We start from the raw sequence: 144,179 nt of genomic DNA on the forward strand, positions 1-144,179 counted from the left end.
TGAATGTCAGACAGGTTTGATCATTGTTGCAAGTCAAACACTTCTTCGAATTCCTCTGAAGTTGGACTAGTGCCCAAGACGCAACAGGCATTTCCCCTCTGAATCGTAACACTGAGGCGTTGGAACAAGAAACTTTTTGCTTTCTGATCTTTTGTAGCGCTGATCAATTTGTTCCACAATTCCTGCAGGATCTTGAATGTACATTTCCCCACGAACCGAGGGTCTCCGAGCCGATCGGAACAAAGCTGTAGCAGTGTGCCAGACCTCTGTATTTAATAAAAAAGGAAGGGGGTGGTAGGAGAAAAGCACACAGAAACTGTATTGGAGGGGATCTAAACATTCCCTCTAATGCGTTATGCGTGGTTTCCTCCGAGGCTAAAGGTCCCCCCCTTCTTCCAGCCAGAGGTGTATATATATATATATATATATATATATATATATATATATATATATATATATATATATATATATATATATATATATATATATATATATAAACTCCAGTGTTGCCTCATTCAACCAGCACAGCATAAACCAACACTAACAGTTCCCTTTTTTGTGCAAGCGGACGTAATCCCATCCATTGGAGGTCGTGGGCAATTTCACCATTATAAAACACAATTATTATTGCAACGAAGTCCTTTGGTTGCTGCCAAACCCCCTAACCAGTACTTTGTCCCCAGAACCGTGACCAGGTAACAAGCAGCTACTAAATCGTATGAAAAACTACTAGCTGTTAACACCAAAAATGCAGGTCACATAGTGCGCGCATTGATACAATGATATATGCATGCGTTCATAGGAGAGTGAACAATTTATAAACGCTAAGTCTTAACCACACAGTGCAATTGCTTTTTGGAAGAAAGTGAGAACCCTTACGGTTCCCCCATATCACAATGATGTTTGATGGTTAAGTTCCGGAGCTGTTCTACACATCAAGCCGTGAACTACACATATTCAAAGATTCATTCCTTCTGAAGATGTATTTAATATACGAAAGTACTTAAGGAAATTCCTGTTTCATTTTCCACCGTGTTCTGACATTGTCATATTCAAAGAACACAAGGAATGGATGAGCAACCTAAGGACTCGAAGGAATGATTCGAACTCTAGCTTCAATGGTGGATATCACGGAACACTTAAATTACCTGGATACAAAGATACAAGGACGCAACAAATTACTGTGACTATGATTACTCCTGACTTTGAAATAAAACTCCCGCGATTGGAAATTGCAACTTGGTGAGTTGAATCTTTCACACACACACATTTCAACCTCGAAATTGCTGCAATATCTTCTTGAGTTTCATGCTGACCTCCAAAACTGAAAAGTACTGCAGCGTGATTTTAAAGTTTTCAGTTTCACGACTGTGTTGACTTTAAATAATTCGAGAAAGATTCCTCCCTGTTTCTGAATTCGTTTTCTCTCAGCGTTCGTGAAGTTCCAGAATTTCTTCAGCTAGAAATAGTTACAAAAATGTTTCTCTTTTTTAGGGGAAACTTATCGAATGTTGACGTCGGCATATTTTAACAATGCCTTAGATTATGCCCAGATTTACCAGCACTTGCAATTCTTCGTATATTCACAGACATATTATTCTCACAGGCATATACTATGTCTGTGAACGGATGCTTTCTATAATGAACATTGAAACGAATCTTGGCTTCGTTCTCAACTTACTGAAGCACACTCCTGAACTGTACACTGAAGGTTACAGTAGCTCAGTCGCTCCAAACTTTGCTGCAAGGAGCCCCAGCAACATATACAGTCTCCGTGGTGTAGTGGTAAGACACTCGCCTAGCGTTCCGCGAGCACTATGTCATGGGTTCGTATCCTGGCCGGGGAGGATTTACTGGGCGCAATTCCTTAACTGTAACCTCTGTTTAACGCAACAGTAAAATGTGTACTTGGATGAAAAAACGATTCTTCGCGGCAGGGGATCGTATTCCAGGGACCATAGGATTAAGGACTTGCCCGAAACGCTACGCGTACTAGTGGCTGTACAAGAATGTAACAACTCTTGTATATATCTCAAAAAAAAAAAAAAAAAAAAAAAAAAATATGCCAAGTGTCAGGAAGCAGCAATATTCGACCATAGGTAAATATTATTATTTTTTTATTATTATTCCTTTTAAAATAGCTTCACTCTTGTCCCTAGAGGGAAAAGTTCGTCCTGGTCTTGGCCGGTATCGTGTACAGTATACAATATCGTGCAGTTATCGTGGCGCAGTGGTAAGACACTCGCCCTGCGCTTCGACTTGGCCTGGGTTCTTATTCTGACCGGGGAAGATTGACTAGGCGCCAATCCTTAACTGTACTCCTCTGTTCACCCAGCAGTGAATGGATACCTGGGGCCAGATTCACGAAGCAGTTACGCAAGCACTTACGAACCTGTACATCTTTTCTCAATCTTTGGCGGCTTTGTTTACAATTATTAAACAGTTAATGAGCTCCGAAGCACCCGGAGGCTGTTTATAACAATAACAACAGTTGATTGGGAAGTTTTAATGCTTGTAAACGATTTAATAAATGTATTCAAAGCCGTCAAAGATTGAGGAAAGATGTACACGTTCGTAAGTGCTTGCGTAACTGCTTCGTGAATCTGGCCCCTGGTTGTTTAACGATTTGGCGGGTCGTATTCCAGGGAAAATTAGGATTGAGGGCCTGCCCGAAACGCTATGCGTGCTAGTGGCTGTACAAGAATATAAGAACTCTTGTATATATTAATAAACTCAATAAAGCACCGGAATTCTTTACACTGATCTTGGAGTACACCTGACACCATAAGTTTCAGTGTTGAGGCATCTCGTATTATTACATTCCATAACTGAAACAATATTCAACATGCTAATCTAATACGTCGTATGTTTTATAAACTCGACCAATCCATTAAAAATGCACCGTAATCTGCATTTGTAAATGCAACATTTGCATTTACAAATGCAAGGGAGGGAACATTCAGGCAAAAGCGCCAAGCTATTATGACTATATACCACTTGAAAGGGGTCAGGATAAGGATTTGGAATGAGACGGGGTAGGGAAGGAATGGTACTCAACCATTTGGACGGCCACGGGATGGAACGCCGACCTGCATGAAGCGAAACCATTAGCAAGAACCATTAGCAAGTCGTATGTCTTCACACACATATATAACTTCAAATCTTCAGCCACGTTTATTGTAACTCATCGTCTGCATGTGGAATATCTGTGTCAGCTGCAGCGAGAATGCTTCTGCTGTCCGCGCAACGCGACTCATTGCTTCACGCGTTCTGGCCGGACGGATCCCGTGGCATGATGAGTCGCGCGATGAGTCGCGCGAGTGTTCACGTCCATCTGAAAATAGCAACAAGTCGTGTTGAAATTTTGTGAACGACGATGTGCAGTGAGATGAGCGTCCTTCCCCGCCGCGCCTATTGATCTGACTGGAGCAAACACAGTGAACAAAGCAACCATCAAGGTTGCTTTCACACACACTTAATTCATACGTGGTTGGGGAGAGACGTTACGAAATCAAGTGGTTTAGTAACGAAATCAAGTGGTTTAGTAACGAAATCAAGTGGTTTAGTAACGAAATCAAGTGGTTTAGTAACGAAATCAAGCGGTTTAGATGATTAAATAATTATTAATCTTGCAATTATTTACATTTACTGGTCGACTCTAAGGATTTATATAATGTTTATAACAACCCATCCACCACAAAATGATACTAGTAATAGCAGCCATATTGTCGAACGGTCAATAATGAACTGTTGGAGCCAACGAAGTTCACGTTATGTAAATTAATTATATAAAAGGCATGGAAAAAATTCTCCTAGGCTTACAAAAGCACATACATTGTATTGAATTAGGCCTAGGATAAGGTATATGAGAAGTAGGATTACTTATTTGGGCTTTAGAGAAATCAGATTCAAGTTCAAGTATGTTTATTGAGACAAGAAAGAAATACATCTCAAAGGGATAGAGTATCTTAGGCTATTTCTACTCCCCCAGATCAGATTATGTTTTTACAGAGAGAGACAGAGAGGGACAGGAAGACAGTGGCAGTGTGTGACCAAAGAGCCAAAGAGCCAAAGCTCAACTCCAGCAAGCACAACTAGGTGAGTACAACTAGGTGAGTAGAGAGAGAAGGTCGCGATAAGTAGTTGGAGTAAGTTCAGGGTAGTTTCTCAACGATCAAATTTCTCAACGATCAAAGCTCTCAACTTCTTATTCGTCAGTTTAGGGTTGAATAGGTTAGGTAGTTTTAGGTTAAGGGTGAGTTGGAGTAGTTAGGATTAGTTAGGTTACGTTTGGTTAAAAGTTAGGGAGGGAGGGAGGGAATTATCAGGGGGAAAAGCACCAAGCCATTATGACTATATAGCACTGGGAAAGGGTCAGGATAAGGATTTGGGATGGGACGGGGGGGGAGGGGAAGGAATGGTGCCCTACCACTTGGACGGTCGGGGATTGAACGTCGACCTGCGTGAAGCGAGACCGTCGCTCTACCATGGGAATATGGAAATATTTCATGTACATTTTTGTTTCCATTAATATGCAGGGGATGACTGAAGCGATACGTCCAGCTATCAACATTAACATTTAATGGAGTGGAGCTCTCAATAGCAGCTGGAGTATTCCTGAATGATTTAATATTTAAGTATAAGTCTTATGTTTAATTTATGTATAACTATGCCCAATTAGTAGAGTGTAAAATGGGAGACACAGTCGAATACGTTCTTCCGTCGAATGACGTTGCTATACGTCAATGCATCGACAGATTCGCTAATCCGATTGTTGTGTTCTGGGGCCAGATTCACGAAAGCACTTACACAAGTACTTACGAACCTGTACATCTTTTCTCGATCTTTAGCGGCTTTGTTTTCAATTATTAAACAGTTAATGAGCTCCGAAGCACCAGGAGGCTGTTTATAACAATAACAACAGTTGAATGGGAAGTTTTCATGCTTGTAAACTGTTTAATAAAGTAACCAAAGCCGTCAAAGATTGAGGAAAGATGTACATGTTCGTAAGTGCTGGCGTAAGTGCTTTTGTGAATCTGGCCCCTGAGCTGTTTTTGCAACGCTGGCCAGAAAAAACATAAGAAATAATTGTCTGTCGACACCCGCGACTTAAAACAAATAAACTAATCCAACCACAGCCACTTAGAATTAGTGTAAATAATATATCTTTAAACACCACCCCCTTGATGAATTTAATTACGTTGCCCAAATGATTACAGACAGCCTAATATTAAAATGTGGTTTGGCCTGCGGGACATTGTTTGAAAGCCTATCAAAAAAGGAAAATTGGTTAGTGGTGTTGTGGTGGTGACTTGGAAGCTGCGAAACAGAGTATAATCTCTGTGGACATTGTTTGAAAGCCTATCAAAAAAGGAAAATTGGTTAGTGGTGTTGTGGTGGTGACTTGGAAGCTGCGAAACAGAGTATAATCTCTGTGGACACCTGTATCCTGACACAGGTGTCCTGAGGGGAGGAGGGGGACATGCACTGTTGTGGAGGACGGTTAATTGCACACGCTGGTTAAACGTTCTATATATATAATGTATGATACTAATGTACAGCTTTCAGTCAGTGAGTATGATGAACGCGTAATATAAATGAGCAGCAAATACACGCTCGCTAAATCATTATATTACGGATTAACGTGTTCAATTCCACACCGTATCATGCTGAATATCACAATGAGTACATTCGATATGTCTCGCTCATGGCAGTGGTGGAGTAGGTTTGGCATTCGTGGCAAACAAGCATGTGTCTGGGACTTCAATATTTCATTATACATGATGATGCAGAAATAAATTTGGTTTGCCAAAAAGCCATCAAAAGCAGCAAGCTTTTCGTTTGAATTTAGTTAAAGATCCATTTTGTGTTGTGTGTGTGTGTGTGTGTGTGTGTGTGTGTGTGTGTGTGTACTCACCTAATTGTACTCACCTAATTGTGCTTGCGGGGGTTGAGCTCTGGCTCTTTGGTCCCGCCTCTCAACCGTCAATCAACTGGTGTACAGATTCCTGAGCCTATTGGGCTCTATCATATCTACATTTGAAACTGTGAATGGAGTCAGCCTCCACCACATCACTTCCTAATGCATTCCATTTGCTAACTACTCTGACACTGAAAAAGTTCTTTCTAACGTCTCTGTGGCTCATTTGGGTACTCAGCTTCCACCTGTGTATCATATCTACATTTGTGTGTGTGTGTGTGTGTGTGTGTGTGTGTGTGTGTGAGTGTGAGTGTGAGTGAGTGACACGGGGCTGGTCAGTGACTGCTTTCCGAATCTGAGGGACGAGTTACATCCAATGGCTGGTAATTGCTTGTTATGTGATCGAATGAGGTTTCTAAGTATGGTTACAAAGGGAGGAACCGCAGGTTGATGAGGAAATAGGTTTGTGTTGTGTGAAGTGGGTGGTGGTGTACGAACTGTTACGAACTGCTGTGAACTTTTGTAAACTATGAACTGTTGTCACCTGACGTGAAATGCTATGAACTGATGTAAACTGCTTGAATAAGCTGTAAACTGCTAGTATACTGCTGCTGGAGTATACAAATATGATTCCTAGACATCTTGTGATCTAGATCTTGCTTTTACATGTAAGAATGGAGACACATTAGAGATACATGTGTCTCCGTTCACCTCTGTACCTCATTTTAGTGTCCAGTGTTCACCTGTGGCCTTCAGCGTCCTGTCTACCCATGCTAACTAATCTGTTTTTAGCACTTTATCTACAGGTGTGTGTGTGTGTGTGTGTGTGTGTGTGTGTGTGTGTGTGTGTGTGTGTGTGTGTGTGTGTGTGTGTGTACTCACCTAGTTGTGCTTGCGGGGGTTGAGCTCCGGCTCTTTGGTCCCGCCTCTCAACCGTCAATCTACTGGTGTACAGATTCCTGAGCTTCTCGATCTCTATCATATCTACATTTGAAACTGTGTATGGAGTCAGCTTCCACCACATCACTGCCTAATGCATTCCACCTGTTAACTACTCTGACACTGAAAAAGTTCTTTCTAACGTCCCTGTGGCTCACTTGGGTTCTCATTCTCCACCTGTGTCCACTTGTTCGCGTACCACCCGTGTTAGAAAGTTTATCCTTATCTATCCTGTCAATTCCTCTGAGAATTTTGTAGGTAGTGATCATGTCTCCTCTTTCTTCTGTCTTCCTCGTGAGGTGCATTTCACGCAGCCTTTCCTCGTAACTCATGCCTCTTAGTTCTGGGACTAGCCTAGTGGCATACCTCTGAACTTTTTCAAGCTTCGTCTTATGCTTGACAAGGTACGGGCCATGCTGGGGCCGCATACTCCAGGTTTGATCTTACATATGTAATATACAGGGTTCTGATTGATTCATTACACAGGTTCCTGAAGGCTGTTCTGATGTTAGCCAGCCTCGCGTATGCCGCAGATGTAATTCTTTTTATGTGGGCTTCAGGAGACAGGTTTGGTATGTTATCAACTCCTAGATCTTTCTCTCTGTCCGTTTCATGAAGTACTTCATTTCCCATTCGGTATCCTGTGTCTGGCCTCCTGTTTTCACCGCCTAGTTTCATGACCTTGCATTTACTTGTGTTGAATTTTAGTAGCCATTTGTTGGACCATTCATTCAGTCTGTCTAGGTCATCTTGTAGCCTGCTGCTCTCATCCTCTGTTTTAATCCTCCTCATAATTTTTGCACCATCAGCAAACAATGAGAGTAACGATTCTATACCCTCTGCAAGATCATTTACATATATCAGAAACAGTATGGGTCCAAGGACTGAACCCTGCGGGACTCCACTGGTGACGTCTCGCCAATCTGAGACCTCACCCCTCACAGTGATTCGCTGTCTTCTGTTGCTTAGGTACTCCCTTATCCACTGGAGTACCTTCGTACTCACCTAATTGTGCTTGCGGGGGTTTGAGCTCTGGCTCTTTGGTCCCGCCTTTCGTGTGTGTGTTGTCACACCTGCTCTGGTAGTCACGTGTATGAAACTTGGACAAACTGCATGTTGTGTTGCTGTTCGTGTTTGATGAAGGCGTTTAGGGTGTAACTGAACACTACCACATATAGTAGTCTAAATGTGAAAAAATACCTAGCGCATGCATAGGTTCGAATCTTCATCACAGCCCCTGTGGATTTTCTCACTGATTTATCACGATAAATGTGTTTTCGCCATGTATGTCTATACAGATGTATTATAATGCATCGCCTGTAGGGTACAGAAATGTGGTAGTGTATAATACAGCTGTATTATAATGCCTTGCGTGTTGGGTACAGTGTAAGTTGACCTAGGTGGGTATGATGGGTAACTGGTATAATGCCAGTGGACCAATAGGTATGTAGATGATAGATTAGGCCAGGTGGCAGCAAGGGTAGATGATAGTAGATTACCCCAGGTAACAGCAAGGGTAGATGATAGTAGATAACGTCAGCTGGATGCCAACAGATATCACGTTTTGTCAGTGGCTAAGCTAGTGATGTCAATGGGCGTACCAGTGGTACCAGTGGAGAGGTTAGTGGTACCAGTGGGCACACTATTGGTGCCAGTGGGCCTGCTTGTGGTGCCAGTGGGCAGGTGGTCAGTGTTAGTGGGCTTGCTGGCGGTGCCACTGAGGTGGTGGTGCCAGTGGGTAGGTGGGTGGCCTTCCTCAACACTTGCCTCACGTTGGAAGGGCCTGGCCAAGGTGAGCGTGCCTCACCCACATCAACACGTTTCTCTAGTAGTTTTCTGTTACCACTGAAGGATCTTCCTGTGGAATCTGGAGCAGTGGGCGTCGTATGTGTGTGAAAGAAGCGAGTACGTGTACGTGTGTACGTGTACGTGTGTTCGTGTATTCACCTAAGCACCTCCACGTACGTGTCTACAGTGAGCAAGCCACAACAACTGAAGAGTCGTCCGGTCCCCCTCTCAGAACCGGAAGAATGTATACACGTGCCTGTTCTTCGGAAGACCCCTCGGCTTCCTGTAGTGAAGATCAGCGCTGGCAGAAAGGGCAAATACATATGGTGGTTAGTACTCTGTCCCTAGCCCAGTCGGCTCACAATCCATTAGCCCCTGGGTTCGATTCCCGGGCAGGGCGAGGGGCTTGTGAGCACATTGGTGGTGGAACCTGGTGGTTGGACAGCGTCTTAACACCTGTAGTTCTGTTTGATCACTGTAACTGTACGAAATTTAACTGTAACGTGCAGGTAAATGTTCTGATCTTGGTGATAGCGACGGCTTCTTTAGCGGCTTTATTTGTTTAGTTCACCCAGAATATTGGTGACATAGAAAATGTGAATTCATAACTTTGGCCAAACTTTTGCTCGTTAGTTCTATGCGTATATATATATATGTTATATCCTGTATATCTTTAAGGTAGTTTTTATTAATCTAATATGTCAATAAAGGACGCTTTTCACTAAATACAGTCTCCGTGGTGTAGTGGTAAGACACTCGCCTGGCGTTCCGCGAGCGCTATGTCATGGGTTCGTATCCTGGCCGGGGAGGATTTACTGGGCGCAAATCCTTAACTGTAGCCTCTGTTTAACGCAACAGTAAAATGTGTACTTGGATGAAAAAACGATTCTTCGCGGCAGGGGATCGTATTCCAGGGACCATAGGATTAAGGACTTGCCCGAAACGCTACGCGTACTAGTGGCTGTACAAGAATGTAGCAACTCTTGTATATATCTCAAAAAAAATAAAAAAATAAAAAAAAATAAATAAATAAATCACAAATTAACATCATCGGGGACAGAAAAAAAGTGAATTATCCATTTTGAATGTGAAAAATAATTAAGCACATACTTAACTATTCCCAATTCGTCCGTATCAATATACAAAATATACAGCCCGTCCTCCTAAGGTTTCCCCAATGTCGAGAGACTAACAGCTTTCCTTTGACTTACCTTAAGAATTATGATACATTATGAGCTTTCCTCTATGCAATCCCAAGAGAGATCTCCAGCCAGTGATTAAAGAGTCCCCGCAACTATCCAGCAAGGTTGACCAGTCATGAGCAAGGAAAGAGAAAAGATCACGAGGAAAAATGGCCTTAACCTCTTCTGGTGATCATAGATTATATATATATACCGTTTAATGTCCTCAAAATTTCAGTGATAACAGATTTTGGGGACAATTGAAAATAAGGCAAAGAGGGGGAGACTTAATAAGATTGGAATGTTCAATTTTCTTCTGGCCAATCTGATCCATTTTTTGCAAAAGATGAAACTTTTCTAATCAGTGAAACGGACAAATCTATATAGGCGTGAGTTGGTCAGCCTTTTTAGGCTTTTCGAGGTTTGCTCGAGACTAACTACTAACCTCTCCCAAGGATGCAACCCACAACAGTGGAATAACTTCTGGGTAAAGTGAACAGGAGTATCAGTTGTAAAGAAACGCTCGCTGACATCTAGTCGTACGCGAAAATCGAACTCCAAGATCACTAGGTTGTCAGACGACTGCGCAGACTCCTCCGCTACGTGAACTATAACAGCTGTGACACAGAAGCGAATTCTAAGAATATCCCTTTGTTATATGTGGTTGTTGTTATAGATTCAGCTACTCGGAATAAGTTCCAAGTAGCACGGGCTATGGTGAGCCCGTAATTTATCTGGCACAGGAGCGGGGCAAGGAGCACGGGCTATGGTGAGCCCGTAGTGGACTTATCTGGCACAGGAGCGGGGCAAGTAGCACGGGCTATGGTGAGCCCGTAGTGGACTTTCCTGGCACGGAAGCGGTGCTCGCTTTGTTATAACTTTCATGTAATGATATACTTCAGTCGCGTCATCCCTTACGTTTCTTGAGAATGTAAGTTTAGATTTTATAATCTCCATTCATTAGGATAGGTTCTAATTCCTGGGATTAACTCTGTTTTTTTCTGCATGCATTCAAGCGGTTTTTTTCCTCCATTCTCTAGCACGGTGTCTAAAACCGAACTATAAAATCAAGATGGAACCTTACGAAGGCAAGATAAAGCTGAAACTGGATCTAAATAAATGAATGAAACTGATAAAGCTAAATCATATTAGAGACCTTATTGTTAGAGCTTCTAGAAATAAATGTTAGTATCCTATTTGCTTTGGTTCGTACATTTATGCATTTATTTTTTTAGATTAATAAAGTCCTACTAATCATGATTCTTAGACCTTTCTCTCGTTCAAACTTCCCAGTTGCATCTTTGTTCAGCTGATATCTTATAACTCAATACAAGATATCAGCTGGACACTGATGTACATAAGCTCAGACACCCCTTACATGTTCCTGCCTCAAACTACCTCTGCCATATTATCTTCATCTGAATATTTTCTCGCGCCATTTTTTGCATCGTCTGCAAATGTGCAAATATTGCTGTCTAATCCTGCGTCTAAATCGTTCATGTATATGGTAAGTATCAAGGATCCCAGGACAGAGTTTTGGGCACTACACTTACAACACTTTCCCACTCAGATTTAACGACATTTAGGCCAGAAGATGAAGAAACGACAAGGTTTTGCTGGGAGATCGTGTTATGTTACCCATTCGATCCTTTTCCTTTACAAACTTTGCCTTTCTTTAAGTGTATGTTCTTCTGGTCAACATACACGTGTCCCTATTTTCTTCATTTGGTAATTTCTGGGGTTAAAATCTAGTTGTTTTACAGTATATATTTTTAGCTCCTCTTGGAGTATTGTGTGATGGTGTTTAACCCTGTCGTAGCTCAGTCGATTAAGGCAGTGTCTGGGATACTCCTGGACGCAGGTTCGAATCCTCGTCACGGCCCTTGTGGATTTGTTCATTTGATGCATCACGTTAGTGTGATCTCTGTGTGTATTGTGTGTGTGTGTATTCACCACTGGCTACCTGTCTCTGCTTGCTAGAGTTGAGCTCCAGTCTTTGGCCACTGCTTGAAACTCGAAGGCAACTGATGTTCAGCTTCAAGAACATAAAAAACATCATCTTTTTTCCTCCGCCGTATTTGAAGCTGTGTATGGTGTCTGGTTTTGGCTTTTTTTTTTACTTTTTGCTTTACACCACACCACTCTGGGTGTGGCTAAAGACACCATACACCAGAGTGTATGGTGTCTGCAGTCACGATTTATCTTCCTAGTTCATTTTTTTTATTACTTTGAACTGAAATTGAAATTTTTTTGAATTTTGAATTTGAAAAAATTCTTTATAATATTCCTGTCGCTTATTCGAGTACTTGGTTTTCACTTGTAGATTATTGTAGATTCTTGTTCGTGATCCAACTGCATCTTCTATTGTCTGTTCCCTTGAAAGTATTTATTTTGTGAACCAAACAGCTGTTAGCCTCATCCTCTTTCGTCATGTGTTTTCCTTAAGGTCTCCTCATCTAAGCCCGGAATTCTTATTACTTTGTAAATTTGTTGGCTTGAAATTAAATAACATTTTCAGACCAGTTCAGCAGTTTGTCCAGACCATAATAATTTGTTATGATTAACAAGCTTAGGTATACACAGCAATGTGCTGCTACTCTATTCTATATGGAAGATTACACAGTGTAACTAAAAAACTAGCTGTAAGTTCATCTAATATCCCCCATTTCACGGGATGATTAATCATACATGGAATCAGGAGAGAACATGAAGTGCGAGGACCAAACCACATATCAGAAGATGGAAAAACGACGACGTTTCGATCCGTTAGGACCATTATCAATACGTGTGTGATAATGGTCTTAATAATAGTCTTGCCCGGACCGAAACGTCGCCGTTTCTCCATCTATTGATGTGTGCTTTGGTCATCATATCATTTGGCCTCCACTAGCAAAATCTGGGTACATCACAAGAATATCTTTCAATATTCGTGAGTGTATGAAAAACATACACCCCTACACATACACATACACAAGAACATTCACATATTTTGTGTACCGGAGTACAAAAAGTATCCTGATACTTTGACAGAGCTCAAAGTACTTCAACCATTTGGTTTAAAGTCACTAGTAACAGGGCAAATCACAGATATAATGTTGGAGAGTATATCCCAGCTCTTGTTCACGTAGTTTACAATTGGAATGTTCACCATTGGGGGGGATTCATTACCTGCAGCCACCTGCCATAGATATCGCTATCCCAGCCTAATGCTGGCAATTACAATGTCACACTGTCTAGTGGATGTTTTATGCTCCCAGTACATATAATTCTCGGTTCTAAACATATCATAGTTCTTTATACTCTTGCTTTCTGGCCTTTGAGTGTCAGCGACTGAAGGAAAGACCCAATATATCTGCAAGTGTATTATTAAACCAAATTTTAACTTGAAACCTACACCCTTTATCAATGTGCTGTTCTTGATACAGCAAGATTAACATTATATATATATATATATATATATATATATATATATATATATATATATATATATATATATTATACGCAAATGCGGGTAGCTTGGCGGAAGACTAAGAGTGACTGTGTGGTGGACAAGGTCACCTACCTACACCAGTGGTGGACAAGGTCACCCACCTACACCAGTGGTGGACAAGGTCACCCACCTACACCAGTGGTGGACAAGGTCACCCACCTACACCAGTGGTGGACAAGGTCACCCACCTACACCAGTGGTGGACAAGGTCACCCACCTACACCAGTGGTGATGGAGAGCTTCGAGTGACGAAAGCTGACCAAGAGAAAGTGAAAGTCTGTTTTACAACACTCATTTCCAGCCTTTAGTTTCTAGTCTGGCAATAAATAAATAAAAATAAATAAATGCTTATTCGGCTAAACACTAGGATTCACACACTAATGGAGCCTGATTCCAAGAGCTGCAAACTTATTATGATGTTTTAAGGTCATATTAACGGGAAGGACGATTTCATGTGTGTAGAAAGGAGGACTTAGCCAGTCATACTAGGAAAGAACCTTCGTTATTATATATATCCATGAACTATCATCGCCTGCATCTCCCCAGGCAATACCAGCAATTTCGGATATTGTGATGACAAGGAAATAATATATAGCTGGTGTCCACTAACTCGTCCTCCTAATAGAACGTCGCATTTTGACGTATAAGTTGCTTGAGGACAAAAATCGTCGTACTAGAAAATAGTAGCGGTTCGCGAAATTGACACGCTCGACTTCCTCGTTTACTGTTTAGGGTCCTCTGGTAGGTTAGGATAAGGTTTAGTACGACAGTTTGTTGACGTTCGGAAGCCTTTGGAGGACGGGTTGACATCTACTATGACTGTGGCATCAGAGGAGACTCCTGTCAGGACCTTCAGAGATAAATGAGGAAGTGACAGCGTCGGCGGATGCTACCTACATGGGGGTTCGGCTGCCTAATGCGTCTTATTTTTTTACGGAATTGGCCAATCCGTTAGAACTATGATATATTAGTTGAAAATTAAGGCGCCGTAATATTAACATTTTCTATGCACTGGGCTCGATAGGTTAGGTGGGTTGCTTGGGTTCGCACGATTCTTATATTGGAAGAATGTAAGAACACCAATGTTATGTACCCTCACAACACAATGTACCTTCTTGTATATAAATCAATAAATCAATCAATAACTGTCATTTATTTTTTTTAATTAATAAGCTTAGGTATACACAACAATGTGCTGCTAACCTATTCTATATGAAAGATTACACATTGTAGATAAAAAAATAGCTTTAAGTTCATATAATATTCCTGTCTCACAGGATGGTTAGTCATACATGGAATCAGGTAAGCAAACACCAGCCTCAATACAAAAACAAATCAACTCTGACTAAAAATCAAGATCGAACATGAAATGCGAGGCTGACCTATTAGCCTCCACTAGCAAAATCTGGGTACAGCACAAGCTGTACCCTTAGAAGCAAGCTGCTTCTACCATGTTTCCCCCCCTTTTTTATCTTTTAGTTTTTTCTTTCAACGCAATTTATACTTTAAGCTCAATTACTATTAAGTTTTAGTCTGTTTTTTTTTTCCACCTCACCTTCCCGAAACGCTATGCGTACTAGTGGCTTTAGGTATTGTATGTACTAGTTCTATCTAGAAATCCAACATTATGTTAGTAACTAATCCTCTATGTATGTACTTTTACCCGAATAAACATTTGATTTGATTTGATTCGAAGAATATCTTCCAATATTCTTGGGTGTATGAAGTATTTACAGAGCTCAAAATACCTCATACCATTTGGTCTTTAGTCACTTATAACAGAGCAATCACAGATATAATGTTAGAGAGTATGTCCTAACTATTGTTCGCATAGTTTACAATTGGAATGCCCAATTGTTGTAAACAATGTGAAGTGTCATTGATGGCGCTTCTGGTGGTGGTCAGACGTTTAAAACTGAAGTGTATCCTATGTATAACGAGTACATTACTCTGAAACAGCGTGTCAGTCGCTGAAAAAATATAGGGCTACTTGAATATCAAATCCGCGACTATTTAAACGCTTTAGAATCATATAGAATTCTCACACCGCCATTTAAAAGGACTTAAGTTTCAAATGTAGATATGATAGAGCCCAGTAGGCTCAGGAATCTGTACACCAGTTGATTGACAGTTGAGAGGCGGGACCAAAGAGCCAAAGCTCAACCCCCCGCAAGCACAATTAGGCAATTAGATAAGTACTTGGGAAGAAAGCGACCACCACCACGGGTGTATAAGCGACCACCACCACGGGAGTAAAAGCGACCACCACCATCACGGGAGGCAAACATGGCTCTCGCCCGGCTCTTTTCTGCTCAGTGTACTCTGGCTCGAGCCCTGCTCCTCCCTCACACACACACGCCGTGGTATGTGCGACTAGTTATAGTTCTCTTAGTTAGGACTAGCTACATGTCCCTTTATGTATATATATTTGTGGAGACAATTTTACTTTTCACCGTGGAACGTTGCTAACAGTTCCAAGTTTCTCAATGTACAATTTATTTTACTACACTAAATTCTTAGTTCTGTACGCACAAGTAGTGTAGTTTATCAACACATTTGTTCAGTATAATACAGCGAGAGTTATTTTAGGCCAGAACATTAAACAAAAAAAAGAATTCAAGTAATCTTTCATTGTTTACTACACCTACAATCCATGCCAGACTTGTTTACATGATTTTATCTAAGGGCATTATATATCTAATGGCCTCGATGGGGACAGGCAGCCGATGGCTTGTCAAATGCCCCCATTTGTTGTAATGGTTCTGTCAAGCTGGATTTTGAAATTCGGCAGCATTTTGATATATACGGCTTCAATTGATCGTCCGTCCGATGGGTTTATAACTCATTGGAACCACAATGCATCTTCTGCATTGTGGCTTGTTGACTTTGAAACCGTTGCTCCTTGTTTGTGTTACATCTGACTTCGAAGTTCTTCTAAGTGGTCTGGATCAATAGCCTCCAAATTGTTCAATATTTTGAACAATATATTGTGTTATAAACTTGTGGAACTACCTACCCGCTGAAGCTGTAAATGCCAAAACTGTTGTATTTCAAAATGTCCTCGTCAAGGGTACTAGTGTTAGTGGCCCTCGGTAAATTCAGGTAGTTTTAAAAGTTTCGGTGAGATCAGAGTAGAAATACATGTTAGACAAGAGTGTTAGATTTTAAAGTAACATAATTGTCATTTTTTGGGACTATTACTTAAGATGACATTTAATTTTGCTGCCAAATACTGTAATGACATTACAGTATATAGTCTTAAGAGTCTGTTCTGATGATTGAAAGACTTGGTCAATCAGTGTCATAAGATCCTTTTCATTGGGACAACTGCTATTTTTTCAATTGGCCAATTGATTAAACACTCATGAATAGTAAAATTGATCGAACAATTGCAGGCGGGTGGAAATTCATCAGTAGAGTCGATTTACATTTCCTAATTTCATTTCATTTCCATTACATTTCATTCCATTTTACATTTCCATTTTTGTAAAGCCAGATCAACCTAATATTATGCAGAGGTGATACAATAATAATTATATATTTATTTAGGCAAAAAATATATACAGTACATTGCATACAAACAGATTGTAGGATTCATAGGTATGGCAAGTATGTTAAAGCTGTTAAAAACGCTTAGCATTTTGGGCATAACAAATTTGTACATTATTTTAGGGTGATTAGTTACATAGGGGATGAGATTTTAAAAGATACATTATTAAAGATGCAGCTTTCTTTTCTGTAATGCTGAATGTATTAGTGACCTTATAAAATACATAAATACTGTACTTACTAAGTATTGACTGTAATTTGATCTTTTTTTATATATAAAATTATTATAATACATTAGTATTTTCAAATTTGATCTTTTTTTATATGTAAAATTATTATAATACATTAGTATTTTCAAACAAATAGTATTAAGGGTACAACAATAGCCTACTGTAGTTGTGTTGTAAATATTTACATCCCTCTATTGTATGTGTTTTTTTTTTTATATATTTAGTTTGTGTAATGTATCTGTAACTAATGGTAGGGTTGCACTCTTTCAGTGTGTTGTCAGTGGCATGCAAGCAGACTGTTGCCGAACAGCTTGGTCTTCCTAACCCACCCAAACGACCCTTGTCTCCATATTTACGATTTATACAACAGTATTATGAAGAAAACAAAGCGAAGTTTCCCAAATTGTCTTCAAAAGGTATGTCACTAAATTATACATGGCTGTAAATGTATTACTACATTCTTAAATTTTTTCAATGCAGAATTTTTGATCTCTCTATCAATGTTTTTAAAGTCTGTTCCATGTGTTAGGTAGGCCTGCACAAGTACAGAGCAGAGACCTGGTAATATTATGGGGGTCCCTGTGGTGCTAGAGCCTAATGCACCAGGAAGCTACTCAGGGCTGTCCAAAAGCATTTCATAATACAGTATGTAGTATAAATTGCATAATTTTTCCAGAATTGAAATGTAAAATGAGAGAATAATGAGTGAAAGGAGTGTGTGATAAGTGTGTTGAAAAGTATGCTATAATAAACAGGGGGAATGTTAATGTAGAGGTAATAAAGGACTAAAAGATAGTACAGGAGTACCTCGGCTTACGAATTTAATCCATTCCCAGAGACTGTTCATAAGCTGAAAATTTGTAAACTGAAGCGAATTTCCCCGTAAGAAATAATGGAAATTGAATTTATCTGTTCCAGACTCCACAAAAAATTAACTTCAAAGTAAATTTTATACCCATTTCACCCAAATCTAAAGTTCTAAAGTATGTACAAGTTATTACTTACCTTTACTGATGACTCTTGTTGGCGTATGGAAGACAGGTTGGAGGGGGGAGGAGGGAAGAGGTTAGTGTTCGGCAGGGGAATCCTCTTCCATTATAACATCAGGCAGTGATGACTTCTCTGGGGTACACTCTCTGGCACGCTTTGCCTGCATACCACTAGGACCTGCTTCTGGCTTGCTTGTCTTACTAAGAATCTGTCTAAAGACACTTATTTTTCCCTACATTTTAACACTTGTCTGCAGTAAGACATCACATTATCATTTAAAAGGTCAATGCAGTGGCCTGCTACAGCTTTATTTGGGTGAGTTTTTCAATAAAACATTACAGTTCTTACGATACTTCACACATTTTCTTAATGAGGAAGGGACATCCTCTACTGCCTCTACTCACAACTATTTTCTTTGGTTGAACCTTACCACTGACTTTCTTGGGACCCATGGCAAGATATATAATAATTACTTTTATGTTCAAATACCCAAAAAATCCAAAAAACACTGATTCTTTACAAAGAATTTGGGCACAATTGTCACTAGGTGAGAGCCATTGGTAAACTGAGGCGCGATTGCCATGCCACCACGCACTAGGTCGGCCCATACGTGTATCAACAAACTCGTTTCCTGAGGCAAAGTTCGTAACTCGATTCAAATTTTCCAAAGAAATTGGGCTCGTAACCCAAAAAGTTCGTAAATAGGGGCATTTGTAAGCCGAGGTGTCACTGTATCATACTGTGTACATACCCATCCCTTATACTGTACTGTATATGTAAATTAAGGTTTTCTATAAAAATGGGCAGTGCTTATTAAACATTAGAAATTAGTGTGAGAAAAAGCATCTGGTATAAATACAATATATGGGATGGGTATAGAAATACAGTGCACCCTCGAATCAGTGAACTATATGGGAACAACCCCAAATTCGTTGCAATTGGAACTGCCTCCTGGAAGCCCATACAGTGTTTGTGAACAAAAACTGAGAAATCTGAAAATGAAAATGAACCAGTTCATTTGATTTTCAATGTGCTCCTGGTTGATCCTGGTTGATGGGGTTCTGGGAGTTCTTCTACTCCCCAAGCCCGGCCCGAGGCTAGGCTTGACTTGTGAGAGTTTGGTCCAAAAGGCTGTTGCTTGCAGCGGCCCGCAGGCCCACATACCCACCACAGCCCGGTTGGTCCGGCACTCCTTGGAGGAATAAATCTAGTTTCCTCTTGAAAATGTCCACGGTTGTTCCGGCAATATTTCTTATGCTTGCTGGGAGGACGTTGAACAACCGCGGACCTCTGATGTTTATACAGTGTTCTCTGATTGTGCCTATGGCACCTCTGCTCTTCACTGGTTCTATTCTACATTTTCTTCCATATCGTTTACTCCAGTATGTTGTTATTTTACTGTGTAGATTTGGTACTTGGCCCTCCAGTATCTTCCAGGTGTATATTATTTGATATCTCTCTCATCTTCTTTCAAGTGAGTACATTTGGAGGGCTTTGAGACGATCCCAATAATTTAGGTGCTTTATTGCGTCTATGCGTGCCGTATATGTTCTCTGTATTCCCTCTATTTCAGCAATCTCTCCTGCTCTGAAGGGGGAAGTGAGTACTGAGCAGTACTCAAGACGGGACAACACAAGTGACTTGAAGAGTACAACCATTGTGATGGGATCCCTGGATTTGAAAGTTCTCGTAATCCATCCTATCATATTTCTGGCTGTCGCAATATTTGCTTGGTTAAGCTCCTTAAACGTTAGATCGTCAGACATTATTATTCCCAAATCCTTTACATGCTGTTTTCCTACTATGGGTACATTTGATTGTGTTTTGTACTTTGTATTATGTTTAACACTTTCGCGCTTAGGATTATCCATGAGTCGTCACCGTATTTTCTTACGTTTCCGCATAACAGACGACGCCTGTAGTCCATCGAAAAAATATTTGTATAAAATCCATTTATTATCCGAACAACTTGGGAATAGTATACAAATGTTTGCCATGAAATTTACGTTTTCTCTAATAGCCGAACAGCTTATAAAAGAAAACGGTGTGGCAGTGAATCATCGTGGTAAAACAATTGTATTATTGACACGACGAGTGTAATCGACGTAGTTTTTATATATGTTGCCGGTCGAACGCATCCTTATGTGACCTTTAATTCTTATGTTCTTATAGAACATTCTATTGCGAGCACATTGGTACAAAAATGAAATACATACATCGACAAATAATGTCAGGACAGTGAATTGAATATACACTTTTCAAAGCGAGTTTCGCCGATATGCTGCCGCGGGTAACACTTCGGCCACTTCCCACATTGTTTTGGGTGGGCTACGACATTAAATCTATATTTATATGCATATGTCCGTGTAGAGAATTTTATTGCGATTCCAATGACGCCACAATTAGTGATGTAGGACAACTGTAGGCTTCGCAACCATTAAGAGAGTGGAAACATTTTGTTGCTGTTTGGCGCTCTTGGCGAGTGATCTGAATAGTTTTTTATTTGGTGTTGATAGTCCTTATGCTTGGGCGGCATTTTATAGGTATGCTCTTATAGACAATTTCATTGCGAACACAGTGATACCAAATTTAAATACGTGCGCCTTAAATTATTGTCAGGACAGTAAAAAGAGTGTACACTTTTTCGGTCTTACCGCATAGGCGCGCGGAGCGCCGAAAGCATCTAGGGTATTATTTTTTTTTGAGCGCCGAGAGTGCGAAAGTGTTAAGGTCCTCATTTTTACCGTACCTGAGTACCTGGAATTTATCACTGTTAAACATCATGTTATTTTCTGATGCTCAGTGGCTTTCCCAAGGCCCCAACTCTTTCTTCTATTGTTGCCGCCATCTACAAAAATCATTATTAACGTGATTGGAGCCATATTAAGTTAACGGTCATACCCTAATGTTTCCCATGCTTTATTTGATGATTCCACTGAGGGAATATAATTTTAACCTAATGGGGAACTTTCCCTCCAGCCTGTGAACTCTGTCCCAACGTCCCAAGCAAATCCACACATCCCCCCCCCTCTTAAGCAAACAAAGGTTCGTGTAATCGGGTGAGTAAATCCAGCCTGGAAAGTGCATTTCAACCAGAGATTTGCTGAATCGAGGTTCTACTGTATTTGAGAGATGAGGTATGAATGAAAGGGTTGAAGGAATAAAATATGGTGTGATATAGGAGTGAAATGCAATACACTTGTATGATAGACATGTTAGTAGGATGCCTGAAAAACTTTTAACAAGAAAGGTGTAGAAGATTTATATAAGTGGATAGTATGGTAGAAGCAAATGACCAGACTCCTGGGTAGGGTGAGTGGAGCAGTACATGAAAACAAGGGTAGGGGGAGTTGAAAGTGTGAAAGGTATGTATGGTGATGGAACTTCCTAGTGAAGCTTCTGTTGTGGCTTCCCACTAATGGGGAGTTCTTGGGCACGATTATGGCATCAAGGCTTTAGATAGGTAGAATTTTATTTTTATAACGTCCAGATAATAAAAGTACATGCTCATTGTAATACAATACCCGCCAAACACACACTGAAACTATGACGTTGGTACAACGTTTGAACAAGTTTTAACACCACCTAACCAGTTATTACAACCAATATAGCAAGTTGTAACAACGTTCTAATACGTCATAAACATGTTAAGCCAAGATGTAACAACTTTATTTCAAGTTGTAACAAGCGGAAAATAGAGACAGTTTCGGTTTGTGTTTCCAGGGTATTCACCTGGTTATAGTAATGACTTTCAAATTTTGTTCTTGTATTTCAGAAATATTTGCCAAGTCAGTTCAAGACTGGAGAAATACAAATGCAGATGATAAGCTCAAGTGGACATCACAGTATGAGAAAGAAAAGGCGGTATATGACATCCGGTATGTTTGAGGCAGTCATTGGTTGAATAAGTTTATTATGGATGTTATATCTATTCTGCAGCCTGTGGCAAAAGTGTTTCAGAGAAAATCATGGATAAGGGACCTGATCCCAATATTCTTTTAGCTAAGTTATTTACAATATTGATCTAGTTATACTTAACAATAACTATATTGCAAATACAGTATTTGAAAACAGCCAGATAGTAGGTAAACACAGAGATATACTGTAGGAAGTTTATTCTATGAATACAGTAGTTGAAAGAAAGCAAGCTCAGGGAGGTGAGAATATCTATCCAAATGTAGGACACTTCAGGTCAAGAGGTCAGGCATCATAGTTGCAAGAGTCAGTGGCATCAGAGGAGGCTGCTTGGGAAGGAGACTTTCTTGAATACAGTTGGAGATACAGCAAATCTCCAAACAAATATGAACCGGGTCTTTCAATGGGCAACAACAAGCAACATGGACTTTCTATGAAGAAAAATTCCGGCTCCTTCACTATGATAAAAACGAAACGGAATGCTGCTAGAGGACATGAGAGATGTTTTCCTGGTACTGGTAACAGGCAGAGTGAATTGCCATTCTAGCTTGCCCATATTTGTTTAGGTGCAAGGACATTGGTGATGTTTTACTGGATGTGAAATTGGTCCTTAGTGTAGGGTAGAGAGGGGTGAGGTGCTCGAGCAGTTTTAGGGCACAATTGTTAGATTGTAGTGGAAGGCAGGTCACTACAACTGTGTGTGCACTATCTACAGTAGGGGAACTTACAACATTTATTTCATAGTTCTGATCTGCATACTTGTACTCAACTAAAAAATGTATTACCTTTGCAAATATTGTACTCTAATTTTTTATAGTTCACATACTGTATATTACTTTATACATAAAATATTTATACAGTGTATAATTTACGGGGTGCTTGTGTGGGTGTTCAGTGGACTGTTTGTCGAACTTGAGCTCCAGCTCCTGTGCTCTACTGTCCCATGTCATATATTGTGCATAAACATGTGTCGAGTAAAATCACTGGTATCCAAACACTAATACCAGAACCTAGAACACCTGCTATACATATCTCCATATCAAATTGAAAATACCATTAACACATGCCAAGCACTCCATGCTACAGTGTACTGTATATATATATTAATATTTAAATTAAACAAAAAAGTTATTCATTGCATAAATGAAATATAATTATTCTCTTCAAAGGATCCTTATTGCCTGCCATTAAGCTCCCCACAGTTTCCCCCAGTTTCTACCTTTAATTCAGAACCTCCTCTCACTCCCAGACCACAGTACTGTTTGGTTTTTAGATATTTCATTTTGGGGGGGGGGGGACATTCTCTTGTTAGTGTCGCCATGGAGCACGGACACACACACGGACCTATCACCACGGAGCACGGACACACACAAATGGACCTGTCATCATGGAGCACGGACACACACACACACATGGACCTGTCACTACGGAGCACAGACACACACACATGGACCTATCACCACTGAGCACGAACACACACGGACCTGTCACCACAGACACACACACACGGACCTATCACCACTGAGCACGAACACACACGAACCTGTCACCACAGAGCACAGACACACACGGACCCGTCACCACGGAGCACACACACACACACGGACCTGTCACCACAGAGCACAGACACACACGGACCCGTCACCACGGAGCGCACACACACACGGACCTGTCACCACAGAGCACAGACACACACGGACCCGTCACCACGGAGCACACACACACACGGACCTGTCATAGTTTCATTGTATTTCTTTCATTTATCCTGGGGTGAAATGGCTAAAGTATTCAAATGAATGAATGAATGAAAGGGTATAACAAAAGGAATTTTAATCAGGTGTGACTCTTAATATGTTAACACAAAATGGAATGTGAAACAATTGATAAAAATTGGAGAAGTTTACATTCAGAAATTTGATTTCCCAATTCACTTTCAGCTACTGTTGTATGAACTTTCTTAGTTATTTTGTTTATCTGGTAACTAGTTCTTTTAGGTACAGTACTACCAATCATATGAGAAGGTCAAACTTGGTTATTTTGAATAACTTCCATCATTCTTGGGTGACCAAACCACACATCAGAAAATGGAGAAACAAATGATGTTTCGGTCCGTCCTGGACCATTATCAAGTAGTATGATGGAAGAGAAAAAAAAGATACGGGCAAATAAATAAGGTAAGAGTGAGGTGAGAGGTAAGAGAAATGGGTAAGAGTAAGATGAAAGGAAAGAATTGGATGAGGTATGAATAAGAAGTTAAGAACAGGGTAGGAAACAGGGAATTGGCTTAAGTCAGATCCCGTTTGTTATGAAGAGTTAAGAAGAAAATGAAGCATTAAGTCTGCAGACACAAACATTGTTCTCTTCTGTCATGTTAGGGACTCAAATAATCCTATAGATTGGTCTTCTAAAATAATCTTTCCCAGTCTCTGCACTGACACCGTCTTGTTGAATCGGTTCTGATCCGCAACGTACCCAACATGAACCTTAGTCTTGGCTTTGTTGCTGTTGACTCTTCCCTTTCACGGAACATACTTAAATGCTCTAGCCTTCTTAACATATGTGATCTGACCAAGGCCTACCCGCTTTTTCTTACCTTTCCTCTTGCCGTCCTCTTAATCTTACCTTCATCGAATTCTTACCTTTCATCTTACTCTTACCTTTTTCTTTTACTTGCCCCTTACCTTCCTCTCTCGCACGACGTGATAATGGTCCAGGATGGACCGAAATGTCCTCGTTTCTCCATTTTCTTGTGTGTGGTCTGGTCATCATATCTTCAGCCATGTTATTGTGACTTATCATCTGCATGCTTAGGTTACATATTACTATGGGTATATTCATCCAAGATAAGGATTTCAATAACCTGTGTATGACCAATGTGTAACTTTGATATGTCATATGGTTCAATATTTTTCCAATTTAAAAAGCATAATTATTTCTTTAGGTATAGTGATTATGTGAAGCAGCTGAGCCCAAACCAGTTAGACAGTATAAAGATTTTAAAAAAGAAGCGATCTGATGAGAAAATTAAGAGACAACAGCGACGTGAGAAAAAGAAGGAATGTGAAGAACTTGGGAAGCCCAAATATCCCGGAAATGCCTTCATGCTCTATTTGTCAACACTAGATAGAGGAGATGCACCAGCTAAGGTAACTTTTGTTGCCTTATTAGTAAATTAGATTAATGCTATTCTTATAAAGTACTGTAGTTCATTGAACATTAGCCTAACAAGACTGAACATGAACAATCTAATTGGGGACAAAAAGATACACCTGACTGAATTCTACTGTAATTAGGTAGATATAGTAGCCCTTTACCATGTAGAGTACCAAGTTACAAATCTGTTCCATTCTTTGCAAAAACAGAAAAAAAAACATTTAGAATTTTATTTATTTCTTTTTTATTTTTATTTTATTTCTGCAGTCCACATGATGGTGAGATGTGTTTATTTCAACTTGAAAATTTTTACCATGTTACATCCCACACTCATTCATCTCTACTTCCCTCATCCATTCCTCATTCCTCACTTATTTCTTGCCATTACGTTATCCATTCCTATCTTGCTCATTTATTAATGTCAATGAAGATTGGAAAAATTGTATTTTTCCTGCATTCTTTTCTACACAATATATTTTGGTGCCTAATTTTACCCTTGCCATTTATTAATGTTTGTCCATGTTCTATTTAATCATGTCTGCAGGGATTTTGTGGTTTTTGTTTTTATGCCTGAATTTTGTTTTCAGTCATCGAAGAGTTAGCGTTAACTTTTATTATAGTACCTGGAACAAGTACAGAAGGAATTTGAAGTATCATGTTTAGGCAACTAATTATACACCTTAGTAACTGTTGTGGAACATTGTATATTAATTGCAAAGATGTAAGCAATTTGGGTTTACACAATTGTTGGCATATCGGGTGTTAAAAATTACGGTAAGATCACTGGTCCTTGAACATTTAAAAGTTGTTGATGTTCTAAGTGGACTAAGAAATATTTCTATTAGGTTTTTGTAGAGCTTATGTTACGTATTAAGAGATGTTGTTTTATAAGATGACACTGGAATGGAATATGGTTTATTGTACATGTAATCCCCATAGGAATACCAACAGAAAATGGTGGCATTTAGAGTTTTGTTTCACATACAAGTCTCCAGACACCCAAGCATTTGTCTCCAGATGGCAAGACGAAGATATAATGTAGAATTTGAATTTCAGGAAAGTTGAAATAAATTACAGTGGGTACTACAAGGATATTACCTGGTTGATACCTGGTTGATGGGGTTCTGGGAGTTGTTCTACTCCCCAAGCCCGGCCCGAGGCCAGGCTTGACTTGTGAGAGTTTGGTCCACTAGGCTGTTGCTTGGACTAGGTGGATATTAGGTGGTGCGAGGCATTAAGATCTAGGCCACACTCTCTGCAAAATCACAGTTAGGCAAGCTCACATACATACCCACCTGTGACTACTGAAGGGAGTACTAGCCTTGTTGTGCTCGGCAAATATTTTGTTTAATGTTGTTGAAATTAAGAGTTCTTTGTCATATCTGTTTTTGATGTTGTAGATGTAGGTAGATTTCATGACATCTTGCAGTGCAATCCACTTGTTATCCACCAGTACAGTATACAAGTATTTCCTTGCCATCCAGAAAGAGGCCTTTCATTACATATAATGCATTTTTTTTCTAGGAGTTTATGTCTGGAGCAGCTAAACAGTGGAATATGTTACCAGAAGAAACGCAAATTGTATATCGCGAAAAGGCAAAGGAAAGCTTAAAAATATATCAGAATGACCTCGCAGAATGGGAAGTTAAGTAAGTAGATGCCTTTTTTTTTATCTAGTCATCAATATTTCCTTCTCTACTAGTGTGTGTGTAGCAGGATTGTGACCTCGTCCAACTCTAACTGTGGGTCGGTGCTCGATGAGGTAGGTAGGTTTCGTGATAGAAGAGGTTGTTTGGATTGGATATTTGTATTGCAGGTCGGCCGAGCGGACAGCACACTGGACTTGTGATCCTGTGGTCCCGGGTTCGATCCCGGGCGCCGAAGAGAAACAATGGGCACAGCTTCTTTCACCCTATGCCCCTGTTACCTGGCAGTAAAATAGGTATCTGGGTGTTAGTCAGCTGTCACGGGCTGCTTCCTAGGGGTGGAGGCCTGGTCGAGGACCGGGCCGCGGGGACACTAAAGCCCCGAAATCATCTCTTGATAGCTCAAGATAACTCAAGAATTGAAATATCTACTGGAGAAGCCATATGAGAAAGTTTGTAAGTTGTACATTATATGGCATTATGGGCATGAGCACATGCCAGAATTAACAGAGGACTTGGAGTGTGGTGGTGATCATATTTCTGGTTGATCATTTTCTGTTCAATGATCTTGAAGACTTATAGAATTTGCTGTTTGTCTAGATAGGGTCATGAGTGACTAGTTTGACAGTATTAATATAAATATATGCCAAGATTATGTAATATTCCTTGTGGTGTCAGGAAGCCGTTCAAGGTAAGATCATTTTTGTTTAGAAGAGAATCATGGGAATTTGTCTAGAATAGGATCAGTGAAAGCATTATTGATATAACTAGAAGACTGCTAAAGATGAATGTAGACAACACTAAAGTTGTGGTGGAGAGAAATTGGAATTCTTTACTGTATATGAAATTGGTGTGAATGGACAGATACTAAATGTATTTGATCAGTTTTACCCCTAGGCTGCAATTGTTATCTATGGACGATAACTAGGGACTGCATTTTTCATCAATAGACGATTTAAACAATTATTGTCTGGGGTTTTACATGTATGATGCAAATATAGGTATAATAGGTCTATGTGATGTACAGGCATACCTCAGAATAAGAGTTTAATCCGTTCCTGGAGACGCCTCGCCTTCCGAAAACTCGCATTCCGAAGTTAATTTCCCCATAAGAAATAAAGGGAAATGAATTAATTCGTTCCTGACTACCCCAAAAACCCCACATCAAACTAAATTTTTATACCTAATTTACCTAATTCATCTAAATAAACCTACAAAACTGTGTTCCAGTTATTACTTACCTTGCTGTCGAGTGCTGTAGGCGTATGGAAGATGGTGAGGAGGGGGGAGGAGGAGAGGAGTTACTGTTTGGAAGGGGAGTCCCCTTCCATAATCACATAACCCCATGCCTTGTAACACTATGGATACCACTTCTCTTTCTAAATTTTTCAAACCAGCCCCTGCTTGCCTTAAACTCTTTCTTATCTGCATCACTCGTTGCAGGGGTATTCTTTAGAAGGTCTTCGTGCAACACCCTGGCTTTCTCACAAATAATGGCCTCCGAAACACTATCACCCCTCAACTCCTTGTCGTGTATCCAAATTAATAACAACTTTTCCACTTCAAGTATTTGTGGTCTTTGTGCCGTTAATGTTCTTGCTCCTTTTGCCACTTTAGCACCCATAATCTTATTTTTCTTCTTAAGTATAGTGCATATTGTTGATGTGGCTTTGTTGTACTGCCTACAAAGTTCAACAACACGTGTACCGTTCTCATGCTTCCGAATGATCTCTTGTTTCTCCTCTATTGTCATCCTCTATTGTCATCCTCACATGAGCTTTCTGGCCTTTATCCTTACCACTGGCTTTCTTGGGACCCATGGTGAGATATATAATAACAAATTGTATAGACAAATCACCAAAAATCCAACAAAACACTGAAAATCCGCGAGAAGAATTGATGTGGGGGTAGTCACTGAGCGCGAGACAATAATAAACTGAGGGGCGGAGGGGCGACGAACGCGCTAGGTCGGCTGTACGCGTATCAACAAACTCGCGTCCAAACTCGCCTCCCGAAGTAACCCTCGCCTTCTGAGACAAATTTTTGGAGTAAATACACCTCGCCTTCCGAAAACCTCGCATACAGGGACAATCGCATTCCGAGGTACCACTGTAATGGAGTTTACCTTGACCATAAAAAATCCTGCTACCATTTCATGTTACGAATGCGGTTATCGTCATGAATGTTATTAGGGGAATGCTATCATCATCATATGACAATTTAAACGATAATTCTCTGGGTTTCTTCTTTCCCTCATAGCGCTAATGAGTGAGAGTTGCATGAAGTGTTGCTTGTTGGGTTTCTTTCTAGGGCAGTTCTTTTGATCTTTTAGGATGTAGATTGTACAGGTTAACCAGACAGTGATCCGTTTCATTTCACCTATCTTTCTGGGTCCTTCCCCAGTCATTATCAATTATGACATACTATAAATATGAAGTGCTCATAGGCCATATCTCCCTGCACCTCTCTGAGGGGACCAGGTTCTGGCTCATGGTCCCTGGTAGGCATAAAGACTCCTGTGACTGATGACCCATAACTAACATAGCACATACCAGTTCAATAGCTTCAGGGAGCCTCCAAGGCTTGCCTAGAAAAATGGCATTTCATTACATTCAACACTGGTTTTTTTTTGTTTAATTTTTATATTTATTGTGCATAGGCGGGTATGACTCCATAGCCTATGTCTTAGGGTTAAATTATATGACGATAACCTCTGTCGAAAGGTTAAAGCATAGGTAATTCCTTTTTTGCTCAAAAAGTTATCCTTAATGTTCAAAACACAAAATAAATAATAAATAATTTCTAAATAAGAAATGCTGAAAACGTTCCATTAACCATCACAGGTGAGTATGTTACATACAATTTACATTACAACAACATTTTAATCCTTTCTTTATAATAATGTTACAGTACAATAGTTCAATTAAAACAAAATTAGTTTTTGGTTTATAGTGAAAAGTCAATCTTTACCCTACATAATGTAAGATAAATAAATGTTATCAAATATTAAAGAATCGTTTTAAGAATCAGAAATCATGATAAATTTCTGTTGGTTCCCATACCGATTCTGAATACAGTACCGTACTGAAAATGCTCGATTGTGTGTATATGTATTGTCTATCTTTCCAGTTCTAAGTATTTTGTATGTGATCATGTTTCCAGGTTTTTCTCATTTTTTAGTGATGTGACTTGTAGTGTGTTTAATCTTCCTTCCTAACTTTCAACATTTGGCTCTTGTGCTAGTCTTGTGTAAGGTGTTGTATTTTTCACTGTCTGAACAAACAGTTTTCTTGTATCTTGACCATCTCTTTCAGAATGTTGAAAGCTGGCAGAGCAGATTTGGTCCGTGTGAATCAGCTCAAAGAAGAATTTTTAATCAATCGCCCATCCCAAAAGGGTAAAAACTAGGGACTCGCATCAGGTGATGGTGAGGAACAGTCCATTAGTACTGTTGTTGACTTCTTACCCATTTTCCATGATCCAATGGTGACGAATATTTTTCAGCACAAACCAAAGAAAAACAGAAATGACCAGGAAACCCTAGCAGAGTCGGTAAAAAATAGGAAAAAAGCAATCTCAGAAATATTAATAAAGAAAAAGAGAGAGCATTCAGCTTTTGTGGTTTCTGGTATGGAAATGGGCCATAAAAAGAGGAAGAAAAAGAAAAGGAATGGATGTGAAACTTCCGATAGTAATCAAGCCAACTCTGTTAAAGTGGGAATAACGGGAGGGTTAACCAGTGAGGTTATTCCATCTTCAGAACCATTCTCTGGAAATAAGCTAGCATCAGCCGGTCAAATGCCGGGTGAAGTGGCTTTGAATAAGAAACCAGGCTTTGGACTTTCCAAATTATCACTTGAGAAAATGAGTATCCAGTTTGGAAGTGTGGGGGAAAGTATATGCAAAAACTTTGTTGGTAAAGATTTTTCTGACGTGCCATTGATATTTGAGAAAGCATTCAGTATCTATGGGGAATGCAGCTTTTTAAATGCATATACCAAGTTTTGTAAATCTGCTGGTAATTTTCATGAACTTGAAGTAACCAAATTGCTGAAAGTGTACATCAAAAGAGAAGAATTACTGGCAAGCAGTGCTAGATTGCAGGAAGTGTGGGTTTCTAGCAATGTAACGAATTTCTCACAAACTTCAAGACAACGTTATAGAAGTATATATGTCGCTGAAATTGACCTAATAAATGTTAAGGATGATAAACAGCTCTTGTCCAGCCATACTGCACCAAAAGAGTTACTGGTGCTGTCCCTCAGTGAAAAAGAGCCTGCAAAATCATCTGATCTGGAAGGTAAACTGAAATATTTAGGTTGTGCAAAGCACGGCTTTAATTTGCCGGCAGTTGTCTCAGAATGTTTAGTCGATGATGGATGTATATCTAGGATTGTACATACGTTGGGTGACCAGTCTTATTTGAACGGACTAAAATTCAGGGTACTTCATATATTAGTACAAAGCGAGGACACATTTTTCAAAGATAAAGCTGTTAATCTAGCTCCCATTAATTCTAAAGATGTCATTAGTATGGAAGGAGTTTCATCTTTCCAGTGTCATTTATCTCATGTTAAAATATTAGGTAAACCTGTACATTATCCAGTGATGTCATTGTTCATTGATTCAGATAATCATTCTTGTTGCCTGAACTTAAGTCTTGCACATTTTTTAAGCATGATAATGATAAGCATAATTTTATACTGTGTAATTAAATAAATCTAAATATACATGCACATGTAAATTATAATTTCCCCATTTCCCACCTTAATACTTTTATGGGGTTAGGAGATACCAGCCCAGAGAAGAATGGTGAAAGATATATTAAAAAAGGTTAGATAAATGTCATCCACACTGCTGTGTGGTTGCTAGATGCTGGCTACCTACTCTTTCACAGGCACAGTCTTAATGTAGCGAGGGTACAGCATGCTATACCCTCGCATGCTGTACCGCTGCTTATCTACCGCATCCTCTGCGGTAGATAAGCATGCTATTTTTGGATGATTGAGTGTGGTTCCTGCAGCCCTTTTTCCTTTTGATGAGGCCACATGCAACAGATGTACATAAGGCTCTATAGTACTAGGATTCCAATTTGGGTCATGAGATCCATTAACTGGAGTTTTGGAGATCAACACATCCAGTGTTGATGGATGGGTCTTCCCCATCCAAAGTTTCAATGGGAAGGTGGTCTTTGCACTCATTGACCTTCCCTGTAATTCAATGAGGGTTTCCACATTGAATGATTGCCCTTGCTCCTGTTCTTAACCCACTATGATAGACATTCCTGTATCAGCCACTGATCCCACAACTTTACAGTTTTGACTGCATCATCCTCTGATCTCTCTGGTGATCATCTGCTCTCCATGTTTCATTTGACCAAATGTGACCAGCTCTCCATCAACTGTCTCTCCCTCGCTGCTTGTAATGACGGCATTGTGTGCACTCCTTTGTGCTTGTAGGAAGTCATGTCATAGCACCTGTACTCGACTCTGTACTAGTAGCTTGAATTAAGCCACATTAATATGTTTCGACATTTACATGGGCCAAATATTGTAAGCTTAATTACTCGGACAAGAATACAGATGTTGATCTAAAGATCCATATCACTTTCAATCATCTGTGGGCACCAACGTTACTCTCCAACCCTGATAGTATGGCACACGCTTTATCGAAATCCAGTCTTAAGAACTAGCCGACTGCCTTGTCTGCTTTATATTGAGTAGGTTCTGTTAATGAGTACCAAAAATGTATGATTAAATTCTTGCATTAGAACTCTCATTATGCTGCCCCATATTTTGGGTAGAGGCCCCTATTTTAGCATGGAAATGCACTTTACAACCAGTACATACAGGTTTTAATAATCAATTGTTATTTGTTATATTAGATATTTCTTTGTTATTTATTATTATAATATGTTATTTTGTTATTGTTTTAATATATATTGCATTATGAACACAGGACACCATACAACCTGTCCTACAAAGAACGTCATTTTTGCTCATGTGTGTTACACAAGGAAAAAAATTTTTGTACTAGAAAACGGGAGCAGCTCACGAGTGACGTACTGTCCCATTTTCTGTTTTGGGACATCTGGTAGGTTAGGATAGGACACTTTAAATTGACTGTTTTCTTTACGTTGGGAAACATTAGGAGGACAGGTTGCACCATATATCATTGAGTAACTTTATAGCAAAACCTAGTAATCTGAATTTCTGTTGAAAGAACTTGAACTCAAATTTATTTGGGTTACGTGAAGATTCAGATTTATCAGAATTCTGATTTGTGAGCTCTGATTTGTGAGCTCTGATTGTGAATTCTGATTTTACTGTATTTATAATACAGTACTTAAATTCGGTAAAAATGAGAAACTTGTATGGAATACATGATAGTCAGATAGAAAATGTAACGTAAAGGATCTGGGAATAATGTCGAATGACCTAATGAATATTAAGCATAACTTTGCAAACATAGCATCAGCCAGAAAATTATAAGGTGGATTATGAAACCTTCAAATTCAGGGATTCCTCCACAATGCTTCTATTCTTCGAATGACTTGTGCTGCCCCACATTGAGTACTGCTCAGTTCTTCTTCCTTTCCCTGTTAAAACAGGAGAGAGATATATAAAATAGAGGGAATTCAGAGAACATAGCATGCACAGACATTATGGGGCGGTCTCAAAGCATTCAAAATACTCTCTCAGAAATGAAGCAAGATAGGTATCATATACACATGGAAGGTAGTGGAAGATTGGGTCCCAAATATACAAAACAAAATATAAACTTACTGGAGTGAAAGATATGGTAGAAAAAGCACAATCATAGAACACTGTGTATGAACATCAGAGGTCCCTGGCTCTTCATCCTTCTCCCATCAAATACAGTGGAACCTCAATTCAGTGAACCTCGATTCTACGAATCCCCAGTTGGAGCACACACTTTCCATGCCAGATTGGCTTGCTTGATTCGACGAGCAAGAGTTCTCTGAAGCAGAGGATGTGTGGATTTCCTCAGGATGTTGGGACTGAGTTCATAGATGGAGGGAGCATTATAAGAAATACAGTGGAACCTCTGTTTTCGAATGCCCGTGTTTTTAAATTTTTTGGTACTCGAGCTTAATTTCTTTGAAAAATTTGATTTGGTACTCGTTGTTTGCCTCAGTGTTTGGAATTTGTTTATACACATAATTGTAATGCATGAGTGACAAGGCAATTTTTTACTGAGCAGGTGAATGAAGTGGTGTGCCCTGCCATTAAAAAATATCTGCAGGTGAAGAGTTTGCCACTCAAGGCCCTGCTTCTCCCCAGCAATGCTCCTGCTCATCCTCCAGGCTTGGAGGATGCATTGTCGGAGGAATTTAGTTTTGTTACAATAAAGTTCCTTCCTCCCATCACCACTCCTCTAATTCAGCCTATGGACCAGAAAATTATTTCCAATTTCAAGAAACTTTATGGCAGGGCACTTTTCTGGAAATGTGGCGAAGTGACTGATGCCACACAACTCATCCTCAAAGAGTTCTGGAAAAACCATTTTCACAGTCTGAGTGCTTTAAACCTCATAGACAAAGCCTGGGAAGAAGTGACTCTATGAACCATGATCTCTGGCTGGTGAAAATTGTGGCCTGAATGTGTTGCAGACATAGACTTTGAGGGGTTTGAGCCTGAACTTGAAGTGCCTCTTGTTGAGGAAATTTTCTCTGAGCCAGAAATTGGGCTTGGAGTTGGATGGTGCTGATGTGGAGGAGTTGGTGGAGGAACGCAGCGAAGAATTAACCATTGATGAACTCCAAGCCCTTCCAAAGGAGCAGCAACAAGAGGCAGCTGAGGAAACTTCAGGGGAGAAGGCAGTAGAGGAAATTTCTTCAGGGGAGGAGGAGGTAGTAGAGGATGTTCCTTCTTCAACATTAAAGAAATGATGTTCAATATGGGAAGAAATGCAAAGTTTTGTTGAAAAGTCTCACCCAGATAAAGCTGTAGCAGGCCATTGTGTTAACCTTTTTAATGACAATGTGATGGCTCATTTCAGACAAGTGTTACAACGTCGGGAAAAACAAGTGTTGCTAGACAGGTTTTTAGTGAGAAAAACAAACAGTGAGCCACAACCAGGTCCTAGTGGTATGCCTGCAAAATGTAAGAGAAGAAGTACCCCAGAAATGTCATCACTGCCTGGTGTTATAATGGAAGGGGACTCCCCTTCCTAACACTAACACATCTCCTCCTCCCCCCCCCCCCCCTCCTCACCATCTTCCATATGCCAACAAGAGTCCTCCATAAAGGTAAGGAACCAATGAGTAGTTTTCTGTATAAAACATATTTTTTACTTAATATTTTTTGGGGGGTGGGGGGGGTGGAATTCAATTTACGTTATTTCTTATTGGAAAATGCGTTTCGGTTTTTGTATTTTTGGTTTTCGAACCGTCTCTGGGAATGGATTAAATAAAAAAAAGGGAGGTACCATTCTAGTTGAGCCTTGGAAAAGCCACTGAGCATATTTGAAACCAATTTTATTTTTTTTCCAGTTGCAGAGGTTTTTGTTCAGTAAATATGGGCCCTTTTTCCTTTGGAAAGGAGATTTTCAGGGAACGGTATGGGAGATACAGTACGTTAACTGTTAATGTGGCTCCAATCACGTTTTTAATGATTTTCGTAGATCGACATAGATGTCTGAGGTGGGGCCTTGGGAAAGATATTTAGCACATTTAAAACCAAATTCTATGGTTTATTTTCATTATGCGATTTCCAGGTTTTCATTTACAAATATGGGCCCGTTTTCCTCTGAAAATGGTTTTGAGGCAAGGGTATGTTTGAAATATACTAAAGTGGTTAATTCCCTTTGCAGATCAGTTCTCTTGGTAGCTGTCCTTCATATGTCAGGTACAAATTAATGTTTCGCTCAGTGAATTCAAACCATAGGGTGTGGGAAATATTAGGGTATGAGTGATAACTTTGTTAATGTGGTTCCAATCACCATTTTTAATGATTTTCATAAATGAACGTAGTATTAGAAGAAAGAGTTGGGCATTGAGAAAGCCACTGAGCACATTTAAAACCAAATTGTATGGCTTATTTTTATTTTAAGATTTTCCAGTTTTTGTTCACAGATATGGGTGTCACGGAGGCATCTCCGATTGCAACGAATTGAGATTGGTCTCATATACCAGCCCGTCCTCATAAACAAAGGCCAAAGTCCATTTCATGCACCTGCCAAACTCAGTGTTTATGAATGAAAAACTTTACACACGACTAACAACTGATGACGTCTGAACACTTCCGAAACAAGTGCTTTGATGACGAATTTTGTTCGAACCACAACTACATGAAATGCTTCACCCACGTACTACAAAAATAAATAATTGTCAACAAAACATAAACACTTAACCTAACCTAACCAATGCCTAAATATGCACAATATGCTAATATATAATAATATTAATTTATATTTGAGAAAATTCCTATTTTGAATGAACACGTTAAAATTGATGAATGTGTCTATCGGGTCGACTGCTGGATGGAATGGATTTGGTCTGAGGACAGGTTGCATATACAGTGGTTCAATGAACTGAGGTTGCACTGAATAAATAAGCATGTAGGCCACTCCAAGCACAGCCTTTCAGATCAAGTTATAAGACAATCCTCCCTGAAGCTGGTGTTCATGAGTAGAAAAATTTGTAACCCATTATAGGTTACCAACCTATAATGGTTATAGGTTATAACCCACCCGGGCCACGGGGACGCTAACCCTCGGAAGCACTCAAGGTAACCTCAAGGTAGGTAAAGTGCAAGTACTCTCTATAGGTATGAGAGATGTCCCCCACACAGAACCCCAACCAAACTATGAACAGACAGGCTATCAACCAGGTAAACCCTGTAATTGAAGGAAATTGAAACCCAAGGCCCTTCATACAAGTCAAGAGAGAGAGAGAATCTGGAAGACTAGGCATTTAGCCTCTGTCAGATCTGCTGGTACTGCCTCTGCCAGTTCAGCAACAGACTGAGCCAGGAACCTAATCCCAGCAAAGCAACAGCCATCCCCAAAGTCACAATAGTAGCGCTGCTTATCTAGTAGACAGCAAAGGCAGCCATATGCGGCAGGGGAAAGCAGTGATAGATGTACAGTGCAATAAAAACTATGTGAGCTACAGGGATAGAATTTTCTACCTTTACCAGTGGGGTGCCTGATGGATGAAAAAATGATGAGGATGGCCAATGTTGATGAGGAAGGGTGGCACCAATGGGCCTGCAAATTGAATCAACACAGGAGGAGATGCCAGTCGAATCGATATTCACTGAACTGGGTAAGTAAGAGCATAAGAATGAAGGTAACTGTAGAAGGTCTATTGGCCCATATGAAGCAGCTCCTATTTATATGCACCCAATCTCATTCATATACAGTATATGTCTACATTTGAAACAACATTTGAAACATTGAGAGATCCTACTTCTATTACGTTATTTGGTAATTGGTTCCACAAATCAGCAACCCTGTTACCGAACCAGTATTTACCCTTATCTTTCCTAAATCTAAACATATTCAATTTATACCCATTGTTTTAATGGGTATAAAGGGATTTTTAGGGATGCCAAAGTAGGACCAGCAGAGGAAGCCAACTAATATAGGGCAAAATTCTCAGTCACAGTATTTTCCCTGCAGTATAGATAGTAAGCCTTGTTTGTTCAGGGATGTCAAATTTACTTCAGCCAATCCCTTGTTTTATTCACATATGTTTTTTGTTGGAATTTTTTCCCCAGTTTCTCTGGTTGTTCTGTTATGGTGCTTCTGGCTCTTGCAGTCGGTTGATTATGAATGGGTGTTAAGAGGCCTGGTGCTCAGAGGTAAGATTTAGTGCTGCCAGAAGTAAGTTTGGGAGCTTGATTTTTTTTAGGTCTACAAATGTGAATAACTGTGTAACCATTTAAAGTGTGTACTGTTGTTGGTTGAAGTGTTCATTTAACCATATTTCATGAAAGTTTATAAAGGAAAGTTTTCCTCTTATATGTCTAGTAATGCATATAAACACTAAATATTAAATTAAATTACTATGACGTTTGTCTTCTGTTTATAATAATATAATTAAAATTAAATAATAAGCAGTAATATATCTTGTGGGCTGACTCAGTTCTCTGCTTGGTTACGTCAGCTCCTATCTTGCTACCAGACGATTGAAGACCCGATGTTGTTCTATTATGTCTCGTTATTAATGTGAGGCGACTAAATTTAATACTGTATAGATACATTAATTATTAATTTGATTTCTTAATTAGAATTTAGCAACCACTCTCAAATTATTATTAACCCTCGCACTGACTGAAAGGTCAGAAAGTGGGGGAGGGAGGAAGGGTTTGCCATTATGAATATCAACACAGCCCACGTTGGTGATATACCATGTTGACGTTGACAAAATGCTCGCATTAGTTGCCTAAAGGTCCAATAGCCTCGTTTAGATAACTACACTGGTTTTTCACCTCGCAATTGATAAGCATCCAAACATAACACGTAAGATTTGGTCATTTATTGTGTATGTAAGGTGTATGTCCTGTGGTTACACTACAGGACATCACCATAATCAAAAGGGAGAATACTAATTCTTCAATTTCAAATTGAATTTAACAATTGATGAAACTGGGATTCTTTAATTACATAACCAATTGTGATTTTCCCAATCTAATTATTAAACTGCCGGCAGGAGAGAGAGCATCAACATTACGAGTCGCACAAGAGGCAGCCATATTCCCCACGAAGTCGTTTCTGGTCCATGGACGATGTTAATTGAGGCTTTCTCTGGTCTATGGACGTTCTTAGACAGATAAGAATTTTGTTTACTACTAACTCCAATTCAGACAGTGCAGTAAATCATATCAATTAAGCTGAAATAAACTTGGAGTAACAGAATTAATGCTTTAAATCAAATAAATAATTAATACTGCACCATCTGAATTCAAATTATTAAAAAATAACCCCCCACTGTGGGAACTGTGTATAAAGTAACCTATTTTATACAGTCTTCTAGAAATTAAAATGAAATACAGTAGTTAAGTTATCCACATAATCCCACATGTTGATCTGTCGTACCTAGATGGCTAATTGGTAGTCATTTGGCCCTAGATGTGTCATAGCCTAATGTGCTACAGAACACATCAACTTAATCAAAACTTAATTCAAATAAATTATTGTTGCTAGTTCAGATGGAAGTAACAAACTTAATTAAAATAAATAAAATAATTAAATAAACAGCCTCGCAACAAATAATATCTAGATCACTAAGGAAACGTTGCTGTAATTTGATGACAACATTAATGGAAGCACGTGTTGGCCTCATGATCTCGCCATAATACACATTTCACAGCTAGACCTTTTCGTGAGACCTTATTCACTGATTGTGTTCACCTCTCACAAGAATCTCAAGGTTATGAAACTACTAAATAAATAAGTACAGTGGTACCTCGGAATGCGATTGTCCCTGTATGCGAGGTTTTCGGAAGGCGAGGTGTATTTACTCCAAAAATTTGTCTCAGAAGGCGAGGGTTACTTCGGGAGGCGAGTTTGGACGCGAGTTTGTTGATACGCGTACAGCCGACCTAGCGCGTTCGTCGCCCCTCCGCCCCGCCGCCCCTCAGTTTATTATTGTCTGGCGCTCAGTGACTACCCCCACATCAATTCTTCTCGCGGATTTTCAGTGTTTTGTTGGATTTTTGGTGATTTGTCTATACAATTTGTTATTATATATCTCACCATGGGTCCCAAGAAAGCCAGTGGTAAGGATAAAGGCCAGAAAGCTCCTGTGAGGATGACAATAGAGGAGAAACAAGAGATCATTCGGAAGCATGAGAACGGTACACGTGTTGTTGAACTTTGTAGGCAGTACAACAAAGCCACATCAACAATATGCACTATACTTAAGAAGAAAAATAAGATTATGGGTGCTAAAGTGGCAAAAGGAGTAAGAACATTAACGGCACAAAGACCACAAATACTTGAAGAAGTGGAAAAGTTGTTATTAATTTGGATACACGACAAGGAGTTGAGGGGTGATAGTGTTTCGGAGGCCATTATTTGTGAGAAAGCCAGGGTGTTGCACGAAGACCTTCTAAAGAATACCCCTGCAACGAGTGATGCAGATAAGAAAGAGTTTAAGGCAAGCAGGGGCTGGTTTGAAAAATTTAGAAAGAGAAGTGGTATCCATAGTGTTACAAGGCATGGGGTTATGTGATGTGATTATGGAAGGGGACTCCCCTTCCAAACAGTAACTCCTCTCCTCCTCCCCCCTCCTCACCATCTTCCATACGCCTACAGCACTCGACAGTAAGGTAAGTAATAACTGGAACACAGTTTTGTAGGTTTATTTAGATGAATTAGGTAAATTAGGTATAAAAATTTAGTTTGATGTGGGGTTTTTGGGGTAGTCAGGAACGGATTAATTCATTTCCCTTTATTTCTTATGGGGAAATTAACTTCGGAATGCGAGTTTTCGGAAGGCGAGGCGTCTCCAGGAACGGATTAAACTCTTATTCTGAGGTATGCCTGTACCATCAAATATTACCAACATATAATGAGAGGCTAAATATGACTTTAAATTTACTTATCTGTCTTTCCAAGTTTAGGGAATTGTTTAATCTCTAAAATAAAATAAAAATTAAATAAATATAAAAAATGAACGTGAGCTATCCTAGTCTGCACCATCATTATAATCATTACAGTAGTTAGTGCCCACCTGTGAGGGCAGGATTACAGTACTGTATATATTTACAATCAAGCTAGCCTTGTACTAAATGCTGTACAATCTAGCCATTTATTATTAATATATTGTGCAGACATAAGAAGGGTGGGACTAATTAGCACAAGTTGGGCTGAATACTAGACAGTATTCAGGAGGCCTGGTCGACGACCGGGCCGCGGGGACGCTAAACCCCGGAAGCACCTCAAGGTAACCTCAAGGTAAGGTGTTTATTATTTATATTTGTGGTAAATAATACTTACCTTTAATTCACTATGATTAGTGTTACAATACACCTGCGTAACACACTGAGAGGGTAAGATGTACAGCTGCACCATAATACCCAGGGTGATGCTGAAGAGCAGACCTGATTCATAGTATCCATAACCACAACCATAACCCACAACAGTTGTATTGGATCATCACTCAAATTAACACACAGTATAGATATACTTAAGTGTGAATTGACCTTAGTTATGACAGACAAGATGTCTACCACCAGTACCTTGTACTAGTGAATCGCAAGAGTTATGTGAGCAGCTAGCTCAATCTTCCACTGTGACTCCTAAACTACTTGAAAGCCACATAAAGGGTGGCACAACAAAAACTACAGAATGTTGCTGAAGCAGCAGATAAACACACACTCGGTATCATTAAAGAAAAAATAAATGCAGACAGACTAGCCTGCGGGCTGCTCCAAGCAACAGCCTGTTGGACCAAGCCTTTAAATCGACCCTGACTCCAGGCCGGGCTTGGGGAGAAGAACAACTCCCAGAACCCCATCCAGGTTGATAATGTCCTTGCAGAAATGGCAATTATGAGGAAAAATCCAAGATTGTCTGGCAAATTAATCCAAATACAGTGGCACCTCGACTTATGATTGCCCCGACTTACGATAATTTCAAGTTACGATATAAATTTGATCGAAAAATGCGACTCGACTTATGATAGTGTCGTCGACTAACGATATCTGTTGATACACGTTTGGGTCGACCAAGTGCGTGGTTCCCAGTCACGCGGGCCGACCTCCCTCAGTTTACTAGAGCTGCCTGCTTAGTGATGATCACGCCTATAAGGAATTCCGTTTTTGTGGTGATCTTTTGCTTTTTGAACATAAAACTGATTATTATATATCACATCATGGGTTCCAAGAAAGTCAGTGGTAAGGTTCAACCTATAAAAACCCATGTAAGGATGACCATAGAGCAAAAACAAGAGATCATTAAAAAATATGAAGATGGTGTGAGGGTTGTTGAACTAGCTAGGCAGTACAACAAATCTGTCAATGATATCCACCATACTGGCTAAGAAAAAGGACATTGAGTGCCAAAGTGGCAAAAGGCATATCAATAATAATGAAACATAGAACACAAACACTTGAGGATGTTGAACAGTTGTTAATAATTTGGATACACAACAGAGAGCTAGCAGGTAATAGCATTTCAGAAGACATCATTTGTGAAAAGGCAAGAAAATTGCATGACGATCTTATAAAGAAAACCCCTGGAACAAGTGATGCAGAAGCGAAAGAGTTTAAGGTGAGCAGGGGATGGTTGAGAAATTTAGAAAAAGAAGTGGCATTCATAGTGTTGAGGCATGGGGAAGGTGCCAACTCAGACAAACCAGCAGCTGAAAGATTTATTGGTGAATTTAAAGATTTTGTGCAGAGTGAGGCATACCTACCACAACAAGTGTTTGTGACGAGACAGGGCTATTCTGGAAAATTGCCGAAGAAAACATACATTACCAAAGAGAAGTCATTGCCCGGACACAAGCCTATGAAAGATCGGTTTACTCTTGTGATGTGTGGTAATGCGAGTGGCGATTTGTAAATTAGACCCTTGTTTGTGTATCATTCCAAAAATTCAAGGGTTTTCAAAAAAATATAATGTGCAGAAAAACAAAATGTGTGTGATGTGGAAGGCTAATGCTAAGGCATGGGTGACTAGGCAATTTTTTACCGAGTGGGTGAATGAGGTGGTGTTCCCTGCCATCAAAAAATATCTGCAGGAGAACAGTTTGCCACTCAAGGTCCTGCTTCTCCTCGACAATGCTCCTGCTCATCCTCCATGCTTGGAGGATTCATTGATGGAGGAATTTAGTTTTGTTACAGTAAAGTTCCTTCCTTCCAACACCACTCCTCTACTTCAGCCTATGGACCAGAAAATCATTGCCAATTTTAAGAAACTTTATGAAAGGGTACTTTTTCGGAGATGTGTCGAAGTGACGGATGCCACACAACTCCCCCCTCAAAGAATTCTGGAAAAACATTTTAACATTTGTAGTGCTTTAAAACTCATAGACAAAGCCTGGCAAGAAGTGACTGTAAGAACCATGATCTTTGGCTGGAGAAAATTGTGACCTGAATGTGTTGCAGAACAAGACTTTGAGGGGTTTGAGCCTGAACCTGAAGTGCCTCATGTTGAGGAAATTGTTTCTCTGGGCCAGCAATTGGGCTTGGAGTTGGATGGTGCTGATATTGAGGAGTTGGTGGAGGAACACAGCGAAGAACTGACCACCGAAGAATTCCTAGCCCTTCAAAAGGAGCAGCAACAAGAGGTAGCCGAGGAAATTTCTTCAGGGGAGAAGGAGGCAGTACAGAATGTCCCTTCCTCAAAAATTAAGAAAATGTGTGCAGCATGGGAAGAACTGCAAACTTTTGCTGAAATGACTCGCCCAAATCAAGCTGCAGTAGGCCGTTGCCTTAACCTTTTCAATGACACTCTGATTGATGCATGACTACAGACATGTTAAAATGAAGGGAAAAAACAAGTGTGTCTAGACAAATTTTTAGTGAGACAAACAAGCAGTGAACCACAACTAGGTCCTAGTGGTATGCAGGCAAAATGTAATAGTGAGAGTACCCCCAGAGAAAACATCACTGCCCGATGTGATAATGGAAGGGGACTCCCCTTCCAAACAATAACACCTCTCCTCCTCCTTCCTCATCACCATCTTCCATACGCTATCAAGAGTCTTCCATAAAGGTAAGATAAACATATGTACTGTATTGTCTAGAAAATGGACTTGAGAATGGTTCAGGACGGACCGAAACGTCGTCGTCCCTTCACCTTCTAGTGTGTGGTCTGGTCAACTTACTGTATTGTAGTTAGAGAAAAAAAATTGTATTCAGTATAAAATGTATTTGTAAGTTAATATTTTGGAGGGTGGGGAACAGATTAATTCAATTCCCCTTATTTCTTATGGGAAAAATCACTTCGGCTTATGATACGTCTCTGGGAGCAGATTACCATCGTAAATCGAGGCACCACTTTACTAGAACTACCTAGACCTGGATTGTACCTGGATAAGGTTCTGGAAGTTGGAGAACTCCCCAAGCCCGGCCGAAGGTCAGACTAGACTTGAGAGCTTGGTCCAACAGGCTGTTGCTTGGAATGGCCCACAGGCTCACATATCCATTACAGCTCAGTTGATTAGGCACTTCTTGCAGAAAACTGTCCCGTTTTTGAAGATTTCCACTTTTGTTCCGGCAATATTTCTTATACTCGTTGAGGGAATATTGAACAACTATGGACCTCTGATGTTCATACATTGTTCTCCGATTGTGCCTATGGCACCTCTGCTCTTCACTGGCTCTATTCTGTATTTCCTTCTATATTTATCACTTCAGTATGTTGTTATTTTATTGTGAAAATTTGGGACCTGACCCTTCAGTATTTTCCATTTACTGTATATATGATTAGGCACAGCTCATGTCTCCTTTCTTGAGAGTACATTTTCAGAGCTTTGAGAAGATCCCAATAGTTTAGGTGCTTTATCATTGTGTGTGCCATATGTTATTTATATTCCCTTTATTTCAGGAATCTGTCCCGTTCTGAAGGGAGAAGCGAGTATGGAGCAATACTCACGAGGGACAACACACGCGATTTGAACAGTAAGAGCATTGTCATGGAATCCCTGAATTGAAGGTTCTCATAATCCATCCTATCATTTTTCTAGCTGACAATATATTTGTTTGGTTATGGTTATGGTCCTTAAACATTAAGGACAAACATTAGGTCATCAGACATCATTCCCAGATCCTTTACATGTTGCTTTCCCACTATGAGCAGATTTGATTGTGCTCTGTATTCTGTATTTTGCTTAGTGTCTTCATTTTTGTTATATAAGTAACAGGAACTTATTACTCTTAAACATGTTATTTTCTGCTGCCCAATCTTTATTAATTAAAGATTTTACTTTATTGTTATCAGCTTGTAGTTTTTTAGTGTTTTTAACAAGTAATTTTCATGCTGATTTTCGTGTCGGCTGCAAAGAATATCATGAGGCTGCGGCTCATTTTTTTTCCATATCCGTTATGAGAATAAGGAAAAACAGTGGTAAAAGGACCATGCCCTGAGACACACAACCTTTCACTGTGCTTGCACTTTATTTGATTTGATTGACTGTTATTCTTTGTGTTCTGTTTGACAGAAAATTTAATATTCATTGCCTTACTTTACCTGGGAGGGACTGGTCCCGCCTTACTTTACCAGGGAGCCGGTCGGCCGAGTGGACAGCACACTGGACTTGTGATTCTGTGGTCCCGGGTTCGATCCCGGGTGCCGGCGAGAAACAATGGGCAGAGTTTCTTTCACCCTATGCCCCTGTTACCTAGCAGTAAAATAGGTACCTGGGTGTTAGTCAGCTGTCACGGGCTGCTTCCTGGGGGTGGAGGCCTGGTCGAGGACTGGGCCGCGGGGACACTAAAAAAAAAAGCCCCGAAATCATCTCAAGATAACCTCAAGATCTCAAGATAACCTGTTATTCCTTTTGACCTCATTTTATGGGCTATCACTCCATGGTCACATTTATCAAATGCCTTTGCAAGGTAGGTGTATGCCACATCTGCATTGTGTTTATTAATTAACTAATTAACACCTCTACAAATCAAAGTGCTTTGACAACAACAACCAGAGCTGCTTCACCTGCTAACTGTCCATCAGAAGCTAAGCTACCTGTCATTGATTTACCAACTTTTCAATGTAGGGATTATGAGAACTTTGACAGTTTTTGGAACTCTTGATTCCTTGGTGAATTCTTTGAGTTCCATCTCCAAAATAACTAAATTAACTTGCTTGTGAAGTGTATTAAAAAGTGAAGCCAAGGCAGTAGTCAATAATTTATCTCTTATTATAATAATTATATATTATATATAATCTATAAATTTCTCACAGAAGATAACTGTGATACTGCTGAACAACTACTGGACTTGAAACTAATTATTGTAATAAAGAGATTGCAATTACAAATCTCTGTTACCAATTAAGGATTTGCCTACTGCAGGTAAAACTGCTGAAGCCTTACAAAGTTTCAGATTGAAAGTGGAGTCTCTAGTTAAAGAACTAACTGCTAAGGCTAATGTGCCTAATGTAGAGTGAATTCTCAAACTTGAAGTGCAGAGGAAATTACACAAAGAAACATTAGAATGTGTGTGTTCTCATTACAGAACATCTATTCTCTCCCTCAACAAAATCTTTGAGGGTTTAGATTATATTATCAGAAAAGTCTTCAGCTGACAAATCCAAAACGGACAAGTACCTGCTTGAAAAATATTGAAGTCTAAACAACCTAAGCCACAACTTAAGTGGATGCAAGGCAGCGTGAGAACGTACAGTTTCCCTAGTGAATCCTGTTATTATTATAGACCTGCCAAAGGAAGATCCTGCATCATCTACAACAGGGTTTAAATATTGTTCCACAATGATGACCATCCAATATACCAATGCCTTTAAATACCCAGACTGTGCTAGTAAGATTGATAATTTGCTGCAAAGGTGTACGAAATTTTCGAGGGCTCTTGCTGTGAGACACAACTAGATGTGTCTTAAATGTGGCAATGGGCGACATCATACGCCCATTGGGAGGAGCCAGTCGGCCGAGCGGACAGCACGCTGGACTTGTGATCCTGTGGTCCTGGGTTTGATCCCGAGCGCCAGCGAGAAACAATGGGCAGATCTTCTTTCACCCTATGCCCCTGTTACCTAGCAGTAAAATAGGTAGCTGGGTGTTAGTCAGCTGTCACAGGCTGCTTCCTGGGGGGTGGAGGCCTGGTCAAGGACCGGGCCGCGGGGACACTAAAGCTCCGAAATCAACTCAAGATAACCTCAAGATGCTGGCCCAAACTAACACTGCTGCAACCCTACCAACAACCATACTAGCTGAACCATGGAAGAAAGAAACTCCTACTCAGAGAGTTGTTTGATAAGAGTTCACAAAAACATTTGTCACCCAATGGGTGGCAGTTACTGAAATACACCCAATGGTGGATTTTAGCTTGTGTATACATATTAAAACCAGTTATGCAGGCACCCTGAATATATTAGGGTTTCTAACTAATAGTGGACCTAGATACTATGACGTGGTTAAACCATGTATATGGGTAAGTACATTAAAGCTGTATTTGCTATAATCTTGCAAACAATCCCATCTGACCTACATGTGCCTGGTCTAAGGACCACGACAAAACACTTAAAACAATCGACAGGGAGTCAAACTTGTTGACCCATAAATTAATTCTGATCATATCCAAGATTTAGGGGTGTTGATACGGTCAGATTATAATCACAAATTCATCTCAGGCAAACATAAACTGCACAGGATGACTGTTCTGAACTTGGCAGGGAGTTTGTTACTGACTGGATCCGTACTAAGGTTAAACCAGTTAGATCCTGCAGAGTATACAAGCAGAGACTGTCATAGTTGCCAGGTTGGGTCTGGAACACACACTCCTCAAAATTACCCAAAGGGAAGAGGAGGGACTGGAACTAGTACTGTACATAAGCTCTGGGATCTAAACACTCTTGGTATCACCCCAGAATAAATCAGTCCAGATGATAAAAACCACCTACCAAAATTATCTAAGACTCGGTGGTGTATAAAGGTGGCCAATACTGGGTCAGATTACTGTGTCAGAGGAGTTCCATATTACTTTTATTGATTTTTCAAGATAACAGACATTTACTTGTTAATTTGTAGGAGCTTGAGAAGGAAAACATGTAACATATAATGGTCCAAAGATAATAAATATATTCATATTTAATGAACAAATCCACCAGGGCCGTGATGAGGATTCGAACCTACATGTAATGAAGTAATGGCGAAGAGGTGGAACAGCTTGTTGACAGAGGTCGGGTGCATGGGGAAATTGTGTAAAACCCTGGTTTGCGTCTCGGAGAGACTGCAGGATCCGTGTGAGGGCAGATGAACTCCCGGTTGCAATTCTTTTAACCATGTCGTGGCACAGTCGATTAAGGCGCTTCTGGGATCCTCTCGGACGTAAGTTCAAACCCTCTTCACGGCCCTTCTGGATTTGTTCATTTGATTTCTGTATTCATATTTAAATTTTAAAAGACCAAATGTTATTTTGTTATTTTAAAGTAATGATTTAAACCTTTATTGTAATGCATTATTTATGTGTGAATGACAAAGTGGAAAGTTACACAAAACCTTACAATTTACATTTTTCCAGTTAGAGCAGCTGTTTTTGGTTAAGAAAATATGTATAAAATTTGTTTGTACTATTATATTGCAGTATATTAGGCATATTTATTTGTTCTAGCAGGTTATGATATGTATATATTATTTACTGTATGGGGTTTTCTTACTTGAATTATCTTTAAAAATGACTAATTATTTAAATCTGTTCTTATTTGAATATAAAGTTTCAAAAGAGGTTGTTCTAATTTCTTTAGCAAATATACAGTAGAGAGGTCTAGTCTGATGACATACAGTATATCAGTTAAAATCAGCATGGATAGATTATATTAGAATTGTTAAAAGGAATAAACTACTGTAATAATGTCTGCAGGTAAATTATATTGAAATAAAAAAAGAAAAAGGTTTACTGTTAATTCTCAAATGAAGTTTCTTCCTAGGTTCATAGAAGATTTGTTTACTATCAACAGTTTGTAATTAGGAGTGTACTAAACATCCCAATAGATGCAAATTTTATAGAAAGTGATCATAGGAACTTGGAACATGATAAGTTACATGAAATAGTATAATTTTAAAATTAATATATGCACTGCTGAAAGTACAGTACTGGAAAGTCAATACCCTTAAATTTTAGTTTGAATGAAATCTTAAATTAGTTTGAATTTAATTTAAATTAGTTAAATTTAGTTTGAAATCTTAAATTAAAGTTTGAATGAGGAATAAAAGTAAAGCAAAGAATCAATGGGGCTCTAACAATTTTGGCCAACATTCCTAGTGTATAAACTAGTCACTGGTAGAACTTCAAGTATTTTCCTCATAACATTAGACAAAGATAAGACCATCAGAATATCCCACAAAAACTTGTAGTTACTCTTTATATAATGAACTACTGTAACCTCCATACCTTACTATCAATAGGTATGGTAGGGGATAGTTCTCCGTGTTTTGTTGTGTATAAAAACTTTTTTCTTTTTTTTTTTCCAGAAGGAAGCATTGCAGAAACAGCTGGTGACTGTTGATTCATCATTACCCATGAAGTGTTATAAGAAGTCAGTCGGCAATAGCAAGATCATAGTCAAATTTTTCTTGGCGGAAATTGTGTTCAGTGTGTGATAGATACCAAATCTTAAGTGAACAATACTTAAAAATAAAGCTTGTATTAGGATCCACATCTTGCTACTAATAAAGGTAGTACACTTGGTACATTTAATGAAATAATAAGAGGCATCGTCATCTAAAATCCAAGTCAACGGTTTCACTTTGTGTACATGTAAACAGACGTGTTTCTTTTACCCTGTAATAATGGTTTCATTGCTTAGTGACTTTGGATAATTACTTTCTTTACCTCGTAATGTTCAATATTGAAAGTTCTGCGGTAGTTACTTATATGACTACAATGTGTTATGTTACACACCAGCAATTATAATTCAATTCTGGGGTGCATCTGTAATCTTTCGTGGAGGGCTCCTATGGTGGCTCATTAGAAAGCTCTCCCAGTTTAATCTACACTAGGCCCTTGCAAGTTATTGTAAGCCTGCCAGAGGCCAATCACCCTGTACCTCTAAAGAGATACAAGCAACAGGGGTTTCTTGATTGCCCTATCAAGACAACAGAAAAGTGGGAGAACCTAAACATAGAATCTATAAAGTAAACACAGCATAGAAAATGAGGCCACGATGCCACAAAACAGACTATCATGAAACGGTTCACTTATTAGTTGTAGGGTCTCGTAGCCTGGTGGAAGGGTCTCGTAGCCTGGTGGATAGCGCGCAGGACTCGTAATTCTGTGGCGCGGGTTCGATTCCCGCACGAGGCAGACACAAATGGGCAAAGTTTCTTTCACCCTGAATGCCCCTGTTACCTAGCAGTAAATAGGTACCTGGGTGTTAGTCAGCTGTCACGGGCTGCTTCCTGGGGGTGGAGGCCTGGTCGAGGACCGGGCCGTGGGGACACTAAAGCTCCGAAATCATCTCGAGATAACCTCAAGATAACCTGCACACTACAATGGGACTACTTGTCATCCTCCTCAATCGTCTAGCCTTGAACTTGTCATTTAGCCAGGAAGACAAGAAAACCAAAGTCTACCTTCTCTACCTACCTACGCGAAGGGAGGGTCCCAAGGACCCATCAAAGAGGCTTTTCATAACATTGCCGATTTTTTGCCCTACCCAATTCGGGAAAATTATAGGATGTACAAAAAACTACCCGAGTCGGCGCCCGACAGCTGGGTGGACAGCACTTCGGATTCATAGTCCTGGGGTTCCGGGTTCGATCCCCAGTGGAGGTGGAGACAAATGGGCAAAATGTTTTCCACCCTGATGACCCTGTTACCTAGCAGTAAATAGGTACCTGGGAGTTAGACTGCTGGTACCGGCTGCTTCCTGGGGGTGGAGGCCTGTTCGAGGACCAGGCCACGGGGTCACTAAGCCCCGAAATCATCTAGATTATCTTGAGATGATTTCGGGGCTTTAGTGTCCCCGCAGCCCGGTCCTCGACCAGGCCTCCACCCCTAGGAAGCAGCCCATGACAGCTGACTAACACCCAGGTACCTATTTTACTGCTAGGTTACAGGGGCATAGGGTGAAAGAAACTCTGCCCATTGTTTCTCCCCGGCGCCTGGGATCGAACCCAGGACCACAGGATCACAAGTCCAGCGTGCTGTCCGCTCGGCCGACCGGCTTCCTTTTTTTTTTTTTTTTTTTTTTTGAATAGGTGGCAATGCATGGCTGGGTAGGCATTAAACTTGGAGTTACATTTCGGGCGTGTGTGTGCACAAGTCTCTTTTTGCGACCCTTGCATTGTTGCCCATGAATCTTCCCATGGTGATAATAAATAGGTACATGAACAAATTTGTATTAATAAATTCCCACAAATGTAGAAGACTAGTGTTTACAAGGATGCATAGAAAAATACCTATTTGAATAGGTTGGACCTATTTGAATAGGTTGGACCTATTTGAATAGGTCGGACCTATTTGAATAGGTCGGACCTATTTGAATAGGTATACTGTATTCAAATTTGCAATAATAAAGTCCAACAAATGTGGAACACTAATAATAGAAAAAGTACCTATTTGAATAGGTAGAAAGTACCTATTTGAATAGGTCGGACCTATTTGAATAGGTCGGACCTATTTGAATAGGTAAAATAGGTATATATTCGAATTTGCAATAATAAGTCCAACAACTGTGTAAAATTTATTTGTATAAGGATAGAAAAGTACCTATTTGAATGGGTAGAAAGTACCTATTTGAATAGGTCGGACCTATTTGAATAGGTTGGACCTATTTGAATAGGTTGGACCTATTTGAATAGGTATATGTTCGAATTTGCAATAATAAAGTCCAACAAATGTGGAACAGTAATATTCATAACAAAAAGTACCTATTTGAATAGGTAGAAAGTACCTATTTGAATAGGTCGGACCTATTTGAATAGGTAAAATAGGTATGTTCGAATTTGCAATAACAAGTCCAACAACTGTGTAAAATTTATTTGTATAAGGATAGAAAAGTACCTATTTGAATAGGTCGGACCTATTTGAATAGGTTGGACCTATTTGAATAGGTTGGACCTATTTGAATAGGTTGGACCTATTTGAATAGGTATATGTTCGAATTTGCAATAATAAAGTCCAACAAATGTGGAACAGTAATATTCATAACAAAAAGTACCTATTTGAATAGGTAGAAAGTACCTATTTGAATAGGTCGGACCTATTTGAATAGGTAAAATAGGTATGTTCGAATTTGCAATAACAAGTCAAACAACTGTGTAAAATTTATTTGTATAAGGATAGAAAAGTACCTATTTGAATAGGTAAAGGTACAAATTTGTAGCAATAGATTCCTACAGTTGGAGACAGTAACTAGTTTACATAAGAATATGTAGAAAAGTACCTAACTGAATAGGTAGAAAGTACCTATATAAACCTATATTAATAGGTAGAATAGGTACATGTAAAATTTTGTAATAATAAATTTCAACAGATGGAGACAGTATCTAGTTTTCATAAGGATATGATATGAATTTGAGTATGTAGAAAGGTTCCTACATATTTGAATAGGTAGAAAAATACCTATCTGAATATGCAGAAAAGGCACATGTAGAAGACAGTAACTTGTTTTAATAAGGATAGGTAGAAAAGTACTGTACCTACTCATGAAAAGGACCTACAGTATTTGAATAGGCAAGTAATCATCAAAAGAAGGTACAGTACCAACCGGGTATCAACGACCGGGCCGTGGGGATGCTAAGCCCCGGAAGCACCTCAAGGTAAGGTACCAAACTGGGAAGGCTATGTAGCACCATCAAATGTGCGAAATAATCATAGGGCACTAAATATCACCAAGGATGCCAATACGAGAGCAGAAACGAACAAGGTGATCAAAAGTATCCGATTCACCAAGAATTCTATCGAGGGACAAGTGACCGCGATGGGAGGTCGTAAAGCAAGACACATGCTTGTCCTGGAAGTCAGGACATTAACAAGGATATGCACGACAGTAAGAGGGACAATGCAATTTGGACAATAAGGAGCTGGGCGGTGCTCCATTAAGTGACCGCAAGTTAAGCGAGTATGGCCAAGACGCAACCGCGTTAGTCGTTTCCCACCGCTGGTTCTGGTGGTAGGAGGAAGGCCATGGGGGCACACAACGCTTAAGAGTACGCAGTTTGTTACGAACAGAAGATCAACAACCCTGCCAACGGGCAAGGATGGAGGAATGAATAACCGGATAAGAGTCGGAAAAAGGAATACCTTTACGGGAAACGGGACAAGAGCAAATAGCCTCTCTAGTGGCAGCATCTGCACGCTTATTTAAAGAAATACCAACATGGCTGGGAACCCAGGAAAACTCCATGGATTTAAATTTACTAAGAGATAAGAAACAGCCAAAGTGTTATCTTGACGACTACCGGATGGACAGGATTAAAGGACCCGAGAGCCATAAGGGCACTTCGAGTCAACTACAATCACAAAGGAGGATTGACAACGAGAAAGCAGGAGACAGAGAGCATGGAGAAAAGCATAAAGATTTGAATAGGTAGAAGCATACCTATTTGAATAGTACTAATTTGAGTAAGTAGAAGAGGTGCATGTAGAAGACAGTAACTAGTTTTCATAAGTAGAAAAGTATGTCTGACCAGGTACAAAGGTACCTATCTGAATAGTAAGTAATTATCAAAAGAAGGCCCCAAACCAGGAAGGCTATGTAGCACCATCAAATGTGCAGAATAATCAGAGGGGGGCTAAATATCACCAAGGATGCCAATACGAGAACAAAAACGCATAAGGCGAACGATATCAAAAGTATCCGAGTCACCAAGAATTCTATTGAGGGACAGGTGACCACAAAGGGCGGTCGGAAAGCAAGACACGCTCGTCCTGGAAGTCTGGACATTCAAGAAGGATATGCACGACCATAAGAGGGACAGTGCAATTAGGACAATAAGGAGCAGGGTGGCGCGCCATCAAGTGACCATGGGTTAAGCGAGTATGGCCAATATGCAACCTCACCAGAGCCGTTTCCTATCGCCTGTTACGGTGGATCTGAATAGTAGAAAAGTACCTATCTGAATAAGCAGAAAGTTACCTTTCTGTATAGGTAATAAGCTGCCTATTTGAATAGGTAGTAATGTACCCCTGCTTGATGGGATTCTGGGAGTTATACTCCCCAAACCCAGCCCAAGGCCTGAAGGGTTCCGAGAGTTATTCTACTCCCCAAGCCCAGCCCAAGGCCTGAGGGGTTCCGAGAGTTATTCTACTCCCCAAGCCCAGCTCAAAGCCAAGCTTGACTTGCAAGAGCTTGGTCCAACAGGCTGTTGCTTGGAGCGACCCACAGGTCCACATTTCCACCACAGCTTGATTGGTCCATCGCTTCTTGAAAAAAACTATCTAGTTTTCTCTTGAAGATGTCTACGAAGTTCACATGTTTACAGATGTCCTACCCATTTGAATAGATAGGAAAGCACATATTCAAAAATGGTCTATAATGCCGGAACATGTTGCAGAGAACCAGGCACAGTACCTGGCACTGTTGTGGATTGCATGCAATTGTTCCAGGGTCCTTAGAAAGGCTCCAGTGCCTATGTAAGTAATTATCAATAGAAGGCACCAAACCGGCAAGGCTACGTAGCACCCAGTCCCTATGTAATGGATCTCCTCCCCCCACTCCACAATAAGGAAAACAATCTTTCTCACACACACCACTGCTATCACTGGCACTCCAATACCAGTACCACTTTGAGAGTCATTCGGATAGGCCTCACCCCTTCTTACCTGTAGAGAAACATACAGCAGTCCACCTGCAGTCATGTACCATGTCTCAATATTGGTGGCGTAGCATTCCTCTCTGATATGGTGCTCACATGACCTCTCCTCTACTGGTTTCTTCCCTTCTTCAACTCAACTTCAACTCAAGTTGAAGTACTTCAACTTACAAGTTGAGTACAAGTACTCAACTTCTCAAGAAACAATCTGGGAGTTTTATTACGCTTTTGCTATATAACTCCAGACTCACGGAAGTAAGATAAGCTTCTAAGTTGGAAAATAATTTTTAATCGGGAGGGAAAGCACCAAGCCATTACGACTTTATAGCACTTGGAAGGTGGTCAGGATAAGGATTTGGGATGGAACCGGGGAAAGGAATGGTGCCCAGCCACTTGGACAGTCGGAGATTGAACGCCGATCTGCAAGAAGTGAGACCGTCGCTCTACTGTCCAGACCAAGTGAAATGACACGTTCATCATTAAGTTCTCTCAGCTGATGTCCACCAATAACACTCCCCTATGAGGAGTCAGTTCACCGGGTCATATCACCACACAAATATGCTGTACACACGCATTCATATCACCCAGATACTTCACAAATAACATCTTGCTGGGCCCCTTCATTAAGCTGCCCCAATAATTTAACTCTGGTACATCTGGCAACTCTATCACCTCTCTTTGTGGATAGGGCTAGAGACCTAAATTTCACAGTACAGTATGTCTCAAGTGAACACAACATATAGTCTCGTCTTATGCCGTGTCATTCATATGAACTTTCACACATACACTCCCTGTGTAAAGTCCCACTCCACTCCCTTATGGCTCTCGGATCCTTTAATCCTGGATGATCATCCAGAAAGAGGGGCAAGGTATGAACCAGTTCAACCATAAAGGGTCGAGAATGAACCACAAGTCCAGAGTCCTGTTTGAGGACCAATAAGACATGGGAACCCTCAGTAGGGATGAAGTCGCCTCGACCACGCACAAAGCCACCCCACCCCCAGCCAAAAAGAACCTGATGCAGGTGAAGAGAGAAAGCCTGTCTGGAAAGGCCCAAACCCGAGAGGAAGAAACTGACCAACTTCACCGCTCTTTGGAGTTGGATGTTGTAAGTAGCTCTTCTGCTGGTTTCTCGGGGGTTGGTTCTCTGCAAAGTTGATGTTCAGGGAGTGGTTCAACATTCTTGTGAATAGTCTGTCCCGGTTCCTGTCAGGTGCTGCTTGCTTGGTGTCCAAACCCAGTTGTTTTTCTGAGGTTCCACCTTTATGGTAAGGTGGAGGCTCAGTGATGCATTTCGCTGGTTCAACCTTCTCCTTAGCTCTTCGTGTCTAGAAGTTTTTAAGCATCATTTTCATCTTTATGGCAGGCAGGTAGCTTCTTTCATGGTATCCCATGACCCTGGTGGGCACTTTTTTGTTTGCCGAGATCTCTTCCTTGTCCTGCCTCTTGCAGTTCACCCAAACCCCTGGTGAGGTCCCTTGCCTTCTGCCTTCTTCCTATGTAGTTATCTTCAGGGAGCCACAAAGGCCTCCCCCCCCCCCAAAACAAAACAAAAATCCAGCATTAAATGTAATGAACCACAAATTCCTGGGCAAGCCTCAGTGGCGCTCTAATTTCCCTCCTCTCCCTTCCAGGTACTTGAGTGGGTCTTGTTTATGCATCTGCTCCAGAACTGACAGCTGACACCCTGATATGGTGTGCCACTTCCCCACTCCCCCCCAAACGAGCAGGGGAGGCGGGGGGGGGGGGGGTGATCGAGGTCACAGTAGCTTTGAGAGATTTTATCATTTACGTAGTTAGGAGAGTTCATTAGGCAGGTCTCTTGAGTCTCACAAGGGCTGATGTGCCAAATGCCAGGGGCTTGCTGGGGAACCTTCCTATAACCTAGGTAGACAATAAATAATTATATGTTTATGTTCCAATACTTATGTTTTAATATTATTTTGTGTTTAACAAAATATAACTCATTGTAACAGGTTAAATTTAATAAAATACACAAAAACAAATTTGTTAATAAAATCATTTTAATTTTACTATAATTAGTACCTATTATTTAATCCATTGTAATCTGAAGCTGGGCCTAATCCGTGTCTGCTTGTGTAGCTATCAAATTCCCTTTTTCTTTCATAGTGCTATTATTCTGGATAGCAGAGGCTTTCAACTGGACCAACTGTTGATGATTATGTATTAGATCATCTCTGCCAATCATTCTCATTCTGGAAAAATAAAATTATATATAGGAATCAAGCTAAAAAGATATGCATTTGTCTTAATCTGTCAAGACCTGAGATTGATATTGCTTTAGTTGGGGGTAAATGGAAAACAAAAAAATAATATATTGTACAAACAGGTGATCACACCTAAATTACCACAAGACACTAATATTGTTAATGATAAGGCTTAATATAGATCAAGATAATATGGGAGAGATGCTAATACCTTTTGCTGACACCAATACCCAGCACTTTCACAAATACGATAACATCTTTCTTATTTGTCAACAAACAAGACCTCAAAACACACAAAAAGTATTCTTTCTAGTTGTCACCTAAACGAGGCAAATGCAATGTTTACAGCTTTGACCGAAACTAACACAAGAGAATATTACAACAGTGAGATGTGGATACCAGAATTCAATCTCTTCAGATGTGTTAGAAAACACAGGCTACAAGGGTGGGGTCAGCCTGTACATCAAAGACACGCTCATCTACAAGGAGCTGTTAAACACCACAAATGATATGGTGGAAGTGCTGATACTCAAAATAGAAATTCAAAATGTGGCAATTGTCCTTGTATAATAACCAGATGAAATCCTCAGCCATTTAAAGACCAACTTACAAAAATATAATACTGCTTAGAAAACCTCACAAACCCTGGCCCAAATATCATCTTCCTTGGCAACTTGAACTTATGGTAATGGAAACATTTTCCATTTTGCCATTAGTAAAATGGAAAATGTTAGCCAACAAGATAGTGTCAGAAAAGGCAGACAAAGCTGCAAATTTGCAAACATTGTGAGCCCAACGAACATGTCTGGCTGCCTCAAGCTAACCACAAGCAAGTGGCGATGAACAGCAGCTACAAGACAAAGTGTGATGAACCTCTAGCCAGAGAATCCAAGTATCAATTACCAAAGGACTTCTCCACAAAGCTGAAGTTTAATTGTTTGCCAGAGGAGGCTGAAGTTGAAGGAAACTAAAACCCTGACCCTGACAAAAGAACGTTCAAGGCATACCCATCAGTAGCTCCTCATCCTCACTCTGGTTTTTTCTTTCGTGTAGGGTTATGGGCAGTTTTGTACGAGAGGCTCCAGAGTGAAGGTGCAGGCAGGCCGAGACCTCAAGTGACCAGGGCCGCTATCTGGGTGGTCAGGGGCATCAGTCACGGTAATGAGGTAACCGAAGTAACCCAATGGCAATGAGGGTTTGCCCTTACCAAGGGGGGTTACCTAAATTCCTTCAAGAAATAGCTTGTCTTACTGTGCACATACTTTCCAGTGTTCTCTTTTTGTAGTTTTGAACAAATCTGGTTCTTAAGATCCCATCGCCTGCAAGAGTGAGCCAGATTTTGGTTCTGACCTCTGGTAGGGGATGGATGGTCCTCAGAGGACTGGTATGTTAGGCTAAGGCTTGCTGTTACCAAATTTAAGCTTGGGAAACTACAGAGGGCCCACCAGAAAAAGACATTTAATTTACATGTCCCTTGTAATTGTTGTACAGGGGACAATTGTAATTATCCTGTAATTGTGTACAAGATTGTACACAATCTTGATTTTCCCCACTATGAAATTTTTTCAGTACTTTCAGTAAAGTGATAAAGGTGCAGCAAGTTATTTAACAATCAATGTAATAAAAATGCACAACAAAAGTATTAACTGGAGATTAATAAAAGGTCCCAGAGGGTGCAGCCGTGAAAGGCTTCATAGAGGAAATTGTCCCCACTATGACAAATTAATATTTTTGATTTACAGGTGCAAGTTATTTATGAAATACATCAAGGTAAACAAGTCAATACAAACAAATTGAAAGCCATTTTAGAACTCTAATATGTGACTACAACTGTTTAACAATTCTTGTTGCTCTGTTAGCTAGTTTGCTCATCTGTACACAATAAGCATGTGTCATGTAAAGGCAAAAAAAAAACAAAAAAAAAACATGGATCATATACTATGAAACTTTTTACATAATGAATCTGTAATACCTAATAGCCAAAGTTGCCTAACAACTTGAATTTTCCAGAAATAAACTTTTCATACATTTTTTCATATGGAATGATAAAGATTTTCATTGTACTATAATTATATATGATTGGGATCTTTTTATTAGATTCAAAACAGAGATTTCATCAAACCTGACCAAACTTAACTTTCTTAACATAACTAGGTCTGCAATTCATGTTCTTAATATAATGTGCTTTATTAATATTGTTAGGACTGAGGCAAGCTGAAGTTTCAAGGAAATGGAAAGAAACACTTGAAACTAATACAAATGGCTGTGCCTGTTAAGCAGCTTGGGCCTTGCTTACAAGGCCAAGTAGTGCAGTCCTGACTATTAGGTACAACAAATCCACTAAAACAGTAATAATGGGCGCATCCAATCTCGATCATCGCCGCCCCTCAATCACTAACAAAAAACAGTAATAATCACTATATCTACTGTATTACAAATATAACTATTGTTTGATAACTCCTTCATTTAAAATCAAATGTGTTTATTCACTTGTGTGTTGGCTTGTATTAACAAACAATACTCACTTCTCCTCCCAGTACGCAAGTTCACAATTATATTGTTCTTGAAGTTTTTTGGCTTCTTCTTGAAAGACATGTTTCTCGTCATCTGACATCCTTACCCACTTCGAGGCTGCATCAGACATGAATTCCTAGAAATTAAAGTTATTCATGAGAATAAATTATGAAGAAAGTTTACATAATTATTGATAAAGCTACTATTGTTTTACCTCCTTCCCACATCTGCCCTTGAAGCTCATGTGTCTAGAAATTTATATTAAATTATTGAAACAATCTCTGCACCACAGCACTAATCACTACATAAATGACGATAAACTTGCATCGGAAATACCAGATGAACAGAGCAGAGGAGAAGGTCGAAGAAGAAGCCCTGCTGAGCGCATCAGCATCCTCCGAGAGCCAATCACAATGAAGCCTGAGGAGGGAAAGGAAGTGCACAACAGAACTCGAGTGCTGATGGGTGAAAAAATCATCTACCACCAACACAGCTGACAAGGGAAGCCGAGTGTGGAGCTGTACAACACCCATGTCTTGAGGAAGAGAAGGTACAGGGGCTATACAAACAGGCAGTCATTGAGAGGCACTAAGTAAGCACTCCCCCCCCCCCCTCCCTCAAAAAATGCCTGAAATAGACGACACCATACGCCAACAAGAGTATGGTACGAAAAAAGCTGTGCCTGACCTCAAGCAAAAACCAAGGATCATCTGCTAGCCAGGAGGACTCCAGGGGCCAGAGGCAGATTCACGGAAGCACTTACGTAAGCACTTACGAACCTGTACATCTTTTCTCAATCTTTGGCGGCTTTGTTTCCAATTATTAACCCTTAAACTGCGCATGGCGTATATATACGCCCTGAGTAACATGTCCCATGGTGCGCATGGCGTATATATACGCCATAGGGTGCCAGGCCTGATTCAAATGGCCCGCGGTTACACGGGGTTCACAGTAGCTTCCTCAGGGCTCTTGTAAACAGATGCCATTTTAAAAAAAAATCGTGGGCAATATTCTCAGGTGTGAGAGGCACAGTACTGTTGGAGCAACCAAGGCCGGCACACGCAGCATGAGCGAACAGCATTGCTGTTCAGCTTGTGACCACAGCATCACCGAAAAATGTCAAAATAAATATATAATTGTTATTATTTAGCGATGACAATATTACAGATGACCCCTGACTGTGATATAAATAACCAGGGTTGTGATAATAGCAGGATTGTTGTAATAATTAGCGCTGTGAGAGGAGTGATGCTGAGAGATGGAGGGAGACAGCATTGTTTACCGACTGTGTGGCTAGCTGGTATTGTCTGCATTCACCATACCAGGTCAGTGGTTCTCTATGGTGAACACAAATGTAGATACTTATATATAATGTGTGTATTAGTGTAATAACAGCAAAAGGATTATGCTGGGAGGAGCCATATGAGTGACGGAGGTGACGTCGTCTTCACGATTTGTCTAGCTGTTTAGAGGGTGCCCACTATGCTTTTTGGGCGCACTACAAGCTTAGGTGTACAGTTACGGTGCATAAAACATGTAGATATTTATATATAATATGTGTATATAGGGTAATAACACTGCAATCAGTATTGTTGGGGTAGAAAGTTTAGTGCGTGTGACCTTGAAAGAGTGAGGGAGCCGCCAGCCGCCATCTGTGTATAGCAACGACTCTTAGTGCCTGAACTAACTATATCAGCTTAGCTGTACAGTTGTGGGGAACAAAATATATACATACTTATATATAACGTCTGTATATAGTGTAATAACACCACAAATGGTATTATTGGGGAAGAAAGTATAGTGCGTGTGTTGAGGGAGTGGCAGCGAGTGGCTGGCTGGTGTGTGGCGGTAACTCTGTTGCTTTTCGATTCTCAATACCAACTTAGTGGTTCGTTATGGTGACCAAAACATGCAGATACTTATATATAACCTGTGTATAGAGTGTAATAGCAGCAAAACAATGTTTATTGTTTTATAAACATAATTGAATCACTAATATGCACATCATACTTTTGAGTATAACGATTATTCACCACTTTTATTATATAAATATATTACAATACACACTATTGAATAATATTACTGCAAAAAAACTAAGAAAAAATCAATCGGAGACATTGAAACAATTAGGTAATAATATCTTTGTGGCAACTCCCATCTGTCAGCACGGGTGACGCTGACCGGGTCTGACGACCGCTCTGTCAACGCCCACTTTTTGCCAGACTTCCTCGGTCAATTGCGCCCAAAATATGTCACCTACGATTTTTTTTTTATTTTTTCCGTGCTCAGGGGACACAAATTAGCATGTTTAGAAGACGAAAAAAAATTTTTGAATTTTTTTTTTTCTTGCGCACAGGGGTGTAAATGTCCCCAGGACCCCTGAGCAGTGTAAGGGTTAAACAGTTAAAGATCTCCGAAGCACCAGAAGGCTGTTTATAACAATAACAACAGTTGATTGGGAAGTTTTCATGCTTGTAAACTGTTTAATAAATGTAACCAAAGCCGTCAAAGATCGAGGAAAGATGTACAAGTTCGCAAGTGCTTGCGTAAGTGCTTTCGTGATTCTGGCCCCAGCACCTCCCAACCCATCCAAAATTGGAACATGAACCTAAACTCATTAGCAGGAGGGGTACATCTGCGCATCCAAGAGGTCTCCCGAGTTCCAGCAGGAGGATGGAAACCTCTGGAAAGATCATCCCAATGGGCCCAAAGGCAAGCAGAACCAATTCCAAGGGTAAGCCACAACCAAATTGTATTCATACAGGGAGGGGAATACGAAAACCCCACCCCCCGCAAGAGGAGCCCCACCTCAGAGGGCACCAAAAGACCACAAAGGGTCAAAAGGGACGCAAGGGCCAAACTCGGACTCACTCCACGCCCCAGAGGTCACAGTGATGGCCCCGGGGCAAAGTCATCATCCTCGACACTTTCTGGAATACAGAAGTAGAGTCTGAGGAAAAGACCTCAAAGGAAGAAGGTGCTGGCTGAAAGACCCAGAAGCCTCAGCTAGCTGACTCAACTGCCTTAATGCCCACAATTGAAGGGGCATCCCATGGACCTGACCGAGGCAAATCCCAAACCCAAAACCCTCAGATGCTTCAGGACTGGAAACAGGGAGGGTGGGTCAGAAGAAGAGTGAACAACACCCACCGGGAAAGGAAGAGGAAGCATGGATGGAACCTAGGTCAAGTTGACCAATGTCTCCAATCCCAGGTCCCCAACACCAACCTGTTTTACTCCGGGGCATCGAACCAGACACGACGTAGACTGCTGTAACCTAGCAAATCAAACTCGTAAAGAGGTCATTGCTGAAAATCCCGAACCTCATCAATAGGATCTGAAAAAAGTAGTCACATAAGAACAAACCCCACAAGACATAGAATTGAAGGTGTTACCTACCCAACAGGCAGCATGAAATGAACATTGCCACATGGCATGAAAGATGTACAGCTCTCAAACTCACATGAAGTGAGAGCAAGTTCGTGGGGAATATCCAGAGACCACTGAACCTGCAGAGAATTACCAAGGCCCGAAAGAACTGACCAAGCAGGACACCCCAGGCATTGAGACGCTTCGCCAGACCTAAAGCAAACAGCCAAATTTATACCAACAGAACCAAACCAACATTTAAGAGGATGGTGTGTCTCATAATGCATGAGTGACAAAGTATAGAAACAACATTGTAGGTCAACACAGCCTGGCTATGATTGCCGAAAAGGCCTACCTTGACATGCTATAGTGTAGCCTGTGAATAACCAGTACACCCATGCCAGCCAATGTCACTCCCCGACCCGAGTGAAGACGGGAAAATCTGAAGACCTCTGACTCACCCTGGGCGACAGCCACCACAAGCTAGGTGAACCTCTAAGGGAGTGCCTCTTTAACACCTCAGGGAAGAGAAGCCTGAAGTGCAAGAAAAGCACTAGGGAGCACACAATTAAGATAACCTTGTGCACATGCAGTGCCAAGTACACAAGAAGTCCAGGCTCACACAACACTGCACAGTGTGCAACAATGTCCACAAAGGCAAAACACCACTTGCCCAAAATGCTATGCATACTAGTGGCTTTAAGTATTTTATGTACTAGCTCTATTTTTAAATTCCAACATCATGTTTGTAACTCATCTTCAATGTACTGTATGTACATTTACCCGAATAAAAAATCTAATCTAATCTAGTGCAAACAAAATGCCAGAGTCAAAGCAGCAGAGGGGTGACTATGCACACACTACATATATCATCATAGAACTAAGGGCTATCACCAGCTGCAAGCTACCTCTCCCCAAATGAGTTGGGGCAAATGTTAGTGTTAGCTTTTTAAAAAAAAAAAAAAAAAAAAAAAAAGTATGCTATGTGCACTTATAAGAGTAAGGTTTAAAATATATATTAGTATGAATAAAAATACATAATGCATATATTTACACACACACACACACACACACACCTGTATATACAGTACAGTACTCATATTTTCAAAGTTAAATATAATGAACACCAACTTTGACATAATACAACCTGTTAGCACAAAATGAACTAAATAAATAGAGAAACGAGAATAAATGGACAGTTATTTTCATGCGGCCCTCACCTCATTTTTACCAAAAAACCACAACTTCTCTGTGGGCCATGACAGCTAGACCACACGAGGTAGAGACTTTTTAATTGGCTTGTTGTGCTTTCTGGATACAACTTATAATGTTCAAAGAAAAAAAAATTCAGAAGTTTTTTTTGTACACCATGGGGATGTCGGCTATTAACAGGTATGCAAACCCAGGGGTTAAGGTAAATCTGTCACACATCTGCAAGAGGTCACTTGTGTGCAAGTGTTCACTTAGACTGCTTCCCGTGATTCCCTCTGGTATAACTATATTGGCCACATTTTTCCATTTTAGTTGCTGTAAGTTGAATTTGCCATGCAAAATGATGTTAGGGGGTAGGGTTTGTGAGGTTTTCAAAGCAGTGTTCTATTTCTGTAAGTTGGTCTTTAAACTGCTGAGGATTTGCATCTGGTGATTTAAATACAAGGATAGTTACCACATTTTGAATGTCTATTTTGAGTAACAGCACTTCCACCATATTATTTGTGGTGTTTAGCAGCTATGTGCAGACGAAGGTGTCTTTGATGTACAGGCTGACCCTACCCTGTAACCTATGTTTCCTATCACATCTGAAAAGATTGAATTCTGGTATGAAGTAATCAGGGGGATAAAACCCTTCATGCAAACTGAACATACCCTAAAGAAGAATAATTCTGATATCCATATCTCACCGTCATAATAGTCCTTTGTGTTAGTTTCAGTCGAAGCTGTAAACATTGCATTTGCCTCATTTAGGTGACCAGTTATATAGTGGACTTTGTTGTGCATGTTTTGATACCTTGTATGTTGGCAAATACAATGACTGTTATCATATTTGTCGAAGTGCTGAGTGTTAATACTTGGTGTTAATATCTGTAGTTCTGGTAGGGGTGCCACATGGTCTGTGTCCTGTCAAGTATTTGACAGTTGATGTTAGAGTTTGGAACATTTCTTACCATTGTTTCCTCTCTTACTGAATAATAGAAAATTTGTTTTCAAAATGTATTAGTTCTGATGGAAGGGATAAGTAACATCAAAGTGTTAAAAATACACTGTGTTAAGTGTTACAATGTTAAAAATAATCTACATAAAAACATAATGACACTATACCTTTAATTTAGTGTTTCCTCTGTTCAATGTCCTAATGTATAGAGTGAAGGCATTACCAGGTGATTTTGGCTTTGAGATGTCAATGTCAGGCTCTTTCCTCTCAATCTTTGCAGCTTTAGTACATTTTCTTTTCTTTGTTTTTGCACTTTTCTCTTTCTTGAGATCTTCAATGTTTTGAATTTGCTCACTGCTGAGATTCTGTATATAGTTGTTATACCTAAAAAAAAAAAAAAAGCATTGAATGCATCTTTCTGGTTAGGCATAAGTGGCTCTCTGAAGCTAGCCAAATTGAGATACCTCCACACACATTATTCACATCAGCTCCTTAATAGCCTACTGGAGACCTAAGCTATTACCTAGCCACCCCCCCCCCCCACCCTCCCTCACAGAGGTGCAGTGAGCAGGGAATTTTTATGATCGCCCCCACCATGAAAACGTTAAAAAAATATACGATGTGAAATGGACAACTACCAGGTTCACAGGAGAAAAGAAACGAAACAGCAAACAACTCTGAATACGATCCATTCACTAGACAGTTTGAACCCACCTTAGTTATAGCAGACTACTGACAGGTGGTTGCACAACTTAGCTGCTAGCTTCCTATATCAACATGCCTCAATCTGGAGCCTGGGACAACAAACCGACACCCGCTAGAGAGAACAGGGAACCAGAGTCCACCAGGGTACCATGCCCCTGGCAGTTCAGTTCTATAATCATGCAGAAGAGTCACAGTAACGTGGCTGAAGATATAATGACCAAACCACACATCAAAATAGGAAGAGACAACAATGTTTCGGTCTGCCCTGGACTATTATCAAGTCACAATTGACATGATAATGGGCCAGGATGGCCCGAAATGTCGTCGTCTCCTCCTCAAACCACAGGTTGTAAAGCCTCCGCACCCAGAGTGGAACATTGCAACGCCAACTCCTCATGCAGGTGCTCATCAAACCTCTCCATGGGGACCCCAGACTTGCAAGACTGCAGCCAGATGTGAATGCATCCTATGATCATCCACAATAAAAGCCCCAGAAAGTGCAGTCAGCTGCACATGGAGCTGCAACTTGCACACATCCTTGGGAAGTGCTGGAGTATACAGGAAGGACTGAAGCAGGGTAAATTGAAACATTCGAAAACACCTTTAAGACAGAGGTCACCCCCACCAGTCAAGCATACAAGAATGACAGAACCCTTACCAAGACCCCCAAAAAAGGAGAGGGTTATCAGCTAGCCAGAATGAGCCCAAGACCTCAAACTGTAACTAAAAAGAGGAGCTGGACCTGAATTCAAGAGAGGCCAGGTCTTGTAGAAAAGAGGTCTGAACTCCACAGGGGGTTCCAAAGCAAATCCATATGAACCACAGAAGGTGTAGGGCAGGATGGAAGCCTCCATAAAAACTGTAAATATGAGTTACCTAACAGGACCCGGAAACGAACCTGAGGGGAAAGAACGAGTGATCCAACTCGTACATGACAGGGGGATAAGAAAAATGATCCCACCATAACATTAAAACCCTCTGTGGAGGGAACCAAGAAGGGCTGAAAGGCACTCAAGGGCACTCCTCGGCCTGCCCCTCAAACCAAAAGCCTGTCAGTGAGGACCCGGGGCAGAGCCAAAGTATTTGCCCAACACCCGAGACAGGAAGGTGTCCTCCCTAAGAGAAGGGTTGGGGCAAGAGGCAGGTGTGAAGGCAAGCGATCTGAAACCCAAGTAGGACCAGAAGGCACAACTGTCTCTGCTGTCGACATAGAAGGGTCTACCCCCCGAGAAGACCGAGCTACACCCAGAGCTAAGCCCCGACCCGACTCTGAAACCCTCAGATGCTTAGGAGCTAGAACTAGGAGAGAGAAGACCAGATGCAGGTTAAACAACAGATGCAGGGGAAGGAGGAGGATACCCAAACTTTGTCCAGGTGCAGTTCACCAACACTTTCAATTCATGGCTCCTGAGCACCCTAAACTCCAACTCTGGGGCATGTTACTGATCAATATGCTATGAATGCCGAACACAAGCAAACCCAACTCACTGAGTGGCAGCTGCCTGAAATGCCTCTAATGGGGAGGCAGAATCCATTAATTCGGAGACCAACTGAGAATATACTCACATGATTCAGTCATACGTGTCTCCTACCCATAAGGCAGCATGGCAGAGGCAGAAAGAATGATCATCATGAGGAAACAAAGACGATGAGCATCCTCTCAACTCGCACTTAGCAAGAGTTGGCTCGACAGGCCAATCCATAATGAACCATGCCAGAAATCCACAGGGTATTCCCTAGGATGTAAGGCAGATAACCAAGCAGATACCCAAGGCACTAGGGGCTGCATGCCAGAAGAGTATACAGGAATTCACCAACTGTAGTCAAAACAACGAGGGTACACTGGATGACTGTGGAATGCCCCGTAAAAACAAACATGCAAACCCAAGTGCACTCCAGCACAACCAAAGAACACCTGCAGCCAATGATCCAAACAGAAGAATCAAAGAACCATAAACAGTCCAAGACATGGCCAGAACGTGTCTGGGGTGAACTCTCAAACACACCAGAGAAGGTAACTCTTACAGTTCAAGAGCAGCATTACCAAACATCCAGGGAAGGGAACTATCAAGAGAAAGCACCAGGTCATTATGACTATAGAGCACTTGGAAGGGATCAGTGTAAGGACTTAAGATGGGACGGGAAAAGGAATGGTGCCCAACCATTTCCATATGTACTATACATACATACATACATACCAGTACATACATACATAATAACAATACAACTTACTTTATACTATATTCCTCTTTCTGTTTCTTATATTCCAGCAGCCATTTGTTTTTTTCATTGTCACCAAGATTCTTCCATATCTGTGTAATTTTGTAAATTCTTTCTGCAAAATATAAAGACCTTTAGTCGATATATCTGAAAAGAACACATTAATAAAGGACAAATTCAGTTATGGAGCCATCTCAGCTTAATTAGTGAAATATTAAGCTCTGCCAATACTTTTTTTTTATAAATAAAGCCTATATTTTTAGTCATAGTGAAAACTTCATTTGAAAAATTAGCAACCTGTAACACTTTTGCTGCAAATGCTCTTTCGAGAATGCTCTGTGTTTCTAAGGTGTGCGTGGACAGCACCTAGGAGCACTACATCATCTGGAACACTGGTTGGGCATGCAATTATCCGAGGTCTCTAGGGACATAGCCGCCCTGGTTTGATAAAACTTGGGATGGGATCAGTGGCAACCCGAGCTTTGTGAAGGCAATACATTACCCAGTACGTCTAGCCCCTAAAGTTAAGAAAAAAAGGATTCTTGTTTATTTGATTCAAAAAATGATTAATTATTAAATAGTGACATATGGGTCTGAATAAATTTGTGAAAAAATAGTTGATATAATGGATTTGAGTGGCAGAAAAAAAAATATTTTGAGAGCAAAAGTATGAGTCAATCATACAATCACTATGTATGTATGCTATGCATGCAAAACCAAATGATTTTCCATACTGTACAGTATTTTCATTATTTTTCCAATAATCTATGTATATTATGGTTATGTGTATAGGAATAACTTTTTTTTGTTCATTCTGGGACGAGTCCTTTGGTACTCCCTATAGACATCTCACTTAGATGCCTCCCCACTACTGGGTCATATTAACCATTGGCCTACCAATGTTCGGCCTACCAGACACCTGAGCTAGAACCTAGCCTCTCCCCCTCCCTCTCTTCCATCACTGAGGCACAAAATGCAGGGGAATATTATAGTTACTCCTCACTGCAAAAGTATCCAGAATGTTGATTCTTTATAGACAACTGCCTAGTTCATACAAAATGAAGCATTGTGACAGCCAAATGATTCCACAAACTATCCAATCCAAACAATTGGTTCACTCAAAACTAGTTTGAACCTGTTACTACCAATGGTTACCACCAGTGGCCTAGAGTCCAGTCAACAGCCAGTTCCAAGGTTTGTCAAGTCGCTCACGTGGTTGATACCACTAGTGTGCTACCCAGGTTCTGGAGCCCTTCTGGCAGAAGACAACAGGACTCTTATCCACTTGGCATTTATCATGCATTAATGGGCTGTCATGGAGATTTTTGTACACACTCCATGTAACATGGATTCACTCACTTTGGTCCCAGGTGTGGAGGCCTTTTTGCCTGCAGTGCCAGCTTATCCAGCATTCCACTTTGCTTGTTTCATGTGACAATAGGTTGTGCTGACCTTGGATTTTGATTTGGCCTGGTCCTTCACCCATTGTCCCACTTTTTTTTTTTGCTTCTCTTTCCTGAGAGTGCTGTCACTCAATTTATTTCAACTGCTACTGTTGTCCTATCTGTCTGATGTTGTTCCATCAAGGTTCTGCCCCTGCTTTTCGGAGGCAGTCTGGCTGGGTTGGAGCCTCGCCTGCTATTGGTTGTGGTAGGACCTTGGCACAATCAGATTCTATGGCCTTTGCACTTCCTTCAGAGGTTGCCTGTTCTGCTTGTTATCACCATTCTGTACTGTCGAAGTGATAAGAACCTCAAATGCTACTTGAGGTTCTTTTCAGTTTGCTTCTTTGACAGTGTTGGGGAAGGATGTTTGGCCTATTTTTGACAGTTCCCGGTCTCATGGTTTATGGGTCTTTCGGGTTGTTTCCCTCAGCCTTCAGTGGAGTGGGTCAGCCCCCCTTTCCCTGAATTCGGGGCTGTCCTCTAGTAGAAGAATCCTATCCTCTACTGTGCATAGTTATTGTGACTTTGTTGGATTTGGGCATTCTCCAGCTGCCCTCGTCTCTTTGGGAGCAACTAGGACACCCACCCTTCTCCATGCTGGATTTGGCAAGCCTATGATACTTCATCTTTCAGAAGATTCATTGTCTGTCCTACCTTTTGCATGGCCTCTTTGGCTCAGGTTCACCTGGTATACCAGACAGATTCTTGGTTCGTATCCCTGGGCCTCGAGGCACGTCCCAATTCATCTGAGGTTCCAGGACCTGGTTAGGTTTCATTGTGGGGTATCTAGATTTAACCCTTAATCTGTGCATTATATTTTTGTACCAGTTTTAACAAGAAAAAAAAAATACTAATTTTGGTTGGATTAACTAGCATTCAGGAAGCATGAAAATGCGAGTAAAAATTTATCTACCATTTAGTAGTTAAGGTGTACTGTAGTGGTCCAGAGAATAAGTGTATTTTTTTAAACGTGGTGAGGTGCCACATGTACCTTGTTTATTATTTCAGAGCATGGCATACAAAATTCTTGGGAGAACAGACAGGGCAGACAAGGATAGACTATTTACCATGGATGGTACACAAAGATTACAGGTTGGAGAGGATGTAGTGCCCAAAAAAAGCCATCGACACATGATAAGATATTTAGTTGAAGATATGTCAGAACTCACTTGGCTTGGAAACCTATTTACTAGTCACCTGAAAGTTGAGATGTGCAACCAAAGAACTGATAAATAAATGAACAAATCTTTCCGATTCTGCCTTTCTAAGGCACCGTCTGGGATGCTCTCGGACGTAGGTTCGAATCCTCGTCACGGCCCTTGTGGATTTGTTCATTCGATACATCACGCTATTGTGATTTCTGTGTGTAAAGAGCTGATACCTATTCCCATCAAACAAAACTAGCAGAGTACAACAGGAGTACAAAACCATTCTGTATGTCACTTAGTGGCAAAATACCCATACAGCAATGCAAGCAGGTGTACTGTGTACTTTATCAGTACCCACAGTAGCCCATGCATGCCCTTTCACAATATCAATCACAGATTATGAAGTCCAGTAATATCTCGTCAAGAAAAGTTGTGCAATCAGTGGTGGTGGAAACATTTCTTTATTAAGAATATAATTCAGAAAGTAATAATTAGGATAGAACTCTTCAAAGATGTACTAAAAAATGGCATTTTAATTATTTTACAAACCTTAGTTGCAGCTGATGGAATCAAATATTGCATGTAAAGTCAAAACTAAAATTTCATATGAAATCCTATACATCATTTTTGTTCATTAGAACAAGTGTTAAAATGGCTTACATACCACGGTAAGACAATTCAGGATACTTTTTTTGAATTTCTGCTTGACTCTGCATCATGAAGTTCAGGTATGGTGTTACGGGCCTTTTTGGAGGTTCTGGAATACCCAGCTGCTGAGCAACAGTACTTTTGTAGACGAATGACACCAGTCTAACAATTAGAATAGAGTACATAAATATCAGATCAAATACCGTTTTATATTATAATTACTTTATATGAATATAAATTACAAAATACAATGCATAACTGTCAACTTATTCTTACCACAAAATTTACTTATAACATTGTTATTTCAAAACCAATTTAGACATCTTTCAGTTTATAAACCATGATTTTAGAATCATCTTTCCCGTGGCACAATGGTAAGACACTTGCTCCGCACTTCGCAATCAATTTAGCCTGGGTTCATATCCTGGCTGGGGAGGATTGACTAGGTGCCAATCCTTATCAGTACACCTCTGTTCACCCAGCAGTGAATGGGTACCTGGTTGTTAAACCATTTGGCAGGTCGTATTCTAGGAAAAATTAAGATTAAAGATCTACCCAAAACGCTATGTATGCTAGTGACTTTACAAGAATGTAAGAACTCATGTATGAAAAACACATTTACATAAACTAACTGGCAGCATACAGTACTAGGCCTTGTAATGCCTCCTACATTATTATGGCACTGATGACCTCACTACACTATATAGCTATGCTTCAGAGAAATGATTTTAGAAATTAATCCTACAGTACAAGATGATGTTCCTTCTGTTGACCAGACCACACACTAGAAGTTGAAGGGACGACGACGTTTCGGTCCGTCCTGGACCATTTTCAAGTCGATTGGTCTTGAATCGACTTGAGAATGGTCCAGGACGGACCGAAACGTCGTCGTCCCTTCAACTTCTAGTGTGTGGTCTGGTCAACATACTTCAGCCACGTTATTGTGACTCATCGCCTGCATGATGTTCCTTCAATTACTGTACTCTTAAACTGTACTTAGATCTCTCTCTCTCTCTCTTACATGATACTCCTTCCCAACCTTTACTGTCTACCACAACTTTACCTACCTCTCTAAACTAGCAAATATACAACTAATATAAACTGTGAACCCGTTGGCCCCGACTCAAATTTCTGGGCTAGCTGTCAGTAGCTCCCCAGTGCATTGGTACCACAGAGTCGTTCACAAAACTACCAGACCTCTAGGCTTGAATAAGCCTACCAAACACTAGGATCTGGTGTGCTCATGAAGGTGAGGGGGAACATGTGAATTTAAGATCAACTTCGTAACCGAGTAAAACTGCCCGAAAAGAAGAAACAAAAGCAAAATGTAATTAATTTAATCATAAATAACTAAAATAAAAAAAAAACTATTAAAAACAGAAATATAAAATAAATAAATAAATAAAATAAAATGTTTATTCAGGTAAGGTTATTCAGGTGGGAGCCAGTCGGCCGAGCGGACAGCACACTGGACTTGTGGTCCTGGGTTCGATCCCGGGCGCCAGCAAGAAACAATGTGCAGAGTTTCTTTCACCCTATGCCCCTGTTACCTAGCAGTAAAATAGGTACCTGGGTGTTAGTCAGCTGTCATGGGCTGCTTCCTGGGGGTGGAGGCCTGGTCGAGGACCGGGCCGCAGGGACCGGCTGCGGGGACCAGGGACCAGGCCGCGGGGACACAGAAGCCCCGAAATCATCTCAAGATGACCTCAAGATAGAAGGTACATACATACAAGAGATTTTACATAATTTGATCGATTTATAGATGGAGCTAGTACATACAATTCCTAAAGCCACTACTGTATTACACAAAGCGTTTCGGGCAGAGGTATTGTCAACAAACCATGATTTCATATAGAAGCACTCCACCACCAGATGGCAGCTCAGGTCTCACAAGAGTTCAGCCTACCTGCATGTTTTACTTGAATGCCTGGTACCAACTTAACTACTCCCCCACAAAGAACAACATTTTTTTTCCATTAGCTAAGTAGACTGGTGTTCCTTGGGACTGTGTTGTCTTGCAAAGGGAGGGGGGAGGGAGCCATACTTAGTATCAATTAATTTTCCATCATATTTCACGATTGTATTTATGCATGATAGTATGATGATAGATGGAATTACTGGTGTCTATTTCACTTTGCCTCAGATCTACAAGATCATCATACTATCATGTAAGAGGAGCCACATATCTATTGTTCATCCAATAAAATCAGCAGACTTCTAGATGTTACTACTGCTTGGCTTAGACTCTGTTACAAGTATCTCTGGGAATTCTCATTATCTGCTGATATAGACCTGACCATATGTAAACTGTCAACAAAATTATTCGCACACCCTCCGTCACTATGTGATGGCGTGCGAAAAGATACGTGAATTCAGAGACGATTCTATAACCAATGTTCCAACAATGTGTAAATATTTCATTCAAAATGATCTGCTACCAGAAATTTTAGCCAAATTTCCCAAGTTTGCTAACTGTCGGTAGTAACCAAGTGATTGTAATCTATCCACTTCTGCCCTCTGGATAGGGGGCGGTGTGCAGGACAAACGTATTAATTGTGACTAACTCTCCACATATGTCAGTTGCTTAATTTAGAAACTGTACTTGTGGTCGATCTCGAACCCATTGATAATGTGATAACTTGTACTGAATTTTGTAACTAGCTCATCAAGATTGTAACTTGCTTAGCTAAATGAATTGTGGGATTCAGTCCCTGAGACCATTATGTGCCTCTGTAACCCTTTCCACTACTGCCCACAAGATGGATATGGGGATGCATAATAAATGAACTAAACTAAACTGCATTTATGCTACCCATCTTGCATGTCTTCAGCTTTTTTGCTCACCCAGACTTTGTTTCAGTTATTTTCTCTGGTGTCAGCTTGCATTTCTCATTTCCTCACCAAAGTTACGTATTCTCTAAGGGGTTTGGGTGCCCTTTCCTTTCAGCACAAAGGTAGTGCTGCATGCACCGGAGTGACTGACGCCCCCAAGAACCATACCACCAGAACAAAAACCTGACAATGGCTGAAAGGATGCACCCACTACTGCCAAGACACATGAAACCACCACCGCCACCTCCTCAAAAAAAGGAAGGTAGCAAACTGGTGGATGACTTCTCAAGCAGACTCCTGGAGAGAATCTAACATGTAAAGCCAGCAGGTTCAACAAGCTGCAAAGAAGGTCTGTACATGAATACCTGCAGTGTAATGTTTTATAAACACTTTAAGGAAAACAACACTCGTCCAGTTGTACAGATATTTGTCCCTAACTGGACAACTGCATCCAAACATGGAGACCTCACCTATATACAGACAAAAATGTACTGAAAATGTCCAGAGCAGAGTGAAGAAAATCATCTCAAAATGAAGTCAACCACTAATATTGTATCAGGAAAGGCTGAAGACCTCAGGACTAATAGACTCAGAAAACAAGACACAGCTAATCAAAAAGTCATGCAATCAACACTACATTACAAGGCATATAATCAACACCTTTAAAATACTGAACAAATTATATGTTAATCCACACCACTAACTCTCAGAGTGTAGTTATCGTCAAAATTGTCATCCTAAATGCATGAATAAAAAATTATTTTAGTGGATTTTCTTTGGAATACAGGTCGGGACTAAAATCTTTTAATGTTAAATATCGTCAATGCACATCCCCTGACATGTACTCTTATATCGAAAACTCTGCACTGCAATGCAAATCCTGACTTCAAGCACTTCCTAGAGGTCTGTAATAGAACCCATGGGCACCACACTAGAAGCAAATATCTTTGTGAAATTTCTAGAGTGAGACTCAAAGCAGAAATGCTATGCATATCAAGAGTCCCAAATTGTGGAATGACCTCCCAAATGTGATTAAAAGCTGAACCTCTCCCAACTAGTTAAGAGAAACTAAGAAGTATCTATTTAACATGTAATAAATCTCGCTCACATTTCCTCATCAAAAAAAAAAAAAAAAAAAAAAGACTTGTGTTTTGCTGTTATGCATTTTAAATTTTAGGCATTAAAAATGTATGCCAATGCTTTATCATTAAGTGCCATCGGATTACTGTACGTCATTTGCTAAATTTTTGATTTGTTAAATATGTTAGTTTGCTGCTTCTTTATTATTAAATGTTTACCCTGAAGATCAAAACCTACAAAAACATTTTTACCGATTTATTTTGTTATACGTTAAACTCTTGGTATTCTAGTGGCTTTGCTAAAAACTCGCCTTCATATATTTTTTGCTGTTATTACTAAAGTTCAATACTACTGTATATCTGTTCTGTTGCCAAAACTACAAATTCTATAATGTATATATCTAGGTCAATTATCATCATCACTTTATAATGTTTACCAGGTATCATTTGCTAAGTTTCTTGAGCATTTCATTTGGCTTACTTCTCATTCAGTATTAAGCATTTACCCCAATTATACCTATACAATTTTTTACAAGAATTAATCTAAGTTTTGCCCAAAACACTGTGTATTAGTAGCTTTATTTAATATGCAACCTCTGTACCTTCAAATATACTTCTGTATTTGGTTGTATGTATGCATATTTTACAAATAAATCATTATTATTATTAATACAACAAACTGCTTGGGATATGAATAATATTAATACAATAATGAGCTCGATGAAACGGACACTATCAATGCAATTATCTGAAAAAAGAAACAATACAGTACAGTATTATTAAATTAAAATTATCTGAAAAAAGAAACAATACAGTACAGTATTATTAAATTAATCTTACGGTAAGGTCCTGGCGAGTAGTGTAGGCCTACACAGGCCTCCAGGCCCCGCATACACAGCCCGTAAGAACATCGCTCAGCACAGCTGCCAGTATTTTCTACAATGCAGAGAAATCAGTGCTCAGTGAAGACTTTAAGACAGGAACTGTATGTTCTTTATGGTATGTGCAGTTTCTTCTTCTTTATGGTATGTGCCGTTTCTTCTTCTTTATGGTATGTGCAGTTTCTTCTTCTTTATGGTATGTGCAGCTTCTTCTTCTTCTTCTTCTGTATGTTATGTACGGGTTGCGTGAACTGGTATTGTTGTTGGTTGAGGGTCGACGACAAACAATTACACAACTGCATGTTCTGAGAGACGAGCGCTCACTGATGCATCTGTATACGTTCGTGTAGTCGTGAAGCCATTAACACGAACACGTTCGCTGAATAAATAAGGTTATTAATACATAGAAAAGCATTAAGATATATTTAAAAAATAAAAATATATATACTTTTTAATATCAAATGTACAATTAACTCATTTCTTACTCAGTACAATCATTAAATGAAATAAATTATATTGCTAAAGTCAGAGCCAAATGAAAACATTCGGAATCCGCAGCACCAATGTAAACAAGGTTTCCGTGGGAGATTTAAAAGGTGCTTTAATTGACACGTTGTTTTATTTATTTAGACACGAAAAAGTAGCAAAGGGTCATATAACAATCTTTATGTGAGTTTCTTGGCCGAAACGCTAAACTTATAGTAGTATAATATACAAATACTTTAATCACTAGTTAACACCTAAATCTTCTGATCTTTTAAAACCCGGCTGTAATTACCTAAGTGTAGTTACAGGATGAGAGCTACGCTCGTGGTGTCCCGTCTTCCCAGCAATTTTTGTTATATATTATTGTGAAACTACTAACTTTTTTTTGGCCTCCACCACCACCTCCCTTAATTTGTTCCAACCGTCTACCACTCTGTTTGTGAAAGGAAATGTTTTTATATTTCTTCGGCAGGTATATTTAGTTTGCTTAAATCTATGACTATTTGTTCTTGAAGAAGAATTCTTCCATATCAATTTTGTCGATTCCCGTTACTATTTTGTACCTAGTGATCATATCGCCTATTTTTTCTCCTCTCTTCTAGTTTTGGCATATTTAATGCCTCTAACCTCTCCTCATTGCTTTACGAATCAATAAATCCTCGTAGCTCTTTATCAGGGTGTTTCTCACACTCATTCCCTACTGCCCACTCTCTCCTAATGTCCCCTTCAAATCTCTTTCCCTATCTTTTCTCTCTTCAAACTTCCCCCCTTTCCAACTTTCTCCCTTCTCACCCCTCTCCTTGACATCTCTTCCCCTCTCTTTCCGTCTCTTCCACTCTGCCCCCTCCTCTCCAATCAGCTCTCTTCCCCCCTGTCACACTTCTCGTCCCTCGCCACACTCTCTCTCAATCTCACCCCTCCTCTCTCCCAATCTCACCCCTCCTCTCTCCCAATCTCACCCCTCCTCTCTCCCAATCTCACCCCTCCTCTCTTGCCTCTCCCCTCTCCTTCATTCTTCCTCCTCCCTCTCCACCTGTCTGCACCTTCTTTCCTTCCTATCTACAAATGTACCCGCCTCATTCCCTCTCTTTAAACATCCCTGCTCTCCTCCCGTCTCCTTCCGTCTCTCCTTGTATCTGTCTGTCTCTGTGTGTTGTTGTCTGTCTCTGTCTTTCCTGCTTGTCTTTCTGTCTCTCTCTCTGTCCTGGTCGACCCGGTCCATCTGCAGGCCTAGCTATTACTGTCTGTCAGTCTGTCTGTCTGCCTCTGTCTGTCTGTATCTGTTTGTCTGTCTCTGTTTCGGTTTCACACCGTAAGTGAGACACCGTAAGTGAGACACCGCGCAGACACCGTAAGTGAGACACCGCGCAGACACCGTAAGTGAGACACCGCGCAGACACCGTAAGTGAGACACCGCGCAGACACCGGAAGTGAGACACCGCGCAGACACCGGAAGTGAGACACCGCGCAGACACCGGAAGTGAGACACCGCGCAGACACCGGAAGTGAGATAGAGACAAATTAATGAGTAATATAATGTGAAAAGAGCAGAGTGGGTGACGCAGTATTTGATTTGTTAAAGTATACTGGTTCTTGTAGTTATCTTTTTGCAATGTTTTACTAATCTGCTCACATTTTTGTTAACGGTAATCAGCTATTTAAAAGCCATCCAGTAGAAGTAGTATTTACTTGAATTTATCCGAGGATCCCTATTTCTCTAGTAGCCTCGACAAGAACAGGAAGCCGGCGGCTTGTCAGAGATCTCCCCCCCCCCTATTTATTTATTTGTATTTTAATTTCCAGCAGTGTTTCTGGCATTTACGGCTTCATCGGGTATGAGGTTCCATGTGGGTGAAGAAGCATCTGTTTTCTGGTCTACATTTTGGCTTGTTGAGCTTGAAACCGTTGCTCCTTGTTTGTGTTACGTCTGACAATTTTTTTTTTAAAGAAGCGGTCTGGAAAAATGTCTGGAAAATTGTTCCGTATTTTAAAAGTTTCGAAGAGCTCAGCCTTGTCATGTCTGGTTTGTGGTGTTGTTAGCCCTGTGGCCCTCAACCGTTCCTGATATTAGAGTCGACTTAGTTCAGGAATTATTTTTTTTTGTCGACTGGCGTTGAATTTTCTCCAAAAAAGATGCGTCTTTCTGAAGATGGAGTCTCCTTGCTTGGATACAATAATACAGGCGGAGGGATTAGAAGGCACCAGAGATTTATATTGCTGAATGACTACTTTCTTCTCCTTAAAGTCAAAGATACCCTTGAGATACCAAAGATACCCCAGGGTTAGATTAGCTTTTTTAATGCAATTCTTTTACTTACTCAGTGATGATCTTATTTTTTAAAAATCTTTTCATGATGCTTCCATGCCTTGATCACCTATTAGCTCCCTCCAGGATGTGCTTTGCAATTCCGAACTCGTTTCTTGATAATCTCCTCAAGGGTAGTCTAGTAAGTCATCATCCTGGACCTTTAAATGGGCTTCTGGAATATTAATTCATCTTAGAATATCGTGATCACATGAAGTGGTGAGCTTTTCCTGTATTTCAAGATGTTAGTACAAGATCTAGAATGCTGAACCACGTACCGCACTCCCCGTGGTGCAGCGGAAAAGCACTCGCTTGGCGCTTCGCAAGCGCTTTGACCTGGGTTCGTATCCTGGAAGGGAAGGAGTGACTGGGCGCCAATCCTTAACTGCAGCCTCTGTTCACCCAGCAGTGAATGGGTACCTGGTTGTTGAACGATTTGGCGGGTCGTATTCCGGAGAAAATTAGTATTATGGACTTGCCCGAAAAACGCTATGCGTGCTAGTGGCTGTACAAGAACTCTCACAAGAGCTGGTACTACCTCGAGAGGTCTCTGCCACAGGCTGTGGGAGAAAGGAGCTCTCTACTAGGTCAAGAAATTGTTCTCCTTCCGCTTGTGTGATGTTCGATTCTCCCAATCTACTGTCTCGTGGTTAAAATCCTCCATTAAAGTCTTCCATTCCACACATCACAGAAGAAACATGCAGTACCTCGACCCAAGAGCCAAAGCTCAACCCCCGCTAGCACGACTAGGCGAGCACACACAAGGATGCCCTTGAAAATAGCTGATTTATTGGACTTAAAAACATATAATTTTTACCCTATTGAAAAAAGGGGTAATACATGCAAACTACATTTTATAAATGCAAAGCTAACAGACCTAACATTTGAAACTTGAGCTGCGTGAATATAAATAATTAATATGCCGCACTGACTAATACAAAATTCATAGAGCAGGAAAAATTAAAACTTTATGATATGCAAACATTCGAATTAAATAATAGTGTCGTTTCATTATTTATTTTGCTAATTTAGAAGAAGAAGCGTAACGAAGCCTCAGATAAAGCCTACTGAGTCCTGTGAAGGTGCGTACCCCTTCCTGTACCATAGACAAGGTGTGTGTACTTCTCACAGTACCGTAGACAAGGTGTGTACCCCTCACAGTACCATAGACAAAGTATGTACCAACTCACAGTACCATAGACAATGTGTGTACCCCTCACAGTACCGTAGACAAAGTGTGTACCCCTCACAGTACCGTAGACAAAGTGTGTACCCCTCACAGTACCGTAGACAAGGCGTGTACCCCTCACAGTACCGTAGACAAGCTGGAGACCCTAAGGCAGTTCGTTGATGTCTTCATCCTCGTTCTGGCAGCTCCTGCGACGGCGCTGGAACCCAGCGTAATAGCGTATGCCTTTCCACTGATTAGTATTTTGAACTCTTAATAAACCCTGTAATCACAGAAGTTAAAATTAATACAAAATATTTTATAGTTTTGAATTTTATGTTGTAGCTAAAGTGAAAAGACAATATATATTGTCTGGGATCATAAGATCTGGCTCTCTAATGTTGTTGGAGTTCTCTGTTATATCTATGATGTTGTTGGCATTCACTGCTGCCTCTCTGGTGTTGTTGGAGCTTCCTGGTGTCTCTCTGGTGTTGTTGGAGCTTCCTGCTGCCTCTCTGGTGTTGTTGGAGCTTCCTGGTGTCTCTCTGGTGTTGTTGGAGCTTCCTGCTGCCTCTCTGGTGTTGTTGGAGCTTCCTGGTGTCTCTCTGGTGTTGTTGGAGCTTCCTGCTGCCTCTCTGGTGTTGTTGGAGCTTCCTGCTGTCTCTCTGGTGTTGTTGGAGCTTCCTGGTGTCTCTCTGGTGTTGTTGGAGCTTCCTGGTGTCTCTCTGGTGTTGTTGGAGCTTCCTGCTGCCTCTCTGGTGTTGTTGGAGCTTCCTGCTGCCTCTCTGGTGTTGTTGGAGCTTCCTGCTGTCTCTCAGGTGTTGTTGGAGCTTCCTGCTGCCTCTCTGGTGTTGTTGGAGCTTCCTGCTGCCTCTCTGGTGTTGTTGGAGCTTCCGACTGCCTCTCTGGTGTTGTTGGAGCTTCCTGGTGTCTCTCTGGTGTTGTTGGAGCTTCCTGGTGTCTCTCTGGTGTTGTTGGAGCTTCCTGCTGCCTCTCTGGTGTTGTTGGAGCTTCCTGCTGTCTCTCAGGTGTTGTTGGAGCTTCCTGCTGCCTCTCTGGTGTTGTTGGAGCTTCCTGCTGCCTCTCTGGTGTTGTTGGAGCTTCCTGCTGCCTCTCTGGTGTTGTTGGAGCTTCCTGCTGTCTCTCTGGTGTTGTTGGAGCTTCCTGCTGCCTCTCAGGTGTTGCTGGAGCTTCCTGCTGTATTTCAGGTGTTGTTGGAGCTTCCTGCTGCCTCTCTGGTGTTGTTGGAGCTTCCTGCTGTCTCTCAGGTGTTGTTGGAGCTTCCTGCTGTCTCTCTGGTGTTGCTGGAGCTTCCTGCTGCCTCTCAGGTGTTGTTGGAGCTTCCTGCTGCCTCTCAGGTGTTGTTGGAGCTTCCTGGTGTCTCTCAGGTGTTGTTGGAGCTTCCTGCTGTCTCTCAGGTGTTGCTGGAGCTTCCTGCTGCCTCTCTGGTGTTGTTGGAGCTTCCTGCTGTGTCTCTGGTGTTGTTGGAGCTTCCTGCTGTCTCTCTGGTGTTGTTGGAGCTTCCTGGTGTCTCTCTGGTGTTGTTGGAGCTTCCTGCTGCCTCTCTGGTGTTGTTGGAGCTTCCTGCTGTCTCTCTGGTGTTGTTGGAGCTTCCTGCTGTCTCTCTGGTGTTGTTGGAGCTTCCTGGTGTCTCTCTGGTGTTGTTGGAGCTTCCTGGTGTCTCTCTGGTGTTGTTGGAGCTTCCTGGTGTCTCTCTGGTGTTGCTGGAGCTTCCTGCTGTCTCTCAGGTGTTGTTGGAGCTTCCTGCTGTCTCTCTGGTGTTGTTGGAGCTTCCTGCTGTCTCTCAGGTGTTGTTGGAGCTTCCTGCTGTCTCTCTGGTGTTGTTGGAGCTTCCTGCTGTCTCTCTGGTGTTGTTGGAGCTTCCTGCTGCCTCTCAGGTGTTGCTGGAGCTTCCTGCTGTCTCTCAGGTGTTGCTGGAGCTTCCTGCTGTCTCTCAGGTGTTGCTGGAGCTTCCTGGTGTCTCTCTGGTGTTGCTGGAGCTCTCTGCTGGCTCTCTATATTTCCAACACAACGCACTAATGTGTTGGCAAACTTTTTAGTGGAGAATGTGTGTTAATTAGAGTTACCCGGGGAACAGAGGCGGTGGTGTCGGCTTTATCGTACAAAGTTACGTTTCAACATACCCAGCATGATCAAAATTACTTGCTAGAATTATGTTACTTTCGTTACATCTTTACGTCACGAAAGTAACGTAAATGTTACTTTCTCGTAAAGCAACTAATACGTCGACGGCAACTTTTATTATAGTAATTATTGATGTAGTTAACTGCGCCCCCTGCATGTGTTAGACCGAGGTAACCACATGCAATAAAGACGACTATTGACCCCAGGTAAGGTCATGTATTTGCTTGTGAATGACCAGTAATTGTAGGACTCCCTCTTCCAAAGAGACCTGACCCAATTGAGTTAAATAGGGTGATATTAGAGCTGCCCCCCTTGCAGCGACCACACTGCAGGGGCGAACGTGACCATGTTGCCAATTAATGATTTTCTGCACTGACGCAGAGTTGCCAAGTAGCTTCAGAGGGGGGGAAGGGGAGAAGTTATTTTTACCATAAATCAAAGTTTCTGGGTCATTTCTTGTCCGTCGATTGAGTGGGTTTATGTTTGATCGGTTTTTTGAGGTTTATGTACTAGTGTATATGAGTCAGTGTTGATAGCCGAGGTGGGTGACATCCTACATAACTGTGTCATGGGGTTTTCCAGGGAGGAAATACGCTCACGACGCAAGCACCGCTCCTGTGCCAGGTAAGTTACGGGCTCACCATAGCCCGTGCTACTTGCCCCGCTCCTGTACGAGGTAAGTCCTCTACGGGCTCACCATAGCCTGTGCTACTTGCTCCGCTCCTGTGTCATTTAAGTCCACTACGGGCTCACCATAGCCCGTGCTACTTGCCCCGCTCCTGTGCCAGGTAAGTCCTCTACGGGCTCACCATAGCCTGTGCTACTTGCTCCGCTCCTGTGTCATTTAAGTCCACTACGGGCTCACCATAGCCCGCGCTACTTACCCCGCTCCTGTGCCAGGTAAGTCCTCTACGGGCTCACCATAGCCTGTGCTACTTGCTCCGCTCCTGTGTCATTTAAGTCCACTACGGGCTCACCATAGCCCGCGCTACTTACCCCGCTCCTGTGCCAGGTAAGTCCTCTACGGGCTCATCATAGCCCGTGCTACTTGCCCCGCTCCTGTGCCAGGTAAGTCTACTACGGGCTCACCATAGCCCGCGCTACTTACCCCGCTCCTGTGCCAGGTAAGTCCTCTACGGGCTCATCATAGCCCGTGCTACTTGCCCCCGCTCCTGTGCCAGGTAAGTCCTCTACGGGCTCACCATAACCCGTGCTACTTGCCCCGCTCCTGTGCCAGGTAAGTCTACTACGGGCTCACCATAGCCCGTGCTACTTGGAACTTGTTCCGAGTAGCTGAATCTATAACAACAACAACAACAACGAGAATGGATTGAGATCGACTACATAATTAGTGCTATTATCTACCCTTTATCCATTATGAGGATAAAGTTACTTTAGGTTAAGGTTTGATAAGGTTAGATTTGATTACATAACATGGTGTATTATTGACGATAATGTGAAATATGGAGTTAAAAAAAACTATTTTAGTGTACTCGAGAGTTCTCTTTACGGAAAAGCAAATTCTTCAACGTTTTCAGAGAATACTGAAAAAAGAAAACGTTTCCAGCATATACTTTTTTACATTTTAAACCAACGATTTATCATACAATAAAGTTATAACTGGAGAATAATCTGCTGAGGATAAAGGTTCACTTGACAGTTTACATGCAGACTATTACTGTAATTATATATATAAATATTTTTTAGACCATACCAACTATCTAAATAACTATCCAAGTGGTTTGAGGAGTGGTGTGTGGTTTCTCACGGCACTGAGGCCAGGCTCTCTTACCTCTTCTACAGTGATTACAATGTCATCCTTTGTTTCTTCCAGTCTTTCGTCTTTGTCTCCAAGCTGGTTCTAATGTAAAGACCTCCTGAAATTTGCTATTGATATCCTCACGTACCTCAGATATCAACGGAGCAGATCACATCAACGGAGCAGATACATTGCTCCGTTGATGTGATCGTTTTCTATGAGAAATATCTAGTCATTTTTAACCCGTCCTCTCGAATATTACATCGCATTTTGACGTATAAGTTCCTTACAACCCAAACAAACTGATGTAGGCGATGAGTCACAATAACGTGGCTGAAGTATGTTGACGTATGTCAAGTTTTGCAGATGAGAACAGAGGAAAATTGCAGAGGAGAACTACAGGAACTTGACAAACTCCAGCAGAGGTCAAACAAATGGTTGCTGGAATTCAATCCCAACAAGTGTAAGGTAATGAAGATGGGTAAAGGAAGAGAGAGAGAGAGAGAGAGAGAGAGAGAGAGAGAGAGAGAGAGAGAGAGAGAGAGAGAGAGAGAGAGAGAGAGAGAGAGAGAGAGAGAGAGAGAGAAAAGACGAAAAGAAATGTACATCATACAAGGAAGGAACTACAACAATGGGAAAGAGAGAGAGGGCATTATAACCCCCCACCAAGAGCACCATAACTACCACCACCACCCCCAACAACCTGCCCCACCAACAACCAGCCCCACCAACAACCAGCACCACCAACAACCACCCCCACCAACAACCAGCCCCCCCAAGACGAACACCGCCCGACGCATCACTCAGCACTATAGCGTGTGAAGGGACGGGGCCGCGTCAACCCGCCCCGCCATAATGACAAAACATAGAGGCATTACCACCCAGGTGACCCGCTCCTCACCTCTCTCACACATTTTCTGTCTCTCCCGCCCCTCCCTGCCTCGTTACTATACCTCTCCCACCTTGCTGCCTCTCTCTCTCTCTCTCTCTCTCTCTCTCTCTCTCTCTCTCTCTCTCTCTCTCTCTCTCTCTCTCTCTCTCTCTCTCTCTCTCTCTCTCTCTCTCTCTCTCTCTCTCTCTTTCTCTCTCTCTCACCTCTCACTCAGCCTTTGTTGTCTCTCCCGTCCTCTGCCTCTCTTTCTCTCACCCTTGCTGCCTCGACAAGACTAGTGCCTCTCTAGTTCCTTGTCCTCACTGCCTCTTTACTGCCTCTCTTACAGCGACTCTAAGGTCAACATGAACAAGATAAACTACGTTTTAAATAAAGGTTTTAAACCATTTTTTAATAATAATAATTATAAAAAAATATAAAAACAGAAGAGCAGAGTTATAACAGTTACTCCCCCCAAAAAATCACAGTTTTAAAAGCATTTTTATTAGTGAGAATTAGTAATAAAGGGAAGATAAATGGGTGGCACACTCATTTCGCAACCGAGATGACCTGGGTTCGAATCCTGGGCAAATTTGGACGATGGCAGGGGATACTATAAGGTTTTAAAGGGTTGTTTTTGTCTTCACTGAAATTGTTATTTTTTTTTATCTAATACAGTGTTATGAATTTCACCGGAAGGTAATACAAAATGGGGTTACAGGCTCACTTATGGGGTCACAGGCTCACTTATGGGGTCACAGGCTCACTTATGGGGTCACAGGCTCACTTATGGGGTCACAGACTTGCTTATGGGGTCACAGACTCGTTTATTGGGGGTCACATAACATTTTTAAGATGCTTCTTAAGTTGAAGATTTCAGAGGTCAGCGTTATGACAGAGCTACAATGGTTGATGTGTAACGAACAATTACAGACAAATGGGTGAATTGGGGTCAATGAACACCTCGTGCAGCCGACACTGCACTCTGGCGGGACCCCAGAGCTAAATCTCAACCCCCCCCGCAAGCACAACTAGGTGAGTACACCCCACATCTTGCAGGAGTACAGGCAGCTTAAGTGGTTCAGATCACGGTTGCATTCTTTAATATACTTACTACGTGATGTTGCAAACCTCCCAGGCTCAAGAGCTACATTGAAGACACTTATTGTAGCAGTTGGTTTCACTGCTGTTATGAAGCTCAGTGATCTGGACGCACCAGCATTGACCCTACTTTCTCAGTTCTTGGATGACGTGTTCAAGAATAATAATAATAATATTTTATTAATTTACATAGGAACATGCTACACTAATGTGTTTAATAATAATATTTTATTAAACATTTACATAGGAACATGTTACACTGATGTGTTTAATAATAATAATATTTTATTAATTTACATAGGAACATGTTACACTGATGTGTTTAATAATAATAATATTTTATTAAACATTTACATCGGAACATGCTACACTGACGTGTTTAAGAATAATAATAATAATATTTTATTAATTTACATAGGAACATGCTACACTGACGTGTTTAAGAATAATAATAATAATATTTTATCAAACATTTACATAGGAACATGCTACACTGACGTGTTTAAGAATAATAATAATAATATTTTATTAATTTACATAGGAACATGTTACACTGACGTGCTTAAGAAAAATAATAATAATATTTTATTAAACATTTACCTAGGAACATGCTACACTGACGTGTTTAAGAATAATAATAATAATATTCTATTAAACATTTACATAGGAACATGTTACACTGACGTGTTTAAGAATAATAATAATAATATTTTATTAAACATTTACATAGGAACATGTTACACTGGCTACTTAGTACCAGTGAGTATACATTATACAAAGTCAGAACGTACGTAGCCCCCCAGTGACAGGTGTTAAGAATATCTGTGAATAACAAATGTAAATAATTCATTGCCTGACCTCATTTGTTAAATACGTCTGCCCTCCGGGTATGCGGTGTTGGCTATTCAGCTGTATTGATCGAGTCGACTGCAGTCTGCAGGCTGAGAGTCGTATATCCTTCGATGGAGCCGTTAGGGAGAGGCTGGCGATACATAAATACGACACAAAGTAGTGGAAGCCAAAGCTGAAGACAACGAAAAATATGACGCGGTAGCATGGCATCAAGCCAGACCTTTTTTTTCACCGTGAAGAGGAAGCGAGAGGTACAGTGGAAGACATCAGGCAGTTCAAGATGAAGGCAATACACTGACTCACGAGGTGGAAGCAAGAGAGAAAGCGTGACATCAGACTCGAACTCTTGGGATTCTGTGACTCACAAAATACTCATTAGAAAGCTAGAGGCGCGGTGAATTAGAGGGGATATCCATAGATGGATGAGGGTATGTTATTTGAAAGAAAGAAAAGCAGAGGGATAGCACAAATGGAGTTATGTTCTTGTACAGTTGACAGTGGAGTGCCCCGGAGCAGTGTTCTGGGTCCTCTCCGCTAGTCGAATAAGACCAGGGCTAATGCCTGCACGTGATGTAAGGGTCTGTGAGGGTGCTGGTTGGTCCTCAGGTCCCCAGTGTGGAGGCCGGGTGATCTGATGAGAAGAGGAGCCACTTTTTGGTAAAGTTGGTACGGTCGTAGTCTGCATCTGACTTATAACTACACATCAAAAAGTCAAAACCAGCAATCAACAGCTAACACATAATTACATTCTACCCACTTCAAGACCCCGAACCAACACAGAAACAGTAGAAGGAAGAACATAGAACACACACAATGGGCCCATTAATACCCATTATGCCAATGATCCACGTGTTCATCTCAACCATGTCCTATATCATCTCACCCCAAGCGAATATAAGCCTTGGCAAAGTATAGAAAATTGTCTTTGAAAATGTTAGGAGTGCCTTGCGAAACGCTTCCCTAGGCGTCAGACCATAAATATAGTGTGAAAATGAACTTTGGAGAGTTAATTTTTCCACTTCCCTCGACAGCGAAGAAAAACATAAGAAATATTGAGAAGATTCGTGTTAAAATGATTAATCTTACCGATTCGCTCATATTCAACAACATATGTTTGCAGGAAACACTGCTACCAAAATATACTACATTTTACACCTTTCCACGACTGCCACAAATATAGGTGTCATGGAAACAAAAGGTGAATGTTTAATATCAGTTTGCAGATGATAAGTCACAATAACGTGCCTGAAATATGTTGACCAGACCACACACTAGAAAATGAAGGGACGACGACGTTTTGGTCCGTCCTGGACCATTCTCAAGTCGATTGTGATCGACTCAAAATATCAGTTTATTTAGAAGCTTAATAACTTATACACTGGAACCTTGATTTCCTCTATGATTAGTGTCATGCAGAACTAATCTCATCAGACACACATGCGATGTTCAACAGACTGAAATACGGTTGAAATAACGGGAAATAACGTGACTAAACACTTTCAAAACAACCTCTCATTGCGGGTATGTAAAAAAAATGTTGCAGGGAGAGATGAACTGCACTTAAGACACGTATAACAACTTTTCAAGAAAAGTGTGTGTGTGTGTGTGTGTGTGTGTGTGTGTGTGTGTGTGTGTGTGTGTGTGTGTGTGTGTGTGTGTGTGTGTGTGTATGTGTGTGTGTGTGTGTGTGTGTGTGTGTGTGTGTGTGTGTGTGTGTGTGTGTGTGTGTGTGTGTGTGTGTGTGTGTGTGTATGAGACATCTCTTCCCTCAATTGAAAAGGAATTTATACTGCTCTTTTTTATATTCAATTTAGTGGTTTTATATTCTTTATTATATAATAATAATATATTTATGGTTTTATATTTATTATTTATAATAATGGTTTTATATTTTTATATTTATATTTCTGGTTTTATATTTATATTTAGTGGTTTTATATTATATTTTTAGTGGTTTAGTTTTATATTCAATCTTTAGTGGTTATTTCTCTGTTTTAAGCCGAGTTGCTGAGCATATTATCGAATATTCTATGTTTCTCCATATTTACTGTACGAGTCTTTGTGACATGAAAAATCAATCAGAATTGGCTTTTATTTCCGTTGTGTATTTCCCATTTTGAAATTGTCGATAATGCGATTACAAACGTCTATTTCGTCGAAGAATTTTAATATTTCTTAGATGCATCTCAAGTTTCTCTCCTGTCTAGGCTCACCTGTCAATCCAAGAATTCGTAGCTTCCCAATTGCTTGGTTCACAGGATTAATATTACCGTGAAAATAACCGCATTGTTTAGCAGTAATTACTCTCTTGTTTATTTTTTAAGAGCCTTGACGAAGGAGATCTTTCTCTGCTTTTCGCTGTTATGTTCCTCTTATTTCGTCTTTTTCTCTCTTGATCATCCTATTCTTAGCCTTTATCGCCTGTTCTTTCTCCTGGCTCTATTTTCAGCACCATTAGTTGCTGTTTTGATGTTGTTACCTCATCCGTTGTATCGCGTCTCAATAACCTCCCATATTTACCTGCAATCATGTGTGTGATCCCGGCTTGCTGCTTCTCGCCTTGTTTCTGCTGGTGGTGGTGGTGCTGCTGCTCCTGCTGCTGGCGCTGCTCTTGCTGGTGCTGCTGCTGCTCCTGGTGCTGGTGGTGCTGCTGCTGGTGCTGCTGCTGTTGCTCCTGCTGCTGCTGCTGGTGCTGCTGCTCCTGCTGCTGCTGGTAGTGCTGCTCCTGGTGCTGCTGCTGGTGCTGGTGCTGGTGCTGCTGCTCCTGCTGCTGCTGGTAGTGCTGCTGCTGGTGCTGCTGCTGCGTGAATTACGACTTCCATCCCTCACCTCCCTGCTGGGAGACGATTTGATTTAGTCCTTGAATCATTTCATTCGGCTCTGATGCCTTCTGCTGTCTTCAGTTCCTTTTTCCTCTCTCGCATTTGTTTCTCGTTTTCTTCTCCCCCTCTCTCTCTCACACTGTTGTCTCGTATTTTCTGTCCCTCGTTTCTGTCTGTATCTGTCTCTTGACACAAACCACTTGGGCTGGACGGTAGAGCGACGGGTTCGCTTCAAGTGGGTCGGCATTCAATCCCCGACCGTCCAAGTGGTTGACCACCATTCCTTCCACCCGTCCTATCCCCAATCCTTACCCTGATCCCTTCCAAGTGCTATATAGTCGTAATGGTTTGGCGCTGTCTCCTGATAGTTCCACTCCATTCTCTTTAGCATATTCTCTATGTCTTCCATTCCTTCTTCTATTATTTTCTCATTACTTTTTGCCTTATAATAATATTATTGCAAAATTTTTCATCTTCCTCACTCGGTCTTTACAAATACCTAGATTTCTTATTGAGTATATTGCAAAATTGCAATTTCTTGCTTGCAGTTTCACTAGATACTTCAGTCGACAGTCCTAGTTTTAGTAAACAAAAAACTGTGTTACCTGTTAACTCTTTTACATCATATAATGACACCACAAGCATACCCTATAATAATAATTAATAAAAAGAATAGTAATAGTAATTTTAAATATATATTCCCCTTATCCTGACCCCTTCCACGGGTCAGGATAAGGATTCGGGATGGGACGGGGGGGAAAAGGAATGGTGCCCAACCACTTGGACGGTCAGGGGATTGAACGCTGACCTGCAAGAAGGGAGACCGTCGCTCTACCGTCCAGCCCAAGTGGTTGTGAGTGAATGCGTGTGTTTGCGTTAGTGCGCATTGTGCCTTTATTTCAGTACTTTTCGCATTAAAGCCTTTGCCAGCGAAGGTATCTGTGTTCTATCAACGGATAAACTGGAAATAAACGACCGCCGTGTTGACAGGACCAGAGGCATTACGAACACGTCGGCAGCGCCCCTAGCGGCCGACACAGGAAACGGTTCCCGAGTGCACCAAATTCAATCAATTTCCAAACACTGGAAGCTAATTTTTCGCAACGTTTACTAACTCTGTTAGGCGCAAAACTTTTCCAGCCACGATGGTGTTCTAGTTTTTTTCCCGTTAGTCATGCAGTTCAAGTATGTTTATTGAGACAAGAAAGAAATACATCTCAAAGGGATAGAGTAGCTTAGGCTATTTCTACCCCTCCTCTACTTCAAGGGGGGTAGACATGCAGTTATTTCTCTTTGTTGAATCGTTTTATTTAAAGAATAAATATTATTTGCTTGTGTTTACTTGATGGTCACAGTCAATAGTGGCCTCGATGGGAACAGGAAGCCGGCAGCTTGTCCAAAAGTTCCCGAATTTTTACGAAGGAGTTTTTCAAGTCGGCCTTTACGGATTCAGCGGATAGGCGGTTCCATTTGTTTCGAAGTTTGCTTTAGATCTATTTATTTACATTTGGATTAATAAGAAACCAGACAGGGATGACACTGAATATTTTTGCAGTCATCCCACATGGACTGTTAATTCCTGTAGGCCCTAATCAATTAAAACTTAAAAAAAAATGAATAGGCTATAACATTGAAGTCAAATTTTGAATTCCATTTTTCATATAGACAGCATTATTTGGCAACGAATATTTTATGTTTTTTTTCCATGTTGATTTTACATTATTATATCAGTTTTATCCATAAATTTTATAATCCTGAATCCGCAACCCTCCAAAAATGGTTTCCAATAATGCTACTAAAGCCGAGGTCAGGTTAACAGGACGATAATTCAATGGGTGATTCATGTCTCCTTCCTCAAATATTGGCGTGACATCAATAGTTTCCAGTCGTTTGGAACTTTGTTTTTCCTTTGATGATTTTATCTGTAATTATGTTTTTGCTGTATATGCAATTTGTCGCGCATGTACACAGACACAGACACACACACACACACAGAGAGAGAGAGAGAGAGAGAGAGAGAGAGAGAGAGAGAGAGAGAGAGAGAGAGAGAGAGAGAGAGAGAGAGAGAGAGAGAGAGAGAGATAGAGAGAGAGCGAGAGAGAGAGAGAGAGATAGAGAGAGAGAGAGAGAGAGAGAGAGAGAGAGAGAGAGAGAGAGAGAGAGAGAGAGAGAGAGAGAGAGAGAGAGAGAGAGAGAGAGAGAGAGAGAGAGAGAGAGAGAGAGAGAGAGAGAGAGAGAGAGAGAGTGAGAGAGAGAGGGAGAGAGAGAGAGAGCACTTAGTTACACCCACGTGTGTAGGGATCGAGTCTATTTACCTTTGAATAAATGATCACCTGCGTCCGCTCGTTCCGGTACCACCTGTTGTGTACCTTTGACCTGCTCCGATCACTTGTTCGTTCTGGTTCCTACCATTGGAGTCTCCCTCGTACTTTGTGTATAGGGTTCCAACCAGTGCCCGGATCCCAGTCTTCCCTCGTCCCTTTTCTCTTCCTTTCACCGCCTTCTCTCCCAGTCTTCCCCTCTTTTGCTATCCCTTATTCCCCCTTCTTCCTTTTCTCTCTCCACCTCTCCAATCCTCTCCCACTTACATTCCCCCCCCTCTCTTCCCACCAGTCTCCTTTTAATCTCTTTTCCTCTCCTCCTCTCCCCCCTCTCTCTCTCTCTCTCTCTCTCTCTCTCTCTCTCTCTCTCTCTCTCTCTCTCTCTCTCTCCCTCCCTCTCTCCCTTTCTTGTGAGTTTTGCGAAGTGTGTAAGCAAAATGCTGTTATTGACAATTGCATATTGTTTTAAAAAAATATAAATGTTTGTGACTATCTTGGAGATTTCAACGCGGCATTGAATCATGATCTCATTGGTACAGTGTTCTGGCTGTTTTAAAGTGCAGACTAGGCCCTCGGTGTGTGTGGGTCTGTAATCTAACTTTTACATAGGGAAATAAGAAATACCAACTGCTACATGGGTCATTAATCACAAACATTTAGACAATGGTAGGTAAGGTATGCAGCTGGGGAAAAAATGATGATAACTACACAACATGCAATTGCAGATCGAACAAGCGTACGACTGAGTGATAAAGCCTAGTGTTCAGTGATGAAGATGACATATTGGGAATGAAATTTGACTCTTTACTGATTATGAAAAGTTATACATAACCAATGAGACAAGTCAGGCAAGGTGGTAATTACAGCTCTATGGCACATCTCATACTTTATAGGAAACAGAGTTTGTAATAAGTTTTTATGAAGTACAAGTTCGCTTATATCTTGAGTTAGCACAGTTCTCCTGGAGTGCCTGCTGGGATAAGATGAATCGACTTGAGAATGGTCCAGGACGGACCGAAACGTCGTCGTCCCTTCACTTTCTAGTGTGTGGTCTGGTCAACATATTTCAGCCACGTTATTGTGACTCTTCGTCTACGATAAGAGGAACTGTTTGAGAAGGTACATCTTAAAACTTGACCCAACTTTAGTTGAACTAGTCAGATCAGAGCTATCAACACTGGGAAGATGTTGACGAACTTACTGATTTCTCAAGATAACCTCAAGATTGTATAAGACCAATATTCTCTAGGTAACGCACCTGGCCCAACCTCGTGGACAACCAGAAGTTGGCAAACGTTACACAAGGCCGTCAGTAGCCTCATACTGATGAGGCCTTTCTCAAGAACATCACTCCATAAGCGATCATTCATTACTAGGCTGACCCGCATCTGGAACTTCGCTAAACACACAAAATCAAGTCAAGCGACCATCTGAAGACTCTAATACATAACTGACTCCTGGCTAATCCTCTTCCTTACATAATTTACATTAAACTTATTCCTGATGAATCTAAACAACAATCTCATGAAATAAGTGAGTTTCCAATGTAAGACTTCAGTTGAACAACAAGTATTGAACAGCAAGTATTAACTTGTAGTTTCATACACCAATACCATTCCTGATGAACCATAACAATAGCTAAAAAAAAAGGAGAAAGAGAAAGTTACAAAAAGAGAGCACACAAGAGATGAGAGTATGTAATAGCCTAACACACAAGAGATGAGAGTATGTAATAGCCTAACACACAAGAGATGAGAGTATGTAATAGCCTAACACACACAAGAGATGACAGTATGTAATAGCCTAACACACACAAGAGATGACTGTATGTAATAGCCTAACACACAAGAGATGAGAGTATGTAATAGCCTAACACACAAGAGATGAGAGTATGTAATAGCCTAACACACAAGAGATGAGAGTATGTAATAGCCTAACACACAAGAGATGAGAGTATGTAATAGCCTAACACACAAGAGATGAGAGTATGTAATAGCCTAACACACAAGAGATGAGAGTATGTAATAGCCTAACACACACAAGAGATGAGAGTATGTAATAGCCTAACACACAAGAGATGACAGTATGTAATAGCCTAACACACACAAGAGATGAGAGTATGTAATAGCCTAACACACACAAGAGATGAGAGTATGTAATAGCCTAACACACAAGAGATGAGAGTATGTAATAGCCTAACACACACAAGAGATGAGAGTATGTAATAGCCTAACACACCAGAACGAACTATATCCGGCCCCCGTTACTACAGGCGCTAAACCACTACGAACCGCTGGTCACGGGACAAATAAAATAATAACAACGCCATCAGGCCAGTGAATAGTACATCCGGCCAACAAAAATTTCACGGAGCCCGCTGCCTCCTCTCCTCCGCTTCTCCCAATGTTTTCGTTTTGTGATACAAAGTTTTAATTAATTTCCACGAGGAAGAACATGGCTCTGCTGAGATAATTGTGGACTGGTAGGACATCTGTTTGGTACCTCATCTCCATAGTAATGGTCTGCACCTGGCAACGGTGATGATAGTGGTGGTTACAGGTGGTGGTTGAGGGCTTCTGCAGGTGGTGGTGATGGTGATGGTGGTGGGGGTGGTGGGGGTGGTGATGATGTTGGGAGTAGTGGTGGTGGTGGGGTGTGTTTCTGCAGATGGTGGTGGTGATGGTGGTGGTGTGGTGCTGGCATGGTGGTGATGTTGGGGGTAGTGGTGGTGGTGGTGTGGTGCTGGCGGTGGTGGTGATGCTGGAGGTGGTGGTGGTGATGCTAGAGGTAGTAGGGATGATGGTGATTCTGGAGGTAGTGGTTGGGGGTGATGATGCTGCTGCTGGAGGTGGTGGTGGTGGTGGTGGTAGTGGTGGTGATGGTGCTGCTGGTGGTGGTGGTAATACTAGTGATGGAGGAGGTACTCTTAGAGATCTCTTGGTCTCCTTTCTCGCTTTCTCACCTTCATTACCTTACACGTGTTTGGATTGAATTTTATCAACCATTTCTTTGCCCATTCATGGAGGTTGTCATGTAACTCTCTGCAGTCCTCCTCAGCTTTCACATTCCTCGTCAGCCTTGCATCACTCACAAACATTAGCATGAACGAGCTCACTTCCCCGAGACTATCATTCCAATAAATCAAGAACAGTCTAGCGGTTCCAGGAACGATCCTTGTGGGACTCCATCGTCGAATTCCTCGAAACCTCTTAGTCTCAAACTGTGATACTATTTTGTTGTCCTTCGTGTTCTCTCATATCCAGTTCGGTGTTTTCCAAATTATCCCAGCTTGCTTCTCCTTGCTTGCTCGAGAAACAGCAGCAAATGATTTTGTTGACACTCTAGAAAATACAGTCTACCCAGCCTGCTTTTTCCACTCATTTTTTTTGGGGGGGGGGGGTGACCTTGTCATAGGTCTCAGCCAAGTCTCTCAGGGACGACCTCTAAATTCCCGCTGCTCTTTGGCTGCAAATTTGTGGTCCTCTCTAGGTGCTTCCTCAGTCTTAAGCTGATCACTTTATTCCAGGATTATACAAGGAATAATGTGCAAAATGATGGGACAGTGTTCACTCCACTACACTGTGTGTTCTGTGATCACCTCTCCTCTGTGTTCAATTCTCAACTGTGAAATGGAATAATAATAATCATAATATTTATTTTCTTCGTAAAATATGCAAAACTAAGATGAAACAGTGGTATAGTAGACTGTTCAAGGAATATATATATATATATATATATATATATATATATATATATATATATATATATATATATATATATATATATATATATATATATATATATATATATATATATATATATTAAATAAAGCCAGTACACCCCAAAGCGTAGCTACACGCATTAATTTGTAATGGTCTGTGGTGAACGAAGTCCTGAATCATTTACCACCTTTTGCTCCGAATTACCTGCTGGCTATTCTCACTTGTATATCTCCGCGCAATGCCTTAAGGAATGTTTTATAATAAAACCAACTAGAAAAAAAAATGAAAATAGTAAAAAAGTTAAGAAATCCATGCCCAGTACTGTGTAAATCGCCAGTTCATATAAACTATTCAACCTTTGCAAGTACAACAGCCCATAAGCATAGAAAAGAGCAGCAATGCAAGCTATAAAGGGCGACTCGAAGCTATCAAAAGCAATCCAGTGCTATTGTGTGGTGTGCGAGATCAATGTCGGGGCAGGTATTGCTGCTGGCGCCCCGGGGGTAGATGTAACGGCATGCTGTTGACGTCTGGCGTAGATATTACGCTATGCTGTTGACGTCCTGGGGGGTAGTTATATGCTATGCTGTTGCTATCCTGTGGTAAATGTTACGGCATTCTGTTGACGTCCTGGAGTAGATGTTTCAGCATGCTTTTGACGTCCTGGAGTAGATGTTTCAGCATGCTGTTGAGGTCCTAGGGTAGATGTTACGGCATGCTGTCTACACCATGAGGTAGATTTCAGTCGCATATAGTCCCGGGGACCATTCAGGCTTGTTGTAACGCCATGCTCTTGGTGTCCAGGGTAGATATTACGGCATGTTGTAGACGCCTCCGGGTAGATATTACCTCGTGCTGTATCATTACCAATTATCAGTAATGTAATGTTGTACATAATGTAAGGTTTTACATAAACGTTGATATGTGCTCTCTATTGTTTTAAAGAAATACAGAGAGTACTGCGCCTCCCTTTAACTCCAAACCCGCTCACACACACAACAAATGCAGCTCTATTTTTATGCAAAACATTCCCATTTTGGTATTGGAAATAGGTGTCCTAAACGTTTTCCATTGGGATATTGGCGTCAATAAGAAATTGTCATTATTCTTTACCATAATGGCTTTATGGAGAAAGCAATACGAGAGATTGGACCTGCCCAAAAAAAGGGAATTGGAAAAAAAAACTGGAGAAAAAGAATTGGACTGGCATATTGTTTCAAAAAATCTCTCGGCTTTGGAGGAAAAAAAGATTGTTAGCGAGCAGGGTTAAGGTCAAACCTGATGCGTTTGCTCAGACTACGGTCACCGTGCCACGCACTGTCATGACGGGTCACTCGACTCTAATTGGTCCAAATAAGATAAAATGCCTAAATAGGCTATGACACCAATTATTATCTCGGATATAAGCATCGATGGAGGAAAAGTCACCATCGACATTTTAACACACAAGGCGAGGTAATTGGGGGTTTTAACAACAAATAAAATAGTTCTGGAGATCGAAATGCAGAGTGTGAGCTGCTGGTGGAGCGTGAGAGAGTGCAGTGAGTGGATGAAGCAACAGAGGCTGTACGCAACTCTGCTTCACACAAGCACAAGCAGGTGCTGCCCCTGCTTGTTGTCGTCGAAATAGGCTGTGCCTCACAACATGAAACCTTCAAGCATATTAACATGCGAATCCTGGTCGCCTGGTCGTCTGACCTGGAAGCAGATTATGATAACTACGCTTCCTGATTGTCGGGGAACATAATGAAGATACTCGGCTCGATAGATCGCGTGACTAGGGGGGGCCTGGTTGATACCTGGTTGATGGGGTTCTGGGAGTTCTTGTACTCCCCAAGCCCGGCCCGAGGCCAGGCTTGACTTGTGAGAGTTTGGTCCACCAGGGTGTTGCTTGGAGCGGCCCGCAGGCCCACATACCCACCACAGCCCGGTTGGTCCGGCACTCCTTGGAGGAATAAATCTAGTTTCCTCTTGAAAATGTCCACGGTTGTTCCGGCAATATTTCTTATGCTTGCTGGGAGGACGTTGAACAACCGCGGACCTCTGATGTTTATACAGTGTTCTCTGATTGTGCCTATGGCACCTCTGCTCTTCACTGGTTCTATTCTACATTTTCTTCCATATCGTTCACTCCAGTACGTTGTTATTTTACTGTGTAGATTTGGTACTTGGCCCTCCAGTATCTTCCAGGTGTATATTATTTTATATCTCTCTCGTCTTCTTTCTAGTGAGTACATTTGGAGGGCTTTGAGACGATCCCAATAATTTAGGTGCTTTATTGCGTCTATGCGTGCCGTATATGTTCTCTGTATTCCCTCTATTTCAGCAATCTCTCCTGCTCTGAAGGGGGAAGTGAGTACTGAGCAGTACTCAAGACGGGACAACACAAGTGACTTGAAGAGTACAACCATTGTGATGGGATCCCTGGATTTGAAAGTTCTCGTAATCCATCCTATCATTTTTCTGGCTGTCGCAATATTTGCTTGGTTATGCTCCTTAAACGTTAGGTCGTCAGACATTATTATTCCCAAATCCTTTACATGCTGTTTTCCTACTATGGGTACATTTGATTGTGTTTTGTACTCTGTATTATGTTTAAGGTCCTCATTTTTACCGTACCTGAGTACCTGGAATTTATCACTGTTAAACATCATGTTATTTTCTGATGCCCAGTCGAAAACTTTATTAATATCAGCTTGAAGTTTTTCAATGTCCTCAGCCGAGGTAATTTTCATACTGATTTTTGTGTCATCTGCAAAAGATGATACGAAGCTGTGATACGGGGCTTCAGCGCCCTAGTCTTTGACTTCGAAGTGATTCTTCGATTTCGAAGTGATTCTTCAATTTCGAAGTGATTCTTCGACTTCGAAGGGATTCTTCGACTTCGAAATTATTCTTCGACTTCGAAGTGATTCTTCGACTTCGAATCGATTCTTCGACTTCGAAGCGATTCTTCGACTTCGAAGCGATTCTTCGACTTCGAAGTGAAAACATCAGTTCTATGTGATGCAGGAAACGTATAGGGAATATGAACAAATTGTTTTCTGGGGTTTCTCCCTTCATCATCCATCATTTATGTTTTTCCCGTTTCTCCTTTCTCCCCACCTTTATTCAAGTATCCCTCATCCCCATCTCCGTCTCTCGGCACACACCTCGACCCCACCCCCGCGATCGACTGGCGGCCGCCGGAACAACCAATGTACACAAGAGTCTGAAACCTCGCCGAGTTTTATCATATATTACAACTTTTACGTTGCCTTCTGTCCAAATGGGAGGGAGAGGGAGGGGGGAAGAGGGTGGACCTATCAGGGGAAAGTGCCAAGCCATTACGACTATATAACACTGGGAAGGGATCAGGATTAGGATTTGGGATGGGACGAGGGGAGGATATTGTTCCTTTGTGGGGAGCTGTTGAATAACTCCGGGGATCTTTTTGGGGGAGCTGGTATTACTGGGGTAAACCTTAGATCTTGGACGTATAAGAGTGGATTACAAGGTAAACTCTAGCTCCTAGACGCATAGTTTGGTGTCTCATGATAAACTTTCGCGACTGGGGTTTACAGCTGGTGTTTCAGGGTAAACTTTTACTTGATGTTCTAGTTCTCTTGTTGACCTGGTTCTCTTATTGTTGTGGTTATGTTGTTGTGGTTCTGTTGTTGTTAATATGGGTCTCTTATTGTTGTGGTTCTGTTGTTGTTAATATGGGTCTCTTGTTGTTGTGGTTCTGTTGTTGTTAATATGGGTCTCTTATTGTTGTGGTTCTGTTGTTGTTAATATGGGTCTCTTATTGTTGTGGTTCTGTTGTTGTTAATATGGGTCTCTTATTGTTGTGGTTCTGTTGTTGTTAATATGGGTCTCTTATTGTTGTGGTTCTGTTGTTGTTAATATGGGTCTCTTATTGTTGTGGTTCTGTTGTTGTTAATATGGGTCTCTTATTGTTGTGGTTCTGTTGTTGTTAATATGGGTCTCTTATTGTTGTGGTTCTGTTGTTGTTAATATGGGTCTCTTATTGTTGTGGTTCTGTTGTTGTTAATATGGGTCTCTTATTGTTGTGGTTCTGTTGTTGTTAATATGGGTCTCTTACTGTTGTGGTTATGTTGTTGTGGTTCTGTTGTTGTTAATATGGGTCTCTTACTGTTGTGGTTCTGTTGTTGTTAATATGGGTCTCTTACTGTTGTGGTTCTGTTGTTGTTAATATGGGTCTCTTACTGTTGTGGTTCTGTTGTTGTTAATATGGGTCTCTTACTGTTGTGGTTCTGTTGTTGTTAATATGGGTCTCTTATTATTGTGGTTCTGTTGTTGTTATTTAGAACAAATATTATATTTTTCAATGTTTTTTATTTGTGTGACTAATTACAATTATTATTTCTAGAATTGTTTTCGTGAATTAATAATTATAATAAATTTATTATTATTAAGATTGCTATACCTAGATACAATTACTCTATTCAATGGATGATTTATAATTTTCTTGCTTTAGATATAAAATAATTAAGGTTTGACATGGACTAATTAGACCTCTTCCCCGGAGTCATTATGTACTGACTATATATATATTTTTGCTAATTAATTTGTTAATTTGTTAGTTAAGTGTTAATTAATTGTATTTTATTTTTACCAACCAGTTTTTATTTTGGGAATTCAGTTTTGGTTTAGATTTTTTTTCGAGTGTCGATTAAAGACGGAATTTAAATGGGGAGGATTTAAATGGGGAGGATTTAAATGGGGAGGATTTAAATGGGGAGGATTTAAATGGGGAGGATTTCAATGGGGAGGATTTAAATGGGGAGGATTTAAATGGGGAGGATTTAAATGGGGATGATTTAAATGGGGATGATTTAAATGGGGATGATTTAAATGGGGAGGATTTAAATGGGGAGGATTTAAATGGGGAGGATTTAAATGGGGAGGATTTAAATGGGGAGGATTTAAATGGGCAGGATTTATATGGGCAGGATTTAATTATACTTTCTGCATGCTTCTGTTTCTTTTTTTATCTCGCTCTTTCCAATCTTCATTTGTTTTTTAATCTGGTTCTTTATTCACCCTCACTGGATTCATGACTTTTAATTTGTTATTCCGTGTGGGAAGTGTAGGAAAACGTGTGTTTTTGAGGGAGTGGGGGGAGGACTTAGTTAATTTGGAGGGCTACTCCCCCTACAAATTATTGGTAGGTGAGTAGCCGGCAACCAGTGTCAAAAAATCATCGTAGAGGGGAGAGTAGGGGGGGGGGGGTCAGGCTGTCACTGTGTCACGCTGTGTTCCTCTTGAATTTTGACGACCCCTGACCAACCTATGTTCATCCCGTACCCCAGACCAGTCCCTCTGCCAATTTGGGTGAGGTTAGCCCCAAGCATTTGATTCTAGCCAGCCAGACAGACCGACAGCCTGACTCTCTCATAGGCCTGTGTGTTCCAGTATTTCTCAACTCAACTGCATATGAAAGTGTCTTCCTTTCCGTTCTCTTTTCTCAGTCCATATCTCTTTCCCACGCCTCGTTTTCTATTAATCAGTTCTCCTCTTTACCCTCTCTCTGAATTCTTCTTCCGTCGCAAAATACGACAATTCCCACCCCCCACGACACCCCCACACTACATCCCTACTACACCCCCACAACACCCCCCCCCCACGACTTCCCCACCATGCCCCCGGACGCAGACCTCCAGGGGGCGGCCCTGACCCAATACGCTCACCTCTAAGGGAATCGGCTGCCCATCAGGTATGCAAAGTCATGTGTGGCCTCAAGCAAATCAAGTATGCAGATGTGTGCTGGAAGGCGGGTTTGGGTCGGATAGTCCGGATAGCTTCCTCCCACACACACACACACACACACCCTTCTCTCTTATCATCGCTAAATGTGTCCTTTAGTAACAGTATTAATGCTGCAATCACAGCAAATGCTGGCGCGTGGGCCCCCCCTCTTCCTTCTGTCTATAGCGACCCGTCCCCGTCGTCTCGTCTGTTTGTCTGTCTGTCTGTGTGTCGTCTTTGCTGGTTCTGTCTACCTGGGCTACTCGTTTTCCCTATTCTGTCTTACGGGGGGTTAAATGTGTTCGGTTCGTTTATTTGGTTTATCCATTTGGGGTGTCTGCACTGCCTGTTTTTCACACACACACACACACACACACACACACACACACACACACACACACACACACACACACACACACACACACACACACACACACACACACACATACACGCGCACACACACACACACACACACACACACACACACACACACACACACACACACACACACACACACACACACATCACTTTAGGAAGTGATGTGGTGGAGGCTGACTCCATACACAGCTTCAAGTGTAGATATGATAGAACCCAGTAGGCTCAGGAACCTGTACATTAGTCGATTGGCAGTTGAGAGACGGGACCAAAAAACCAGAGCTCAACCCCCCCACAAGAACAATTAGGTAAGTACACACCTGTTAGTTTACCTGTCACACTCATTTACTCCAATCAGTGTACCTCGTTCTCCTGCTCTACATCAGTCACTCACCCTCACCAGTCACGCTATTAGCCTGTCAATCATAAAAATCTCGTTGAATCTTAACTGCTGACCGGATTACCTTTTTTTCGCAAAATTCTGTTTATCTGTCTGGCCTTACCCATTGTTCCCTGTTTTTTTTGCCTGTCTATCTGTCTCCACCTCCGTTTCTGTCTCCACCCGTCGTCTCGCCTGTCTTCACCTATTTGACTGATTCGTCTTCCCCTCCTCCCTCTGCTTCAATCACCACGCTATACACAGCTGTTTGGAGTGCCTCAAGGTCGCTCAATTCCTGAAACGGCCGCCACCCCCACGTTAGGTAAGCATGTATTCACCTGATTGTACCTCCAGAGTTAGTCGAACTTCAGTTCTAGGGCCCCCCACACCTTTTCCGTTAATGGTCTCCTGTTTCAACGATTCCTGATCCTTTTGTTTACGTTTGAAGCTGTCTCTGTTTCCACTTCCGTTTCATGTTTCAGTTCTCATTGCTCTCATCTAACAGTAAAGTGCTTCGCTATACCGATAGGCTTCTCAGCCTGGTCTCTATATCTCATTAATGATTTCTCATTTAAGTGTTGTTTAATCTATCTTTACTCTTCTAACTTTTATGACTCCCCCTGAGAATCTTGTATGTCTCAGACATATCTCCCCTTCTCTTCCTTCTTTCTATCGTTGTGACATCGAGTTCTGTAAGATTTTGCCCGTATCTTAAGAGCTCTCAACTCTGTGAATAACACTGTAGCAAAGATCTGTACTTTCTCTAGTCACGTTCTGTGTTGCTTTAAGTGACAACTCGACGTCAGGGGCGCTGCATGTCATATTACTTGTCTCACATATGGTGTACAGGGCACTGAAGTCTATCTAGTAAGTCTATCAGGTACCTACAGCCCCTTACCCTGTTGTTCGCAAGATTCTCTTAGACACGTGACCTTATTTTGAGTAGTTCTCTGGTGGCGTTTTGAGTTCAACCACTTGGGCTGGATGGCCTCGTTTCATACAGGTCGACGTTCAATCCCCCGACCGTCCAAGTGATTGGGCACCATTCCTTCCCCCTCCCGTACCATCCCAAATTCTTATCGTGACCGTTTCCCAGTGCTATCTAATCGTAATGGCTTGGCGCTTTCCATTGATGATAATTCCTTCCCTCCCTCTCTGGTGGCCTGGTGCTGACATAATATTTAATTCCTTTGTCTTTGTTCTTTCGATTGACTGATTGATGATTGATGAAGATTAAGCCACCCAAAAGGTGGCACGGGCATGAATAGCCCGTAAGTGGTGGCCCTTTAGAGCCATTACCAGTATCAAGAGCTGATACTGGAGATCTGTGGAGGTGTGACTGTACCCTGCGTGACGGGAGATGTCTCCCGTCATTCTTTCGAGCTCTGAAAGGTGTGATCTCCTTATTAAATCCTGTGCAAAAGGCCCCATTATCTCCTGACACTAATCTCATCGCTTTTAACATTATTACCTTTACCTAATAAATATGAGCAACTTACAAGGTAGACAAAAAAAAGGATGTAGCAGTAAAACCAAATCCGAACCTTCCCCACGGAGGCACACGTAAACACAATCTCATCAGCATCATCTGCAAGCTAGCAAATAACAAGATAGCTTTGTGGAACCTAGACAAAGACGCTGACGTGACTCTATATTCAGTCCGGTGCTGGAGCAAGCGTCCAACATCAGCCTTAGAATGATGACGGAGGAAGAACAGGCTTGACGCAAGGCTAATCCCAGAATTTAGGGATTAAGCCACAGGGATTTAAACATGCTGGTGATTTACGCCGTTATTCATGTTATTTACTATTTCCTAATCATTACTCGGAGGTCAGAGGTCATGTATTACACTGGAGAGATGAGTTATGAGTCAAGCATCATACTGAAGAGATGAGTCAAAGGTCAAACATCACACTGAAGAGATGAGTTAAGAGTGAAGCATCACACTAGAGAGATGAGTCAGAGAGTCAAATAGTGCACCAAAGGAAGGGATGAGTATACAGAAGCTATACACATAATGCCAGTATACAGCATACATGTTTGAGTGCATATGTTTGAGTGCATATGTTTGAGTGCATATGTTTGAGCGCAAATGTTTGAGTGCCTATTTTTTAGTGTATATTAACGAGCGGCAGCCGGATAGAAGTTAATCCGGGGTTCATAAACATTATGCCAGAAGCAATAGCTCGCTGTATAAGGCAGAGAGAGAGCAGGCAGAGGTCACTGTAGGTTACAGCGGCCAGCGGTTAAGGAGCAGCAGCATCACAACTGCCCCGTTACTCTGCTGTATTGACTCTCCGATATATGCTAGCAATTCAGGGCCGTTACATAACTCGTGTCCTCTCTGGTCAGAGGGGGGGAGGGGGGGTTGTGACCGTCAGGGTTGTGACCTTTTAGGGGGTTATGACTTGGGAGATACGGCCCAACCGCCTCTGTCTGGTCTAAGGCTGTAATCTGTGGGTTTTAGCCTATTGTTATTGACCATGTGATCAGAAATTGTGACCTCGGGGGTAGTGACCCCTGGTTTCAGGACAGTCGGGTTTCTAGGTCATGAATATAAGTTTGAAAGAGATTTGCTCAGATTCAAAGTCCTTTATATAGACTACTGGAAGGAGATGCAAGTATAGTCTCCCTTGGGCCAACAATTACTGCAGTAGCGATTGTATTGTGTTACAAAAATTGTGTTTGCTGATGGGCCGATGACTCCACAAGCGTGTTATAGCCGTGATCTATGTAAATTATTCACACACAATTAACTCAAGTTAATTGTTACGTCATGTTGGCAATTTGGGCTTTAATTGGATACGGCGGATGTAGCCGGCCAGGCCTGCCTGCCTGCTGCCGGATGGATGAGAGAGATTCTGGCTCACTGGTCTGGAAGTGTTCGGTGAAGTGATTGGTTAATAAATGTGCTGTTAGGATATGTTCTAATGTGCCTTGAAGTGTTCTTTTATGTTGCTGAACATTTTTTTTTTCAAAGTATGTGTTGGGGTATGTGGCTGGGTATGTAGGTGGGTATGTGGTTGGGGGATATATGGTATATTACGATCACCTGTCACGACCTGTCAATCCTACCTCATCTGTCATTTCCTGTCAAAACTCTCTCTCTCTCATCTGTCTCTTCCTGTTAAAATTCCATCCGCAATCACCACCTGTCAACACTTCCTTACCGGTCGCTTCCTTTCAAGACTCCCTCACCTGTCAGTTACTGTCAACACTCACCTCTCACTGTCAATCAAACCTCCTACACCCCCCCCCTTTCCCCTGGTCCACCACTCCCCCCATCCCTCCTGGGCTCTACCCCTCCCCCTCAATGCATCTCCATGAAGTGGATAACATTCAGCGACTTAACAAGAGAATTTATCGGAAAACAATATTGATATAACTGGTGACTGGTGGTGGTTGTGGTGGGGGTTGTGGTGGTGGTGGTTGTGGTGGTGGTGGGCACTCCATTAGATATGGGTTAACCACTCCAATGGTCAATCTTACCATTCCCATTTTTTTTCTAAATGTGAACACTGATCCTCCTTCAAAAAAATATATTATTCCTTTTCAATGCAATTCTTTTTAAAGGGACGTTTAAATTTGCTTTTCTTTTAGGCTTTATATTGTTGGGGGGGGGGGAAAGCGAATTCGCAAGAGAAATTCAACAAGTGCAATTTCACCCACATTGGCACCTTTCTCAGTTAAATCACTTGCACCAAGTTCTCCGTTCGAAATATCGTTGAATTCTTGTGTTCCAATTTATCGTTCGAGGCTCTCCCGAGGGAAACATTTCAAACGTCGAATGTTTTTGTTTGTTTGAGCAATTAAATACTCTTGTGCATTATTGTTTGTTGGTGGAGTAAGTAACACATTTTTAATCCTCTCTGAGGCGCATCCACTTACCTGGTTGTTACCTGGTTGATGGGGTTCTGGGTGTTCTTCTACTCCCCAAGCCCGGCCCGAGGCCAGGCTTGACTTGTGAGAGTTTGGTCCACTAGGCTGTTGCTTGGAGCGGCCGCCCGCAGGCCCACATACCCACCACAGCCCGGTTGGTCCGGCACTCCTTGAAGGAAACAATCTAGTTTCCTCTTGAAGATGTCCACGGTTGTTCCTGTAATATTTCTTGAGGAATGGGAAGCAAGACGTATGATGACGGAGGGCTTCTCTACCTCAGATGGGGCCCTTAGTAGCAGGAGGGTGACTTCTACTCCACGAGGGGCCCTCAGTAGCAGGATGGGCCCCTTCTCCCTCACAAGGAACCTTTCTGTCCCGTCTAAGTTCCCTGTACTCGCTTGCGGGGGGTTGAGCTCTGGCTCTTTGGTCCCGTCTCTCAACTGTCAATCAACTGGTGTACAGGTTCTTGAGCCTACTGGGCTCTATCATATCTACATTTGAAACTGTGTATGGTGTCCTGCAGTCCCAGTTTACCTCGCTAGACTTCAAAGTTATTTGTGTAAATATATTTGTAACCGTTGAGCAACGATCATTTGTTGATACATGGGATAATGCGGTTATCGTCAATTGACGATTTCAACAATTATAGCCGTGGAGAGAGGGGGGACCTGCTGCATGGGTAACAGCTTCTCCCCCGTATCAACCTACCCTGGGCTTTGCGCCCTGGTGAGGCCACTCCAGACCGACAACCAGAGCGCAACTCCATAGTCTCCTGAGACTGATGGATGCCTACTCCTAGTCTGGATTTGACATGTATGATCCAAATAAGGATATAATAGGTTTACGTGGATATAATGGAGTTTACCTTGACCCAAGGGGAAAGATTCCTGCTATTATTTTATGGTTATGTGTACTAGGAGGAGTCTGCCCTTATGTGTGTGTGCCATATTGGAGGTTTACGGTTTTATTTCAATATATTTCAATATATTTCATATTCTCTCGATCATATGATGCCATTTAGACCATATATGTCATCGACCAGAGGTAAATGCCATTTAATATTATCTTCATATCCTTGTCACTACTCTCTATGGTTGTAGTAGAATATACCAATATACCAAGGTAAGGTAATTTTTAGGGGAAAGCGCCAAGCCATTACGACTATATAGCACTGGGAAGGGGCCAGGATAAGGATTTGGGATGGGACGGGGGGAAGGAATGGTGCCCAACCACTTGGACGGTCGGGGATTGAACGCCGACCTGCATGAAGCGAGACCTTTGTTTTTTAAGTCTTAATCATTAGATTTCTCTTCCTGATGACGGTCTAATTCTGCTTTGCCTTCTGCACTAAATGCAGTTCAACTCTCTCATGTCACCAACCATTTGTTGGGCTGGATGGTAGAGCGACGGTCTCGCTTCATGCAGGCCGGCGTTCAATCCCCGACCGTCCACCAAGTGGTTGGGCACTATTCCTTCCCCTCCTCTTCCCCCGGTCCCATTCCAAATCCCTATCCTGATCCCTTCCAAGTGCTATATAGTCGTAATGACTTGCGGCTTTCCCTGATAATTCTAATTCTTTCATGCCAGACGGAGTATATCGAGCACATATATATTACACGAGACACTCTCATGCTAAATCTAAAACCAGGTAGCATCTAGTCGATTGATGAAGAAGATTAAGCCACCCAAAAGGTGGCACGGGCATGAATAGCCCGTAAGTGGTGGCCCTTTGGAGCCATTACCAGTATCAAGAGCTGATACTGGAGATCTGTGGAGGTGCGACTGCACCCTACGTGACGGGAGATGTCTCCCGTGAGCCTCTAGTCGATTGATTGATTGATGAAGATTAAGCCACCCAAAAGGTGGCACGGGCATGAATAGCCCGTAAGTGGTGGCCCTTTTAAGCCATTACCAGTATCAAGAGCTGATATTGGAGATCTGTGGAGGTGCGAATGCACCCTGCATGACGGGAGATGTCTCCCTTGTGAATGTGTTAAGATGAAGATGAAGCCACACAAAAGGTGGCACGGGCATGAATAGCCCATAAGTGGTGGCCCTTTTGAGCCATTTCCAGTATCAATAGATGATACTGGAGATCTGTGGAGGTGCGACTGCACCCTGCGTGACGGGAGATGTCTCCCGTGAGCCTCTAGTCAACGTTCAGTAACATATATATCTTTTCCCAAGTATCCGCCTCGCCTGCCACGCTCGACCCCCAACAATAGACTCGTAAATAACAAGATGTTCAACACCAATAAAACGCTCGAACTTCAGACAGCAGGAAGCCCCTCCGTACTTTACTAAACTTACATCATTAAGCCTCTGAAACACTTCTCAAAACTTGGACATCTAGTTTCCTCAAAGTTGAATAACCGGAAGTCCTCCTTGGCGAGGACTCGAGGGGGACCCGATGCTGTTGGTAGTTCTTCGGTTCTTCGGCAGTGTTAACCATATCAACCTCAATACCAGTTCTTTGGGTGTTGGAGGGGTCAGACAGAGGGGGCCTCGGTCAGACTATTTGTGGGTAGCCAAAACCGCCTTTTTAATCAGAGTTACAGCACCGCTCCTGTGCCAGGTTAAGTCCACTACGGGCTCACCATAGCCCGTGCTACTTTGGAACTTTTGTTCCAAGTAGCTGAATCTAAAACAACAACAAACAACACCTTTCACATTACTGACGATGATCTGCTGTCAGAAGTATCCTCACTTTGCTAACTGTAGGTAGTAACTAAGTGATTGTAACCTATCCACCGCTGCCCACTGGATAGGGGGGCGGTGTGCAGGACAAACATATCAATTGTGATACTAACTCTCCACATATATCAGTTGCTTAATTTAGAAACTATACTTGTAGTCGATCTCGAACCCATTGATAATGTGACTGACTTATACTGAATTTTGTAACTAGCTCATCAAGATTGTAACCTGTTTAGCTAAATGAATTCTGGGGTTAAGTCCCTGAGCCTATTATGTGCCTCTGTAACTCTTTCCACTACCGCCCACAAGATGGGTATAGGGTGCATAATAAATGAACTAAACTAAAAACTAATACTGACTCTTGACACACTGTGAAACCGCCGTGTTATTATTAATTATTCATTTATTTATTTATTTATTTATTTATTTATTTATTTATTTATTTATTTACTTATTTATTTATTTATTTATTTATTTATTTATTTACTTATTTATTTATTTTTATACAAGAAGGTACATTAGGGGTTAAGAGAATACATAGCAATGATGATTTTACATTCTTGTAAAGCCACTAGCACGCATAGCGTTTCGGACAATGGGTATGATAAGTATGATGTATGATGTATGATGTATGATGTATGATGTGTTGAGAAGTATGGTGCCCCCATCTCGTCATATCATCCTTACAATACGCTGTTTTACGCTACAATATGGTACATGATGCTACGATACATTATGTCACACTATATTATGCTAGAATATGCTACTTTACGCTACATCACAATACAGTACGCAGCCATAAGCTACATGTCGCTACAATACGCTACATCACACTACATCGCACTACAATACGTTACATCACACTACATCGCACTACAATACGCTACATCACACTACATCACCCTACAGTACGCTACATCACACTACATCACGCTACATCACACTACATCGCACTACAATAAGCTACATCACACTACATCACGCTACAATACGCTACATCACACTACACGCTACATCACACTGCATCACACTACAGTACGCTACATCACACTACATCACGCTACAATACGCTACATCACACTACATCACGCTACAATACGCTACATCACACTACATCGCACTACATCACACTACAGTACGCTTCATCACACTACATCACGCTACAATACGCTACATCACACTACATCACGCTACAATACGATACATCACACTACATCACGCTACATCACACTACATCACGCTACAATACGCTACATCACACTACATCACGCTACAATACGCTACATCACACTACATCACGCTACAATACGCTATATCACACTACAATACGCTACATCACACTACATCGCACTACAATAAGCTACATCACACTACATCATGCTACAATACGCTACATCACACTACATCACGCTACAATACGCTACATCACACTACATCGCACTACAATACGCTACATCACACTACATCACGCTACAATACGCTACATCACACTACATCACGCTACATCACACTACATCACGCTACATCACGCTACATCACACTACATCACGCTACATCACGCTACAATACGCTACATCGCACTACATCACGCTACAATACGCTACATCACACTACATCACGCTACAATACGCTACATCACGCTACAATACGCTACATCGCACTACATCACGCTACAATACGCTACATCACGCTACAATACGCTACATCACGCTACAATACGCTACATCACACTACATCACGCTACAATACGCTACATCACACTACATCACGCTACAATACGCTACATCACACTACATCACGCTACAATACGCTACATCACACTACATCGCACTACAATAAGCTACATCACACTACGTCATGCTACAATACGCTACATCACACTACAATACGCTACATCACACTACATCACGCTACAATACGCTACATCACACTACAGTACGCTTCATCACACTATAAGAAATACAATGAACTACAATAACCTGCAACACTACAGCTCCAAACACACTAAAACACGCTACAACGTTCTACAACACTATACCAACACAAGCTACAACACTATACCAACACTTTACGACAAACTGCAACACTCGAGTGACATTACCTGGCTAATGGGCAATAAAGCTCAGTAAAGCGCCAGGCATGAAATAATTGATGCGCAAATGAAGCGGGAAGTACACTCCAGTCTCTGGCTCAGGGCGCGCACACACGCGCGCGCGGCCAAGCTTAGGGCGGCAGGCCTGGCAACCGTTCCTGGCAACCAGGGGCCAGATTCACGAAAGCACTTACGCAAGCACTTACGAACGTGTACATCTTTCTTCAATCTTTGACGGCTTTGGTTACATTTATTAAACAGTTTACAAGCATGAAAACTTCCCATTCAACTGTTGTTATTGTTATAAACAGCCTCCTGGTGCTTCGGAGCTCATTAACTGTTTAGTAATTGTAAACAAAGCCGCCAAAGATTGAGAAAAGATGTACAGGTTCGTAAGTGCTTGCATAACTGCTTCGTGAATCTGACCCCAGGAGGCTAACGCGTTCGTTGACCTTGACAGAGCAACACAGATCACAGACCGTCAAATGTATAACAACGTTTTGCTGAAGTAGCACAGCTCTAGGTTCATATATTACATTACACACGAAGTACAATATTCAGAGTAGGTTAGAATCTTACTCGTTTAAATTATATGTTTTTTTGCTTGTATCTTCCTTCTCTCTTCCTTTCACGCGACTTGATACTGGTCCGGGACGACTTGATACTGGTCCGGGACGACTTGTTAATGGTCCAGGGCGACTTGATAATGGTCCAGGGCGACTTGATACTGGTCCGGGACGACTTGTTAATGGTCCAGGGCGACTTGATACTGGTCCAGGATGGACCGAAACGTCGTCGCTTCACCATCTTCTGAGTTTGATCATCATTTCTTCAGCCAATTGTGACTCATCGTCTGCACTGAAGGGAGGTTTAGTACTACTTATAGTGTCTCGAGTATAGTGTTTTGTCGCACCCTTTGTTAAACGAAATCTCCAATAGTGATATGACATTAACCCGCATTACAATCGTGAACGAAATGCGACGAGTTCACTAGATTAATGATCACATTTAACGAAATGATGTTTCGGTATCTAAAATAGCAGGCATATAATAACAGTAATTGAGTATTATTATCATCACATCATTACAGTTTGGTTTTGAGTGTAATGTTCAGGCTGTTGGTTCGTACCACGGCCTTTAAACTCCTTATAATCGGTATTTAATGTACAGATTTGAGCATTTCGCTAGGAGTTCGTTAACTACTTGAGGCTAAATTGCTTGTACCGAGAACATGCTGCATCAGAATTGCAACCTGTCCTCAGGGAGGAAATCCGCTCGCGGTAATGGATTCAGAACGACTACGTAATTAGTTCTAGTATCTATCCATGGTTAGGTTAGGGTAAGATTACTTTAAGTTAAGGTTTGGTTAGGTTAGGTTTCATTACGTTTGGTTACATTAATATGCTATAATATTATTAAAAATGTGAAATATGGAATTCGAAAACTATGTAAGCATACCATTGAATTTCATTTACAGAAAACTATATTCTTCAGACTATTTCTGAGAAAACGTTTTCAGCACTCACTTTTTTATATTTTAAATCAACAATTTATAATACTTTAAAGTTATAAAATTATAATAATCTCTGTTTAGAGCAAAGGTATACTTGCCAGTTTACAAGTAGACTATTACTGGAACCATAATATGCTTTCAACCATCATAAATACTTAGATAACTATTCAGGTGGTTTGACGGGGCGGTTGGTTGCTCATGGTAATGGATTTGCCCTGATGCCGAGCAATCCTCAATTGCAATTTGATATGATTTATATTTATTGGTCAAGTGCTTGCATTCACTTCTGCAACTTCCAGGAACAATAGAGATGACAATATATGGTTTGGTGTATGTGAAGCAAGGAACAACACACAAGGCTTCCCCCCTTGTCATACACATTTTGAGATATATACAAAGAGTTGTTACATGGTCTACAGCTGATGTGAAGGAATAATCCAGCCCGGTTCCATATGTTTGGGTATGTTGGGGTCTTGCGTTAGTTGTGAGGAAGTAAACCAGTGTGATCAACGAGTCCCAGAAAGCTTGTAGTAAGATATGTTGTGTGAATTGGGCCCCTGAACACAGAAAGGTGTTCACCGGGCAGCTTTAACAAGAAGGCTAGGCGGTGTCTACATCATATATGAAAAGCAACACAAGGAATTGGAAAGAGAAAGAGATCTGGAAGTGAATATAATTCCAACACTGATGCAAAATACATCAGTCACACTAGGCATGGTAACATCGGCAGCATATGAGACGCTGGCGAACATTAGAACGTCGTTTAGAAATCTAAATCAGGATGCTTCGAAGGCAATTTATACAGCTTTTGTTAGACCAATAATGGTTTATGCAGCACCGGCCTTGAATCTATATCATGTAGAGCATAAGACTAAAACTGAAAAAGTTCAGAGGTTTGCAAGTAGATTAGTCCCAGAGCTAAATGGTTTAAGCTACGAGGATAGGTTGTAGGAATGGGACCTCACAGTTCTGGAAGACAGAAGAAACAGAGAGATATTATCACATCCTACAAGAAACTGAGGAGGATAGACAAGATGGACTAGGACAGCTTCTTTAAATTGAGGAAGTAGGACAAGAGGACACAAGTGGAAGCAGTACGGGTGGTCAAGCAGTGGAATACACTGGGGGAAGAAGTTGTGGAAGCCACCTCCATGGAAAACTTTAAGAACAGGTTTGACAAAGAATTTGAATGTCAGAATAGCTCGGCTATAACGCAACAGGTACACCAAGGCTAATAGGCGGGGCCTAAGGGGCTAGACCACACTGATAGACACTGTTAGATAGGCAGAGTAGAGCTGATATGCGTGTGAAGCAAGGGACATATACTACAAGAGTCACCCCTGATGGAACTTACATGGTAAACAATGTTTTCTCTAAATGTCCCTACACTAGTTGAGCAAGCAAGATCTGAAAATACCCACAAAATACACACGTTACTAGGCTTGTTGAGTGCATACCTAGTTGTACGTAACTGGTAGTACTAGAGGGAGTATGAGCTATGGCTCTTTCTTCGGCTGGTTTCGGGGATCAATATCTCCTCGGCCTGTTCTCTGACGAGGCCTCCTGGTTCACTTTGTGTTTAACGAGATAAGGAACCAAAAATGGTGACGCCTATTCCAGAACTTGTCAGACATACGTGACACACAGCATTCAGAATGACTTCCTTTTCATAGATTGATTGATGCAGATTAAGCCACCCAAAAGGTGGCACGGGCATGAATAGCTCGTAAGTGGTGGCCCTTTTGAGCCATTACCAGTATCAAGAGCTGATACTGGAGATCTGTGGAGATGCGACTGCACCCTGCGTGACGGGAGATGTCTCCCGAATTTTTCATAGTATTTATGGCTGTTCATATGTTGACTAACCTTGCACATGCAGCAGATGATACTCGCTTAATGAGCGGCTTCTGATGAAAATTTGGGTGTAAGATTAACCCAAAGTCTGTTTCTCTGACCAATTCCAAGAAAATTGATTGTCCACATTGTATCTTGAGTCCTGTCTCCTGTTTACAGATCTCAATTTCAATAATTTGCACTTGCTTGAGTTAAACAAAAATCTAGCAGACATATCTTGGGGTTATCTTGAGATGATTTCGGGGCTTTAGTGTCCCCGCGGCCCGGTCCTCGACCAGGCCTCCACCCCCAGGAAGCAGCCCGTGACAGCTGACTAACTCCCAGGTACCTATTTACTGCTAGGTAACAGGGGCATTCAGGGTGAAAGAAACTTTGCCCATTTGTTTTTGCCTCGTGCGGGAATCGAACCCGCGCCACAGAATTACGAGTCCTGCGCGCTATCCACCAGGCTACGAGGCCCCTAGATTGGCTAGACCATTCTAGATTCTAGATTGACCATTCCAAAGACCATTCTGGTCCTTCTGGTAGACCATTCCAGACCCTAGATTGACATTGGCTAGACCATTCTTTAATTTTGTTTAGGTCATCATGTGGTCTTCATCGAAATTTTCCTCGTCAAATATTTTGCATCCTTAATGAAAAATGGAAAATCCGTCCCATCTAGTAAATCATTAACATAAGTAAGGAATATGATCACTTTGGGACATTCTCCTCTAACTATAAATCAGTTTTCTACTGTAGAGGTTCTCCTATATCCACTGGATAATTTTCTACATTATTCCTGCCTGTTTTTTCCATTTTTGTGCACTAGGTTCTTACGATGGTACTATATGAAAGGCTTTCTGATTGTCCAGAAACACAGTGTCCAGCCATAAATAGACTTTCTCTGTCATGTCTGATTTCGGTCGCAAGGTCATAGATTTTCTACAAAGTTTGTGGGTTCAGGATTTGTCATCCCTGAACTCTGGTATGGTTTGAGGAGCACCGCCAACTGTACATGTGTCTATACTCGTTGAGAGAGAAAGAAAGAGAGAGAGAGAGAGAGAGAGAGAGAGAGAGAGAGAGAGAGAGAGAGAGAGAGAGAGAGAGAGAGAGAGAGAGAGAGAGAGAGAGAGAGAGAGAGAGTGTGTGTGTGTGTGTGTGTGTGTGTGTGTGTGTGTGTGTGTGTGTGTGTGTGTGTGTGTGTGTGTGTGTGTGTGTGTGTGTGTGTGAGTCAGAGACACAGACAACTTACAGAGCTGACTTCTGTTCTCGAAGATCCGGGCGTCTTTCCTTCCTCCAATTACTGTATAATCCCAGCTCTAAGTGGCTCAGATCCCGGCATTAAATGGACGGTAAAGGTACTATAAATTTGGAGGCGGTGCGCAGAGCCGGTGTCCGGGATCCTCAAACATGACAGTGACTGTAAACTGCGCCACGTTACCTGCTGTTATCTGCTTGAGTCAAAAGCCAGCGGGGTTTTTCTTCGACGGAAAAAATATTACACTAATGACTTTTAAAAGTTCGTGTCTTCACGAGGAAAGTCTAGGTACAGGGGAAGATATATTATCGGAAATGTATTTCCGTTCTAGGTTCTCTATTTCACGGGGTAATGGGGCAATATTTTCGCCTATTTAAATTGTAGGCTATGTTAGGCTACATGTTAAAGGCTTGACACAAGTACTGCTGCCAGGTTTACAGTCTGATATATTTGCAGCACCAAGATTCCCTCAGCTTAAGGAAACGTGAAATATGATTTCAAGCAACGTTATTACAGAAATAATCCACAAGACTGGCGAATGTCGTGTGTGGCCGAGTCGGCTGCGTTGCGTGGGGATTCTCCCTCTTGTTTCACTGCTAGTTCCTCATAATTGAATCACGTGCGTTTGTGATTTAGTGTGTGAATGTGTATTCACTATGTGTGTACTAACTCCCGAATTTATATCATATTTGGATATATTTATATCTATATATATTTCTTTCCTTCATACACACACACACACCAGGATGACATTCGTAACAGCTGTCTAAATCCCATTTACTGCTAAGTGAACAGGCGCATCAGGTATAAGAATCTCTGCCCATTTGTTTCTGCCTCAGCTGTAAATCGAGCCCTGGTCCGAGAACTGGAAAGTCCAAACGCTGTCTGCGAGATCCCTCTTGTGTGTGTGTGTGTGCGAGATCCCTCTTGTGTGTGTGTGTGTGAGATCCCTCTTGTGTGTGTGCCATAAAGCCGCCCAATAAGAAACAAGAGCGTCAGGTATAACAACACAGTCTTAGGAAACCTTCGTTACGTCATTATTATTTTAGTTTGTTTACCCATTGACCTTATTAGACAGCTTTGTGTCTGTCATTCATCCCCTTGTGATCGAGCCTCAGTTGACCTCCACACTCATCCCTCCCTCTCTCTCTTGCTCTAAATTCAGAAATCGGATTTCCTGTATTTCTTGATCACGGCTCAGTAATGCTTGTACCTTGTGAGTCACGACTCTCGTGAAGCCTAGCGTGTTGTAGCCTAAGCCGCGCCGCCTCCACCCTCATTTGTCAAGCTTTATTTGAGCTTATTGTTGATGTTTTTATGTATAAAATTATATATAATATATATATACACGCTCAGAGTACACATCAACAGCAAATTCCCTATACGGGTTCCACGATTATTTAATAGGGAAAATATATGAGCTATAGAACTATAGTTGTTTGGTTTGGATTATGGAGAAATACGAGTACTCTACTCGTTGAGGACAATATCACGGCCTAAACTGCTCTTGGTGTTGATGGTTCCGTAATTCACACCTGGCGTAAAGGAAAATATTATATTGGAAAAATGTTGTGTATAGCAGGGGTTTGACTAGAGGGTGGGGGAGGGGAGGGGGGGTAGACCAGTTTATGTGACATAACAACAATGGTTCGTGCAACTGACTGAAATGTCGATGTTGGTTGATTGATTGATGAAGATTGAGCAACCCCAAGACGTGGCACGGGTATGAATAGCCCCGTAAATCCGTCGATGTTGGTCTTGGTGTTGGGCTTAAAGCCTATACAAGCACGTGATAAGGGGTTTCAGACCACTACAAAAGCTTTGTTGGTAACCAGCAAGTATGTTTTAGTCCTGAATATAGTTAGGGAATAAGGTATATTCTCTGTGTAACATACACCGAGAAATGTACTCTTTCGGAAAACACATCCTGCGCAATCCTCCCCCAAAAATTACATTACTTAAAACAGTTATTTAATCGAAAGTACAAAACTAGACTGTTGCAGCTGATATTGATAAAATTTTTTACTAATAATTATTGTAGAGGACACGACAACAATAATCCCAAACCCAAATTTCAGCATTCCTAGGCTTAGTATAGCACATATATGTACTTTTTGAAGCCTAAGACATATCAAAAGGCCTAGGAATGCTAGAACAGGTTAGGTTCTATAGATACATTTCGAGTGGTTTAGTATGTCATTTAGACTAATTTAATAATACAAAACCTGAAAGTATATTGGGACCACCAGTCCATTTTTGTACGTTTCACTAAAAAGTTGCTGTAAGTACATTCATTATAAGAGGATAGGTTGCCTGAATGTTGAGATAGAGTGGGTTTTATGACGCTACTTTATGTTACAATATGCTACATGATACTACTATATGCTACAATACGCTTCACGACGCTAAAGTACGCTATATCACACCACATACCGCTATGTTGTAACAAAGGGGGATATTAATGGAGTATTAAAAGTATCAACATAAGACAGAACACGAAACAATGGGTATAAATTGGATAAGTTTAGATTTAGGAAAGACTTGGGTAAATACTGGTTCAGTAACAGGGTTGTTGATTTGTGGGATCAGTTACCACGAAACGTAGTGGAGGTGGGGTCCCTCGATTGTTTCAAGCGTGGGTTGGACATGTATATGAGTGGGATTGGGTGGTTATAAATAGGAGCTGCCTTGTATAGGTCAATAGGCCTTCTGCAGTTACCTTTGTTCTTATGTTCTTATGTTACATCACGTTATAGAGAAATACAGTGACCTGTAGAAGGCCACTATATATATATATATATATATATATATATATATATATATATATATATATATATATATATATATATATATATATATATATATATATATATATATATATATATATATATTGTGACGATAATCTCCTTCAAGAGAGATTGAGCCTGCTCTTCCCTCCTAAGTACGTCCCTATACAACTAATATGGAAGAAATATCCAACAAATACAACATCAAGGTTTGCCCAGAGAGCAAACGTATTCAGCACCGGGAACACCTGCTCCACCTCCACCACTCCAACCACCAAACTACCTGTCCGTCGCCTGCTCATCGCTGATTGGCTGGTGCCCTGTCGCACCTGCTCCCTCCACCCGCCACACTAGTTGACGTCTGAGCCACCACGACCTACAGACCTCAGAATATCCCGTGCTTTCCACAAGTTAACACGTCTCATTTGTAGACTAAGCCCTGGCTTACGTGTACTAAGAGAGGTGGCAGCTTAAAGCCAATATTCCTGCAACCATATTTCTCCTTGTATATTACTCACTTGTCTTAACGTAACTTTTTATTTTGCCAGTGATTATTCTTATTATTTTGTTTGATTGACTTATGTTACACTTTTATGTCCATTTTATTCATGTTTTGCTTTTCTAACGTAATTAAAATCTCATTGTTAAATTTACTTGTGTTTTGTGTGTCTTCCCATTACCTTACCACAGACGGAAGTTCCAGATTTTCTCTTTTTGTTTCTTTATGTGACGAGGCCATACCCCTAGCTTTTGAAACAGCCGAACACCAACGCGTTACCGTCACAATATATATATTATTGCACATTACAGGGCGTGCAATACCCCTACACCTTTTTCTTATTACTAATTGTTTATCTGTCCACTGCGTTAATTATACAATACATGGTTTGTGATTATCAATAGTGGTATGAAAATAAAGTAGTGTACAAAATTTCCTATTTATATTTTATTGTGTGTTCGTTTACGGCAATAATAAGGCTTAATTGTGCTGCTATGCTGATTTTTTCTCAATGAAAACAAAAGCCTTCTCTGCACTTATCATTTTTGCGAACTCAAATTTAAATCGATTATCAAAATTCTTGAATATAACAATATAAACAATAATACAAATATATCATCTCTCCTAAAAATTAAACTAAAAGTCAAATAAACATGTACATGCGTATATATATATATATATATATATATATATATATATATATATATATATATATATATATATATATATATATATATATACACAGACCCTTTCGGAATTCAATAACACTGAATTCTAATTTCAATTCTTAGGATGTCCCAACAATGCATCATAAATTAGACGGTATCTGTGTGTATTGAAGTACGCACTCAACGTACTTCATATGATCACTCAACGCATCATATGATGTCTTGCGCAACTAAAGGGTTAATCCTCCTCATAATTTTTGTAAGCAGCAGAAGTCTGAGGTAGAACTATTTGGTTGACAGAGCCCGAGTGTATGGGGGGAAAATTATGTGAAACCATAGTTAGGCTTCAGTGGAAGCCTCGGGGCCCTCGTGGGGTGCAGTAGCACTCCAGGTTGCAATTCCTTTTACCATGTCATGGTGCAGTTGACTAGATCGCGTCTGGGTACATCCAGGCATAGGTTCGAACACTAATCAAGGCCCTTGTGGCTTTGCTCGTACTAATGTTATTGTTGTTTCTATCTACAAATGTGCAATACAATTTTTAATTACTTCTCTTGTTCAAAGATCCTTCATATACAGAATGGTCTAAAGTGGCTTTATAATATGATGACCAAACCGCAACTCAGAAGATGGAGAAGCGACGACGTTTCGGTTCATAATGACTTTATTATCGATTTCTCTGTAATGAATATATTATGCTTTATGCTTAAATGTTAGAAGGCTCATTGCTGAAGAAAACGGAAAGGGTGAGGGATCCTATGCACTAAATAACCCTCAAATTAGGGATCTGTAAGGCAGTAAACATTACTCTAGACTCGAAACTCGTGCACCACTACCCGTCATGGTGGCGTCCCTACTGCATTACGGGGGGTTGCATGAATGATAGGTGCTGTGAGGTACGTCTATCCTGTAGCATATATATTTATCTTTCTTCTACAATATCACTAATAACGCAGTAGTAGCAAGTGTCAGTACGTCATCATAATTAATGTCATACACACAGGATATGATAGTTTCCCTTTCGAATCTGTCGGTTAGCCTTCAGTTTTCCCTTGCAGGGGGTGGGGGGCGCCAGGGGGGGAGTGGCAGATTAAAAATTGCGTGTTTTGTTGTACTACAACCAAAGTATGAATAGCAGGACATTTCTGCTGATTTCCTCGAGGTTAGTAAATAATTGTGCATATCACTATACGAAAAGCTTTGTTTTGAAAAAATTATTTTCAATACATTTATCTTGGTGACCAGACCACACACTAGAAGTTGACGGGACGACGACGTTTCGGTCCGTCCTGGACCATTCTCAAGTCGATTGTTTAGTCAAGTCAAGTGGATTGTCAAGTCGATTACTCACAATCGACTTGAGAATGGTCCAGGACGGACCGATACGTCGTCGTCCCTTCAACTTCTAGTGTGTGGTCTGGTCAACATACTTCAGCCACGTTATTGTGACTCATCGCCTGCATTTATCTTGGTGTTTCGACACATTTATCATTTTTTTGGCAAGGTGTGCCAAAAGTCGTCGTGGGAGTCAGAATATCACTAATGGTATCAGTAATGCCATTAATGAGATTAGTGACGCCTTTAATACTGTCATGAGAGAATATCACTAATAAAACCACGGCATGTGATTCTGGCGACCCTGACTAGCCTATGACTATCCCGTACCCCAAACCGTTCCCCTTGCAAAAGTTGTATGAGGCTAACCCTAAACGTCGGGCGTCTAACTCTGGACAGACAAACATATAGACAAACATTCTCTCTTAGTGATATAGATGAGGAATTGCATCTAATAGGCCATGCATAATAATGTTTTCTATAACAAAGTCAACAATATTAGGCTGGTTAAAGCAGTTTATTTAGATTCTCAGATAACAAACACATGTTTTCCCTAATCACACTTATTATATCAACTTCGTCCCCTGGAAGATTAACATGTAATGATGTATATTACTGGCGCTGAATTCATTAAGACAAAGGGGGTGCATATATTATTCTGACGTTTCCTGCCTGTGTTTCTTGTGTGTGTGTGTGTGTGTGTGTGTGTGTGTGTGTGTGTGTGTGTGTGTGTGTGTGTGTGTGTGTGTGTGTGTGTGTGTGTGTGTGTGTGTGTTCAGATGACCACTGTGTGAGCTGTGGTGTATTTCAGTCTATCATGTGTAGGTCGTTCAATCCCCGAGCGTCCAATTCCTAAGTCCCATCCCAAATTCTTATCCTGACCCCCCACCTTGCAAGTGCAATATAGTCGTAATGGCTTGGCGCTTTCCATTGACCATTCCTTCCCCCCCCTCCTTCAACTAATGGACCAATCTCTTGCGAGACACTGCTGTTCAAAAGCACGAAACCTATGCATCCATTTCTGCCTTGTTAAATTTCCGTTGAACTGCTGAAGGATCACAGGAGGTCAGTCACTGGATCGTTAGCTATTGTCCCTGTCATCATGTGATCCAACACTTCCTGAAATGCCTGGGAATCTGCTTAGCTTGGCAATACGAGGCTCCTCGTGATTGGCTAAATTGCCAATCGGATTGTCTCTTCGGAGAATTGGATCATCTGTTACACTGCCGAGGTCACGGCGGTCACCCAACGTGTAATATCTAATCTTTTATCTAATCATTAATGTCTTCAACAGTGTTATTCAAGATTTTGTAATGTGTATGTTGTTGTAGTCAATTAGTTGTGATTGCGGGGGTTGAGCTCTGGCGCTTTGGTCCCGCCTCTCAACTGTCAATCAACTGGTGTATAGATTCCTGAGCCTACTGGGCTCTATCATATCTACACTTGAAACTGTGTATGGAGTCAGCCTCCACCACATCACCTCCTAATGCATTCCATTTGTCAACCACTCTGACACTAAAAAAGTTCTTTCTAATATCTCTAGTGTATAGATTCCTGAGCCTACTGGGCTCTATCATATATATATTTGAAACTGTGTATGAAGTCAGCCTCCACTACATCACTACTTAATGCATTCCATTTGTCAACCACTCTGACACTAAAAAAATTCTTTCTAATGTCTCTGTTAGCTTATCAGGATAACTAAGTTTCCACCTGTGTCCCCTTGTTCGTGTTCCACCCGTGCCTGAGTGTGTGTTGAGTGAGTGACTGTGTTGAGTGAGTGAGTGTGTTGTGTGTTAGACGCTGTGGAGTTGATGAATCGCCATGGTGATGATTGAGTCAAGTAGAAGGGAAGGAAACTATCAGGAGAAAGCTGATTGATTGATTGATGAAGATTTAGCCACCCAAAAGGTGGCACGGGCATGAATAGCCCGTAAGTGGTGGCCCTTTTGAGCCATCACCAGTATCAATAGATGATACTGGAGATCTGTGGAGGTGCGACTGCACCCTGCGTGACGGGAGATGTTCCCATCAGGAGAAAGCTTCAACCATTACGGCTATATAGCACTTGGAATATGGGGATAAGGATTTGGAATGGGACGATGGGAAGATGAATGATGCCCAATTACTTATGGACAGTCGGGGATTGAACGCCGACCGGCATGAGACGAGATGTGTCAAAGGAATTGAGTGGTGTGGATGACGAGTTGAATGACGTGACTGTGGAGTGAGATGAGCAGCGTGGGTGAAGAGCAATGAGTTTGAGGATGAGTCATGAGTTTACCTCACGACTGCTACATGTGTGTGTGTGTGTATACACGACTGTGACGTGTGTGTATATATTCAGAGTAGCTGTGACTGTCATTACTAGCCACACTTGGCGTAATAACTTCCAGAGTCACGAATTTACGAATGAGACATCTGCGTCACACTCGTGAGCCCACGAATGAGAAGTTTTCATCGTGGACATCACGTGATGTAACCTACATCATCTCCAAGCCATTCCAGCATCCCGCTGCACGGATGCAATGCTAAGGTAGATTAAGATCTCTCTCTCTCTCGCTCTCTCTCTCTCTCTCTCTCTCTCTCTCTCTCTCTCTCTCTCTCTCTCTCTCTCTCTCTCTCTCTCTCTCTCTCTCTCTCTCTAAAACAACATTGTCTCACTCTGATAACGTTAGAGAACGCTCTTTCTCATGATAAATAAACGAAGTAAACTTCAGTACAAATCTGTCATCTTGTTAAACTTCATATCACAGACATCCTCTGTTCTCTCAGTTGGCGCTCCCTAGCAATCTTAAATCTCCCAGCGACTTTCAGGCTGATCTGGAGTGTGTCTCAGTGATCTAGAGTGTGTCTCAGTGATCTGGAGTGTGTCACAGTGATCTGGAGTGTGTCTCAGTGATCAGGAGTGTGTCTCAGTGATCTAGAGTGTGTTTCAGTTATCTAGAGTGTGTCTCAGTGATCTAGAGTGTGTCTCAGTGATCTGGAGTGTGTCTCAGTGATCTAAAGTGTGTCTCAGTGATCTAGAGTGTGTCACAGTGATCTAGAGTGTGTCTCAGTGATCTAGAGTGTGTCACAGTGATCTGGAGTGTGTCTCAGTGATCTAAAGTGTGTCTCAGTGATCTAGAGTGTGTCTCAGTGATCTAGAGTGTGTCTCAGTGATCTAGAGTGTGTCACAGTGATCTAGAGTGTGTCTCTCAGTGATCTGGAGTGTCTCTCAGTGATCTAGAGTGTGTCTCAGTGATCTAGAGTGTGTCACAGTGATCTAGAGTGTGTCTCTCAGTGATCTGGACTTGGGAAACAGTAAGATGATGGTGGATGAGGGTTTCAGAAGGAGAGAAGAATGCTAAGAGCCTGCAGAAGATCTTAGTCTTATCAGTGATCGGGTCCCAAGTTATGCCGCCTCCCCCCCTTCCTGTCTACAGGCCCACTGTCTACTTTCTTCTGTCTATACCCTCACTGTCTGCTTCCTCCTCACCCTACTGGAAGTTCAAGGAACACGTCTCTATCGAAATTTGTTCTGAGGCGCCCTGAATGTTAACGAAAGAACGTCTTATTGTCATTCTCGTTAACTATCTCGTTATAATCTCTTAGTCATCGCCTATCATGACAGATGCATACTTCCCCCGTCACCTTCATGTCTACGTGAGCGGGGAGGGAGAGTGCCATGGGGAGAGTGCCATGGGGAGAGTGCCATGGGGAGAGTGCCATGGGGAGAGTGCCATGGGGAGAGTGCCATGGAGAGAGTGCCATGGGGAGAGTGCCATGGGGAGAGTGCCATGGGGAGAGTGCCATGGGGAGAGTGCCATGGGGAGAGTGCCATGGGGAGAGTGCCATGGAGAGAGTGCCATGGGGAGAGTGCCATGGAGAGAGTGCCATGGGGAGAGTGCCATGGGGAGAGTGCCATGGGGAGAGTGCCATGGGGAGAGTGCCATGGGGAGAGTGCCATGGGGAGAGTGCCAGGAGGAGAGTGCCATGGGGAGAGTGCCATGGGGAGAGTGCCATGGGGAGAGTGCCAGAGGGAGAGTGCCATGGGGAGAGTGCCATGGAGAGAGTGCCATAGGGAGAGTGCCATGGGGAGAGTGCCATGGGGAGAGTGCCATGGGGAGAGTGCCACGGAGAGAGTGCCATAGGGAGAGTGCCATGGGGAGAGTGCCATGGGGAGAGTGCCAGGGGGAGAGTGCCAGGGGGAGAGTGCCAGAGGGAGAGTGCCATGGGGAGAGTGTCATGGGGAGAGTGCCAGAGGGAGAGTGCCATGGGGAGAGTGCCAGAGGGAGAGTGCCAGAGGGAGAGTGCCAGGGAGAGATGTATAATGAAGTACCTCAGTGTGATGACGGAAGCACTCGTGGCCATGATGGATAGGTGCTACTCATCATTAGCACCACGATATAGAACAACACACACTCACCTTCGCAATAGACACTCTCCACCATACTAGGCACTCTCCACCACATGAGAGACTCTCCACCACTACAGACTCTCCTCCACAACAGAAGTTCTCCTCCACAACAGAAGTTCTCCTCCACAACAGAAGTTCTCCTCCACAAAAGTATCCCCACAGCACCAGACGCCAACACAACAGAGACGGCTCCCTTCCCCACTCTCCATCACTACAAACAGCTTTGCCAGTGCCACAGACAAACAGCCTTGCCAGTGCCACAGACAAACAGCCTTGCCAGTGCCACAGACAAACAGCCTTGCCAGTGCCACAGACAAACAGCCTTGCCAGTGCCACAGACAAACAGCCTTGCCAGTGCCACAGACAAACAGCCTTGCCAGTGCCACAGACAAACAGCCTTGCCAGTGCCACAGACAAACAGCCTTGCCAGTGCCACAGACAAACAGCCTTGCCAGTGCCACAGACAAACAGCCTTGCCAGTGCCACAGACAAACAGCCTTGCCAGTGCCACAGACAAACAGCCTTGCCAGTGCCACAGACAAACAGCCTTGCCAGTGCCACAGACAAACAGCCTTGCCAGTGCCACAGAGAGGAAGACGCTGCCAGCCAAGGACAATAAGACACGTGTCACTACACAAACTTCAAGAAACATCAAGAAAATTGCCCCTCTTCCTCCTCCCCCCAAAAATATATATATCTTAATAAAAATATCGCCGATGGTTACAGAACGACTCCGAGGTCCGTGCCACTGAAAAAAATTAGCATATAAACTCAGGCAACGACTATCAGAACCTGTTTAGACCAATGAATAACAACACCTTAAAAACTTTGACACGAGGCATAGAACGGAACTACTCACAACACAGTTGTTCTGGAGTAGTTCCTCCACAACGGAACTACTCACTCTTCAATTCAACTACTTCACACTTCCTCCGAGAGCGGGATAGCCTATCCCGCGTCTGAGCCTGGGTTGACGAGGGACAGGGGATGACGGGGCGTCCATTATCTAAGAAATGACAATCAACTCCGGCTTAAAAACCCCAAGAACCCATCTCTCCAGCCCGTCCTCCTAAAATGTCCCCCATCCTCAAGAAACTGTTGTAATAAAGAGCCGGTATCTTAACCTGCCAGAGGACCCAAAACAGAAAACGGGGCAGTATGTCAATGCCGCGAGCTGCTGTCACTTATCAGTACGACAATGTTTGGCCCCTAGGTGGAGTATACGTCAAAATACGACGTTGTATTAGGAGGACGGGATGGTGGGCTTCAAACATATAGTGGGAGGGAATTAGGAATACGCGAACTTAGAAGCCTCTCATTGTTGACAATTTTGAGGGAGAGAGAGAGAGAGAGTGAGAGATAGATAGAGAGAGAGAGAGAGAGAGGGAGAGAGAGAGAGAGAGAGAGAGAGAGAGAGAGAGAGAGAGAGAGAGAGAGAGAGAGAGAGAGAGAGAGAGAGAGAGAGAGAGAGAGAGAGAGAGAGACAGAGACAGAGAGAGAGACAGAGACAGAGAGAGAGACAGTAGATACTCTCAAAGCAGCAAGAGAAACATCACGATATTAAAACACTGTCTTCCAACAAGCTGACGCCAGCTTTGATGAGAGAGGTACTTCATTGCAGGAGAAAAACGCTTCTCCTCAGTTTTGTGACGCTATATATTTATTCCCATATTTTTTTTGACTTGGTCCGGACCAAGGAGAGTGGCGCCGCGCCGAGCCTCATAACCTCGGCCCTCCATATCGCTGGGAAACTTCCGCTTTAAAGTACATTATTGCAGACAATACCTCCTGACGGGGGGATGGACAGGTTGATCCCGGGACGGAAGCTCCAACACTCTGTAATTAACCGGTGGATGTCTACCTCACCCCCCTTCCTCCCAAACCCCCTCTCTCTCTCCCTCGCTCTCACCCACCCAGGCCCCTTCCACGACTCTCTCCTCTCTCCCACGGGTCACCCACCAACACCCGTCTCTGCTTAGCGTTTTAGTGCTCAGAGTTTCGAATGCAGATATCGAAATCTTGGATATCATAATCTACTGTGCAAGCTAAATCAACTCTGGGTTAAGGGCTATTTTCAGAGCCTTTCTGAAAACTGCTTCGATAACAAGAAAAGTCGAATGACCCATCAGTCATTCCTCCGGTAGACACATCGAAGACTCAAGTATTTTCTGTGGGTTAGTGTGATCCGAATACTTCTTTGGGACTTTTCGTCTGGAATAGAGTGAAGTCGCCGATTATTGAATCCTTAATGTTTACAGTAGACACGAGGTAGAAGGTATATAGCATTAATGAACCAATGAAAACCTTTATAGCTTGAAGAGTTGGTCACACGAGACAATGGAACTATCAGGGCACTTGGAAGGTTCAGGGGGATTGAACCCCGACCTGCATGAAGCGAAATCGTCGCTCTACCGTCCATCCCAATAGCTCGGTGAGACGGTCACAAGCTCCTGTTTGTGTCTGAAGGCATCAAATATACCTTCCTAGATGGAGATGAATACCCTGAATTACGGCGATACATGAAATGAAAGATGTCCTTCATTTCTCAGTGAATACACACTCACAGTCTCCTCTAGTCCTGTAAACTGTTCAGGACTAAAGAGGAGACCACACACACACTCTACTGATTGGTCAGTCACTGATTAGTCAGCTATATAACCTATTTGAATACAATTACATCAAATGACAAATCTATGAGAAATAAACTTAATCCCCCCTTGCTTCTCCCTTTGCCTACATTGTTATGGAACCAGACCACTCTCACTAACATTGCTTTTCCCCCACACTTTTGCCCAATTCCCGCTCTCGTCAACATCACATAAGAAAACGAAGAGAAACTCCTTTCCAACACATAAAGAGATGAGGCGGATCTGTGACTATTTTAACAAAACCCACAAAATGCATTCCGCTCCTGTGCCAGGTAAGTTACGGGCTCACCATAGCCCGTGCTACTTGGAACTTGTTCCGAGTAGCTGAATATATAACAACAACACAACATGCATTCGCCACACTTGAGCTTCTTTACAATTCCCACGAGCATAACACACCAGACAAGAGGTGCCACATTTGGTAACCAAACAGATGTCTCCCCTTCCCACTAACATAAATATTTTGGGTGCTCGTTTTTCTCCGGAAAACGTAAACGAATGGTACTTGTTCTGGCAGCGTTTTGCCAATCAAAACATAAAGTTACTCAAACATTTCAAACATTCTCTAAATGAATTGGTACTGATACAAAATGGTACCCAATAAATTTCATGTATAGACACTACTGCTATATATATAATTGCATAGAATAATAATAATAACAATAATAATAATAATAAAATCAGAAAGAAGAATTAGAATAACGATTAAAATAACAATAAAATAATGAAGTGAGTAGCAAAGTTACTATGCTCATCCTAGAATCGTCCATATAGACCATAAGACAGATGCTACTGGTCGGTAGTCCACTAAATTAAATAATGCTTCCCCCCCTACAACCCCCACCTCCCCCAAATACTATCTCCTCTCTAGGGGTGTGTGTGTGTGCCTGTACACACACACACACACACACACACCTGCCACACGAGCTGGCTGACACACATCTGCGACATATGACAATAAAAGTGTTTTCTTCGTATGCACAGTGTAATTTCAACACTGTTACCACCCGAAATATGCCAACATATGCAACGTATTAATAATAATACTTCTACTACCTCCAATAATAATCACAATAATAACTACAACAGAACAAGACTGCTTCAGCTACCTTGACTGATGGTCTGGTCCAGAGTCCTCACATATTCCCCTTTCAGATTAATATTCCTGTGAAAGAAAGAAAGATACCATTATGTATAATATTCTCTGAAACTCCATATTTTGATTAATTATACTAACATTTTATTAACTGCTTTGCAATAAACTTTAGACTAAAACGCATTTCCTTGAACAAATGAACAAATAAAGAGGTTTGTGGCCAACGCAGAAATAGTTTTTGTTTTGCTCTGGGTTTAATTAAGTGTTACAGAATGCCAAATGTAAACATGCATTTTGCATTCCTTAAAAGTACAGTTTCAACCGAACTCTTGCAGCGAAGATTCTACGGATTTCAGAGCAGGCACTGGATCAAAGGGACTGGCGGAGTGGAGCAGAGTGCAACCACAGCGACGTGTCGTTGTTCAGGATGAGTTACGTGTAATAATACCGGCGCTGGGTATTAGGACAAGATGTAGGTCACAGGAATGGTGATGTCACATGAGTAAGGTAACCAGGAGCGTTGACTTGGCCAGGGGTCACGCTACGAAGGTGGAGCGTTGACCTGGCCAGGCGTCACGCTACGAAGGTGAGGCGTTGACCTGGCCAGGCGTCACGCTACGAAGGTGGAGCGTTGACTTGGCCAGACGTCACGCTACGAAGGTGAGGCGTTGACCTGGTCAGGCGTCTGGCTACGAAGGTAGGGCGTTGACCTGGCCAGGCGTCACGCTACGAAGGTAGGGCGTTGACCTGGCCAGACGTCACGCTACGAAGGTGGAACATTGACTTGTCCAGACGTCACGCTACGAAGGTGGAGCGTTGACCTGGCCAGGCGTCACGCTACGAAGGTGAGGCGTTGACCTGACCACCTTCTGGTGGGAAGATCCGCTACACTACAGATGACCCATGCGCTCCTGTACCACACAGTCGAGGCAGAAGCACAGTCGCACATGAGGAACTACATAGAATATTGCTACTGCACCAGATATCACTATGATATTGAAGGAATGCAGTGAAACACTAAGCCACTTAAAGCACATCTGCAACACTTCACTAAAGACAGGAGTTTAACAATAACATAGTTCCAATATTATAGAACATGTGAAAATTAAAATAACAAACTAGTAGCCCGAAGTGAATATATTAAAAAAAAAATAGTTATTAAACACATGTTAATTATAGCAAAATGCGTCACGAAGCAAAAGCTTCGTCTACGTCTACGTCTGAGAAGGCAAATTCTGTCTTACTAACATCTCAAAATCTAATGACAGAATGCCGATCAAACGGGCCAATAAAGTGATTGGTTGGTAAATTCCATATTCCAAGACTAGCAACTGGAGAGCGACATGGTGGTTTAATGAGAGATAATATACCAAATGGCAGACAAAATGGCAGACTTGTGGATCTACAAGAATATTCAGCTGTGTGGATACGTTCTCGACTCACAACTGTGGATACCAGAATGGAGTACACAATACCGTAGATTGGTGCAGGTACCAACATGGTACACACAGTACACAACACTAACAAAGAGTACGCAACACCAACATAGAACACATAACTCCAACATAGAGTACACAACATCAGCATGGAACACACACAACACCAGCACGGACTCTCAGTCGTGGTGATGAGTAATCAAAACAAAAACTTCGAAAAGGTGGTGATGTTTGCCACAATGATCAAGCCATAGTCAAGGACTAAGAGATCTTAACCCTTCGAGTGTGTTGGCAGATAAGACACGCTTGCGACTTGCAAGAGATTTAGAAAACAGTTAAAGTAGACATCTTCGATTTTTTTATTTGGCAACTGCAGAGCAAGATGACAGCTGGAAACGAATGATGCAGACGGGTCGTAGGGTTGTTTGAACAGCCGGTCCTCCTAAGATTTTGCAACGTCAAGAAAACGGTCAAATTAAAGTGTTCTTTCCTAACCTACCAGAGGACCCAAAACAGAAAACGGGACAGTACGTCACTTTCGGCAGCCGCTTCCATTTTCTAGTACGACCAATTTTGGCCTTATGTAACGCATACGATCGAAATGCGACGTTGTTTGTAGGAAGACAGGTTGGTTTGAAAGCACTTTTCCGGTGCAGTCGGGGTAGTGGAGAATAGACTCATTCACAGCTTTCAAAAGTAGATATAACAGAAGGCTCAGGTCCAATACATAAAAAAAAATAGTTTTTTTGCCTATGCACAACAGGCTAAACCTCACCTTTGTTTTGTTGTTTGAAGCTCGATTTTTGCAAACACAACCAGGTTATGTTAAAGCATCACAGTTGTAAAACGATTTGGCCGAATTCCGAATTACAAACACATACCCAACACACACATTAGCGAGTAGTCGCCTCGATCATTACAAAATTCGGCGTCTCAGACCGAAACAAAAAACTTCATTTCTGGCTGAAATTCAGGATCTGTATCATGTCATTACCTGGCAAGGAGGTATAACACTCGCCTTCTTAATGAAGTGAGAAACGAGTGAAGGCCGTACCCTTTCTCCAGACTCCACATCCAGCACATTAAACAGTGCAAGATTAGCAATGGCATGAATGTGATTTGCAGGAGAAACGGGTCTCCATTGTATCACATTACCGGAACACAGGAGGGTACATCGACCCCTTCCTCACGCCTGCTGCCTTACCTCACCTCCCCTTTCCACCACCGACTGGCAGCCCCTGTGTTGAATTGTTGTCTCTTTTGCCTTTGAAGACAGGAATACAATATGTAAATGGAACAAAAGCAAGAAAATACCCACAAGCACAGTACGACAAGGACAAACCTCCACCCAAATAATAAAAATGATCAAGTCAAACAATGATCAAATGTATAAACATTCGCAGGGGTCACACTCTATATCAACCCATCTGGGTGGCAAAGTACCCCCATACAATAACAAAATACAACACACGAAAAGGAGGAAGACCCATAGGGGAGCATACAAATAAAATGCAACAGGCACAGGGATGCAAGAGAACATGTACACTCAGGTCACAAAAGTAATGGAACTCATCGCCTAACTCACAACACGGAGCACAACACTGTCCTGAGAACAGAAAATACCACCGAAGAGTCAACCGTGAACCACAAGTAGGGCCAATAACATGTGGTTAATATAACAATAATACAAAAAATCCCACTTCGGCGGCTCCGACGTCCGACCTTCCTCGACGGCCCTGACGTCCGACCTACTTCGACGGCTCCGACGTCCGACTCACCTCGACGTCCGACCACATCGACAGCCCCGACGTCCGACCTTCCTCGACGGCCCGCGACGTCCGACCACCTCGACGGCCCTGACCACCTCGACGGCCCGCGACGTCCGACCACCTCGACGGCCCCGACGTCCGACCACCTCCGTGGCCCCGACGTCCGACCACCTCGACGGCCCCGACGTCCCTCCTACTTCACCTCGCCCCACTCAACTAATATACCCAATGAGCCACATAGTAGCAATTACTCTTCAAATATATGTAGATACTCTACACGACATGTAAACTTCGAGATCCGCATTACCACTTTAAGTGGTTCCAGTCGTCACTGAAAACCCAGCGAGCGAGGACGCTCGTCGAGGTCGACCTTCAACTCCGAGTATTCACCCCCAGAAGAGGCACTGAAAATACAGGACAGTACTTCTTGCAGTTCGAACGGTACTCTGAGATCAACAAATATAAAAGGATTAAATATTTCGGGACCGGCCAAGATTTCACTCTGAGTGAAATACGTAATACGGGGCATTGGAAAGAAAAGTAATGCCCATGTTAAATTTCTCCTGTCACTGATAGTTAATTCCCGAATGTTTCGGCGGCAATGTTGCCACAGATAACGAGCAGGTGATCGCCCTGTGTCAACGAGGAGCAGATAGCTATCAGGGTCATACGATTTAACGAGGAGACACAATCTCTTGTCTAAGACTCGCTGCATTCCTTAACGCTGTCCTCTCGAGGTGGCTAATCCCGCACCCTAAGGCACGGAGATTGACCCACTCTAAGGCACGGAGATTGACCCACTCTAAGGCACGGAAATTGACCCACTCTAAGGCACGGAAATTGACCTTAGGCACGGAGAATCCAGTAAGAATGCTTACTCTTTGACCATAAAAGTGCCCCGGGGTATATTTTGTCATACTGATATAAGCAATGACCTATTATGTAATGACGTTATGCCATTACATAATAATATTTATTATAGATATCCTGTGTTTCCCTACTGCTTGAGTTCCAGTGATCGGGACTTCACGCTTTGTGATGTGTTAGATAATTTGCGATATACTTGGAGTATAGTGAGGGCGAGAGGTCCATTTTATGTGAGATATATCGTGAGTTAGGATATACTCAGGTTCAGAGAGAGCGAGAGGTGAAGTCTGCGACCATTTGGTTTAGTTAACAAAGGATCATAATCAGTACAAAGGACAATTGAACACTTTGTATTATTCTTGTACAAGGTTAAGCCTGACGGGACGATACATGGGGTTAATGTGACCTGGGATCGCTCAAGCTCTGTACATAGAGGTGTTAACAGGAGGGTCCCTGGGATGTTTAATCACTATTATCCATAAAGAAAGAGTGAGTTGTCGTAACACTTGATAGAGGCACCCTTCTGAAGACCGTAAATGTAATTGCTTGCACACACACACACACACACACACACACACACAGACACACACACACACACACACACACACACACACACACACACACACACACACACACACACACACACACACACACACACACACACACACATTTGTGGTTGACAAATGGAATGCATTAGGAAGCAATGTGGTGGAGGCTGACTCCATACACAGTTTCAAGTGTAGATATGATAGAGCCCAACAGGCTCAGGAACCTGTACACCTGTTGATTGACGGTTGAGAGGCGGGACCAAAGAGCCAGAGCTCAACCCCCGCAAGCACAACTAGGTGAGTACACACACACACACACACACACACACACACACACACACACACACACACACACACACACAGCACATTTTGCAAGGACTTATTCTTCAAAAGCCATACAATTACAATTATCAGGACTCTTTAACATCCTTAGCCAAAGTAACCTTGAGCAGTAAGTATAGTTCAAAACCAAGTATAGTATATTATAGTATACTTGGTATACTATATACTATAGTATACACAAGTATAGCCCAAAACCATTAAACCAATACCATCGCGCCTGTTCAGCCATAATATATATATATATATATATATATATATATATATATATATATATATATATATACAGCTCGTCCTCTCGAGTTCTTATAACAAGACAAAAGAAGATATACTAAATTGCCCGAACCTAACGAATGGACTCACGCATAGAAAACGTGAATGTTTGCAAGCTACTATGGTTTATAGTACATCATATTCTGTTCGCTGGGGATTTTGACATCAAAATGCTATGTATTATTCGGGAGGACAGGATGACATATGTATTCCTGGCTATTACAGTCCAGTTGGCTATCAGTCAAACTAATTCAGTATACTTTTCTGTCTTCCTCTATGCCATCCTCTTCCCCACCCCACTCTTAATATGATCAATATTAATATTAATATGATCAATATTACCCCGCGACCAGTCTATGACGGTTCTGTACCCCAGACCACTCCCCCTGCAAAGCGTCTGACCTCCAGCCTCGAACAAACATTCTGTTTATATATATATAGATAGTCTAGATTAGATTGCAGGGGTCTTCAATTTAAAGTTAAGTTATTCATGGTATCTGGAGTCCAGGCCTGGCCAGGGTAATGATTGGACAACCTTTTTAGGACGTAATTCGTATGCAACAGTTAATCTCAGATCAGAAGATGTAAAGCAAAGGCTCACCAGCGTTAATAAAACAGGTTGGCACTCATCAATTGCTAGATCATCGCCAGTGATTACCAGCACGACTCTAATAATATTAGAGTGAGACGATTTACAAGCAGTCTCATTGAATGACGTCACAGAATCCGGGATCGACTCAAGATCAACACACCTGAACAGCCTGAGTCAAACGATGGACCAAGGGACCCGCAGAATATGAAGAATCAGTTCCGAGGGATTTCTGGTTTAAACTACACGACGAGCTGAAGTCTCCCCCCGCCTGGAGACCACCGGACAAGGTATTTCATCCTTAACAGCCCAGATTTAATACGACGCCTGACCCACTTATCGCCTTTGGTCACAGGGAATTTTTCATTTTTCCGGTTGGATCTTTGGGAGGGGGGAGTGTGTCCGCTGACGGCTTGGTCGAGGGATGCTACGGGAGTTGGCAGGTCTTGGTGGGCTCCCGGTAGGCACTCGGGGCGGGGGGGGTAACTGCTCGTCGGGGTTCACTGGAAAACGCTTTTGCCGAACTGAGCTCGATTTTAAGAGCATCGTGATTCTGTATTTAGGATTCGTATTGTTTCGACTACCCAGAGTTCAGAAGACGCCTTATCGTCTGGAGTGATTTAGGAGAGTCTCAAGCACACCCACATAGCCCTTTGTGTGCGTGCGTGCGTGCGTGTGTGTGTGTGTGTGTGTGTGTGTGTGTGTGTGTGTGTGTGTGTGTGTGTGTGTGTGTGTGTGTGTGTGTGTGAGCGTTTACACAGTCTTGTGAATGGCCATGTGCGTCTTTGAATTTGTATGTGAGTCTGCACATACGCTTGTATTTAAAATTAAACAATTGTATTTGGTATTTACAGCGAGTTGGAACCGCTCGACATTCCACCGCGACAGCCCATCCAATCCCCTTCCATGCTAGACCCCCTTTCCCATGATGGAGAAGCCTTCCTCTTTCCCAGTGATGAATCAATCACCCTCCCTCCCACCCATGATTGACCTCTCTCCGTAATAAAGCACTCATCTTCCCCCTGGTGATGGACACCATCCTCACTGTACCCGTGATGAACTGCTCAACTCCACTTCCCCATCATGGACCGCCAGAGTCATTCATGAGTCTTGCTTAACCTTTCCTGATGAATAATCCAGTTCCCACTCATTCCTCTCTCTCTCTCTCTCTCTCTCTCTCTCTCTCTCTCTCTCTCTCTCTCTCTCTCTCTCTCTCTCTCTCTCTCTCTCTCTCTCTCTCTCTCTCTCTCTTATCAGCCCTTTCTTTGTTGGAGTTCTCCTACGATAGACTTCTCGGTTGGTTCTATGATGGACTTCTCCGTTGGTTCTATAATGGACTTCTCCTGAACCGGCTCCATTGATGGGGTCCCGGCTCTGCTTCCTGCACATCCGGAGCGAGCCTGTACGCCTTCACAAGCCACGCTGGCATTGCATCAGGCCTCAGGGTATTACAGCTAATTGCTTAATGGGTTTTCTTGGTGAACTTACTCCCTCCCAGCACACGGGTCTCGCGGCGTTAGTTATCTTCTGATACTTTATTGTTTCGACTCTCCCAGCGTGCGTTCCGTAACACTGGTGCGTTCTTTTTCTTCAGAACTTCCCTTCCGAACGATGTTTCCACAAGGTTTCCGCTACTGGCTTTGCAGGATGACACACTGATGCAGCCAGCCCAGAGAAGGCTAAGCTATCGTGTTTCTGTTGTATTACGTTTAATTTTTCGTCATCACAATGGCTGGGATAATTAGCGTCAAGACATGAAATAACAACATTATATTTTAATAGACATTTACGACGGATGCAAATCGAAATCTACATCAATGTGAAATTAGTTTTGAAGCTGGCTACCATGTGTTCAGATACATATGTATCCGAGTGCTTGTGGGACACACGTAAAAACTTGGACAGGCTTCAGTAGAGGCCTCCAGACTTCCTGTGATTTCAGTAGAAATCCGGTTATATGACTTTTTACAAGTCAACTGGTGGTCTAGTGGTTGCGTATGCGGCTTGGCAATGCCGCGGTCGCAGGTTCGCGCCCACCTTACAGCCCTAATGGATTTTCTCATGTGTTCAGATAACACTGAGCAGCCAGGTATGAACGTGGGGTTTGGAGACACACGGGGGGGTGACATCTCCCGTCACGCAGGGTGCAGTCGCATCTCGACAAATCTCCAGTATCAGCTCTTGATACTGGTAATGGCTCAAAAGGGCCACCACTTACGGGCTATTCATGCCCGTGCCACCATTTGGGTGGCTTAATCTGCATCAATCAATCTTTGTAGACACTGATCATTAACTTGAACGTTAGAGGAGGGTAAGAGGTCAGATTACTAAATAGTCTTTTGACGGTGATCTCTAACTAATGATTGTAACTGATGGATGTTCTGTACAATGTTGATTTCCACCACTGTGTATAACAGTGTGACTTACGGAGCTACTCTGTTAGTCGATGATGACCTAGTCGATGATATATAGCATTTGGAAGGGATCAGGATAAGGGTTTGAGATGGGACGGGGGGAAAGGAATGGTGCCCAACCACTTGGACGGTCGGGGATTGAAAGCCGACCTGCACGAAGCGAGACCGTCGCTCTACCGTCCAGCCCAAGTGGTTGGGCCGTCCCTTGAGATGCATTCATAAATTTAACATACTGTAAAATAAAATTATGCCCGTCCAGTTCTCCAGCCCGTCCTCCAAACGAAGACCCAAAGTCCATTCCATGCACCCGCCAAACCCCCTGTTTATGAATGAAAAACGGTTTACAAAACTTGTAACTGAGTGAATCTATGGTTCACCAAGCTATGTTATCTCTATGGTATGTCATCACTATGGTGCAGGCGATGAGTCACAATAACGTGGCTGAAGAATGTTGACCAGACCACACACTAGGGAGGGTGAAGGGACGACGACGTTTCGGTCCGTCCTGGACCATTCTCAAGTCGATTGTCTTGAGAATGGTCCAGGACGGACCGAAACGTCGTCGTCCCTTCACCTTCTAGTGTGTGGTCTGATCATCATCACTATGGTGAATCTATAGTATCTCAGGGTTCACCAAGCAACACAACACACCACCGACTACTCCACTCTACCGAAGGACAGACGGTCAAATCTATGTATCTATATGTATTTACGTATATAGCTTAGCCTAACATTTGAAAAGCAATACGATCACCTTCTGTGGTTGTTCAATAAATCTCTAAACTGTATGTTTCACAAATCTTTCACCCTGTCCATGGAGGACAGAAGAAAATGTATATATGCTGGTTAGCATTGTAAATGTGTGGCCACGTCTGTGGTAGAAAATAATAATAATAATAATAATAACTTTCTTCTCACAATGACGTATGACACAATAAAGCCTCAGACTCGGTAACCGCTCTAGTTACTGCCCCGCTCCCGTGCCAGGTAAGTCCACTACGGGCTCACCATAGCCCGTGCTACTTGGAACTTTTTTGTTCCAAGTAGCTGAATCTATAACAACAAGAACGTCGGTAACCTCGGGGGATGTTTGCTTCAGAAACTCTCCTCCCTCCTGCGAACAGCTCCAAAATCTTGGTAATACGGCTCGTTGAAGCTCAGGTCGATTCACCATCACTAACGAGGCAGTTTGAGAGGTCTCACAAAGTGTCGTTGGGCGCTGCTCCGCCTGACTGAGGACGGATATCAAATGAGCTTCCAAGAGCCAATTGGACGCTTGGTCTCTCACATCCAGCTCCATATTGATTGGTTGATTTTTTTCCATTTGACCAATCACAGCTGATCATAAAATCATTTATCCACATTTGCAAAGACACGTCATATAATCCAGCAACGGAAGTGACATCAGAGCACCGCTGAGTGACATCAGAGCACCGCTGAGTGACATCAGAGCACCGCTGAGTGACATCAGAGCACCGTTGAGTGACATCAGAGCACCGCTGAGTGACATCAGAGCACCGCTGAGGGACATCAGAGCACCGCTGAGTGACATCAGAGCACCACTGAGTGACATCAGAACACCGCTGAGTGACATCTTCTCTATCCCTAGCCCAAGTGGTTGGGCCGTCCCTTGAAATGCATTCATAAATTTAACATACTGTAAAGTAAAATTAAGATGTGTTCTCCAGCCCGTCCTCCAAACGGAGACCCAAAGTCCATTCCATACACCCGCCAAACCCCCTGTTTATGAATGTAAAACGGTTTACAAACGACTCACAACTGATTTCGTTCGAACTCTTCCGGAACAAGTGCTTCACTGACGAATTTTGTTCGAGCCACAACGCTGTAAATGCAGCCCGTCCTCCAAACAAAGATCCAAAAGTGATTCCATGCACCCGCCAAACCCCCTGTTTATGAATGTAAAACGGTTTACATACGACTCACAACTGCTGACGTTCGAACATATCCAGAACAAGTGCTTCACTGACGAATTTTGTTCGAATCACAACGCTATAAATGCTTCACCCACGTACTACAAATACAAATAATCGCCAACAGAACCTAAACACCTAACCTAACCTATGCCTATATATATACATTTCAATAATGATTTCATTTGTGATGAAAAGAAAGGAAGAAAGATACTAAGGGGAAGGAAGGAAGGCACTATCATGGGAAAGCACCAAGCCATTACAATTATATAGCCCTTAGAAGGGGTCAATACTAATGGGGAGTGAAAAAGTAGATATAGAAGCAATGTTCTATTTAGTGAACAGTAGAACGAGAGAACATTATTTGAAACTGGGAACACAGATGAGTCTCAAGGATGTCAAGAGGAACTTCTACAGTCTCAGAGTTGTAAAAAATGGAACAAAATAAATGAAGAAGTTGTCGAATCCCATTTGATACATAATTTTAAATATAAATATGGCACGAAAAATTAGGGAAATGAGTTACTGCATAGAAGTAATGAGAGTCGAAAGGCGGGGCTTAAGAGCAGATGCTTGATTCTATAAGTACAACTAGGTGAGCACACACACACACACACACACACACACACACACACACACACACACACACACACACACACACACACACACACACACACACACACAGACAACCGGGGCCTCGCCGCTGAGTGAACAGTGCTCTGCTTTCGTAGTCCTAGGGGCCCGGGTTCGATCCCCGGTGAAGGCGAAAACAAATGCACAGAGTTTCTTTCACGCTGATGCCCATATTCACCTAGCAGCAAATAGGTACCTGGGAGTTAGACAGCTGCTACGGCCTGCATCCTGGGAATGTGCTTGAGTGATAAAGAAGACATATATGTAGTAACTATGATAAAAGAAAATGGATCGGGAGGAATCATTACAATTATCAACCGACGGTTAGAAAAGCGGGGTCCAAGAGCTAAGAGCTCGATCCTGCTGGCCCAAACAGTAAACACAAATAGTGAATGTACACATAAACAGGCGCATGAACTCTCAGAACACAGGCACGAACGCTCTTAAATTCTTTGTAAACCCACTTAGCTGCGTACTCAGAACGAGTGACTGCTCGCCTAATCCCATCAGTCACCTGGTAAACCCACTCAGCGTGTAACAACACAGCTTGGTAAACAGGGAAGCAGGGTGCGGCCGTCCTCACCTTAAAACACCCAGCTTTCAGCCCTCACAATGGAGGTTTTGTCTAATCCAACGCAGTGGGTAGCAACGGCTTCTCCGTTGCTTAGTGGTCCATTTTGCAACTTCCTACTAGCGTGTACAATACGCGGAATGGTGAAAAAAAATATTTTCAAGATCGTTGTTTGCCTATTTTAATAAATATAGTAATGTTGGTAATATTAAAGTTAACGATTGTAATATTAATATTCATCAAAATAGTACTAATTCATGCACTAATTTGGCTCTGGGATCATAGAGATTTTCAGAGGCTGTGGGACTCCCTAGAGAGCAAAAAATTGGGATGTTATCATACCCTGATAGATGTTAGCAGCAGAGTGAAAAGTTGATATATTCCCAAACGAATCTACAAATGCAAACCTAATCTAGTGAGAAGCAAAGTTAAATATACACGACACAATGTTGTACAACCAGATATTTAACCGTAAAAACCGTTTTTTTAACAGTAAAAAAAATGCGACTGGTCTGTGTGCATTGAACCCAGACCATAAATAGGTACAGCCCTTTTTTAAGCTTCTCTACGAATCCTTCCCTCAAGAATTAAACTGCCAAATAAGAGATGCAATATGTCACAATGAGACAGTTTGCTCCCTTTACACGAACGCAGCCATTTTGATAGCCTTATGCAGGCTATCAAAATTATATATTATATAGCCTTATCACCCTATTACGCTGTATTATAAAACACATTTTGGCAACAGTCCGGAGAATGACTGATACAGTTATTTCAACAGTTCAACAATCTTGCAAGTGAGTGGCTGATAAGATACAATAGTACAGTTCTTCCTCGCACAATCTGAGGCTAAAACATCCTCTCACAAGTGTCAAAAATAATTTCAATAACATCAATAACTGTGTATTATTTTACTAATTATATAATTATAATAATAAATATGATAACGAAATTGAAGAAAAACCCCAATACATGTTTGTGTGTTATTAAACCTCATTTTCGGACGAACCCACATCCATTATCAAGGTAGTGTAAATAACGTAAATCTGAACAGATCATTATTTACAAGACATTGATAACGGATGTAGATTCATCAGAAATTTTGGTTTAATAACACACACATATATTAGGGTTTTTCTTCACTTTCATTTGAACAACTTGGGAATTGTACTAAGTCTCTCCAATGATAATACAAATAATAATATTGAAAATTAAAATATTTACAACCACAATAAAGATAAGAAATAAATGGACGTTCTCAGAAGATTTATATAGTTGCCCCTTGATAAAGTATATATTATATATATTTACTAATTTCAATTAAATTTGTATGTCCCTTTCTCAAAGATGGATTTGAAACCTACCCAATACCAGTCTAAGGACTGGTTCTAAATCAGAACTGTAAGTTCTCGACATGCAACTGATTCATTTGAGATATGGACTGTATCCAGCTCCTCCGTAGCTGTATCCGGTAACCTCTAATTGTATCTGGCACCCCCCCTAACTGTATCGGGACCCCCACTAACTGTATCGGAACCCCCCCCTGATTGTATCGCGACCCCCCTAACTGTATCGGGACCCACTAGCTGTATCGGGAACCCCCTAACTGTATCGAGACCCCCCTAACTGTATCGAGACCCCCCTAACTGTATCGGGACCCCCATAACTGTATCCGGGACCCCCCTAGCTGTATCCGGGACCCCTTTAAAAACAACGACTGATCTACCGAAGAATGCACCCCACAACAGCTGTTTAACTCCGGGGGTACCCATTTACTTCCAGGTGAACAGATTTATTACGTGAAAGAAAACGTGGTCAAACGCCTCGTCCTAACCAGGACTGGACCCCATGGTCTGTCTAGAGTAATGTATTCACTTACGAGCCAATTGCGCTCACCGCGGGACTCTGGGTCACCTGTACATGACGGAGCCTTCATCTTTTATGACCCTTGGGGAACAATTACAGTTTATTTCACCGTTGCCACCATTCAACGGTACTGTTTGTATCATAAATGTGCGGCTCAGCGTTACTTATCTGGCCTCGCACGCAACTGTGGCTATACACAGCTATATACATGGCTATACACAGCTATATACATGGCTATACACAGCTATATACATGGCTATACACAGTTATATACATGGCTATACACAGTTATATACATGGCTATACACAGTTATATACATGGCTATACACAGTTATATACATGGCTATACACAGCTATATACATGGCTATACACAGCTATATACATGGCTATACACAGCTATATACTATATACATGAGGAGTCACAATAACGTGGCTGAAATATGTTGACCAGATCACACACTAGAAATTGAAGGGACGACGACGTTTCGGTCCGTCCTGAACCATTCTCAAGTCGATTGTGAGAATGGTCCAGGACGGACCGAATCGTCGTCGTCCCTTCACCTTCTAGTGTGTGGTCTGGTCAACTACAATCAAAGAGCTTCGATAGAGCCTCGCCTCACACACACAGAGTCCACGTTCGAGTCTCCGAGAGCCCAGATGAATGAACTCAAATGAAATCATTTGTCTTAATTTTGGATCTTACTAAAAAAAAAGAATATCGAACGTATCGTAACCGTATCCATGGGGCCTCGTAGCCTGGTGGATAGCGCGCAGGACTCGTAATTCTGTGGCGCGGGTTCGATTCCCGCACGAGGCGGAAACAAATGGGCAAAAGTTTCTTTCACCCTGAATGCCCCTGTTACCTAGCAGTAAATAGGTACTTGGGTGTTAGTCAGCTGTCACGGGCTGCTTCCTGGGGGTGGAGGCCTGGTCGAGGACCGGGCCGCGGGGACACTAAAGCCCCGAAATCAACTCAAGATAACCTCAAGATGGGTACGGTTACGTGGCTGTCATTGGCTGTATCTGACTTTTCGCTGACTGTCTATGTTCATGGGTACGGTTACGTGGCTGTCATTGGCTGTATCTGACTTTCCGCTGACTGTCTATGTTCATGGGTACGGTTACGTGGCTGTCATTGGCTGTATCTGACTTTTCGCTGACTGTCTATGTTCATGTCTCGCTTAGGAAAATAAAATAATATAAATTGTACCATTGGCGTGCGAGTGGTCGACCGGTGATAGAAGCCAAGCTGTGTGGAATGTTAAACAAATATAATAGTTTAGGGAGCCTGTCGGCCGAGCGGACAGCACACTGGACTTGTGATCCTGTGGTCCTGGGTTCAATTCCAGGCGCCGGCGAGAAACCATGGGCAGAGTTTCTTTCACCCTATGCCCCTGTTACCTAGCAGTAAAATAGGTACCTGGGTGTTAGTCAGCTGTCACGGGCTGCTTCCTGGGGGTGGAGGCCTGGTCGAGGACCGGGCCGCGGGGACACTAAAGCCCCGAAATCATCTCAAGATAACCCGTTTGCTGTGAGAAAGAGACGAGGCTTGAGAAAGTCTCTGAAGCTGCGGAAAGATCGTCTGTTTTATGCCACTATGGCCAAAGTGTGAATGGCAGAAAAGTTATGTTAATTTTCCCAAGACCAGTGAATAATGTTGTATATTAATATAAGGAAAAAGTTTTGAAATTTTTGTTTTCAAAATATTTAGCTAGGTGCAGCCGGTGGGCAGTGCCATAAATCATTGTAGGGGGTCATAATAAGACCCTTGCATGCAGTTCCCTCTTGAATTCTGGTGATCCCCGATCAACCTATGTTCGCCCTCTACAACAGACCAATCCCCCTGCAAAATCGAGTGAGGCTAGCCGCAAACGTCTGACCTCCAACTGTGGACAAACAGACACACACACAGAGATCACACTAACGTGATGCATCAAATGAACCCTGTTTTTTACCCTGTTGTAGCTCAGTCGATTAAGGCAGTGTCTGGGATGCTCCCGGACGCAGGTTCGAATCCTCGTCACGGCCCTTGTGGAATTGTCCAGTGGACAAACAGGTCACCTGCCGGTACACCCTGCCACACAGAAGGTCACCTCCTGACCCCCTCTACCACACTGCACGGAAGCAATATGCAATATGCTTATATTAAACTTGCAGCCCATCAAAGGCTTTGTTGTCCTGCCTCTGTACCGGCCGGATCCCGCGCGCGCCCCGGGGGACAGAAAGGACAGGGGGAGGAGGCCGACCTGGGGGTTGGAGACGGGGTGTTGAGGACGGGGGGGATATAGTGTGAGGAAATTGGAGGGGGTGACGGTTGCGTTGTGTGTGGTTTGGAGTCAGGAAGAGGCGTTGGGGTGTAGGTGGAGATATGGGGGAGGAGTGGGGGCGCTAGGTATTAAGGGGGGATTTGTGGGAGAAGGGGGAAGCGGTTGGGGGATTGGGGCGCCTCATTTCTGCAGTGTAGCGTGCACGTCAAGAAACCGTTTGATTTAACCATTACGTAAAGGTATTTTAGGCGCGTTTATGTTAATGGGGGGTTGTGGAGGGGGGTAAATGGGGGGTTGTGGGGGGTTGTGTCAGTGGAGGAGGTGATGAGGGTAGGAAAGCTGTATATACCTAATAGCGCTTACCTGTGTCAACGAAATTTTTGTTGATTTATCGCTTTGAAGTTGTGGATAGAGAGGTGGCTTCCACAAGTTCTTCTTTCAGTGTAGTCCAATTGTGGACTATCTGTTCGTGCT

The 144,179-nt window shown here is 41.9% G+C and overlaps 5 protein-coding genes and 1 long non-coding RNA gene across 7 annotated transcripts; 4 read left to right on the forward strand and 2 right to left on the reverse strand.

Moving 5' to 3' along the window:
- Positions 1–15,421: 15,421 nt before the first annotated feature.
- Positions 15,422–31,537, forward strand: LOC123770701 (transcription factor A, mitochondrial). The gene is made up of 6 exons (XM_045762806.2): positions 15,422–15,681; positions 17,368–17,513; positions 21,863–21,965; positions 24,944–25,148; positions 26,680–26,804; positions 30,116–31,537. The coding sequence occupies exons 1-6, from the start codon at positions 15,605–15,607 to the stop codon at positions 30,207–30,209; spliced, it is 750 nt and encodes a 249-aa protein (XP_045618762.1). The 5' UTR covers positions 15,422–15,604; the 3' UTR covers positions 30,210–31,537.
- A 3,579-nt stretch (positions 31,538–35,116) lies between these two features.
- Positions 35,117–51,942, forward strand: LOC138353107 (uncharacterized). 2 transcript variants are annotated; one of them, XR_011223050.1, is made up of 6 exons: positions 35,117–37,092; positions 37,547–37,630; positions 38,482–38,579; positions 44,331–44,404; positions 47,568–47,787; positions 48,931–51,942. It is a non-coding gene; the product is annotated as an uncharacterized lncRNA (long non-coding RNA). The 2 variants fall into 2 exon arrangements; XR_011223049.1 differs by lacking the exons at positions 35,117–37,092; positions 37,547–37,630; positions 38,482–38,579 and having other exon boundaries at positions 38,587–44,404.
- On the reverse strand, positions 51,715–75,768 carry LOC123770927 (transcription factor A, mitochondrial). Its single transcript, XM_069305831.1, has 7 exons — positions 75,397–75,768; positions 70,662–70,807; positions 67,417–67,519; positions 64,647–64,863; positions 58,970–59,094; positions 56,263–56,432; positions 51,715–56,100 (listed from the first exon to the last, which is right to left on the reverse strand). Exons 1-6 carry the CDS (start codon positions 75,465–75,467, stop codon positions 56,297–56,299), a joined length of 798 nt encoding a protein of 265 aa, XP_069161932.1. The 5' UTR covers positions 75,468–75,768; the 3' UTR covers positions 51,715–56,100; positions 56,263–56,296.
- A 4,069-nt stretch (positions 75,769–79,837) lies between these two features.
- LOC123770861 (proteoglycan 4-like) lies at positions 79,838–92,655 on the reverse strand. Its single transcript, XM_045763039.2, has 2 exons — positions 92,526–92,655; positions 79,838–81,432 (listed from the first exon to the last, which is right to left on the reverse strand). The coding sequence occupies exons 1-2, from the start codon at positions 92,653–92,655 to the stop codon at positions 79,838–79,840; spliced, it is 1,725 nt and encodes a 574-aa protein (XP_045618995.2).
- Positions 92,656–108,790: 16,135 nt separating this feature from the next.
- Positions 108,791–109,429, forward strand: LOC138353201 (uncharacterized). Its single transcript, XM_069306080.1, has one exon. It carries the CDS (start codon positions 108,791–108,793, stop codon positions 109,427–109,429), a length of 639 nt encoding a protein of 212 aa, XP_069162181.1.
- Positions 109,430–109,447: 18 nt separating this feature from the next.
- Positions 109,448–109,909, forward strand: LOC138353202 (uncharacterized). The gene has a single exon (XM_069306081.1). The coding sequence runs from the start codon at positions 109,448–109,450 to the stop codon at positions 109,907–109,909; it is 462 nt and encodes a 153-aa protein (XP_069162182.1).
- The last annotated feature ends 34,270 nt before the right edge of the window (positions 109,910–144,179 follow it).

This window comes from Procambarus clarkii, chromosome 56 (genome assembly GCF_040958095.1).
Source record: "Procambarus clarkii isolate CNS0578487 chromosome 56, FALCON_Pclarkii_2.0, whole genome shotgun sequence".
Taxonomy (NCBI): Eukaryota; Metazoa; Arthropoda; class Malacostraca; order Decapoda; family Cambaridae; genus Procambarus; species Procambarus clarkii.

Bases quoted from the DNA above. Each gene is read 5' to 3' on its own strand.
- LOC138353202 (XM_069306081.1), top strand. From the start codon at position 109,448: ATGCTACAATACGCTACATCACACTACATCACGCTACAATACGCTACA.
- LOC138353201 (XM_069306080.1), top strand. From the start codon at position 108,791: ATGCTACGATACATTATGTCACACTATATTATGCTAGAATATGCTACT.
- LOC123770861 (XM_045763039.2), bottom strand. From the start codon at position 92,655: ATGCGGGTCAGCCTAGTAATGAATGATCGCTTATGGAGTGATGTTCTT. The intron at 81,433-92,525 runs GTGCGTTACCTA...CCAACACATTAG, and splicing joins TGTCCACGAGGTTGGGCCAG to TGCGTTGTGTTGGAAATATA.
- LOC123770701 (XM_045762806.2), top strand. From the start codon at position 15,605: ATGGCTCTCGCCCGGCTCTTTTCTGCTCAGTGTACTCTGGCTCGAGCC. The intron at 17,514-21,862 runs GTATGTCACTAA...CTTGTATTTCAG, and splicing joins TCCCAAATTGTCTTCAAAAG to AAATATTTGCCAAGTCAGTT. The intron at 26,805-30,115 runs GTAAGTAGATGC...CATCTCTTTCAG, and splicing joins CTCGCAGAATGGGAAGTTAA to AATGTTGAAAGCTGGCAGAG.
- LOC123770927 (XM_069305831.1), bottom strand. From the start codon at position 75,467: ATGTTCTTACGGGCTGTGTATGCGGGGCCTGGAGGCCTGTGTAGGCCT. The intron at 70,808-75,396 runs GTAAGATTAATT...TCTAATTGTTAG, and splicing joins CTACTCGCCAGGACCTTACC to ACTGGTGTCATTCGTCTACA. The intron at 59,095-64,646 runs GTATAGTGTCAT...TTTAATTTCTAG, and splicing joins GAGGAAACACTAAATTAAAG to GAATTCATGTCTGATGCAGC.